At 35.9% G+C, this 144,179-nt stretch overlaps 4 protein-coding genes across 6 annotated transcripts; 3 read left to right on the plus strand and 1 right to left on the minus strand.

The window, feature by feature from the left end:
- The first annotated feature begins 10,854 nt into the window (after nucleotides 1–10,854).
- Nucleotides 10,855–11,564, plus strand: LOC132280811 (disease resistance protein RPP13-like). Its single transcript, XM_059782567.1, has 2 exons — nucleotides 10,855–11,285; nucleotides 11,438–11,564. Exons 1-2 carry the CDS (start codon nucleotides 10,855–10,857, stop codon nucleotides 11,562–11,564), a joined length of 558 nt encoding a protein of 185 aa, XP_059638550.1.
- Nucleotides 11,565–39,102: 27,538 nt separating this feature from the next.
- Nucleotides 39,103–39,989, plus strand: LOC132280812 (uncharacterized). Its single transcript, XM_059782568.1, has 3 exons — nucleotides 39,103–39,493; nucleotides 39,640–39,721; nucleotides 39,791–39,989. Exons 1-3 carry the CDS (start codon nucleotides 39,103–39,105, stop codon nucleotides 39,987–39,989), a joined length of 672 nt encoding a protein of 223 aa, XP_059638551.1.
- Nucleotides 39,990–44,494: 4,505 nt separating this feature from the next.
- LOC132280813 (uncharacterized) lies at nucleotides 44,495–98,260 on the minus strand. The gene is made up of 2 exons (XM_059782569.1): nucleotides 98,116–98,260; nucleotides 44,495–44,967 (listed from the first exon to the last, which is right to left on the minus strand). Exons 1-2 carry the CDS (start codon nucleotides 98,258–98,260, stop codon nucleotides 44,495–44,497), a joined length of 618 nt encoding a protein of 205 aa, XP_059638552.1.
- A 27,411-nt stretch (nucleotides 98,261–125,671) lies between these two features.
- LOC132282978 (lysM domain receptor-like kinase 3) lies at nucleotides 125,672–138,159 on the plus strand. 3 transcript variants are annotated; one of them, XM_059784831.1, is made up of 11 exons: nucleotides 125,672–126,528; nucleotides 128,857–128,934; nucleotides 130,148–130,447; nucleotides 132,322–132,461; nucleotides 132,566–132,655; nucleotides 132,805–132,910; nucleotides 133,892–134,043; nucleotides 134,129–134,226; nucleotides 134,318–134,465; nucleotides 137,121–137,228; nucleotides 137,769–138,159. In XM_059784831.1, exons 1-11 carry the CDS (start codon nucleotides 125,946–125,948, stop codon nucleotides 137,931–137,933), a joined length of 1,968 nt encoding a protein of 655 aa, XP_059640814.1. In that variant the 5' UTR covers nucleotides 125,672–125,945; the 3' UTR covers nucleotides 137,934–138,159. The 3 variants fall into 3 exon arrangements, with proteins under 3 accessions (XP_059640814.1, XP_059640815.1, XP_059640813.1); XM_059784832.1 differs by having other exon boundaries at nucleotides 128,881–128,934; nucleotides 132,316–132,461; XM_059784830.1 differs by having other exon boundaries at nucleotides 125,673–126,528; nucleotides 132,316–132,461.
- Nucleotides 138,160–144,179: the final 6,020 nt, after the last annotated feature.

Here is a 144,179-nt window from a genome sequence, read left to right on the forward strand (position 1 = left end):
CTTGAGATGCCATGATTATTTCTTGCCATATTTGAAGTTGTCAAGCTTTTATATATATATATATGGTTTTGTATATATATTTCGTTTTCGATTCAATTTTGGGTGTCACGGGCCAAACAAGTGACCAATCTTATTGTGTTGTTGTGTGAGAGGGCCCCACAAGCTTGCTTAGGTGCCCCCGTGCCATACACGTCACAGATCTGTAACTTATTGAATTTCCCGTAACAGTTCGATCGATCGAAGTTTTCTTCGATCGACCATACAAAGATCGATCGAACTTATCTCAAATCGATCTCATAGAGATCGATCTCACATTTTTGTGATCGATCGAACTTCACAGATTTGCATCCCACACTTCTCACATTCTCTTTTATGATTCCATGCTATCTCATACATAACTAATGCCTATGTTTTCCACATTGGATGCATTCCATACTTATATTGTTTAGCATGCTTCACTTAATGTCACTGTTTATTTAGCTCCATCACCACTTGTGTAGATTCATGTTCTGTGTTGTCTATCTTATTTGACATACATGTTTCTGTATACTGTGCTTCACTTCTTTATGTCGGTACTAACTTATATTGTAAGTGTTTTTCTTTCTGTTTTGTAGGCCATGGCTAGGGTAAAGATTGTTGCCTGTAGGTATTATCCACGCCGAGTGAGGCAGCGAGTAGAGGAGCCAGGCGAGCCCTCTCATGTTCAGGAGCAGCCCGAGCATCAGGCAAAGCCCTTTCATGTCCAGGATTCAGAGCAGCCTGTAGAGGATGAGCAGTCGGAGCAGTTAGAGGATTATAGCGAGGTAGATCCAACTCAGTCCCCCTCAGCTAACTCTAGACTATAGACTTCAGCCTCTGCATCTTCATCATTCCATGATGAGGCTAAGCATACACCATCGCCTTCTCCATCTCCGCCTCATGCACAACCAGGCCAAGCCTTAGATAGACCTCTTCTGAGATACTCACGCCTTACAGTGGCGCATGAGTCAGTTTTCGACATCTCTTTCTTCTCCCGGTACATTTTGACCCGAGCAGCCTACGAGGAAATAGACCGGAGGGGCATTTCAGCTATTCTAGCCCCTGTTACATACCCAATTTACCCAAGGCTTGTTTGAATGTTCTTCCAGAACCTCCAGCCTGCCCTGAGTAATCTGGCGGAGCTGTACACTACAGTCGATGGCCATCATATCAGCATTACAGTGGAAATGCTGGCCAGGTCTTGCTGATGCCCATATGTTTGCCCTCTTGATCTTGAGCTCGATTATCTTATTCTGGAGAGGAGGCCTTCTTATGCAGACATGGCTGTGGCACTTACAGGACATTACAGTGAGGGCGAGACATTTGCTACTCGAACCTATTTGCCCGATGATCTGTGGTTCTTCGATTCGGTCTTGTACTGAAAATTGTTTATAGCCGGCCACAAGATTTAGAGGCAAGGTGACTATTTGACTGCCCTATATGATTTCTACATAGGGTACTAGGTTTCTATTCTAACCTTATATTGGAGCATCATGATGAAGCTCTACGCGAACTACATCAGCAAGGCCAAGCCCAAGCGGGCTAAGTACCTTCCTTTTGGCCACCTTATTACTCAGATCTTGCGAGATCAGCGCTATCCATTCCGTTTAGATGAGCGCCTAGAGATAAGAGCTTGCCACTTTGGCAAGAAGGACTGGAATAAGAGCTATAATGTTCTTCTCAAGAGTCTTCTGGAGGACGTTGTGATAGTAGCTGAGGAAGCTGAGAAGGAAGAGATGGCAGCAGCAGCCGCAGACCATCCAGTAGTTGCACCGGCGACTGCCATACATATGGATATAGACTTGGAGCAGGAGCCTCTAGCAGAGGAGCTACCACATCACTTTCCAGCGAGGTCACCATTACATTTCTCGGAGCAGGCTCATGATGCACATCATTTTCCTAATCCAGTGGTACCTAAGGCTCCAGCACAGACACCCGGCTATAGAGAGCGTATCCAAGTTTTGAAGGATGCTATAGTCTCTATCTGAGTGGACACTGTCTCTATCCGAGCTGACATTTCTTCCCTGCATACGGATGTCATGGCTGCGCTACGAGATATATCCCGAGATATCCGCGGAGCGCGCCCTGCCCGTCCTACCTCCTCAGCATGATATTCCTGATCTCTCTATCTCTATACCTTCGTTTCATATATCAGTGATACATTGCTTGTGACGACCTTGGTTTTTAGGCCAGCGTGTCCTGTGATGAACCGTAAGGATGATCGGATAACGGATCCGAAATGTGGAAGTGAAAACAGAAAACAAGACTCTAAGAAGTCAAAGTGACCTTCCATGAGGTCGTGGAACTCAATGATTTTTCAAGATTTTCACAATATTTCATGAAGTTAAAAAGTACATAGAATACAATATAATGGTCATTGGCCTCCGGCCTCATCTCATACATATCAAATACATTGAAAGGAGTGTACTTAAGTACACATTACATATATGGAATCAAATATACATATTTTGACATATAAGTGTACAAAATGACATTTCATGCTAACATTTGCATGAAATGGAAACTTGAAAGCTACACGACATCCAAGGAATGCTAGGCTTCACGAACCAAGTCTTCGTACCTGAAATATGCCCCAGTATCGTAGGGGTGAGTAACATAAAGCTACTCGTAGGAGATGAGCATTCATCGACCTAGCATTTTACAAATTTATCACCTTAAGGTGAAACATGTTAAAGGGGTTCATGCCACCTAACGTCTATATCGAAATGAGACTCAGGGAGCATCCTAAGCTACCTTAGAGTATTTCTAGCATAAATCACATCATCTATGCTATTTAAACAATATGGAAGCACGTTATACAAAGCAACAAAATATCGGTTCTTAAAGGTATTAACTTGCAATCTCAAATACAGAAACAACTAAAGTGATCATGTCACCTAACGTCTATTTTCTAAATAAGTCTAAGGAATCATCTTAGGCCATGCTGAACAATCAAAACGCAAATTATAACTTCAATGCAATCTAACCACATAAAAGCATATTATACAAGGCAACAAAATACAATTTCTTAAAGCTATCAGCTTGAAATCTAAAGCACGAAAACAACAGAAGTGGGTAAGTTATAAATGAATCAATAGGATCAATCCTAAGCTTTGTTAGAACGTCAAAACACAATTTTTAATATCGACGCAATTTAACCAACATTGGAACTTCCAATACAACGCATAAAGCACAATTTTGCAAAGTTAACATCATGCAACTTAAAATGGAACGACAAATAAGAAACAACAAGTTACAACATTATCTAGTTATCAACTTAAAAATGAAATGCGAAATCAAACAAAGTGGATACTTAGACGTCACGCCAGATCAGACCGACAACATAGTTACTTTAGGGTTACTAGCCCATGGGTAACCTCCCTATGTGCGCACTAGACTACATAGAGGGACTATCCCTCGTACTAGAACCACATCCTAGCCATAGCCAAACAACGACATCCCCAAGTTTCCAAAATCAACAAGTTGTACGACAACGCATATATCAACAGGAATATGCAAGATAATCAACTATCTATCAAACACAACCAAATTTGGAAACCTATACAATACATGCTCTAAGTCCACAACTAATATGATATGATAAATGTCGAATCTTCAGTGTGCAATTCGTTACACGCTATGCATGAATGATGTTAAATATGAAGTGTGCAAATCATTACGCTAGATAACAATATATTCAATATTGAAAACTTAAGCTCATGAGTTTAAATACAACAACAAGGTAGAACTTTAATTAAATCATGCTAATTTAAATCCCAAGGTTCTAAAACAACTTCAAATAGTCCCAAATTAATATATACTAGTAAATAAGTCATGGTCAATACAACTATCAAGTTAAAACCTTAATTAAGCTAATGGGACCACAAAATAGATTTTAATTAATTCTTTTAATTAAAATCTCTAGATTTTCAAACTTAACCAAATGCTCTCAAATTAACCTATGTTGGAAAACATGCCAAGGACTAACGTAATATCACATTACAAGTTTATTTCATTCAATTTACGACCATGCGAATTAAACTTTCACTAAAGTTAAATATAAAATAAAAGTTGCAATTCTCATGCAATAAATCCTAATTTAATACATATGAACAACCATACCAAAACTTAATTTTCTAGCATATCATAATACAATTCCAAGTTGTATAACACCATGAGGATTAAATCTTAAATATGGAATTTAATTAAATAAAAGGTTTCAAAACCTAACCAAATATTCTAAATCAAATATATGTGAAGCTATATGGCATATAAATCAAGAATATCAAGTCGGAATTCAAATAGAGTGAATAGTGCACTCGGGGCAAATTAATTAATTTAATTAATTAATAATTACTAATTTTCAAAACACCTCCAATTACTTTCAAATTCAACTATGTTGGAGAGCATGCTAAGGCCTAATTTAATATGCTAACACATATTGATTTCAAGTTAGTTAAGGCCATGTGAATTAATCTTTCACTTAAGATAAATATTAAATAAAAACTTTAGTACTTATTTAAATGCTCTAATTTTAATACACGACAATGAGCATATCATGGGGCAATATAATATCATGCTACATGTTTAAACCAAGTCACAAGCAATCGGAAAAATTAGATCCCGTACAAGAAAAATAAATAATAAAATCTCTAGATTTTATATTTAATCGTGCAAACAAGTAGTATAAGCATCACAAGCATGCTATATAATAAGAATTTAAACCTAGAACATCCCCTACCTCAATTTGAGATGAAAATCTCAAATCCCCACCGAAACGAAAGTGCTTTGAATTCGACGATACTGAGAGGTTTTGTCGGGGACAACTCTGTGAACAAGAATCCGCAAGAAGCCCCATGAAAATCCCAACTTGACTCCAAACCCGAACTAGAAAAATTGTCAGAAATGGATTCTAATAAGGGCATAAGATGCGCGGCGTCAAGACAAGCATTAAACGTTAAAGCCGAAGACTTTTCATCAAAGAAAAGTGAATCAAAAGAGGAGAGCGAAGATGGAAGCCATGTAAGGCCGTGGGATCTGGTCCAGAATGTGTGGGGAAGAAGAGGAAAATTCTGTTTTAATTTTTCAAATCCCCTATTTATAGAAAATCACAAAAAGTGCCCCGAAAGGGCCCCGCCGAGTCTGGAAAAGTGGATTTTGAGCAGACGCGCTCAAACGGCAAAACTCCATGAATGAAAAAGATTCAAAATGATAAAATATGAATAACGGAAGAAACAGCGTTAAAAACTGAGTCCCGAGCAAAAAGTTATGCCCTGAATAAGTTCGGCGGCAACCGGGTCTAGAAATTCTGAAACTGGAGAAAAATGACTAGAACGGAATTCTAAGAGTCCACGACTCGACGAAATATGAAAATGAATCCCGTACGAGGATCTAGGCTCCAGACGAGACATTTTGCAATGACTTTCGTTAATTGCACAATGACCACTACAAAAAGGGTTAACTACGAAACTGCCCTAGAATGAAAATATCTTCCAAAAGATATTTTCTTAGATACCCCTGAAATAAAATATCTTCAAAAGATATTTACAAAAAACACCCCAAGAAATGAAAAAGATTCTAAAGAATTGTACATGTATGCCCCTGTGGGCACCGGGAGCAACCAGAGTACTTTCTTGCAAAAGTAAAGATACGTATTTCGAGGAAACCACTCAAGATGAAGGCACGTGAAGTCAAAAACCAACTTCGAGCATGAGAAGTGAGGTTGTGCCAAAAACTGACAAATGGAGATAAGACAGAATAAGGAAAAGGACGAAATAGTGCATAGTGTCAAAAAACGAAAAATGTGAAAATGACTTAGTCCTCAAAGGAAGTTGTCAATCCATGGAAAAGAGTCTTAGGAACCAATTCCGAGCACTCGAGATGACACTAAGCGACACGAAACAGAGCTCAGAAAAAGAAAATTAAACGAAAAAAATTCATTCGTAAAATTTCAATAAAAATGAAAGGAAGGCAAATGACCGGGTCATTACATTGCTATTGTTATGATATTTTTGGGGCAAGTCTATTGGCCTAGATATTGTGATGTACATTACTTTTTATTTTTCTATACATGCTATATTTTGGATGTCATATCATTGTATTGATATATCTATCTGTGATTAACTCCATCAGGTACATCCCAGTGACTTCAGTGAGAGAGAGTACTGCCCAAATTTTTAGGACCACCCTTTTTCCTCTCTCTTTACTTCAATTCTTGTCCCATTTACACTTGCATGTCCACTGCGCACTATTATTATCCCTTTTGTTATCTAATGAGTTTTATCCAAGTGCCATCTTTTTAGGACCATAGTTAATCCCAAGTTTTGGGGGGGGGGGGGGGGGGGGGGATTATTCCACCCACTTTGGATACTTGTGTCTCGGCCATTCTTCGCCATAGCTACACTGGTATACTCTTTCCTTTGTTCTCTTTGCACATTGAGGACATTGTGCCATTTAAGTTTGGGGGTAATGGTGTTAATTGCAGTATTTGCTTTCAATTCAAAATTTTAAGCATGACTTGTGTATTTAAGGGATTGTCTATGATTGGTCCATAACTGGCTATGATTTTGATCTTTTGAGAATTATATTGCTTAAAATTTAAAAATTGCTTGACTTGAGAGTCCAATACTCCTTGTATGCCTTGTGGATGCCATTTAAGAGTAAATTTTTTGAAAAATTGATATCTTGCTTGCACTTGTGGTCCACATCATCCTGATTTTGAGATTATTTTGAGATTCACTCTAGGATTCTACACTAACACAGACGCATACTAGCATTCATTTGTGGGGTACATGTTTTTTTTATTATTGAATTGGTTATATCCCAATTGAGCTATTAGTGTATTGAAAGCTTTCATTTTGACAAAAGTGGATAACAACCCCTTTTCACTAAGTAGCTGGGATTCTAGCCTTATCAAGCATTGAATTTCTCGCGCCGAAAGGTGGGGGGCCCAAACTTTAGGTTAATAATTGGATCTAAAAAATAATAATAATAAATAAATAAATAAAAGGTTGCAAAAGCAATAAATAAAAGTGAGGACTTCTCCCAAAAGGTGAGAAGTAGGAAATGATTAGATGGAGGTTGTTTTGATTTGTAGCCTAGTTGATTTGAGCTTGTAAGTCCTTAGGAGTGTTTGAACTCCTAATGCCCTAAAGCCGTCCGATTTGGGAGTCATTGACCTAACGCTCGACCTCATGAATCGCTAGAAAGCTTAATAGATCAACACATTACACCATGCTTTCATCTTTAATCCTTAGGGATATATATATATATATATATATATATATATATATATATATATATATATAATCGAGTGAAAAGAATAAGTGCACCTAGAACAATAAAGCTTTAATAAAAAGTCCACTATTTGTCTTGATGATCAGTACTAGATTTGTGTGCTAGTTTAAGGGTAAGGATGCGATCATTTCTTTAGTTGGCTTATATAGCAGCATATTTGATGTCGGTCCACTCAAAAAGGATTATAGTGTTGTTTTGATTTGCATGATCATTTTCTTGATGTGTGGAGGACCATATTTGCTTGTTTGATATTGAGATTCTAGAAGATTACTTGAAAATGGTAGAAAAATTGCATACTTGAGGCAGTTTTCTCCCAATGCTTGTTTGCAATATTGGTGCATTTTTTGTGAGAATGAACTTAATGTTTGTGGGTATCATTTCTAGAAACCCTTATGAGACTTCACTCATCCACTAGGGGTAACCTAGGGGTTTAAAAGGCTTGTTGCATATGCTAAATGTAATCGTATTACCTACGAAAATGGCGTTATTCGTTTATTGCTTTCTAGATTCATAGTTGTATAGTTATTCATTTCATTCCTTTACTTTATAGTTTATTGCTAGGGACTAGCAATATTTAAGTTTGGGGGTGTGATGAGCACTGAAAAGTACGCATTTAAACCCCTTAAGCTTAGGTATTCTAGGACCTTTATCTATCTTACATTTCTGTTTTAGACTAATTTCGTGTTATTGTCCTTTTTAGGTGTTTATCCCCAAAATAAGCTAATTTAGCCAAATAAGAGCTTAAAAGAAGCTAACTCAAGCTGGATAGAAGAAATGAGCAAAGTGGAAGCAGAATGAAACAAAGTGTGGAAATCAACATGTTCGATCGATCTCAAGAATACTTCGATCGATCAAAAGTTCATCGATCTAGACTCTCCAAGATGGATTCAAGTTCTTTTGTCCTTATCCAAAGATCCCACAAAGTTCGATCGATCCAACAATTCTTAGATCAATCGAAAAGATTCCATCTTATCCTGTTGTACCACCCCACCTACGACTTTTGTCTCTTTCCCTAAAATATCTCAGATCTGTCCTTACCCAAAAAGGCGCCGCCATGAAAGGATCGATCTAGCCAAAGTTTGATAAATCTCAGCCAAGTTCGATCGATCTCAGCATAGGTTCGATCGATCGAACCCTTTCAAGTGCAAATTAAATCAATTTCCAGCTCATTAAAAGCTGTCTTATGGTGCAATCATTGGAGGAGCCCTTATGTACGAGCCTAGACCATTGGGTGTGACATTTAAGCTACCTATATAAGGATTATCAACTATTTTTACACATATGCTTTTAGGAGTTGATAGAGACAATATTTGACTATTCTTAGAGAGGAAGAAAAGAGAAGAGGAGGCTAGAGACACATTCTTGGGAGGTCTTCCATCTAACTTAAGAAGAAGAGCATTTATACCATGGAGATAGCCATTGAGGGTTAGAGGACACCATCCATGAGTGGCTGGACATCCTCTTGGGGCTAGAGTTAGCCCTAAGTATGCTTTCTTTACCTTGATTTATGTATTTTTGAGGGGATTTGTGTTGTAATACATGTTTTGATATCTTTATATACATAGATCTTATTTATTCAATGATTTGTGTGATTTAATTCTTCCAATTGATCATTTCATTCTATCCATATATCTATGTATGCTAGAATAGATGTTCATGTGTTTAGCTCTATCTCTTGTGTTGTTGATGCATGTCTATGTGTGTTGATGCTATAGATCAAAAATTGTCAAGACATGTGCTTAATATAATGCTTTTGTGGTTTATTTGATGGTTCATACTCATTTCTTGATGAATTATGCCTTCCCCTTAGTTTAATTAGTTTAATTTTCATGTCATTAGCTTAGATGTAGTGTAGTTACCTTAGTTGTTAAATGGGAGGACAATCCATGCTTATTGTTTGATGTTCCATACTTATGAATGCAAGTAGTATATTTCTCTAATTATGTGATGTGTTTGGATTGTGAGCTTAAAGAATGATTAATGGCTTAGTTTGATATATTGTGCTATTCATTGTGTTGTTTAGACAATATATACTTAATTAGTCATCCATGCTTATTGAAACAACCACACACACTCACTATTGTTGCAACATATGTTTTCCCCCTCATTAATTATGAATTGAGTGTATAGAAAGGTGATACTTAGTGGTGATCTCTAAGTCCCAAGACCTCTCTCTCTTGTTTTCTCTATCCTTTAATTACTTATTTTATATTAAGCTTATTTAATCTTAATTGTAGTTTAATCAACCAAACAATCTACCTTTGATCACTCGACCTACTAACCCTAAGCATTGTTTCCATTACTAGTAACCCTCTAATCCCTTGGGATGATCCCTACTCACGCTTGCTACGTTAGTAGTAGTGGTAGTAGCAGTTTTTATAAATTTAAACTTGACTCAAAAGTCTTTTCTTGAACCGTACATTCATTACATTATTTTGGCGTATAGGAACGGCCACCGTCACCTAGTTAGGTCATTCCTGAGTTCAAATTCAAGAATTTTGAGTCAGCTTTTCATTGGTACCAATCTCATTTTCATATTTTATTCCTATTGAGAGATATGCTTATTTTAGTAAAATAGTGTAGAGAAATCACTAGTCTTACTTATAGAGGTGTTTAGTCTTGTATCGAGGTATCCTTGAGATGTTATCCTGCCAGGCGATTGTCCTTGTGTCTACACTCATGATGGCACTGTATCCTTTGTGTATTAACCAACTTGGTTGTGACGAAGTTTCTAGTGATTGCAAGAGGATCGACGCTCTCATGGGCCTACTTAGTTGTGATCCAATCCCCATCAATGTTATTGAGCCTGTCCAAAACGTGGGTTTTGTTGTCTTTCCAACCCAGTTCGTTTCTCAATTGATAACCCAAGCCCAATGGATGGTACTGCAACTCAAGTTAATGTGGCTATGTTTTCATGTATTCCTTATCATTGTGATGTGGTCCTTGTTTGTATCCAAGTGGATATTTTATTCCTTATTACGGATGCTCATATGGATGGTTCTATATAATTTTATATTTGTTTGCCCTGAATAAAAAAAGAAATAAATTTCTTGCATGAGTAATGGACTGAAAACTTTTTATAACTGTATCTTAATTCAAACTACTCAAATTAAATTTATACTATTAATATAAATTAATACACTAAAATTGATTAGCATCAGTCCAAGCCAATTCCTATGTACTTCAAAAATATAAAAGAACAGGAAAAGTGGGATTGAAAACTACTCCATGCCCCACAAAAAATGTTCACATTTTTATTTTGTTTGTCCAAAAACAATTATGTTAATTCTTTTTTAATATTTTTAATTTACTTTCATTTCCATAATTAAAGTTATAAAAATATATCAGTACATCCCCATTGTTGGAATGCCTGGACTAGGTAAGTTAACTCTGGCAAGTAAAGTGTATAATTATCCTTTCATCATGTATTACTTTCATATTCGTGCATGGACCTATGTCTCTCAAGTATACCAGAAGAGAGATATATTCCTTAGCATTATAAATTCTGCATGTATTCATGTTTTTGGTAATATTGGCAACATGAGTGATGAAGAGTTAGGTGAGCACGTTTACAAAGCTTTAAAAGCTAAGCGATATCTTGTTGTCATTGATGATACATGGAGTATCAAAGCTTGGGATGTTTTGAAAAGGTATTTTCCAAATGACCGCAATGGAAGCAGAATTGTGTTCACCACTCGACTTGTAAATGTTGCAATGGCTTTGCAGGCTAAACCTCACCATTTCAGTTTTCTAAATGAAGATGAAAGTTGGAATCTATTACGTTTTAAGGTATTCCGAAAAGGGAGTTGTCCTATAGATTTGATAGAAATTGGAAAGGAAATTGTAAAACAGTATAGAGGATTGCCACTTGCGATTGTTGTAATATCAGGGCTTCTCGCAAAGAAAGACAAGACAGAAGAGTGGTGGAAGCATATTAGTGGAAGTGTTGGTGGAAGTTATGTGTTTATTTGGTTTGGGCTTTGCAAGCATGCTTATGTGCTTACGTGATAATTGTTTAATTGTTTAAAGATGAAGCATGCTATGTGTTTAACGGCTTGTATCCATGTGAGTCAGTTTGGGACTGTGGATGGTGCCATTGTTGTTGACTTGTATTTCACTATAGTATGTCACCTCGTAAGAAAGGTCAGGCACTTAGAGGTCTGGGAAATAGGCCTACCATTGGATATGTTGCGGAGAGTGTTGACTTCCACAATTTTGAGAAAATAGGATGCTGTCCCACCACCTACTGAGGAGGGTGGGGGTTTAGTTAAGAAGGTGTTGGTCACATTGTTCAGGAAGTTATGAGAGCCACGGAGCTGACCTAGTTTCAGTGTATATTTCATTTGTGGAAAGTCGAATCATAGAATGAAAGCAAATCCATTGGAAAGATGATAATAGGATGTTAGGAGTTGTATTTAGATTGGTATCTGTGCCTTTCCCAGTTTTGTTGTGTTATGCATCATATGCATACTTGGTTTCATGATTAATGCATTGACCTGTTTGGAAAATGAGTGGTAGGACTGACGCCAATAGCGTTGTCGTTTGTGGATGGCTTATCAGCATAAGCATGTGTGGGTATCATGGCATTTTGCATCGTTGTCAGATGCCCTCATTGGACACAACTTGGCTAGTATCGTGAGGTTTTACCAATGAGGATATAGTTTTGATATGCACTGATTAGTGTTTAGCATATGTGGGTGTTTCATGCATGTAATAGCGGAACGTTCAAGTGTGATTAGTGATAAGGAGTTCAGAGTTGGATCCTGATGTTAGAAAAGTGATAGCAGTTGATGCTAGAATTGACTCTTAGTGACTTGGGATTTGATTAAAAGTGGGTCAGTGATAATGTAGTTGTTTGGGTATAGGATGGCCAAATGGACCGGCCGGACATTATGGACTAGACCCAGCTCTAAATGCAATGTTAAGACACTGACAAGGATAACGATTGGTGTGTCATGGGAGACACTTACGGTTTCAGGAGACGTCATAGTTGTCTCAGGAAAAGGGTATGTTATGGGATTGTGTTAGGCATTGGTGATGCCACATTACATATAAGGACGTTGTAAGCGGGCACTAGTTGCCGACTATGCTACCAGGCTGACGAGTATGTGTGGGCGGGCTCTAGACACCAACATGGCTACCGTTCTTATAAGTATGTGTTGACAGACACTAGTTGCTGTCAGACTAACAGATTATGGTAAGGTGTATTCTTTAATGATTATGATGGTTGAGGATTGATAGTTTTTCATTGATGTTATGCTGGATTGGTGGATTGCCACATTGGTATTCGTGACAGGGATTGTGTTATGGATTTCTCAATTTTATAGAATGTCATGATTATGAATTCCTGGGTTGGAATACGGATAAGGATGGTGATGATAGTAGAGTAATATGGTGATGATTTGGGTTATCATTTAATTGACTTGCATTTTAGTTGAATACCGATTGTTAATAAGGACTGATTGATGCTAGAGATTGATTTTACCTTAACTGGTGATAAGAGTAGACGTCAGGAATAATGTTATGAGTATCTTGACAGTTATGATTTGAGATAGCTCGATTTTGTGGGATTCGAATCCATTATTGCTTGAGGGCACATACTTGTCAGGCTTTGGATTTGTAGATTAGAGTCAGTTGGTAGTAGACGCATTTTATTACGAGAGTTTGTGTCCACTTTTCCTCGTTAGTATCTGGAGGTTTGGAGGGGATTTTGTAGACTGTTGTGTCTGTTGTATGACGTGAGTCCATAGGCTTTGTAGAGTGTGTGGTGATGCTGGTTAGAGTTCTTGACGAGTTCTGTGAGTATGATAGGCGCATCACCTTTTCTTTTTAAGGCGGGTAGATTTCGAGAACGAAATCTTTTTAAGGAGGGTAGACTATGATGTCCATTACTTTTTTGATTTTTCGAGCATTTCTCATTTTCGGCGTAAGTGTTTATTTCATTACCTCGGGTTGCACGCCATGTTTGGGATTGCATGTCACAAAGGTTCTACGGTGATTTGGAGTGTTTCATGGAGTTTAGGAAGCATGGATATGCTAGTTGAACCGTTTGGACAGTTTATGGATTTTTGGGCTAGCGACTCGTGTGGGTCCCACGCCGGAATTTTTGGGTTTTGGAGTTATTTTCTTAATTGAAAAATAATTATCTTGGATGTCATTTTTTTTAGTCATGAGGGTGGAATGGTCATTTGAGGTTGTAATGGCATTTTGGTAGTTAAGTGAAGAGGAGGGGACATTTTGGTCATTTATCATGGTCACACATTTGACTCATAGTGGGCTTGACACATGGACACATGGACATCACATGACATTCATTTTGCTTACCTTTGTATGACTCCTCCACGCAGCCTAGTGCAGATAGGAATTGTTTTCTGCATTTCCATCTTCTCCTTCCTTCGTCACCATCATTAGTGACTATCTTTGAGCTCATTATTGAGGGACTTGTGGTGAGATTTTGATGGTGAGGTGTGAATGAAAAATAACCTAGAGGAGGTGAGGTTTCCATTGATATAGCATATGTGGTCATTCCTTAATCCATGGGTTTCAGAAAGTGCCTTAAAAAGAGAAGGATCTTAGTTGTGCTTCAATGGAGAGCTCTTCATCTTCATCATCTTGTGGGTGGGTTTGATCATCTCTTAGGTAGCTTTGGAGTGGTTTTGCCAAGGGTTGAACTACCTTGAGTTAGGATTGTCTAACCTTCAATTCTTTTGCCTTTAAGTGAGTTAATCTCTTTCAATTTAAGTTGTAAAGTGTATAAAAATGAAACTGAAGCATGCTGACATTGTTTGGTTGAAATTACATGCTACTGTTTTGCTCAAATTCCTGTAAATTCATAATTTATCATTTAGAGATAATTTGATATTATGATAATATAGTTAATTAGATTTTGTTGAGAATTGGTTTCACATAAATTGGTTGAGAAATGAATTTACTATGAATTTTTGAAGTTAGAGTGTTCTTGCTGGAAATTCTTGGTTGGGGCAGATTCTATCCGAGTCTTTCTCATCAAACCTGCTTTAATTGGTAAGGTATTTTGGTGAAGTAAAATTTTATCTTGAAAATATAGTCTTTGAACTTTCATTGGCCTTTGGATTCACTCAATTTGGATGAGAATTGGAATTTTTATGATTTTTCAAAGATGGCAGCTACAGGCTGGAAATCTGTTTCTGGGCAGATTTTATTTTGAAATTTTGGGTCAAAACTGTTCCAATTGGGAAGGGATTCTGTTAAACTAAATTGACACTTCAAATTACATTGTTTAAGCTTTCATTAGGCTTTGGAATCACTCAATTTGACATAGAATTGAAATTATTATGAATTTTCAAAGATGGAGGTAACAAGCTGCGTATGAATTGTTAACAACTAGTAGGGGTTGTTTTAACACTCACACCCTTTGTTTCCTTGTGAATTAAATCTTTTAAATTGAACCATTATATGACTTGAATTAGGTTTTCTTTACAAGTATGTTGTGTAATTCAAATCTGAAATTTTGTAGCTTAGACACAAATGATGTGTTATGTGTTTTAAATATGGAATTTGAGCTCTTAAAATGTTGTTAGTGTTTATGTGCCTAAAACTGAAATTCTAGTGATCACAATGGTTGTATTGTTATTGTTTGACCAGCTGAAAATTATATATTTAGTTCACTTCAATTATGGGCTGTTTTGTTATAATTTTGGTGTTATATTGGTGTTCAAAAACTGAATGATACATTGTCCTTGAAACATGCTGCCATGATAAATTTGCTACCAAAGTGTGTCCATAGAATTGGATTTTGATGTGAGTAATGATGTGCTATTATAATATTGTGAAGCATGTGTCAATCATGTATTACATTGGGAAGCAATGGGACAAAATTGATTTGTTAAGGAGGAGCTTTGAATGGAAAGTAAACTGAATTTTTTTTTTTGGGAAATGTTTTGAACTAAAGTTTATGAAAAACCGGACACTAAGGGGGTACCGAGGGTCCATGGAGTTAATGTAGCCTACAAGGAACTAGGAGATCGTCCTAGCGTGATTGAGCTATCTGGGCCCCAAATGATACCGCGAGGGTACCAAGGGTCAGGAACAGTAGCCAATCCTTCTCTCATCGCTAAGGGGTTACCGAAAGGGGTTACATTAACGGTTTGAAAAGTGACGGTTGGTTTTGGGAAAAAAAAAAATGGGGAGCGACATCGCATAATATTGCACCCATTGCATGGCATATCCATTCATGACTTGGTTTATAAATGTGATATTGTGGTTATTTCTCTCCCGGCATAGCATAGGACTAGCTAAGATATTGATTGGAAAGAATGTGGTAATTATGGAGTAATAGAGATGGATATTCTCAGTTTGTGTTTATGATTAGACATGAGTGGTTATCCTTTTGTCTAGGTGCAGTAAATCATTAATACTAAAAGGTTCCTTAGGTATTAATAGAGGGGTAGTCTTTTCGCGGTACAGGGGCATACTTTTAGACTGATGGTTGTGATAATGAGAAATGTGATTCTTTATATAGAAAGTTGTAATAAAGGAAATGGTTTAGACTCTGTGTATATGGTTCTTCATATTCTTCCGTGTTGACTGTTTTGTGAGACAGCATAATGATGTGATGATTATTTTTCCCCTAATTTGCATGACTCCCTTTCTGATTCCTATTCTTTATTTGGAATCATGGGGGTATTAAGGAGTGGTGGTTAGGCATTTCCTGCTGAGCTGTGGTTGCTCATTCCTATTATATATACATTTTTTTCAGATTATGGACAAAAGGTTGTAGAGGGAATTTCTCCACAGCCATGGATGGACGTTGGGTTCTATTTGGTTATATATCTTTGTATAAATGGGAAATGTATATTTTAAAACCAACATGTATATTTGTAAATATTTTTCCAAAATAAATCATGTTAAAATATTGTAATTAAAGGATTATGGGATTTCAATTATGAAACCAACTTTTATATTTTCAGATAATGTGTGGACAGGGAAATGGACTTTGTGTGTGCATGTTGGGACATGATACGTTATTTAAAATGACTTTTGAAATAAGAGATTTTCTTATTATCAGTCTTGAGTATTAAAGTTTTATCTAAAATTTTTGGATAGTGTTCCAAGGCTCGGTCAGACGTTTTGAATATGAGTATTTCTTTATTCTATTTTATGTTGACAACCTGGATTACGGTCTAGGGTCGTGACAGGAACACCTCCAGTAGTCACTTTCCTAGCCTTCAAATATTGGCATTGGATGATAGTGAACTACTTGAGGAGATCCCATTAAGTCTAGGGGATGTATCTACTCTAGAGATAATTCAGGTACGTTGGTGTTGCCGCTTTACGGAAAAATCTGCCCAGCAAATTCAAGAAGAGCAAAAGATCATGGGATATGATGAGCTTAAGGTCGTTATCTATTCTTTAAATCATAATGAGGTAGTCTTCGAGGATGTGGACGAGGACGACGATGAATGAAACACTTTCCACCTCATCGATCATGTAAAAGAGTCGGCCAATTTAGATGATGTTTTAATGAATGTAATAACTTTTGAAGACCATCAATTTGCTTTTTTATTTTTTATTTTTTTATGTGTGTGTTTTCTTTTGTGTGTGTGTATGTGATCCATCAATCTGCTTTCATTTTTCTTTTCCGTACTAATCTCTCATAATGATGAAAAGCTCTTGGTCTTTTTATTGACTTCGCAGCATGTATGATAATTTTAGAACATGCATTTCTGGTCATCATCCACGGCTCCAACAGCAATTCACGATTGCAAGTGTTATGCCCAAAACAACATCTCCCTCTTTCATGGAAAAAAAAGATTGACTAACTTTTTGGCCTCTTCATGTTATTTTTCAAACCATTGTTTAGTTTCTAATCCCATTAATTACATGCCTAGGGGTGAAATCAGCACCTAATATGATGAAGGCATATGCTTTGGTAGAGTAATCATTATGCATTTTTTCGCCGTTGTTGTGCATCATTAGCTTCAGGATGATCATGTGTGAAATTCTATATAAGTTTTAGGCTCCATTTGATTGAAAGCAAGCTAAGAGTATTGAGTCCTATGTTATATAGACTCGGGTATGGATGTTGGACACGGGTATGCATCAATGCGTCGGACATGTCAAATCTCCAAAAAGAAGGACACACGAACACGGCTAAATATTCATTTTATTAATTATTTTATTTTATTTTCTAGAGTAAATTAATGTTTTTATCTAATATAATGTTCAATATAGGCATTTAACTCATTTTAAAGTAATAATAAAATGTAATTAAATGATAGGATATGTTTTTTAAGTACATGTCCAACCAAAAGTGTTGGACACATATCTCATACCCATGTCCGAGGAATACGTGTCCGACGAGGATACTTGTGATACCCCCGAATTTCTGAATGCGGGTTGGCCAGGCCCACGCCCGAATACCCGAGGATATCAAAACAAATTGATAATAAACAAACACAGAGTACAAAAGAATAAAGCAGAATAAATAAAATGCTGACAAGAAACTAAAATGATAATCTAATAATAAACCTCATAATATATTTCCATTAATTAATAAACTCTTCTGATACAACTGATCCTCCAAAATACAACTCGGGAATCCATACTGTGTGGACCCCTAGAAAATCCAAACTAAACAAATGACAGTAATCTAAAACAGGAAACTGAATCATAAAGGAACTCTTATGTAGCATCGAAAGAATGAAGTAGACTGATCCCCGCTCAGCACGAACAACCTCTACTCGTGACGAACACTTGAAAAATAATGGTGGCTCAGGCCCACAAACAAGTTCTACTCTACTACAGTCCAACCAGAGATCCGATACACGTATACATCCTAGTCAATCCAACAGTAACTAGTAATCCGTATATATATATATATACACACTAAAGGAACCTCACTAGACTATAGGGTTGTCTCAACCTGAATAGTAGGCAACATGCAAAACGCACATATAGTGGGAATGAGTACCTAGACCTACCAGGGTACACAACTACACTATATCTAACTACACATCCCAGGCGATATACGTGCTCTAACCATTGATCCTGAGATTCAAGCTCATATCATGGCACCATACTTATATATATATATAATCTAGTAACCATCCTATCCAGTATAAATTAATCATCTATAAGTCATTCAACTTGTTCAGCTGACCTGACTTGAATATAAGTAAGACTCAACATTTTAGTTAATCCATTCCCTTATATAATAAATTAATCCTCCATAAGTCATTCAACTTGTTCTGCTGACCTGACTTAAATATAAGTAGGACTTAACATTTTAGTTAATCCATTCCCTTATATAAAATACGTAGGACTTAACTGATAAGTTAATCCATCCCTAGAATGCCACCGTCCCATACTGGTGCATTAAACCACACAATCCAACAATTGATGTAACAATTAAGGAAATACATCAAACATTCAATAAATAACTATGATAAATATGATATCAAGTTATCACATAATAGGAATGACTTATTATTTCTTTAAACTTCCTATATCATATGTGCTACACAAACTGAATCTTATACATGATGATATTTTATTATGCCGTTGAATAAGGATTCTCTATATCCAATTCATCCTACACATTTAATCTCAATTGCTAAAATATTTTAAAAGATTAAATGCATTCGTTTGTTTAAAACATTCAAATAGCAAGCATCATTATGATTGAGTCTATTTAAATTTATTAAAACCCAAACCTAGTCCCTATTTAATGTTCAGGAATCCTAGGCATGTTTCTACATTCCATCATTCTACAGATATGAAAAATACATAATTTAAACATGTAAAAATTCACATAAGAAATCAAATCAAAATCATGCATTTTATCAATTCATAACACAAGAACAGATATGAAACAATTTTATAAAACCTATGTTCTAACCCAATTAAACATGCATAATTATTTAATTTTATGTGTTTAATAAATTCTGGAATTTCGTAGGCATGTACAGAAACACGAATCAAAGGGAAAGAGATAGAAGAAGAACTTGCCTTAAACTTTCGGATTGAAAGTTAAACTTCTTCTTCCTTGATCTTCTCTCTAAAGGGTTTTCTCCTCATTCCTTCCTCTTTCTCCTTCTCTCTCTAACTCTCTCTCTTTAGAATATATTACGTGATATATTTTCACTCCTTTTTCAACCTATAGTTGTGTATTTATAGGCTAAATAATAATCCTATTCCTTTTCCCAATCCAAGTCAACTTAATAAAGAAAAATAAAAAATGAAAATATTAAAAAGGTAACTTCAAATATGTTATGTATATAATCTATATATATCCTTATTAATTAAATAAAATATATACATTAGATTATTTATTAATACTAAAGTTACTATAATATTAAAAGGTAACTTAAAACATGTTATGTATATAATCTATCTATATCCTCATTAAATAAATAAAGTATATACATCAGATTATTTATTTATACTAAAGTTACCATAATATTAATAAGTAACTTAAAACATGTTACGTATATAATCTATCTGTATCCTTATTAAATAAATAAAATATATACATCAGATTATTTATTTATACTAAAGTTACCATAATATTAAAAAGATAACTTAAAACATGTTACGTATAAAATATATGTATATCCTTATTATATAAATATATAAAATATATACATCAGATTATTTATTAATACTAAAGTTACTATAATATTAATAAATTACTTTCCTTTTTATATATATGTATATACATATATATCTATATATATACATATACAATTATCCATGGGTAATTATCCATATCCATCCAACCTCCTATTCAAGTAGTCCATGGGACCCAATTAGTTAGCTCATTACCACTAACCATAACCATAAAATAAAATAAAATAAAACATTTAATCATTTAATTTATAATTAATTACAATTAATCAAATACATCATTTAAGCGCACAATCTAATTAAACAAATAATACAAATAACACCTAGACAAAATACAAATAACACATAGATAAGTAGCCAATTAATCAAGTAACACTTAATTCAATTAAACACATAAACAATTAGTCAAATAATCAATGAAACAATTAAAAAAAATACAATAAAAATAAATAAATAAATACCGAGACTATCCTTTTAAAATTAGGGGTATTACATTCTTCCTCCCTAATAAAAGGAATTCCTTCCTCGGAATTCGCCCTTACTTTCTTCCATTATGCTTGGAAACTGTGAGCGAAAAAGATCCTCATATTCCCAAATAGACGCAACCTCACTATAAGGGCTCCACTTAACTCCAATATACCAAGTGGTATACAGAGTTCCTATATTTTAAGAAACACAATAATCATACAATGCGTAGGTTGTATCAAATAACAACGTAATCCTCCTATGTCGACAAGGGAATGATCTACATACCTCCAAGTGCCATAGAATATACGCACAAACTCCTATGCACCCAGCGCTAATAATTTGGTAACGCTAATTCAGAGGCGACTGCCTCAATTGCGAAACACAATCTTCTAAAAGTCAATGTAATAAGTAAAATTTACCTTTCTCCAAAAATCGCCTTCTTCCTACATAGAAAACAGAACGAGCAAACTACTCCCTGATAGAAAAACTCTAGTATACGAGTCCAACTATTTACAACATCCTACTGTTGCCTCCCAACCGCGCGTACTTCAATACAAAGGGAAGTATCTCTTTCTGACATATTTTAAAATGAAATCAAGGTCTGATTATACAACCCATACTTCCATTTCCAACCAATAAATGAGAGGTATGCATTGTGATAGATACAAAACCTCCAAAGTTGTCACACTAACCTCCTTGTGCCAACAATATCACCGATAAAATCCCGACAAATGAAGTAAACACTTCCAACTGTCCATGAAAATCTAGGATATACACCTCAAACATATCCTTTATGGTCTAATTTAATCTCTCGTTAATTCCTCCGTCTATAGATATGAAGTAGAGCTGCTGCTCCAAAATCGTCATAAAGCTCCTTCGAAATAGCACTTTGCATCCACTAATATGGACATCCACATGCTATAACACCACTATCACTGAACTATAGAACTACTATGAAGTTCTAAAATAAGTATCACTCAAATTTATGTCCTCAAGCGATCTTTCTCAATCCACCACTCAGATTCCATATGGAAAATTGAAATTCCAAAGCAATGTCGATCCTTCCCATCGACTATCACTCCTATTTAATTCAACTTCCATATTTGTTATAGGAAGTGGCTAAAGATTCCTACGATATCCGATGATCAACTTTCCACCTTTGTAGCAGGTTTTACACTTAGGGCAATTGTATATGTATCCTTATCTGTATCTGTTCACCAAAATCGACATTTGATGTCATGATGTACCTTCTAACCGTTTGATCACACCAAGAAAAATTATAAATTTTCTAGCTCAGTCGCCCGACCGTCATATCATTATTTACAGAAACTACGAAATCCTTCTCGAGTACCTTAAACTCCATCTGAGTAAGGTAACACCGTCTCCAAGGTCAGCTCCAATATTCAAAGTTGACCTTCTCAACTACCGTAGTAATAACAAGTGTTATTATTACACCTGCTATAAATGTATCTAATAACTCAACAACTAACCGAAAGATTTAAATATTCTATCATTTGTTGAGAGCATCCATTTACATCATTGCTTCCACCAAACGGAACTTGATATAAAGTGTGAATAACCACTGTAATCTATCTAAACCGTCTCGTGATCCATTCTATTCGTATGAACTAAAGTCCTACCAGTTCGAAATAGACAAGAATCAAGTTAACCTAATGTAGTAGTCAACCAATATCCCATCCAGAATCCTGACCCTTGTGTAAAATCAGAATTCCCGCAACTAAATCTGTAAAATGCTCTCTCATTTCCACTTTAGTATAGGAAATGGCTGCAAAGGATCTAGTGATCTTTGATTGTCCATCTCTATTATCTAATAAATATTAGAAGAACTAAAAGTTGTGAAACTCAGTCCGTGCATCCTCCATCCAATTTGTCTATAGAAAGTATCGTTAGTCCAGTACCACCAGCTTTTGTCTGTACCCAACGTTTAAATTGGAGCGTCTTCAAAAGCGAATTCTGTAACTAAATCTATCCACCACTGATCCGTGATAAATTTGCCGATATTGAAAACAATCAGTAATTCCATTTATCAATAGTCAACTATGACTTTAATTCAACAAAAGTCAACAAACTACAACCTTTCCAGCATACCATGCACCTCATCTTTATAAAGGTGTTTGGTCTCACCATCTTGTTTGTGACACACCATGCTTCCTTAAAACAAGTTAATGACAATCCGACCTCTTTGTCTAACTTCAAAAGAATATGAAATCTTTTCATCCTCTATATAAGTTATCAATTTCCTAGCAACAACTAATTGTTGCAAATTGTGATCTAAAAAAAAAAAAAATTCCATATTATTTATGCAAGTGAATAAGACTTAGTTTCATCCTCTATATGCAACACCGGCAACTCCTCCTAATGACACGCCCTCACGAATAAAATTCTTGATTAAGAATAGACTGATGAATATTTATTCGGTCTACTATCCTCAATCGGTGTCATTCTAATAAGTACCTAAACCCGTACTAAATCCTCCTTTTGACTTAGCAACAACTTTCGAAATTTTTCAAGAAGATGTTCAGCAAATCTGGCACCTCAGATAAATCATCTTGGTGTTACAGTGATCATTATTTACCACTACATCACGCATACCGAAACATTAACAATTACCAATATCATGGCGATGTAATATGATACGAATCTATACCTAACGTAAAGTATATCAAACAAATCGTTCTAGATTGTTTGACTCGTAATCATGGTTTAATTATCCCATCCCAAAACACACCATAATGACATATGTCCAGGTCTAATAGATTGGCTAGATTTATGTGTATCTACCAAATCCTACGACCATATGCTCACAAATCTAGCGTAAATAGCGCTATTAGTCCATGTTATTAAAACAATAATTAGCTGATCACATACTTGTGTCCCCAACTAAACCACATACCATTAACCAGAATAATCAACGAAAATAAAACACGTATGACAAACACACTAGCATAAAATATACTCCTACTTAGGACATCATTCTTTCTAGAAAAGAAAGTCTCCTTTGAAATCAACCTTACCAGATTGTTTCACAATTTTCTTTTATAATTTTGTAGGTAATCATCCAACCTCAAAATATATCCTTTAAACATAGCTTAAAAGCAACATATGTTTGTCTAAGCAAATACTAAGGGCTTAACCCTCATCCTCCCTATACGCAGAATGTAAACTATCTAACTTGGCTTTATAAAGCGAATTAGAACATCACAACATAATACCAATACCTTCCTGAATGTGATACAAAATCATACGTTTCGTTTTGATAAGAACTCCATCAAATCCCCAATCTTCTGAAGAGTACTTATTATATATCTCTTTTAGAGATGATAAAACAGTTTAATTATATATAGATTGATCAATACCAATTCTACAAATAACATTCGCTATACAACCAGTAAATAAGATCACCCTCGCGCGATCATCCATCTTCCATATGTAGTACCCTTTCTCTTGGATACGCTGAAATCTCCTCCATTAGGATCCTCTTTGGACTCCTAATCCCCGCTTGTCTCCATTTTGAGATCAACTGAAGTCGTGTTGGCCCCGATATGCGGTGACCTATCATGCATATCTAAATCATTCCTTGGCTTATCTTTTAAAGTAGCTCCAAACGAACCTAAACATTCGATCCCTAATTCTGCCTTTGGGCAATGAAATCAATAATGTACTCCTTTACTCCTTTGGGTCTTTATCGCTGTCGCCTTAGACCCCTTCTTTTTCCTAGTGCCAACCATTCTGTAACTACAGAATATAATTGACATCAGCTCTTCCTAACGAACCATAAATAAAGTACAACGAATCATAATATGGGCTCTAAGTTTTAAGAGACGCAACGCGGAAGTCACATAACGAAAGACACTCCTAAGGACACTTGAACCTGGAGTGCTCTGATACCAACTGTGATACCCCCGAATTTCCGAATGCGGGTTGGCCAGGCCCACGCCCGAATACCCGAGGATATCAAAACAAATTGATAATAAACAAACACAGAGTACAAAAGAATAAAGAAGAATAAATAAAATGCTGACAATAAACTAAAATGATAATCTAATAATAGACCTCATAATATATTTCCATTAATTAATAAACTCTTCTGATACAACTGAACCTCCAAAATACAACTCGGGAATCCATACTGTGTGGACCCCTAGAAAATCCAAACTAAACAAATGACAGTAATCTAAAACAGGAAACTGAATCATAAAGGAACTCTTATGTAGCATCGGAAGAATGAAGTAGACTGATCCCCGCTCAGCATGAACAACCTCTACTCGTGACGAACACCTGAAAAATAATGGTGGGTCAGGCCCACAAACAAGTTCTACTCTACTACAGTCCAACCAGAGATCCGATACACGTATACATCCTAGTCAATCCAACAGTAACTAGTAGTCCGTATATATATATATACACACTAAAGGAACCTCACTAGACTATAGGGTTGTCTTAACCTAAATAGTAGGCAACATGCAAAATGCACATATAGTGGGCATGAGTACCTAGACCTACCAGGGTACACAACTACACTATATCTAGCTACACATCCCTGGCGATATACGCGCCGTAACCATTGATCCCGAGACTCAAGCTCATATCATGGCACCATACTTATATATATATATATATAATCTAGTAACCATCCTATCCAGTATAAATTAATCCTCCATAAGTCATTCAACTTGTTCAGCTGACCTGACGTGAATATAAGTAGGACTCAATATTTTAGTTAATCCATTCCCTTATATAATAAATTAATCCTCCATAAGTCATTCAACTTGTTCAGCTGACCTGACTTAAATATAAGTAGGACTTAACATTTTAGTTAATCCATTCCCTTACATAAAATAGGTAGGACTTAACTGATAAGTTAATCCATCCCTAGAATGCCACCGTCCTATACCGGTGCATTAAACTACACAATCCAACAATTGATGTAACAATTAAGGAAATACATCAAACATTCTATAAATAACTATGATAAATATGATATTAAGTTATCACATAATAGGAATGACTTATTATTTCTTTAAACTTCCTATATCATATGTCCTACACAAACTGAATCTTATACATGATGATATTTTATTATACCGTTGAATAAGGATTCTCTATATCCAATTCATCCTACACATTTCTCTCAATTGCTAAAATATTTTAAAAGATTAAATCCATTCATTTGTTTAAAACATTCAAATAGCAAGCATCATTATGATTGAGTCTATTTAAATTTATTAAAACCCAAACCTAGTCCCTATTTAATGTTCAGGAATCCTATGCATGTTTCTACGTTCCATCATTCTACAGATATGAAAAATACATAATTTAAACATGTAAAAATTCACATAAGAAATCAAATCAAAATCATGCATTTTATCAATTCATAACACAAGAACAGATATGAACCAATTTCATAAAACCTATGTTCTAACCCAATTAAACATGCATAATTATTTAATTTTATGTGTTTAATAAATTCTGGAATTTCCTAAGCATGTACAGAAACACGAATCAAAGGGAAAGAGATAGAAGAAGAACTTGCCTTAAACTTTCGGATTGAAAGTTAAACTTTCTTCCTTGATCTTCTCTCTAAAGGATTTTTTCCTCATTTCTTCCTCTTTCTCCTTCTCTCTCTAACTCTCTCTTTTTAGAATATATTACGTGATATATTTTCACTCCTTTTTCAACCTATAGTTGTGTATTTATAGGCTAAATAATAATCCTATTCCTTTTCCCAGTCCAAGTCAACTTAATAAAGAAAAATAAAAAATAAAAATATTAAAAAGGTAACTTCAAATATGTTACGTATATAATCTATATATATCCTTATTAATTAAATAAAATATATACGTTAGATTATTTATTAATACTAAAGTTACCATAATATTAAAAGGTAACTTAAAACATGTTACGTATATAATCTATCTATATCCTCATTAAATAAATAAAATATATACATCAGATTATTTATTTATACTAGAGTTACCATAATATTAATAAGTAACTTAAAACATGTTACGTATATAATCTATCTGTATCCTTATTAAAGAAATAAAATATATACATCAGATTATTTATTTATACTAAAGTTACCATAATATTAAAAAGATAACTTAAAACATGTTACGTATAAAATATATGTATATCCTTATTATATAAATATATAAAATATATACATCAGATTATTTATTAATACTAAAGTTACTATAACATTAATAAATTACTTTCCTTTTTATATATATGTATATACATATATATCTATATATATACATATACAATTATCCATGGGTAATTATCCATATCCATCCAACCTCCTATTCAAGTAGTCCATGGGACCCAATTAGTTAGCCCATTACCACTAACCATAACCGTAAAATAAAATAAAATAAAACATTTAATCATTTAATTTATAATTAATTACAATTAATCAAATACATCATTTAAGCGCACAATCTAATTAAACAAATAATACAAATAACACCTAGACAAAATACAAATAATACGTAGATAAGTAGTCAATTAATCAAGTAACACTTAATTCAATTAAACACATAAACAATTAGTCAAATAATCAATTAAACAATTAAAAAAAATACAATAAAATAAATAAATAAATACCGAGACTATCCTTTTAAAATTAGGGGTATTACAATATTTCACTACTTTTGAAGAGTCCATGTAACAGAGATTGAGTCTATTCCTATTTCTTGTCATCAAAGTCTAGTCACATTGCCACTAGCTCTACCTATAATGTATTTCCTTGTGTAATTTATAAATAGAAAAAGTTCTATTCACATTGCCTCTAACTCTACCTACACCCGATACAATTCACTGAAAGCAAGGTAATATGTGACTAAATAAATACTTTATAAATAACATATGATAAATATACCAAACATATAACATGTCACGAGAAAAAATATGGTTCTTGAAACATAGCTCATTAAATAAAATAAAATAAGAGAAACAAAATTTCATATATTTTGTCTACGTACTTGTCATCCATTCGTTAAACATGTTAGCTGTTAAGTTTTCTCTCCAAGCACTCCATTCATATGATGTTTCAAACTTGTGATTAAACCACCACATGCTTCATTTAGATCAAATTCTCACATGGGAAAATGGAATCATCCATCCAAACATCTTCGTTTATTTCCTGGGAGCAACATAAGGTGCATATGTATCAGAAATACATATGTTTTGCTTCTCTTTTTCATAGACTATCTAATAGCTGCATGAGTCACAATACAAAATAAAATACATTAACTTTAAAAAAGGAAAAAGAAAAAAAGAAAAAAAAAAAGAAAAAAAAAAAAGAAAAAGAAAAGAACACTATAAATTCTTAAGAAACCACTTGACCCTCAAAAGGCCAGTGAAGGAAAAGTTATATGCTCTTAGAAGAAAGAATTCTAAAAACTACATATAGAAGCCAATACATGTCAAATTAACAAATGTTTCCGGTGCAAACCAAATTAGAGGAGCATTCACACCTCATCTACTAAAGATATTTTTGGTAAGGTATGCCAAACTAGTACAATAGTTAATCAAAGATATAGGGAATGCTAACGAATGAAAGTCACCAATGCACCATTTGGCAATTGTCAAGATTTGCCCAAATCCCTGAAACTCCAAGATATATGTAACTAACATTGATCCTTGTAAGTTCTCTCTCCAAATAAGTTTGGATTCCTCATCAGAAAGAAGATCAAGGACATAAGACCCTGAGAAAAGATGCACAACGTTACCATTTATTGTGTCTACACTTCTTAAGTATGGGGACTTGAACCCTCGACCTTCTACTTTGAAAGGTGAGGAAGTACCACTAGACTACAGCCTTTGGTGGTATCTTTGTACTAAACATTAAAATTTAATAAATTTGTATATGGTGGTTATCGGAGTCATTGGATTAATTAACACGCACTCAAGGTTCCATACCCTCTATATCAATAGTTGATTTGTATATGGTGGTTATCGGAGTCATTGAATTAATTAACACGCACTCAAGGTTCCATACACTCTATATTAACAGTTAAATTTTTCTAGGTAAACTAATCTATAGCCAGATATTATTGGCTTCCATAATATGGATTGGACATGGATGAAGAACTTAATTTCAAAGCAAGTGATTCAACAAGTCAGAACAAAATATCTACATATATATATATATATTGGTAGGTAAGTCACTCCCACTATTTGTGGTAAGTCATGATTTTTTATGCCAAAAATGTCAATTATCTCATACAACTGCAACAAGGCAAAGACTAATAATACATAAAGAGAAATTCCAACACGGCATCCAGAAAATTGAGACACTAGCTCATCTTTTTCTTCATTCACCTGAAAATATTGAGAACATCATTTTGGACGTGAAGACTATTATTACAAAATAATACCATAATTTTTGGACTCAGTTTTCAGCTCCTATTTGGATCCCCTATTTTTGTGTTCAATAATTCTTCGTATCTGGCCTATAATTTAACAGAATTTACTATGTTTTGCTAATTCAATTGTTCAGTTTATTATTGGAGGGGGGAAAAAAAGGACCAAGTTTGTTCTTTCTTTTGGCTAGATATTTTAAACTATCTTTTAAAAATACCATGTGCCATTTGTCCCATTTCCCAAAAGGTAAATGAGGAATTAAAATGTCAGTTTTTTATCGTAACTAAAAGTACTAAACAGTTATTACTACACTATTAGAGTTTAATTAACAGAAATGTTAAAGTTATTTAAAAAATATAAACAAGCATCATTTGATGAATTCATGTTGTTTACACCATAAATATTTTTCGACTGGAAAGGTTTGTCGTGGCCAATCCCATTAGAAAGGCGATATGTAGAAGTGCAATCATGAAGCAACATGTGGCTTCATCAAATGAAGCCATTTGGTACAAGATCTATAGTTGGAAGGACGTGGACTTTCCAAGGGGACACGTGTCAAACATCTGGAAAGTCATGTGTACCTTTGACCTAGTCATCAAGAATGATAACTCCCCCACTCCTATAATATCTCCTTATTTGTAGGAGTCACTCCAACAATAATGCAACCACTTGCCTTATTTAGGTGAAGAGGTTGCTAAAAATCAACAAAGTGGGCTAAAAACATGATGCATTTACCAAAGAAAGATGAGGAAAATGTGGGACACGTGGCATGATCTGGACCTTCTAGATAGAATTTCTCAACTGTTGCTGCAACTGCTGGAATTGCTGCCTTTCCATCTGGGCAGTTACAAAATGTGGGATAAGGCCTACAAACATGCATTCAACCACCAAAGTCCACTATCTATCAGCTATAAATCATAGGAGAACATGTTTTTACATGTGTTAACACTATGAGAAGACTAAGGAAGACATGGGAGACATGGCATGATCTGGACCTTCCAGATAGAATTTCTCAACTGCTGCTGGAACTGCTGCCTTTCCATCAGGGCAGTTACAAAATATGGGATAAGGCCTACAAACATGCATTCAACCGCCAAAGTCCACTATCTATCAGTTATAAATCATGGGAGAACATGTTCTTATAAGTGTCAACACTATGAGAAGACTAAGGAAGACATGGGACACGTGGCAAGATCTGGACCTTCAAGGTGGAAGTTCTCAACTGCTGCTGTAACTACAGCCTTTCCATTTGGGTAGTTCCAGAACGTGGGAGAAGGCTTGCAAGCATGTATTCAACCACCAAGTCCACTATCTATCAGTTATAAGTCATGGGAGAACATGGGAGAACATTGTTTTACACTTGACAACATTTAAAGAAGGTTGAAAGATCATGGGACACATGGCAGTCCGAGATTTGGCCACGTGGAAGCTGTTGAAGCTGCCATATCAAGCTACTACATGCATGGAAAGCTCCATAAATAGAGCACTTATGCTATCCTTGCAAACCCTGTTCAAATCACACAGCAAAAATAGCACTTCAATTACTACATTTCATATCTCTTTACATTCATGTAATGCACTTTCAATATGTTTAATTTAAGTCCCGCACTTATTATTCTTACTTTCCAGCACTTTACTTTGAAGTCCTGCACTTTCAATACAACTTTCCTTTCCACTAGCCATAGTTCAGTCCAAAAGTCCTTATTCAAGGCAAAAAGAACCTTTGAAGGTGGTAATTCCAGTCCTTCATTCAATCACCTGATCCTTGCAGTCTACTTGCAATCTCCTACTAGATAGTCGTTCGGATATCCACTTTGGAACGACAGCAGTTCCTAGCATGCCGACATCCACCCCTACTTTCCAGTCACCTGAAAAGTGGAACCCAGGTTTTTAGGAGCCAAACACATGTATTTACTGAAATTTCATGCGAAGAACCACCTTTGAGCCCCTAATCCAGAAATTTAAACATAAGGATCTTCAGGGAATCATTTCCTTCACTCTTTTGGTCTTCCCGAATTTGCTTGGCAGAGTTTACGGCAAAATCAGTACAGCAACTTGCTTCAATTATCTGTAGTGTAGATATGTCCCCTAAATCAAATGGGATCTCCTTAAGTTGTTGACACCTATGCAGCACTAAATGTTGAAGGCTTGGAAAATGATTTCCGGATGCGTTCCATTACTTAATATTCATGCAATGAAATTTGAGGAATTTGAGTTGGCGAAACCCATCATCACTTATATCCCATCGTGGTCCAATACAGGCTTGCAATTCTAATTTGAGAACCTCAAGGTTGGGTAACATCACAAGAATTGACATTTCCTTCCACTCCAAAGTAGTGTTTGATAAAATCAGCCTCCTAACATTTGGGGGAAACTTAACCCTTCAGAGATTGTACACGTGGTAGTTAGGAACATACCTAGTTAACAATGTCAATGTTTCAAGATACTTTAATAAGTCTAAATAAGGAAACCAAAAACAACTGGCAGATCCAAAATGTCCACAAAATACCAGCTTTCAAAGATTGGGAGTCCTTGCCAAGGTATTCTCACAAAACACTGAAGGTTCTACTGTGAGATGGTTTGTAGGTTATCCAATAGGGTGGGATAGCCAAACAACGTCGACGGTGTTGCTGTAATATAATTTTCTCCTCCAAGACATAGATGCCTCAAAATTACCATCCTCCATACCACAGGTGGTATAAGGTCTCCTGACCCTTGTGTTAGAATAAGGGTTTCTAGGTTCCAAAGGTTGGATAAATTTAATGGGAGACTCAAGTGTTTACCCTAAAGTGCCAAGTATCATAAGAAAACAGGTTAAACTATCAAATTAGGAAAATAGGAGATACAGATGGCGGATAAATCCAAAACTAAGAATGTTAAAGGTTTGATTAGTGAATGACATATCCTGTGCAAGTGATGGATTATGTTCAGAGACGAAGTACAAGAAAGAGTGAATGCGCCAAGTATGCCAACAGAAATTCAACAGCAGTTCCTGCCATCTTCGAATTTTTACAGGAACTGTTATATCTCTTTGGAAACCCACCAACTAAGGTCTGGGCAGAAATTAGTGATGAAACAGATCGAATTTGTAACTATAGGTAGAAAAAAAAATGGTACGCCACAAACTGCACAACTGGATGATTGAATCAATATAATTTAATCTAATAAGATATAAACAACTTGAGGATTGTTGTAAAATAAAACTTTTGTCAAAATAAAAATCAAACTGCAAGTCTATCCACCAGTTCCCATCTTCGCACCTTGTAATTCTCGCTGCTCACTCTAGGAGGAAGGTTACAAATTTTGAAATATGGATAAAATTCAGTAACTTATTATTACAGCTGCAATTAGATGTAATTTTAGAAATATTATTTTTTCAAGTTGCAGTTATAAAATGTATAACAACATATTTTGGTTTTTAGGACATCACTATATGCGATTTCACCACACTAGGTGTGACGACCCAAGTTTTTCAACCCGGTGCGTCAGTGATGACCCGAAAATTGATCCGATAACGGATCTGAAATGCGGAAACAAAAGATGAAACCATAGTCCTTTGAGATATAAATCATTTCTAAGAGAACAATGTGACATTCCATGAGGTCACGGAAGTTAAAGAAAAGCGAATGGGCAAACGAGAGTCAAAACAGCCTAGATCAGTCAATTAAGGGCAAAAAGGTCAATTCACAATTGAGAAGAGATAATTGACTCTAAACAAGTCAAACAGGGCAAATACAACCTAATTCAATCATCTTACAACATTCCAAGAGGTTCTAGGAACTTTGGACAAGAATCCCACAAAATGCCCTTTTCCCGGTTTAAGCGAAAACTGACACTACCTCACTACAAAATTAATAACTCCTACTATGATTAGAATCTGAGAATGTAATTGGTACCATTGGAAAGCTGACTCAAAATCCATGAATTTAGGCTCAAGAATCACCCCATTTGGGTTAGAAATGAAGGAGTTATGCCCTTTTGAAGTTAAAACTTCAGTGCTGAAACACAACAGAGGAGCTGCATGCAAACAAGCTATTTCGGTCGACCGAAATAGAGTTTCGATCTACTGAACTGGACAAAAACTTTGCTGAAATCCCATTTTTAAGGATTCTTTGGTTCGGTAGACCAAATTGAACGATCGGTCGACCGAAATGGGCCATCGGTAGACCAAAATGGTCCTGAACAGTAAAAATGGCTACTGGAATTGATGAAATACTGTGCAATGAAGCTACCAAAAGCCATCGGTCGACCAAAATGGAGTATCGGTTAACCAAAACACCTCAAAAACCTGTTGTAAGACCTGCTATATGCCAAGTGTGTAAAGGTTCAACCCATGCTTCAAATCCCCTCATGTGATGGATTAAAAATGAAAGTTTAAATGTGATTTTCAATAAGATTTGAGTAGGTGAACATGTCAACAAGCTTTATATGGAATATTGAATGTAAAACAATGGCTCATGGCCTCATACATGCTAATTATGAGAAATTCACATGTCAAACCACCAAAGTTGGCTAAAATGTCTTTTTGAAGCAAAAGTTGATACTAAATGAATACAAGTACTAAAATGAACATGCTTAGCCATTGGCCTCATTACATCCATACTTGTAATATCAAAAGTAAGTACTTAGGTGTCATTATGCATTAAGAAAGCTGCATTAGCTTTTAAAATACCATACATCCATGGTATGCAAAAATATAACATAAAAAAAAATAAAGCATGCTAAACACTTGCATGTCAATATACAAAAGTATTCCAAATTGCTCATTAGCCTCTAAGGATGATAAGCATCCAAGAACATAGTCTCCTTACCTGAAAAATAACCCAAACCACTAGGGTGAGTAATCAAGTTCTCGTAGGAAGAAGCATATGCGTATACCCTAAAATTTTAATATCATTGCAAGACCAATATAGACGAATACAAGGGAGCATTCCACTTAACGTCTATGTTCAAGGTATTCTAAGGGATCACCTTAAGCTAATGAAACAATATCAATGTACTTAACAACATTAATTCGCCAATAACCAAATCACAAGTCACAATTAAACATTGGTTGTCAACTTGGGAAAAGAATACGAAATCAATTAGTGGAATACTTGGACATCAAATCTTAGATAAAGCCAAGACCTAAATGGTTATTCCGGGCATTAACCCGCTGGGAATACCACCCTAAGTGCGCATTATAAATGGGGAGAACTCATACCTCCCGCACTAGAGCCAAACTCTAGCCATATCACTCGTAACAACAATGTCCCAAGATAATCCAAAATATAACAAGTTCAAAACTCATACATAATTATTAAGGCATATATATCACCTTCCATGCACAAATATTTTGAAACCACATAAACCATGTCTTAGGGCTTCCAAGTCTAGAATGGCATAATAAATAACAAGTATTCATCATGATATATTGTGTAAAACAATATCACCAACTTATCAATTTAAACCATCCCTCAACAATAAGCTTTATATACTAGATTACAACATTATAGTATTAAGTGCCTAAAATAATTACAATTACCAATAGTAATTCACTAGAATATAGGATTGATATCAAAATAGTATAGTAATTCAAATCAATAAGAGCTCTATACAACATTAATAATCCTACTCAAGATACATACACAATATACATGTTTAATCAATGAATCCTAAGTCAATCATAAGGATTTCCTATAGTATGCAATACTACAATTCTAAAAGCATATATACAATATATATTAAACCCCAAAGGATTTTAAAACACTTAAAATATAAACATACTACCACCCCTACCTCAATAGAGAATTGAATCTCTATAATCCAAGCTACCAAGCTCGAAATAGAAAACAAGTTTAGGGTTAATGAAGAGGAGAGTGAGGGGAAACTTTTGTGTTTCGAGATTTTAAGTCTAGGGTGAATGGAAGGAGGCCAAAAGTGAGGTCAAAGCTCTAAGCCAAGCTTTTCCTTCAATGGTGGCTAGGTTAGGGTTTTTAGAGAACAAGTGCAAATGAAAGGGATAAAGTGAAAATGGTGAGTGGAGGATCTAGTATTCCTCCACTCACTATGTGTTCTTACACTACCTCTCTCACACACACAATGCAAGACTTATTTTGGTGCCTACACTTGTCACAAATCCAAGGCTCCTTCCTAAGCTTAATCCTAAGCCTACACTTGTCAACCATCTAAGCCAACAAGTGCTCCAATCTTAGGCCAACAAATGGGTGAATCTCCACCCTCCAAATGTCAAGAGATAATGCTCCCAAGTCACTCCACCCCAATGCCAACAAGTGGCTCCATGAGAATGTGACACTTGTCACATTTTTCAAAAATTACGAAAATGTCCTTTTTGAAAATATCTTACAAATTAAATTACAAAATGGTCCCTAAGACGAAAAATAATTATTTTACATAATTACACTAAAACCCCAAAAATAAAGAATAATTACAAAAAAGTATGCATCCACGCCCTTTATGAAAAAGTAAGCAACTAGAATGTACTTTCTACAAAAGTAAAAATACAAAGGTTATGAAAATCAAATATCATGAATGCATGCAAAACTGGAATCAAATCCGAGTACAAAATGTGTGGTTATGCAAGGAAAAATGATAAACAAGAAAAAGACAAAATAGGGAAAAGACAAAATAAGAAAAAAAAAGGCGAAAAAAGAAAATCGTTGAAAAAGGAAAAAGGAGGAAAAATACCGGGTCCTTACACTAGGGGCGATTTGTGAGAATTTGTGCTTTGTGTTGATTGGGATGAAATCCTTTCTAAAAATTGCAAGACTACCAAAGATCTTGCTTGGTGGGGAAGTGAAATCGGCAGTTCCTCACCGAGGACCGTCATTGTACATTGACTGGGAGTCCGTCGAAGGAAGGAAGTCTGTTCTCTCCTCTTATTTGGTCGGAAGATTCGACAAGGAAGTGGGGAGTTATGATCGTGTGAAGGAATGGGCATCACGGGCTTGGAATACGACTTGTGGAGTAGGGGTATCACCGTTATCCGACTCACTGCTTATTTTTCGATTTCCTTCTCAGGCAGAGGCCAAACGTGTGTTGAAAGAAGGGCGATGACAGTGGGGTTCTGTAACTTTGAGGATTAACGTGTGGTCCTTTCGTGTTAGATGTTGTGGCATTCTCAGTGATCAAGGTCTTAAGCGGATCCGATTGTTTGGTCTCCCATTGCATCTCTGGTGTCATGTTTTGTTCGTCGAAGTGGAAGAGCTTTGCGGTGGGTATGTCAGATCTGATGCGGATGAGACTAGGGATGCTGAAAGCAATCGGATAACAGTGCGATCTGGTCGTGATTGCCCGAAGTTTGTGTTTATTAATAATGACACTTTCTGCTACAAGGTCGCAATTTGGGAAGAAATTTCGCTGGAGCTTATTCCTTCAATGGAGAGCCTTGAAAACAGTGATGGATCTCATCTTATATCGGAATAGAAATGGAATAAGATTCTTAGTAAAGGAAAATAAGGGATTCTAGAAATTCAGCAGTGGCTGAAGGATCGCGAAATTCAGCAAGCAGTGATGTTTATTGGAGGTAGACGACAAAGTGAGTTTCACGCGCCGGCCAAACGCATTGTTGATAAGTAGCGCTGGTGTACACGTGGTGACCGACGGGATGAACCTTCAGATTCGGCTTTATCCTTATCTTTTGATGATAAGGTAGGGGAGGATTTATTTTGGTCTGAGAAAGGCAGAGTGTTGGTCCATAAGATGTCAAGACAGGCCAGAAGGACTGGGCCTGGTTTCAATCTTGGGCTCATTCAGCCTAAACACAAAATAACAAATTTGGGTTCTAGGCCTAATCGATGGGTACAGAAAAGGCCACTTAGATTTGGTCAAAGTGGGCAGCTTCAAGTTGGGCTTATTAGGTTTGGGCCTAATATAAGGGTACAAAAAGGGCCTAATTCGTTATTTATCTCTTTTCCGAATACTGAATCTGGCCCTAAAAATTCACAAGCCCATGCTAAGCCTTCAACTTATTTGTTGAAACCCGAGAGGAGAATGATGAACGTCAGTCACCATGCTCGGTGGACTCGGACTGAAAAACAAAAATGGGTTGCACGATCTCACACTTCTTCTCCAGGTTTATGTTCTGATCTTTCTCTAAATGCTTTCTCTACCTCTTTTTCTTCTTCGGGTAGATAGATAAGTAACATGAATGATGTAGAGGATGTATCGAAACAACAGAGAAGTATTTTGGGACTTCAAGTTTATGGCGTGATAGGTCAGAGTTAGATGTCTCAAAGGTCACAACTGGGAGTATGGGTTTTTTCAATGGAGTGATAGTTTACGTTAGGAAAGATCTACACTTCAAATTGAATAATGACTCAACTGTAGCTTTGCTTAAAGAGCTTCGGCTCTTTGCTGCGGTTGAAGGTTTGAGCAATTTATCATCTGAGCATGAGGAGACTTTGCCAACCCCATCCAAAGAAGTTGATGCTTTGGAAACAGAGAGGAATTTGCAGTTAAGAGTGGTTGATGTTCCTTCTTAGCAGCACTGTTCTATTTTTAGGACAGACTTTGATCATAATGAAGTGGATTTAATGGAACCTTTGGCAGTTGTGTGCCTTATTGTTTGGAGACAACCAATGATCTGGGTATGGAATGGGTTATTGAGAATATTGGAGCAATAAGCGAAGCTTTGGGTGTCTCTACAGAAGGTTATGAGGAACAAACCTTGTCTATTCTTCACAAAATTGTTGCAGGAAATGGTAGTACTGAACCAAATCGTGACACAAAAGAAGTAAAAGCCAGAAATTTACATAGGAAAGGTGAACAGGAAGTGAAGAATCTGATTTCTTGTGTTAATTATGATGAGAAGAATGGGACGACCAAAGAAAGGGGAAGAACCAGAAGTGGTAAATGGGGAGGAGGAGGAGAATTGATTGTTTTTGGTTCTTAATGAAGCTACGACTTATAACATGGAATGTTCGTGGTCTTAATGATCTGAAAATAAGAAGAGTTGTCAAGAGAGCTTTGAGGAAGTGGAGTGCTTATGTTGTCTGTTTACAGGAAACTAAGATGGCTGATATTACTGTTGAGATTGTTAAGAGTCATTGGGCAGGTAGGTTTATGGACTGGGAAGTGTTAAATGCAACAAGCACTTCAGGTGGTATTCTACTCATGTGGGATCGAAGATGGTTGTCAAGTCTGAATTGTTGGAAGGGTATTTTCTCTGTGTCTTGTATGTTTCAGATAAAGGAAGACAATTTCAGGTGGGTATTTTTTGGTGTTTATAGGCCTGTTACTGATAGTGATAAACCAGTCATATGGGAAGAGCTTTGTTATATGAATGATTTATAGTCATTGCCTTGGTGCTTAGGTGGGGATTTTAATTCTATTAGGTCCCCATTTAAGAGGTCCACAGGGGGCATGTGGTCTTCAGAAATGACCATGTTTTCAGAATTTATTGACAGTAATTTCCTTATTGATATTCCATTGGAAGGAGCGGCCTTTACTTGGTCTAATGGTAGGGAACCGGTAACTTTTTCCCGGTTGGATAGATTCCTAATTTCTGGGGCGTAGGAAAAGCATTTTCCAAATGTCTCTCAGGCTGTGTTGGTTAGAGTCACATCTGATCATGTGCCTCTTGTTTTTTATTGTAGTGGCTTGAGTTCTAAACGCACTCCTTTCCATTTTGACAACATGTGGCTTAGATTCGAGGGCTTTCAAGGGAAGGTTCAGTCTTGGTGGGAGAAAGTGAATTTCACAGGCTCTGCTAGTTATGTGTTAGCTAGAAAGTTTCAGTTTCTTAAAACTGAGATAAAGAGGTGGAATAAAGAAGTGTTTGGGAATCTTGAATGGAAGAAGAATAGAGTTCTTACTGATATTACTGAGCTTGATTGTCTTGACGAGGTAGGACAGAGTGGGGAATCTTTATGCTCTAAAAGAGCCTCTTGCCAAGCGGTTTTTGCTGAGATTACTCATATGGAGGAGATTTCGTGGCTCCAGAAGTCTCGGGCTTTGTGGTTGAAAGATGGGGATCGAAATACAAAATTCTTTCATAGACTTGCCAATGCCCACAGAAGATGTAACCATATATGGCGTATACGGGTCAATGGTTCTTAATTGTGGAGGGAGGACGATGTACGCGGAGGAATCGCTTCTTTTTATTAGCAGCTTTACACTGAGACTTTGGATTTGAGACCTACTCTTGATAGGCTTCCATTTAATTCTGTTTCTGCATTGGATAGGGATAGATTTGAGATTCCATTCAGGGAGGAGGAAGTGCTTAAGGCACTTTCTAGTTGTAACGACGACAAAGCTCTTGGGCCAGATGGGTTTACTTTGCGTTTTCTTAAGGAGAGCTGGGAGGTGGTGTGAACTGAGGTGATGGGCACTTTTCAAGAGTTTTATTGTCATGGCACTTTTGAGAAATCTCTAAATGCATCTTTTATTACTCTTATTCCTAAGAAGGGCGGTGCTTCTGATATTAAGGACATTTGGCCAATTAGTTTAATTGGATGTTTGTATAAACTTATTGCCAAGGTTCTAATCTCCAGGATGAGTAATGTTTTGGATGGTCTCATTTCAGAATCACAGAATGCTTTTGTTGGTGGAAGGCAGATTTTGGATTTTGTTCTTATTGTTGGGGAATGTGTTAACTCTAGATTAAGAAATGGGTTCTTTGTGTTTTGTGTAAGCTTGATATTGAGAAAGCTTATGATCATGTTAATTAGAAGTTTGTTCTATATCTACTTCGGAGGATGGGGTTTGGTGATAGGTGAATAAAATGGATTGAAACTTGTATCTCGTCAGTTGTGTTTTTCATTCTCGTGAATGGTTCACCTGCGGGTTTTTTTGCTAGCTTGTGAGGTCTGCGACAAGGAGATCCATTATCGTCTTTTCTTTTCCTCATTGTCATGGAAGATTTGAGCAAGTTAATGAGAAAAGCAGAAGATTTGGGTTACACCAGGGGGTTCAGAGTTGGCAGAGATGTTGAACATCAGATGTAGATTTCCCATTTATTATTCACTGATGATACTTTGGTATTTTGTGATGCTAAAGTTTCTCAACTCAGATATCTGAGGTGCACTCTCGCTTACTTCCAAGCAGTTTCTGGGCGAAAGATTATTGTCGGAAAGAGTGTACTTGTCCCAGTGGGGGATGTTCCAGATATTTCCTCCTTAGCTGCTGTTTTAGGATGTGGAGTTGGTTCTTTTCCTCTTCCTTACTTAGGATTGCCTTTGGGAGTTTCTTCTACTCTAGTTGGGAATTAGGATCTAGTGATTAATAGATATGAGAAAAGATTAGCAGGATGAAAAAAGCAGTATCTATCTAAGGGGGGGAAAGTCACACTCATTAAGAGTACCTTCTCATCCCTTCCTACCTATTTTTTTATCTTTGTTTCAAATTCCATGCTCTATTGCTGAAAGGATTGAAAAAATTCAGATGGATTTTCCCTAGGGTGGAAGGGGAGAGGAGTTTAAGTATCATCTTGTCAATTGGGATCAAGTCTGCCACCCATTGAGGTTAGGTGGGTTAGGCATTCGAAAAATTGTTCCTTTTAATCGTGCTCTCTTGGGAAAGTCGCTATGGAGATTTGAAAGGGAATGCCATCGTCAGTGGAGAAGAGTTTTCTCGTGTCGTTTTAGTGAGGAGAGTGGGGGCTGGTCATCTCTTTCAGTCACTATTACGGGAGGCGTTGGTGTGTGAAAATTCCTTCGGAAGGGTTGGGATGTATTCTCCACACATATTAGATTCAAAGTTCGTGATGGCAGACATGTTTATTTTTGGGAGGACCTTTGGTACGACGATCAGTTGCTGTCTCACTCTTTTCCTAGGGTTTATAGTATTGCAGCCAGTAAGCATGTTTACGTGATTGATTATTATCAACTTGATAACAATGGAGTTACGTGGGATGTGCGGTTTAGGCAGCCCTTTCAGGATTGGGAAATGGAGGAAGCTTGTGTTTTTTTAGATATATTGTATAGACAGAAGGATAGTGGTAGAGGGTGTGATGATATTTTGTAGGTTCCTTGAGCTCATGGTCGGTATAGTGTCCGTTCTATGTTAATCTATTTGTCCAATTTTGTTGGTCCTGAGTTCCCCTGGAAGTCTGTCAGGCGCTCTAAAGCTCCTCTTTGAATCGCATTCTTCGTTTGGACTGCCACATTGGGGAAGATTTTGACTTTGGACAATTTCAGAAAGAGAGGCAAGATCATTGTTAATTGGTGTTGTTTATGTAAAGCTAATAGTGAATCCATGGACCACATTCTTTTGCATTGTCCTATGGCGTTTGATTGTTGGAGTTTTATTTTTAGCATGTTTGGTATTTTTTGGGTAATGCCTAAGCACTCCTCTCAATTGATTAACGCTTGGAAAAGGTATCTAGTCAAAGAACAAGCTCGGGATTATTGGAAGATTGTTCCACATTGTGTCTGGTAGTGTTTATGGCGTGAGAGGAATAACAGATCCTTTGAAGGAAAAGAATCGTCTTTAGCTACTTTAAAAATTCATATTCTTCGTTCTTTGTTCTCTTATGTAAGAGGAAGTGCATGTTCCTCGATTGATGATTTCTTTGATCTCTTGGATTCCGTTGGTCCTTAGACCTTTTTTTTTCTTGTATTAGGGGCACGTTCCCCTCTTGAACGTTTTTCTAATATATTTTTACTTATAAAAAAAAAAAAAAAAAAAGTTGCAGTTATGAAATGTAATATTAATTTTGACCAATTAACATGGAATATATTTGATGATTACTTAATTTACTTGTTTAAAGGCCAGCAACGGGCTTCAGTTGATGTTACTCATTTGGTAGTCTCCATTTCAACCCACCCATTCCTGTCAAATTCATACTAAAAGACGTAAAATGCATTACCATTTGAGTAACACAACAACTATGAATATTGTCATGTACAATGGAAATCTTGATATTAATTTTATACTCGTACTATTTTTACCTTTCCTGTATAAGTAATTAAATTGGAGGCCCTTGTGTTTAACACAAGTCAGAAAACTATATTAGATCTATTTAACTAATGCCACTATCAGCTAGTCATGATGGTTTTCTCTAAATTCTTTGGAAAGACTAGTTCACCCATGCGTCCCTTTTTTCTGTGTCTTTTAAAGTTATAACCCATCCATGCATAATATCATGAAAAATGGATACAAATTTTTTACTGCGACTTACTATTGGCAATAGGTCTGAAAAAGTATCTAAAAATATCAAATTTATATATTTGTACCCTATCAAAGTAAGGAACCATGGCATATATGTTTGGAATAAATTCCACTTTGAGAGAGTTGAAAAAGCACTATCTTGGTTGAAAGGTTTTATACATCTGTCCTTTCTTAACTCATTTCTATAGACAAAGACTCTATTTTTTTTCAACCATTTAGATAGTCTTTTATGGCTCCAATAGCGACTAGATCAATGCATTATTGCTTCAAGAGAAGCTCTCATCAAAGTTTTTACATCCCCATGTCCCCAGTGTGGCGATATGAGGAGCAAAAAAAGGAAAGAGAGGGATGGGGTTTCTATTCTAGTCTTTAAATCACTTCAAGGGTACTAATCTATTACACTATCTACATTACATATAAATGCAGTTGGACTAGGACCGTGCAAGACTTTTAGGGAGTGTAAGAAGTGGGCAAGACATTAAAATTGAACCAAAGACCCAACTAACAAATTCATACGAAATAGGGATTACCTTATTTGTGGTCTAATATCAGAGCTTCTCACTCTTACCCACCACAAACCCTAAAGATCAAAGCTTAATATTCCAGCCCCAAATGCCCTCTATTTCAACTCCCAGCAGAAGGCAAAACCTATTAATGAGCAAATTGAAGTCGAAATTTAACTCAGAGAGTGCTCGCAGTGTTTGAAACATCAATGCTTTAGCCCAGAAAGAAGGAAACTCACTCAGGTGAGTCCAATCAGGTTGAAATCGAAGATGATGAGCTACCAAACATTAATTGAACCAAATTAGGCTTAATTAACTAAAATTGCTATGCTATGTATATTGTTCGCACTACGGCGGTATACATACATAGCATTGTGTCGTGCTCCTTTGATTAACCGCAGTTGTATATTATATTCTTCATACATCTATGCATGTTCATTATTTAATCCTTATCTTATGCATATGCTACGAAAATTATTTATAAATAATCAATAAATTAATTCATTACCGGTGTGTTTGGATGGGATGATTTGGAGGCATAGGGAGAGAAAAGAAAAGAAATGATACGGGTCAATTGTGTTTGGGTGACTTAAATGGAGAAAAAATATAGAATAGGGACAGAAAAGAGAGGGATAGCTATCTCTCATTTGCTATCTCTCCAAAATTGAGAAGATAGGGAGAAAAAGAATGGTGTGGTATAGTGATATTTTAATAATACCAAAACTAGCCTCCACAAATAAATATATAAATTTGTTATTTTATTCAAGTCTTAATTATATAAAAGGGTAGGATAGTAATTTGGTTATTATCCTTTCTTTTCTTTTTTCTCCTATCTATCCAAACATGAATAGAAATTATTATTATCCTTTCTTTTCTTTTCTTTCATAACTAATACTATCATTTCTTTTCTTTTCTCTCATATCCTATGTATCTAAACGCATCCTACAAGTCTTTTGTGTCTTGTAGCTAAAATGGAAGAGTGGCAAACTATAGAATAAAGAGTGGTCTTACCGACTCCCGTATATATTGCCTTATTTGTAAGAAATTGCCTTATTTTGTAAAAAAGTATAAAATTTTAATAGCTTCTCCCTCAATCCCTCTAATAATTTCTCGCGGCCGAGGGGCAAGTTGAGTTATAGGCTGCAACAAGAAACATGGCATTTAACCTCGGATAAGTCATTTGGGCCTATGGTGTCTAATGCAGGATTAGATTTAATTTTAACCTAAGAGCAACCCCAGCGCAAGGTAATATTGTACAATATCTGAACCTGTGCTGAATGAAGGTTCTACTATGCACATTAAACACAAGTGGGGTCCATGTCATATTACACACTCCACACTCCACAGATGAAGAATAAAATAGCGCCTGGCAGTGGGCAGTAGCGCCTGGTGCAGTGGGCCATTGTGTGTGATAATGATATAAAATGGAAAAGTGATATTGTGTGATGATGTGTAAAATAATTATTGTATGTGTATTGGATTAATTAATTAATGTAAAGATAGTCAAATTTTAATTAATTAAAAAAAATTCATTTTTCCTAAATAAATAAAAAGAGTCATTTAATTTGTAGAAGAATTTAATTAATTATTTTTTAAAAAAAAGTTTGTACTTTTTGACTTATCAATTTAATTTATTTATTTATTACATAATAATTTAATTAATTTGCAAAATAATATAAAAAATAACATTTTATTCGATTAATAAATTTAAACATCTTCATCACTGATTTAATTAATTTGCATAATAATATAAAAATTACCTTTTATTCGATTATACCAAATTAAAACATCTTCATCACCAAATTGATTCCACAAATGTTCCATCAAATGTCTCCTGAGATCAGCATTATCCGCTAATTACGAATTCTTCTAAAACGATCGGAAATGTGTGCCGCCAATATTGCTGGGTTTTGAATGTATTTTGGGAGGGATATTGGCTCATCTGACGGAGGTTTCTATTACAAAATGTGTCCACGCTCATCTTCAATGATCATATTATGCAATATGATGCACATTCTCATTATCTTGCTTAAATCTTCTTTATCCCAATAATACACAGGTTTTTGTGTTATAGCCCACATGATCTGCAACACGCCAAACGTTCATTCAACATCTTTCCGAACAACTTCTTGTTTGTTAGCAAATAATTTTTCTTTGCCAGTTGTTGGGTGTGGGATGATCTGAATCAAAGTTGTCCACATGGGATAAATACTATCAGATAGGTAATACCCTATTGCACGTCGATGCCCATTTACCTCATAATTAATCAGAGGCATTGTGCCATTGATTAGGCTATTGAATACTAGGGAATGATCTAAGACATTCACGTCATTGTTTGAACCAGCCATACCAAAGAAAGCATGCCATACCCACAGATCTTTCGATGCAACCGCTTCCAATATGAGGGTAGGCTTATGATTTCCTCCCCTGTGTGTGCCATGCCACCCTGTAGGGCAGTTCTTCCATACCCAATGCATACAATCTATAGAGCCAAGCATACCTGGGAAGCCTCTTTCCTCCCCTTTTCGAAGTAGACGTGCAATGTCATCTTCGTTTGGTGTACGTTGGTACTGCCCTGCATACACCGTAATTACAGCATCACAAAAGCACTTCAAGCTTTCAACCGCAGTGGTTTCAGAAATCTTTATTTACTCATCACAAAGATCTACTAAAATTTCATATGCGAGTATACGTATTGCAGCAGTCATCTTCTGTATAGGAGTGAAACCCATACGACCAAGGGCATCAGGCTTCTAGATAAATCATTCGACATATGTTGTAACATAGTTTAAAATGCGAATAAACAACTCTCGGCGCATCCGAAATCATTTGCGAAACATCTCGGGTGGAAAAGTGGGATTTTCAGCAAAATAATCTTGGAATAGCCGCTGGGCTGCCTCCTCTCGATCACGTTTAATATATTTTCTTTTACGATGTTGAAAGTATGCCTTTACCTTCTCAGCTGATAACAGTTGCATCATATATTGATCGATCTAGCCTAAATTCGATAGATTTGGCCATAGTTCGATTGATCTCATCTGAACTCGATCGATCTCATCTGAACTCGATCGATCGAACCTTCTCAAGTCCGAATTAAAATAAAGTCCAGCTCATTAAAAGATAGCTTACGGTGCAATCATTGAAAGGACCCTAATGCACGAGTCCAGACCATTGGGTGTGACACTCGTGCAATTATTGCACGAGTCCATAAGGATTTGGAGCCATTATAAGGGCAATTTTACTAAGAAAAGAGAGAAGGAGAGGTTAGAGACTAAAGATACATTATTTTGGGAGTTCTTCCATTCTTCTAGGGTTTCAACCAAGGAGAAGAGCATTTCTACCATGGAGATGGCCCTTGAGGGTTGGATGACTTCATCAATGAGTGGCTAAACATCTTCTTGGGGCTAGAGTTAGCCCTAAGCATGCTTTCTAAACCTTAATGTTTTGTATTTTGAGGGGATTTGTGTTGTAATGTTGTCTTGACACTTGATTTATATATGAATCTTGTTCTTACAATGATTTGTGTGGTTTAATACTTCCTATTGATCATTTTATTCTATCCATATGTCTATGTATGCTAGAATAGATGTTTATGTGTTTATCTCTAGTTTTTATATTGTTGATGCATGTTTATATGTGTTGATGCTATTGATCTAGAGATTGTCAAGGCATAGTGCTTAATAGAATACTCTTGTGGTTTATTTAATGGTTCATTCTTATTTCTTGAAGGATTGTGTCTCTCCTTTAGTTTAATTAGTTTAATTTCCATGGTCCTAGCTTAGTTATAGTGCAGTTGCCTTAGTTTCTTAGATGAGAGGACAATCCATGCTTGTTGTTTGATGTTCCATGCTTATGAATGCAAGTAGTGGTGTGTCGTCAATTCAAACCCAAAGTTTATGCTTATGTGGCCAAGTTTTACATTTATAAATTGTAACTACTACCTTTCACTAAAAATATAACTAGGGCGAGTAGGGATTGTCCCAAGGGATTGAGTGTCATACTAGGTTGAGGGATCAAAATTAGGGTTAGTAGGTTGAGTGATCAAACTAGTGGTTGGTTGGTTGAATTAAACTAGATGCAAATTAAACTAAAGTGAGCAATAATGCAATAGAGAGAATAAAAGAGAGAGAGATCTTGGGGTTTAGAGATCACCACTAAGCATAGATTTTCTACACCTTTAATGAATAATTAATGAGGGGAAGAACATGTATTACAACAAAATGTGTGTATGTGGTTGTTCCAACAAGCATGGATGAAAAATTAAGCATATATTGTCTAAACAAGATGGTGGATAGCACAACATATCAAATTAAGCCATTAATCCTTTTTTTAAGCTCACAATCCAAACACATCACAAGGTTAGAGATACATATTACTTGCTTTTATAAGTATGGAACATCAACAACAAGCATGGATTGTCCTCTCATTTAACAACTACACTACAACTAAGCTAATGACATGAAATTAAACAAATTAAACTAAGGGAGAGGTACAATCCATCAAGCAATGACTATGAACCATCAAATAAGCCACAAGAACATGACATTAAGCATTATGTCTTAACAATCTCTAGATCTATAGCATCAATACACATAGACATGCATCAATAACACAAGAAATAGAGACAAACACATGAACATCTATTCTAGCATACATAGACATATGGATAGAATGAAATGATCAATTGAAAGCATTAAACCACATAAATCATTGAATAAACATGATCTATATATATATATAAGTGTCAGGGCATGAATCATAATACAAATCCCCTCAAAAATACATAAATTAAGAAGTAGAAAGCATGCTTAGGGCTAACTCTAGCCCCAAGAGGATGTCTAGCCACTCATGGATGATGTCCTCTAACCCTCAAGGGCAAGCTTCATGGAAGAAATCTACTCCTTAGTTGATGAAGAGCCTCCAATGGTGTCTCTAACCTCTTCCTCTTCTTTGCTTCCTCCCTAAGAGTTCTATAAGGTATGATATGATATGATGTGATACAATGTGATATGATACAAAAAGTAATCCTTATCCTTATATAGGTACGTCAAATGACACCCAAAATGAGCTAGGGTCGCACAGCAAATATTCCCTAATGATTGGATAAAGGACAACTTTTTGTGAGCTGGAAATTTAACTTTTTCGCACTGGAGGAAGTTCGATCGATCGAACCTTGGACTTGGATCGATCGAACATGGCTGAGATCTATTGAACTTAGGCTGGATCGATCCTTAATGGCAGCGCCTTTTTGGATAAAAACAAATTTGAGATATTTTGAAGATATTTTTGGAAAAAGGACAAAAGTTGTTGGTAGGGTGGTACAATTCGATAAGATCAATCATTTGGATAAGGACAAGAATGTTCGATCGATCGGAGAAAGAAGTTGGATCGATCGAACTTTTGAGATCTTTGAACAGGAACAAACATGGCTCAGATCCATCTTGAAGTGCTGGGATCGATGAAAGTTGGATCGATCAAACTTTTCTTAAGATCGATCGAAGTTACTGAAATTCCACCCTTTGCTTCCTTTTGCTCTACTTTGCTCCTTTCTTTGATTCATCCCAGAATTGCTTCTATTATGCTCTTATTTGGCTGAGTTAGCTTGTTTTGGGGATAAGTACCTGAAAATGGAAATAACACGAAATCAATACAAAACGGTAAAATAAGATAGATAAAGGTTCTAGAATACCTAAGCTTAAGGGGTTTAAATGCGCACTTTTCAACGCTCATCACACCCCCAAACTTAAATATTGCTAGTCCCTAGCAATGAACTACGAGTAAAGGAATGAAATGAACAATTAATTAACTATGAACTAGAAACTAATAAATGGATAACACCACTTTCGTAGGGAACCCGATTGCACTTAGCATATGCAACAAGCCTTTTAAACCCCTAGGTTACCCCTAATGGACGAGTGAAGAAACATTAAGCTCATTCTTTCAAAAGAGGCACCAATATTGCAAACAAGCATTGGGAGAAAACTACCTCAAATATGAAATGTTTCAAACATTTCTAAGCAATCTCCCAAAATCTCAACATCAAGTAAGCAAGTATGTTCCTCCACACATCAAGAAAATGATCATGAAAATCAAAACAACTCTAGGATCCTTTTTGAGTGGACCGGCATCAAGTGTATTGCTATCTTAGCCAACTAAAGAATTAATCACATCCTTACCCTCAAACTAGCACACAAATCTAGTACCGATCATCAAGACAAAAAGTGGACCTTTTATTAAAGCTTTATTGTTCTAGGTGCGCTTATTCTTTTCACTCAATTTTTTTTTTTTTTTTTTTTTTTTTTTAGGGTAAAAGATGGAAGCATGGTGCAATGTGTTGATCTATTAAGCTTTCTAGTAATCCATGAGGTCGAGCGTTAGGTTAATGACTCCCAAACCAGACGGCTTTAGAGCACTAGGTGTTCAAACACCCCTATGGACTTACAAGCTTAAATCAACTAGACTACAAATCAAGACAACCTCCATCTAATCATTTCTCACTTCTCAGCTTTTGGGAGAAGTCCTCACTTTTTATTGCTTTTGCAACTTTTCCTTTTTCTTTTCTTTTTCTTCTTTTTTTTTTTTTTTTTTTTGAATAAACAATTATTAACCTAGAGTTTGGGCCCTCCATCTTTTGGCGTGAGAAGTTCAATACTTGATGAGGCTAGAATCCCAGCTACTTAATGAAAAAGGGGTTGTTATCCACTTTATCAGGAATGAAAGCTTTCAATGCACTACTAGCTCAATTGGGATATAACCAATTCAATAATTAACAAAGCATGTACCCCACAAATGAATGCTAGCGTGCGCCTGTGCTAATGTAGAATTCTAGAATGAATCTCAAAATAATCACAAAATCAAGATGATGTGGACCACAAATGCAAGTAAGACATCAATGTTTCGAAAAATTTATTCCTAAATGGCATCCACAAGGCATATAAGGAGTATTGAACTCTCAAGTCAAACAATTTTTAAATTTTAAGCAATATAGTCCTCAAAAGATCAAAATCATAGCTAACATGGATCTCAAATCTTAATTTTATAATTAAGTCTCAATGAATGCAACAAGACACCTTACCCCCAAACTTAAACCGGACATTGTCCTCAATGTGCAATGAGAACAATGGAAAAGATGGAAAGAGTATACCATGGTGGTGAAAGACATAAGCCTGGTATATATCCAATTCGAAAAACGTCTCCCCCAAACTTGGAATCAACAACCTACTTGAATAACCACACTAGGAAACTCACATCAAATATCAAATGGAAGAAGAATAATCAAGCATTCGAAGGCAATATATCATAAGATGAAAGAGAGATATGAGATCAAGTCCAATAGAAAAAGTAGCATGACTACACATAAGGGCACAAGAGATTTTTTTTTTTTTTTTTTAATAAACAAAAAGGAATTCAAGAATGCATAAACAATGATTGTTAAGTTTAACTTCTCTTGGTAGACGTAATGCTGCTTTGAATAGATAAGCGCGAAATCCAACAAAGGAAGAAAAAGGTCAAACCAAAGATGCTTAGATCGATCAAAGGAGATCGATCTCAAAAGATTTTTCAATCGATAGAACATGCATGAACATCCAAAAAAGTTCGAACGATGAGATAGAGAAGTCTTTGGATACAGGTTCAAAATTTTTCTAAGTGTTGGAACTCAAGATCGATCGAACTTGAAGTTGGATCGATCGAAAAGGTTATGATCGATCTGAGAACAAGTTCAAACGATGGGATAGAGAGGTGATTTGGATGTAGGGGATGCAGGTCAAAAATTTTCTAAGTGTTAGATGCAGGCATGATGTTCGATCGATCGAACTTTTATCGAGATTGATCGAACAGACAAAAATTCTTCCATTTATATTGCATTCGTAGATATCTTCATACACAGGGTCTATCAGATGTGCAGCTTCCAAATGTCTTTCGAAGACCTATCCCTCAATGTATGGTTTTAGTCTCTGTCTATTAACCTTGAAAATGTTCCCCTTTTTCAAATTTTGAATTTCAACCGCCCCATGTGGTGTAATAGAGATGACTTCATAAGAACCCTCCCATTTAGTTCTCAACTTCCCTGGAAAGAGTTTCAATCTGGAGTTGAAGAGCCAAACTTTTTGACCGGGTTCAAAAGACTTCTTCACAATATGATTATCATGAAAGGATTTAGTTCTTTCTTTGTAGAGTTTGGCATTGTCATAAGCATTATGTCTCAACTCCTCCAACTCACTCAATTGTACAACCGGTTCTCTCCAGCCTTATCAAGGTTAAGATTGAGCTTCTTAACCGCCCACAAGGCTTTATGTTCCAACTCAACCGAAAGATGGCAAGGCTTTCCATATACAAGTTTATAGGGAGACATGCCAATGGGAGTCTTATATGCCGTCCGATAAACCCACAAAGCGTCATTTAACTTTCGTGACCAATCATTCCAGGTGGTGTTGACCGTCTTCTCGAGAATATGCTTAATTTCTCGGTTAGACACTTCTACTTGCCCACTTGTTTGAGGATGGTAAGGAGTGGCCACTTTATGAGTAATGGAGTACTTAAGAAATAAATGCCTTAGGAATTGATTACAAAAATGCTTTCCTCCGTCACTTATCATAGCCCTAGGCATACCAAAACGAGCAAAGATATTGGACTTGATGAATTGAATAACCACGGAATGATCATTTGTTTTGGTAGCACATGTTTCCACCCACTTGGAAACATAATCAACGGCAAGAAGAACGTATTGAAAACCATAGGACATAGGAAATGGACCCATAAAATCAATGCCCCATATGTCAAAGATTTCTACAACAAGAATGTTAGTTAAGGGCATCATATCTCTTTTCAACATTGAACCCATCTTTTGACATCTTTCACATGACTTGCAAAAATTGTAGGCATCTCTATGGATAGTGGGCCAAAAGAGCCCACTTTGACGAACCTTCAAGGCGGTCTTCTTTGCACTAAAATGCCCACCACATGCAAGTGTATGATAAAACACAAGGACACTTGGAATTTCGCTCTCCAGAATACATCTCCTCACAATTTGATCCGGACAATAATGGTACAAGACAGGGTCTTCCCAATAGTAATTCCGGATGTTGACAAAGAAACGATTTTTTTAGTTATTTGACCAAGAAGTTGGAAGTTTGCCAATTGCCAAATAATTCACAATGTCGGCAAACCGAGGCATTTGTCCATTAAAAACTTGGAAAAGTTGTTCATCCGGAAAAGAATCACGAATTAGTGGACTAGGGAAAGGTTCTATCGATAACCTAGAGAGATGATCGGCAACCACATTTTCAGAGCCTTTCTTGTCCTTGATTTCAAAATCGAATTCCTGAAGAAGCAAAATCCATCTAATCAATCTAGGTTTTGTTTCTCTCGTTGTCAAAAGATGTCTCAAGGCAGCATGATCGGAGTAAATAACCACCTTAGAACCTAAAAGATAGGATCGAAATTCATCAAGAACATACACTACGGTAAGTAATTCTTTCTCGGTAGTGGAGTAATTCAATTGAGCTCCCGAGAAAGTTTTACTTGCATAGTAGATGGCACAAGGAAGCTTTCCTACTTTTTGGCCCAAAACCGCTCCCAGGGCATAATCAGAAGCATCACACATAATTTCAAATGGTAATAACCAATTGGGAGGTTGCAAGATAGGAGCAGAAGACAATAAATCACGCAATTTATGAAAAGCGTTTAGGCATGCTTGATCAAAGACAAAAGGAGTTTCCTTGGCAAGGAGATTGCACAAGGGTTGAGCAATTTTGCTAAAGTCTTTTATGAATTAGCGATAGAAGCCGGCATGACCTAGAAAGGAGCGAACCTCTCTCACCGTTGAAGGTGGTGGCAATTCAGCAATAAGCTCCACTTTTCCTTTATCTATCTCAATCCCCCTCCTTGAGATGACGTGACCCAAAACGATACCCTCTTGAACCATAAAATGGCTCTTTTCCCAACTAAGAACAAGGTTTGTTTCACGGCATCTCTTAAGCACTAGATCCAAATTTTTGAGGCATACATCAAATGAAGACCCAAAGACAGAAAAATCATCCATGAACACTTCTAGATATTCTTCCACCATGTCCGAGAAAATTGACATCATACACCTTTAGAATGTGGCGGGGGCATTGCACAAACCGAAAGGCATCCGTCTATAAGCAAATGTGCCGAATGGACAAGTAAAGGTGGTTTTCTCTTGGTCCAATGGGTCAAGGGCTACTTGATTGTACCCCAAATAGCCATTAAGGAAGCAATAGTATTGTTGTCCAGCCAATCTTTCTAGAATTTGATCAATAAATGGCAAAGGGAAGTGATCTTTTCTAGTGGCGGTATTTAATTTACGGTAATTAATGCATACATGCCATGAATTGGTGGTACGCTTAAAGGTTTCCTCACCCTTTGCATTCTCAACCACGGTAATCCCCGATTTCTTGGGAACTACTTGAGTTGGACTCACCCATTTGCTATCAGAGATTGGGTAAATGATTCCGACATCTAAAAGTTTGACAACTTCCTTTTTGACTACCTCCTTCATGTTGGGGTTAAGTCTCCTTTGGGCATCCCTAAAGGGTTTTGCATCCTCTTCCATAAGTATGCGATGCATACAAATAGAAGGGTCAATTCCCTTAAGATCCTCCACACTCCATCCTATGGCTTCCTTATTTCTTTAAGTACATTTAAGAAAGCGTCTTCTTAGTCTTTTTCAAGACTTGAAGAAATGATAATCAGAAGAGCCTCTTTTGGTCCTAAGAATGCATACTTGAGAGTGGAAGGTAGAGTTTTAAGCTCAAGAGTTGGTGGAGAATCTAAAGATGAGACCGGTGGAGTGCTAGAGAGTGGAGAAAGAGGTTCTATTAGAGTTTTCCAAGATTAAAAATCCAAGCTTGAAACAGATTCCATGAGATTGTTTACTTCATCTATTGATTTTTTATCATCAAACCCACAATTTCCATACATTTCAAGAAGACAAGAAGACAAGAAGCAAGAGGATCATCGGATAGGAGAGATGAAAGGTTATCCTCAATTGGTTGTTTCATGACCATGGTAGGAATTGATCCCTCAACAATCTCATCCAACACATCTACAAGACAACACTCGTTTTCATCTACGGGATGTCGATTTGAATTGAAAACATTAAGCTTGACCATCATGTTACCAAACGAAAGGTCCACAACCCCGAATCTACAATTGATGGTTGCATTTGAGGTGGCAAGGAATGGCCTTCCCAAGATGATCGGGATGTGATTGGTGGGATTGGCAACCGGTTCGGTATCAAGAACTACAAAATCAACCGGGAAGTAAAAGTTATCAACTTTTATGAGTATGTCCTCAACCATGCCCCTAGGTGTTTTGACGGATCTATCGGCCAATTGAAGCACCACCGAGGTTGGCTTCAACTCATTCAAACCTAGTTGGATATACACAGAGTAAGGAATCAAATTAACACTTGCACCTAAGTCAAGAAGAGCTCTACAAACTTCATGATTCCCAATCACACATGAAATGGTCGGAGCACCGGGATCTTTGAACTTAGGTGGAGTGTTTTGTTGAATAATGGAGCTCACTTGCTCCTTGAGGAACACTTTTTTGGGACTTGGTCCCTTGCTCTTCCTTTTTGTGTGCAAAGGTCTTTCAAGAATTTTGCATAAGGTGGAATTTGCTTAATGGCATCCAAAAGAGGAAGATTGATGTTTACTTGCTTAAAAACTTCCATCATGTTATGTATTTTCCCTTCTTGCCTCCCATAAGGCGAAGTTTCTTTTAAAGCATAAGGGAACGGAGCTTTTGGCTCATGAGACTTTAAAATTTGATGAGATGATGGAGATGATTGAGAATTCCGGTTAGGAACATTTTCACTCAAAGAAGTAGGAGTGGAATTGGGAATTGGATGGGTGACAACTTTAGGTTGCACCGATTCACTATCTTCCTTTGGTAGTTCAACCCTATTGTCCACTTGCTTACCACTTCTCAAGGTGGTGATGGCTTGCACTTGAGCTTGGGAAGAACACCCCGATGCAGGGTTTGCTTCCACACAAAATTGGGCTTTTGGATTCCTCTCGAGTTAAATAGGTAATTTCCCAACTTCTCTTACATTCAATGCATTAGCTATGGTCCCAATTTGGGATTCTAGCTTTGATATGGATTGAGAATGGGAATGCAACAAGTTGGTATTCCTTTCTAAGCTACCCCAGGCCACCAAAACCTTATCTTCAAATGTAGAATGGCTAGAAAGTACATGACAATAATGAGAGCAAATTTTCAAATCATACAATTGAGGATATGAAAGGTGATTGGTTCTTTGATGAGATGAAGAAGAAACAAATCCTTGGGAACCTCCTTCCCTTTTATGAGGTAGAATATATTTACCTTAAAACTTTTTAGCTTGATAGAAATTCGGATTTTCATTCCACATTGGAACATATGCACTTGAGTAAGGTTGAGCGAACGTAGCATTGACTTTTTCAAAGTGCTCATTGAATGCATGTCCATGGGGACAATCGAAAGTGGTATGTAAAACACTTGAACATATCATGCATGGCTCACTAAGATGAGAAGTATGATGAAAAGAAGGTGATTTTATAACCGATTTTTAACTCAACAGGAATTGATCAAGTTTTTTAAAGAGAGTTTTAACCTCGGCTACAATCTCTAATGGATTCTCTATTTGACCTACTTACAAGTCTCTCTTCTTTTCCTTCGAACTATGGTCAAACCGAGAAGTATAATATTTTTGCAAGGAGTTTTCGCTCATTTTCTCAAAGAGGTGCCATATGTCATCCTCATGTTTTACAAAATATGATCCTCCACATGATGTATCGACTATATCCTTATGAATGTCGGATATGCTCTCATAGAAATATTGAACCACTTGCCATTTCAGAATGCCATGATGTGGACATTTGCTTAGCAAGTCATTCAATCTTTCCCAAGCCTCATGCAACCACTCCCCTTCCCTTTGAGAAAATTCTCTAATTGAAGCACGCATTACATTAGTCAAACTTATGGGGTAAATTTTTTTCAAAAATTCACTTTGCATTTGTGCCCAAGATGTTATTGAATTTGCCCCCAAAGTATTGAACCAATGTTTTACTTTATTTTTTAGTGTAAAAGGGAAGAGAAGTAGCCTAAGAACTTCCTCCAAGACATCCATATATCTTATGGTGGAACATATTTCAAAGAATTCATTTAGATGTTTATAGGGTTCCTCATCATCTAAGCCATAAAAGAGTGGACACATTTGAATAGTCTCAGGCTTGATTTCTTATTGATTTGCTTCAAAATTAGGCAACATAATACAAGTAGGTGCATGATATGCATGAAGATTGTAATGATCACGAAGGACTATTGGAGGAATTGAAGCTTGAACTCCAGGGCTATGTTGATTAAGAGGTGGGTTTTGCATGAAACGTGGGTCTAAGTAACCACGATTACCCTTTAGATTTTCCATGTGAATGCCTAGGACGAGTGATATGACAATGACTACCTAAGACTTCTAGCGACACATGAAACACAACAAATCAAGCAAGCACTTCTCCTTCACAACAAATCAACAATTAACAAGCTTCCTCCACATACAATGTTCCCATACTCCCATGCTCAAAAACTATGCAAGAAAAGTAAATTGCCTCCACGTGGGCTCACGATTTATCTAAGAATTGAAATATAAGCCTCTACGCGGGCCGACGATTTAACTAAGAGATGAGTAAAGAAAAGCTCACAAAGGTCCTTTAGCACTTCAACTCCAAATTTTTAGCTTAGCTTAGCAATTTTTAGTTTTTTAGAATTTTTCCTTTACTTGCTTAGCTCCTTTGCTTGGAATATCCTTTGTTTGCTTCCTAGCTCAATGCTCCTTGTCAATCAAGAACAAACACAATAAGTAACAAAAATTGAAAATAAGGTAAAGACACGATCAAAAGAGTACTAATTCCTAATTGATTCCACAAATACGACATTGCCAATCAATCAATCCCTGGCAACGGCGCCAAAAACTTGGTGTGTCATCAATTCAAACCCAAAGTTTATACTTATGTGTCCAAGTTTTACATTTATAAATTGTCACTACTACCTTTCACTAAAAATATAGCTAGGGTGAGTAGGATCATCCCAAGGGATTGAGTGTCGTACTAGGTTGAGGGATCAAAATTAGGGTTAGTAAGTCGAGTGATCAAAATAGTGGTTAGTTAGTTGAATTAAACTAGATGCAAATTAAACTAAAGTAAGCAATAATGCAATAGAGAGAATAAAAGAGAGAGAGATCTTGGGGTTTAGAGATCACCACTAAACATAGCTTTTCTACACCTTTAATGAATGATTAATGAGGGGAAGAACATGTATTACAACAAATTGTGTGTGTGTGGTGTTCCAACAAGCATGGATGAAAAATTAAGCATATATTGTCTAAACAACATGGTGGATAGCATAACATATCAAATTAAGCCATTAATCCTTTCTTTAAGCTCACAATCCAAACACATCACAAGGTTAGAGATACATATTACTTGATTTTATAAGTATGGAACATCAACAACAAGCATGGATTGTCCTCTCATTTAACAACTACACTACAACTAAGCTAATGACATGAAATTAAACTAATTAAACTAAATGAGAGATACAATCCATCAAGCAATGAGTATGAACCATCAAATAAACCACAAGAACAAGATATTAAGCACTATGTCTTGACAATCTCTAGATTTATAGCATCAATACACATAGACATGCATCAATAATAAAAGAAATAGAGACAAACACATGAACATCTATTCTAGCATACATAGACATATGGATAGAATGAAATGATCAATTGGAAGCATTAAACCACATAAATTATTGAATAAACAAGATCTATATATATAAAAGTGTCAGGGCATGAATCACAATACAAATCCCCTTAAAAATACATAAATCAAGAAGTAGAAAGCATGTTTAGGGCTAACTCTAGCCCCAAGAGGATGTCTAGCCACTCATGGATGATGTCCTCCAACCCTCAAGGGCAAGCTCCATGGAAGAAATCTGCTCCTTGGTTGATGAAGAGCCTCTAATGGTGTCTCTAACCTCTTCATCTTCTTTGCTTCCTCCCTCAGAGTTCTACAAGGTATGATATGATATGATGTGATACAATGTGATATGATACAAAAAGTAATCCTTATCCTTATATAGGTAGGTCAAATGACACCCAAAATAAGCTGGGGTCGCATAGCAAATATTCCCTAATGATTGGATAAAGGACAACTTTTTGTGAGCTGGAAATTTAACTTTTTCGTACTGGAGGAAGTTCGATCGATTGAACCTTGGACTTGGATCGATCGAACATGGCTGAGATCGATTAAACTTAGGCTGGATCGATCCTCAATGGCGGCACCTTTTTGGATAAAAACAAATCTGAGATATTTTGAAGATATTTTTGGGAAAAAGACAAAAGTGGTTGGTAGGGTGGTACAACTGGATAAGATCAATCATTTGGATAAGGACAAGAATGTTCGATCGATCGGAGAAGGAAGTTGGACCGATCAAACTTTTGAGATCTTTGAACAGGGACAAACATGGCTCAGATCCATCTTGAAGTACTGAGATTGATGAAAGTTGGATTCATCGAATTTTTCTTGAGATCGATCGAAGTTGCTGAAATTCCACCATTTGCTTCCTTTTGCTCTACTTTGCTCCTTTCTTTGATTCATCCCAGAATTGCTTCAATTATGCCCTTATTTGGCTGAGTTAGCTTGTTTTGAGGATAAGTACCTGAAAATAGAAATAACATGAAATCAATACAAAACGGTAAAATAAGATAGATAAAGATTCTAGAATACCTAAACTTAAGGGGTTTAAATACGCACTTTTCAGTGCTCATCAAGTAGTATATTTTTCTAACCATGTGATGTGTTTAGATTGTGAGCTTAAAGGAAGGAATAATGGCTTAGTTTGATATATTGTGCTATTCACTAGATTGCTTAGACAATATATACTTAATTGGTTATTCATGCTTGTTGAAACAATCAGTCACACACACTATTGTTGCAACACATGTTTCCCCTCATTAATTGTACATTAAGTGTCTAGAAAGGTGATGTTTAGTGGTGACCTCTAAGTCCCAAGACCTCTCTCTTTTGTTCCCTCTATCATTTATTTGTTATTATTTGTTTTACATTGAACTTGCTTAGTTTTAGCTAGTAGTTTAATCATCCAAACAAGCTATCTTTTGATCATTTGACCTACTAACCCCATTTATTGTTTCCATTGCAAATACGCTCATAATCCCTTGGGACGATCCCTACTCACCTTAGCTATATTTAGTAGTTAGAGTTAGTAGTGGCTTTTTACAAATTTAAAACTTGGCCTCACTATTTTGCACAAATTTGGAGTGTTGACAATGAGCCCACTAGAGAGCTATGGATCTTAATATGAATGAGCCTGGAGATTATTACGAAATAGTTCGATCAACACCAGGTTCATTTAATGTTTCTAATTTTTGCTATTTTTCATTTTTCGGGATTTTCTATTTTTGCAAAGACATTTTTGTCTTTTCTCGTTTTGCATATCAGACATCACGGGGTGTGCTGGGTGTGTCCAAGAGTTAGTTGGGGTAATTCTTTGAGTTTAGGACTCTTGGAAATGCACTGGTTTTCATTTCGACATTTTTCCATTTTTCGAGCCGGAAGGTTCCGTGTGGGACCTGCTACCGGTGTTGTTGTGTACGGGAGTTGTGTCATGGTCCATTTGCATCTCAGTTATTTTTATTTGATGTGTTTTATGTGAATGTAGTATAGCTTGTATATATATATTCATGTGGTGGGAATTCAAAGTCAAAAAAATGGATATTTTGAGTTAGTGGTGGGGCCCACTCCCCAGTCACAGTGTTTAGTGGCCAAGAGGCCGTGTATGGCCTCATTTTTCTCCTCCCTCTCCCAGCAGTTTCTCTCTCTCTCCTCATCTTCATTTTTTTCTTTTCTTTCTTCAAGCTTTCAAGGCTTGATTAAAGCATTTCCTTTGGGAATTTGATTGCACCTCATTGAACAAGTTAGAGAGCTTGTTGAGACCTTCATTTTGATAAGAGCCAAGTACCATTTCATCACTCTTAGGAATTTCGAATTAGGGCTTGGAAATTGGGGGGTTTTGCATCTAAGTGAGGTAGGGGTTTCTAATACATGATTTCTTATGCTTTTGTGAGTTATTCCTCTATAATTTGTTGATTAACATGCTTAATTAGTTTGAATTCTTACCAATTGCTTGAATGTTGTATATGAAAATTGTGATTATGTGTCAGTTGATATATTGTGTATAAGCATACCTATGTGGAATATAATTGTAATACCCTTAATTTTAAAAGGATAGTTTCGACAGTTGAATTATGGTTTTATTGCATTTTTTGTTTAATTAATTGATTATTTGCTAAAGTATTTAATTATTTTATTATTTATTTGACTTAATTGTTTAATTGTGAATTTAATTACATTTTTTGTTTAATTGGTTATTAATTGATTAATTGTATTTTTATTTTCTTTAATTCACTAATTGTATTTTTATTTTTCTTTATTGGAAATTACTTATTTTAATTGGATTAAATTAGTGTAATAGTTATAATTCTAAATTAGGTTTACTCTTTTAGAATTCACAAATGGGCCGACTAGGGTTCAATTTAGGGTTTTAATTGGACTTAGGTTTAGTAATTGCCTATAAATATATATCATACGTCTGCCTAGGGTTTTAGAACCCTATTCACGGCACAGTGAAGGCAGAGACATAACAGAGAGATCTTGAGAAAACAAAGCACGTTCGGTGAGGGTTTCGGCTGTGGCTTAATGGACAGTAAACGGACGTCATCGGAAAGCTTAGGAAAATTGCGACAAGGTTTTGATTCCAAAACTGCACAGGCAAGCTCTATTATGTCTCTCTTCCCTTGGTTGTGTTCTGTGAAAACCTAGATGATCTCTAGAATTTTTAATTGAATATTAATTGAATCTTGTACGCGTAATATATGTCAAAATTGATCATTTGTATGTGTTTAATTTTGTCTGAAATAGTTCTTGCAAGTTTGGTGTTCATAGTCTGTTTTTAAAGCGTAACAAATTGGTACTATTTTAATTATTGTATTAGTTCTTACTGTCGTAAACAAAGCAATGGAATGATAATGGATAGATATTAGACTGTCTAGAGCAGTATTAATGAAGAATAGAAAGGTCAGAAGAGGCCGGAGATGGAGCAGACGAAGCAAGAACGGATCAGGGCTATCAGAGAGGGAGAGAGCCGGCTCCATGAAAGAAGGAGCCGGCTCCCTCAAAATCCAAAGTCGGCTCTGTGGGGTTCAGAGCCGGCTCCATGCTTTAAGGAGCTTGCTCCCAAGTTCCAAGAGCAGGCTCTCTCATATTTACGCGTTCTGGGATTTTAACGAGTACTGCTTAGGCGCTTGGTTCTTCCCGATCAATTTTAGGACTTTACTGGGGGTTCTAATTTTTAACTTTAGTTGTTATTAAGACCTCTAATTGTATAAGTTACCCCGTTAAATTAATTGAGTGAACAATATGAAATAAAACCACTTTGCCAGCTGTTAATGGTCGGAGGGAAATTAATCGCTTAGTTTAATTCGGTGATTTAACGGATTATAGCATAAGTTTAAATCTTGTTTTAGATGCACAGTAGGGTCATTTATTTATTAGATTTAACTTATGCATACTCTGGATTTTAATTGCTGAAATATTTGTGTTTTTCTGCAATTAGATAAATTAAGGATTGGATTTAATTGCTGAAATATTATACACTATTTTGCAATTACCTGGATTATGGTTTTTTGGATTTTAGTTGCGGAACTACTATTTATGTTCTGTAGTTTACATGGTTGGATTTAAATTGCTGAACTGTTACTTAGGTTCTGTAATTTACATAGAAGTTAACCTGAGTTTTAATTGAGGAGTTAATACTTATATTCTGTCAATTACCTGGATTTATGTGTTGAAATTTAATTGCTGAATTAATATATTAAATTCTGTCAATTATCTGGATATTGTGGATGGTATGCACCGGTATGGGATAGAGGCATAGTAGGGATGGTTTAACTCAAAACGCTAAGACTTGCCCTATTAGAATAAGGGAATGGATTGAAAAGAAATTAAATCCTACTTATGTTTAGGTCAGATCAACTGAGTACGTTAAGTGACTACATGGATTAATTGTGATTTGGAGTTATGTCAGATCAATTGAGTAATTTGAGTGAATAATTGGAATATAAACCTTATGTCAGATCAATATATAATTGAATGACATACTCTGGTTGTGGACGGACTTTAAATATATGATTATGGTACCACGAGATGAGCTTGAGTCTCAGGATCGTTGGTTAGGGTGCATATATGTAGTGGATGCGTAGCTGGCTGTGATAGGTTGAGGTGTACCCTGTTAGGGCTTGGTATAAATGCCCACCTTTGGGTGCGTTTTTGCATGTTGCCTTCTATTCAAGTTGAGACCTCTTTATAGTCCAATGAACGTCCCTTAGTGTGGATATATTGTATTTATGGACTAGATAGATATTGTGAGATATCTAGGATGTCTTTGCGTATCGGGTCACTGTATGGATTGCAGTTAGAATAGAACTTGTTCGTGGGCCTGACCCACTCTTATATTTTTCAGGTATCGAACGATTCCAGTCTTAGGGCTTATTCGGGCTAAGTAGAGATGGTCATTCACTCTACTGACGATGTAAGATTTCATTCCATGTTTTTTATTTAGATTTTTATCTTCAATTGTTCATGTTCAGTTGGGATTTTGTTTAGGGGTCCACTAAATGGATTCCCGAGTTGTAATCTTGGAGGTTTTGGAGAGTTTGATTTATTACTCTTTATTATTTGAGGATTTTATATTTAGAATTCCTTCAGCTTTAATATTTAATTCTTAAATCTTTTTGTATTCTATGTTTGTTTATATATTAGTTGTACAATATTCCCTCGGGTTTAGGCTTGGGCCTGATTAACCCATGTCTCGGAGTCGAGGGGTATCACAGTTAGTATCAGAGCACTCCGTGTTCAAGTGTCTCTAGGGTATTTCGTGTTAAGACTTCCGCGTAGCGTTTTCTCTTTATTAGAGCTTAAGTTTAGGATTCATTGTATTCCTTTACGGTCCGTTTAAATCGTACTGATGTCTATCTTTCTGTGTTAACAACATGGTTAAAGCTAGAAGAGGACAGAACATGCAAGGAAACAGTCGACAGAGGAGAATGGCACGTAGGCAGCAAGAACACCTGCGACATTAGCAAATGGAAGAAGAGCCGCAAATGCCTGGGGTTTCAGGATAATGATGGTCAGTTTCAGGAAGAGCAGGAGGAGGTTCAGCAAGCTCAGGATCAGGTCAGAGATCTAGAGTATCCTCCTCATCTCAATGATCTCATTGCTCGGTCTATAGAAGCAGGGGTAACAGCTGCACTTCGGAATCAACCACAGGTTTAGCAAGCACCGATACCATCACCGGTTGTACCGACTGATACTTGGGAGAAGGCTAGGAGTTCTTTCACAAAGGGGATCCCACCTGAGTTCTCAGGCTCCACTGATACGAAAGCAGCTCACTAGTAAAAACAGGACATCGAGCGACATCTTTGCCTGCTTCAGTGCACAGAGGTTCAGAAGCAGATGTTTGCTACCTTCAAGCTAGTTAGAGATGCATTACAGTGGTGGGAGTCAGTTACCACCACGGAGGAGAGGATGTCATTGACTTATAATCAGTTCAGTACTCGCTTGATGAGAAGTACTTTCCTTACGCAGTCAGGGCAACTATGAAGATAAAATTCCTCAATCTGGATCAAGGAAACATGACAGTGGCAGAGTATGAGCAGCAGTTCACGCGCTTATCTCTTTTTGCTCCAGAGGAAGTGGATACAGAGGAGAAGAAGTGAAATAGTTCATTAAGGGACTGACTTGGTCTATTAAGTGAGCTATTACAGGTAGTCTAGCCTACACTACTTATGCTCAGGTAGTGGACGCCGCTTTACAGCAGTATCAGTTAACCGTGGACTTTAGACAAGCACGAGGTGAGAAGTGGGGTAACAGAGACTCTGCTAATCAGTCAGCTGAGAAAGGGAATGGCAATGGACACTGATAGAATGATAAGGGCAAATTCCAGGGACAGCATCCTTGGAAGAAGCACAAGGGTGGTTCAGATGCTCACAGGAATGGGGCACCTATTCAGAGGCAGCAGAATGGGGGACCACAGGTAGGACAGGGTCAGCCACAGGCTAACCGACAGAGGAGGCCATTTGGCACTTTCCAGGGTAGTTGTTACACTTGTGGAGAGTATAGTCATACTTCGAGGCAATGTCCTAAAGCAGGACAGGGACAGGGACAGCATGTGCAACAGGGACAGAGGGCACCAGTACCTTTACCCGTTCCACAAGTTATTTAGGGACAGACATATCCGGCATTACCAGCACCACCGCAGCCTCAGGGATAGGCACCACAGCAGTTACATTACGGCAGAGTTTTTAACCCCATGTTACAGGGTATTCAGGCACCTCAGGCTGTTGAGGGTATGTTTCTTAGTTATGGTTCACAAGGACATGTTTTATTTGATATGGGTGTTACACACTCATTTATATCTAGATCTTTTGTTACTTTATCTGGGATGACGACACGGGTATGTAGTAGACCTCAGGGTATTTCTACACCTTTAGGCAATACAGCCATTTTACATGAGAGTGATGGGCCTGTGACACTAGATATTGGTAGACTCAGATATCTAGCCAATCTTTTGGTCCTGGACATGCACACTTATGACGTGATACTTAGGATAGATTGGTTATCTCACTACCATACCCAAGTTAATTGTTATGATAGGTCTGTTGTTTTCACCATACCTGATCAGGATATATATGTCGTCGTTATGCCACGTTCTAACGGGGTTACTAGCACTTATTTGTTCCATATGGAGGAGGAAACAAAAGAGGGGATTACTATATCTTTGGATAGCATACCAATTGTACAGGAATTTCTGGATGTATTTCAGGAGATTCCAGGGTTGCCACCTAGTCGAGAGATAGACTTTGTGATTGACTTAGCTTTAGGTACTACACCTATTGCTAGGGCACCATATAGGATGGCACCAGTAGAGATGCAAGAACTGGGGGATCAGATCCAGTAATTACTCAGCCAGGGTTTTATTCATCGGAGTACTTCACCCTAGGGAGCACCAGTTCTGTTTGTGAAGAAGAAAGATGGTTCACTTCGCCTGTGCATAGATTACAGGGAGTTGAATAAGGTTACTATTCGTAACAAATACCCTTTGCCCAGGATTGATGATTTTTTTGATCAATTGAAGGGAGCAACATATTTCTCTAAGATTAATCTACGTTCTGGATATCATCAACTCCGGGTATGGGAGTATGATGTTCCAAGGATAACGTTTCTCATTAGATATGGTTCTTATGAGTTTCGGGTTGTGCCTTTCGGACTGACTAACGCGCCAACAGTTTTCATGGATTTAATGAACAGAGTTTTCAGGGCTTATTTAGATCAATTTGTCATTGTTTTCATTGATGACATTTTGATTTATTCAAAGTCAGAGGACGATCATACTAGACATTTTTGAATAGTCTTGCAGACGCTTCGTGAGCACCAGTTATATGCCAAGTTTGAGAAGTGTGAATTTTGGCAGCAGGAAGTGCAGTTTCTGGGTCACGTGGTGTCAGAAAGAGGAATAGCGGTATATTCAGCCAAGGTTTCAGCAGTGGTTAAGTGGGGACAGCTTACTTCACCTACCGAGATTCGGAGTTTTCTCGGATTGGCAGGATATTATCATAGGTTCATCCAAGGGTTCTCAAAGATAGCGTGTCCACTCACTCATCTGACTAAAAAGGGTGTACGGTTCGTCTGGGATGAACACTGTCAGAAAGCTTTTGATGAGCTAAAATGCAAGTTGACTTCTGCACCAATTTTTTCTACTCCACAGAGCAGGGTTGAGTATCTTGTCTACATAGATGCTTCTTTGAAAGGTCTTAGATGTGTTTTGATGTAGGAGGAGCGACCGATTTCGTATGGATCTCGAAAGCTAAAGCCATGAGCTTAATTATCCAACTCATGATTTGGAATTGGCAGTTGTAGTCTTTGCCTTACGTATTTGGAGGCATTATTTATTGGGAGAATCCTTCAGATTATTTAGTGATCACAAAAGTCTGCAGCATTTGTTCACTCAATAGGAGCTGAATGTAAGACAGCGTTGATGGTTAGAGTTGGTGAAATACTATCATTTCTCTATACAGTATCATCCAGGGAAAGCGAATGTGGTGGCAGATGCACTCAGTCGCTGACCCGATGCTAGTATTTATGCTCTATTCACTACTGAGTGGAATGCTTTGAAGACGGTGGATGAGTTATCGGATGCTTTCATAGCTTGTATGGTAGTTACACCTTCTATTATTCACAAAGTTTTGAAGACGCAACTCACGGATCAGTAGCGCATTGACAAAATTGCAGAGATAACTTCTGGGGAGGTCCCATTTTACTATGTTGGGGCTGATAGAGGTTTAAGGTACAAGGAACGGTAAGTGGTATCTTCCGCTAACGATTTGAGGAAGGATGTGATGATTGAGACTCATTACTCTGAGTAGTCTGTTCATCCAAGAGGAGACAAGATGTATTAGGATATGAAGTGACAGTTTTGGTGGGCAGGTATGAAAAAGGACATTGTTATTTTTGTCTCTCAATGTAGTACTTATCAAATGGTCAAGATTGATCATCAGCGGCTGCCAGGAGCTCTACAGCCACTACCTATACTGGAGTGGAAATGAGAGAGCATTTCTATGGCTTTTGTGGAGGGATTGCCTAATTCCTTCAAGGATCATAATTCTATTTGGGTCATCATTGATAGATTGACTAAATCAGCTCATTTCTTGCCTATTTGCAATGACTTTACTTCAGAGCAGTTGGCTAAACTTTACATTACAGAGATTATGAAGTTGCATGGTATTCTGTTGTCTATTATATTAGATAGGGATTCGAGCTTTGTGTTAGGATTTTGGAAGAGTTTTCAGCAGGCTTTGGGTACAGAGTTGCATCTTAGCACACAATGTGTTCCATGTCTCCATGTTGCAAAAATTTCTGCGAAATGAAGATCGGTATCAACATATCGATGTTGGGGAGATTGAGTTGCAGCCGGATGAAACATATTTGGAGCCACCATATCGTATTGTCGACCGTCGAGATCAAATCCTTCGTAATAAGGTTATCCCTTTGGTGCGAGTTCAGTGGAGTCACCACAATGAGGCTAAGTCTACTTGGGAACGGGAGGATGTCATTCGCTCGCAGTCTCCTAAAATATTGGAAGAAGGTAAGAGCGAATTCCGAGGATGGAATTCCTTTTGTTAGGGGGGAAGAATGTAATACCCTTAATTTTAAAAGGATAGTTTCGGCAGTTGAATTATGGTTTTAATGCATTTTTTGTTTAATTGATTGATTATTTGCTAAATTATTTAATTGTTTTATTATTTAGTTGACTAAATTGTTTAATTGTGTATTTAATTACATTTTTTATTTAATTGGTTGTTAATTGGTTAATTGTATTTTTATTTTCTTTAATTGACTAATTGTATTTTTAATTTTCTTTATTAGAAATTACTTGTTTTAATTGGATTAAACTAGTGTAATGGTTATAATTTTAAATTAGGTTTACTCTTTTAGAATTCACAAATGGGTCGACTAGGGTTCAGTTTAGGGTTTTAATTGGACTTAGGTTTAGTAATTTCCTATAAATATATATCATACGTCTGCCTAGGGTTTTAGAACCCTATTCACAGCATAGTGAAGGCAGAGACATAATAGAGAGAGATTCTGAGAAAACAGAGTACGTTCGGTGAGGGTTTCGGCTGTGGCTTAAAGGTCGGACCTAGGAGGAGGGAAGGTTGAGCAGTAGGAGATTGAGTGGATAGTAAACGGATGTCGTCGAAAAGCTTAGGAAGACGGCGACAAGGTTTTGATTCCAAAACTGCACAGGCAAGTTCTATTCTGTCTCTCTCCCCTTGGCTTTTGTTCTGTGCATACCTAGATGATCTCTAGGATTTTTAATTGAATATTAATTGAATATGTCAAAATTGATCATCTGTATGTGTTTAATTTTGTCTAAAATAGTTCTTGCAAGTTTGGTGTTCGACGTCTGTTTTTAAAGCATAACAAATTGGTATTGTTTTAATTGTTGTATTAGTTCTTACTGTTGTAAACAAAGGACTGGGATATATTAGAAAGATATTAGACTATCTAGAGCAGTAATAATGAAGAACAGAAAGGTTGGAAGAGGTCGAAGACGGAGCAGACGAAGCAAGAACGGATCAGGGCTCTCAGAGAGGAAGAGAGTCGGCTCCATGAAAGAGGGAGCCGGCTCCCTCAAAGTGCAGAGCCGGCTCTGTGGGGTTCAGAACCGGCTCCCACCCCTTTTGAGCCGGCTTCAAGAGGCATATTGCCGGCTCCATGCTTTACGGAGCCTGCTCCCAAGTTCTAAGAGCAGGCACTCTCATATTTGTGCGTTCTGGGATTTTAACAGGTACTATTTGAGCGCTTGGTTCTTCCTGATTAGTTTTGGGACTTTACTGGGGGTTTTCATTTTTAAGTTCAGGTGTTATTAAGACCTCTAATTGCATAAGTTACCCGTTAAATTAACTGAGTGAACAGTATGAAATAAAACCACTTTGCATGCTGTTAAAGGTTGGAGGGAAATTAATCACTTAGTTTAATTTGGTAATTTAATGGATTATAGCATAAGTTTAAATCTTGTTTTAGATGCACAATAGGGTCATTTATTTATCAGATTTAACCTATGCATACTCTGGATTTTAATTGCTGAAATTATAATAACCCTAGATTTTTCAACCCAGTGTGTCTTGTGATGACCCGAACCAGATCCAAGATGCGGAAGCAAAAGAAGCAAAATGGCCTCAAGAGATGTACGCCATCCCTAGGCACCACGTTGACTCCCTATGAAGTCACAAAATTCAAATGAATAAAGTGCAGAAGCAAGACAAAGACAAGTCCTTAGAGATGTACGTCATCCCTAGGGCACAAGAATGGATTCTCAAAGAGTTTTGAGACTCAATGGAAACAAAATGTTAAGAAGGGCATCAAAACCCTACAAGAGAAGAGTCAGGGGTAAAATGATCATTTTACCCCAAGAGGAAGGAATTTAACTTTCAACAAGTCAAATTAGATCTAAAAAATCCTAAAACATCCTTTGGTAACTTCACATGAAGTACCAAGGCCAAAGGAAGTGAAATCCCATACGAACCCTATCCCGGTTCAAAGCAAATCCGACACCCTCTCTCTAAAACATGGATATCTTGAGTTAGGAGAAAGTTATGAAATTAAAAATGGTACCATTGGAAATAAAATGAAAAATTAATAAAGTTAAAATCAAGAATCACCTGATTCGGAGTCCGGACATAAAAGGTATCAAGTTCTGAAGTCAAAGGCCCATCCCGGTTCGAACCAAATTCTGACACTACCTTAGTAAAACTTTAATTTCTTAAGCTACAAGAGGAATCTGAAGCTATAATTGGTACCATTGGAAAGCTCGTTTCGATGCGGTCAATTTAGACTCAATAACGGACCAATTCGGAGTTAAAACGAGTGAGATATAGCCCGTTGAAAAAAAATGTCTAGAGCAGGAACAGTGTTTGCGAGCGCCCGCCAAAGACCCGCGGGGGCCCACCAAACATGGCAGATTCTCCCAGGCGCCCACCAGAACACTGCAGGGGCCCGCCAAGTGAGGCAGAGGGGTGGTCTGGAACCTCAAAAATTGCAGGAACAGTGCTTTTAGCAGCAAAATGAACTTGCGACGAAGTTTTTGAGGTCTAGATGACATTTTTCAGAAAAACACGAAATGGAAACTCCCCCTAAAATCACATTTTATGTGTGACAGAGTTGAGAACGGAATTTATTTCTCAAATAAAATCCCCAAAATACCCTTAGATCAATTTAGGCTCAAAACGGCGAAAATGCAACTTTGCACCAAGCATACATTTGACCCCAAATGCACTTCTAAGCTGAAACAAATATGCATGCACACGTAATAAGTGATTTTGAGAGTGCGGGAATGGTCCGCGGCTCCCGAAAATGGTCGAGTCAAAATCCAACCCCCCAACGGCCAAAAAGGTGAAAATGAACTTGAAATGGAAATTTTGAAATCCAAAATCAACAAATGACTTCAAATGACCGTTTGGCCCTTGACCACACTTCATACATGACTAATGAGATCCTACAAAAGAATCAAAATGGAATTTCCTCACCCAATGCAAACATGGTGAAACAAAAACTCAATAATCATCAACATTTTCATAATATTCCATGAAGTCAAAAATTACATAGTATACGAAATACATGTCATTGGCCTCCGGCCTCATCTCATACACGTCAACTACATTGTAAAGAGTGTACTCATGTACACATTACATATGCGGAATCAAATATATACATTTTGATATAAAAGACTATAAGTGGCATTCCAAGCCAACCTTTATAAGAATCAAAAACCTTCAAGTCTAGAATCATCCAAGCATAATGAGAATGTTGAACTTTGATTCCTGTACTTGAAAAATGTCCCCACTACGTGGGTGAGTAACATAAAGCTACTCGTAGGAAATGAACATGCATCGATCTAACTTTTTTCAATTTTATCACCTTAAGGTGAAACATGTTAAAGAGCTCATGCCACCTAACGTCTATGTTAAGAGTGAGACTCAGGGAGCATCCTAAGCTACCCTAGATCATTTCTAGCATAATTCACACCGTCCATGCAATTCAAACAACATAGAAGCATGCTATACAAGGCAACAAGACATAGATTCTCAAAGCCATCAACTTGAAATCTCAAATACGAATCAACTAAGATAGTTCATGCCACCTAGCATCTATGTTCCAAATGAGTCTATAAGATCATTCCTAAGCTACATTTGAACATAAGAACACAAATCATGATATCGATGCAATTTAACCAACATTGAAACTTTTAATACAATGCATAAAGCACAAATTCCCAAAATTAACATCTTGAAACTTAAGATGGAAAATCAAATGTGGAACAACAAGTTACAACATCATCTAGTTATCAACTTGGAATTGAAATGCGAAATCAAACAAGGTGGATACTTGGATATCACGCCGGATCAGACCGACACCAAAGTTACTTTAGGGTTACTAGCCCACGGGTAACTGCCCTATGTGTGCACTAGACTACATAGAGGGACTATCCCCCGTACTAGAACCATGTCTTAGCCGTAGCCAAACAACGACATCCCCAAGTTTCCAAAATCAATAAGTTGTGCAACAACGTATATATCAATATGTATATACAAGATAACCAACTATCAACCACACACAACCAAATTTGTAAACACATACAATACATGCTCTAAGTCCACCACTATTATGGCATGGAAGATGTCAAAAATAAAATGTGCAACTCATTACACAAGACAAGAATATATTCCATAAAGAAAACATGATCTTATGAATATAAATATAACAATAATGTTACTCAATGCTCCAAACATAACCAAGTGAATATACAACAAGTCTAAGTCCATAATCCTAATATAGAAGCAACTTCTAAAACATGCTTGAATCCATGGAACAATAAGATATAGTTTAATTAAATGAAAATAATTAAACTCTCTAGATTTCAATTCATTTCCAAATGGCCTCAAAATAATATATGTTAAAAGACATATCATGGTCATTACATATATCAAATCAAAAGTGCAAAATGGGCAAGATACCATTATGTGGAATTTAATTAATCCTACATTAATTAAATCTCTAATTTTCAAAAGTCACTCAAATGATCCCAAATAAATATATAACAAGCACTAAGTCATAGTCATACCATACATCAAGTCCAAAATGGGATACAAGCAATACACAATTTACTAGAATTTAAATCAATTTAAATTCATTAAATCTCTAGATTTGAAAACCTATTCAAATCATTCCAAATTAACATACAACAAAGATCAAGTCATGGCCATGCCGTATACCAAGTCAAAAGTGAGTTATAAGCAAACTACCATTAATCATAATTTCTCAAATTAATACAACACAAGCATACAAGTCATATAAGCATCAAAAACATGCAAGATAACAAACATATAACCCTATAACATCCCCTACCTCACTAGAGAAGTGTCTCTCTAGAATCCAAGGCAAAATCAACACAAAATGGCAACCCTTCTAAGGTTATGAAGAGGAGGATGAGGAGAACAAAAAGTGTTCTAAGCTTCATGGTTTAAGGTGAGTGGAAGGTCCTCAAAAATCAAGGTCAAAGCTTAAGGCTTCAAGCTCCATCCATGGAGGCTAGGGTTTGTGATGAGAAAGAAATGACATAAGGTGAAAAATGGGTGAGTAGAGAAAATAAAAATCCTCCACTCACAATGTGTTCCTACACTATGGTCAACACACACAACTATGGTCAATTACCCAAAAACCCCTCCTTAAAATCATAATCCCAAAGTGTCCCAAAGTAATTTGCAAGACTTAATCCCAAGCCTACACTTGTCACTCATCCAAGGCTCCATCCTAGGCTTAATCTCAAGCCTACACTTGTCAACCATCTAAGCCAACAAGTGCGCCAATCCTAAGCCAATAAGTGCTTGAATCTCCACCCTCCACATGTCATCATCCAAGGCATCAAAGTGTTTCCACACAAATGTCAACAAGTGGACCAATGAGAGTGTGACACTTATCACACTTTTTGAAAAAAGCAAAAAGGTCCTTTTCTAAAATATCTTTCAAATTAAATTGCAAAATGGTCCCTAAGACGAAAAATAATTACTTTACAGTAATTACACAAAAAACCCTCAAGTTTAGAAAATTACAAAAGGGTTATGCACTTATACCTTTACAAGAAATGTAAACACTTAGCATGCTTTTCTACAAAAGTGAAAATACACATAGCATGGAATTTAAATATCGTGGATGCATGCAAAACCGGAATCAAATCCGAACACGAAAAGTAGGATTATGCCAACAAAGTGACAACCGAGAAAAAGACGAAAGGTGATTAGTGCCAAAAAATGAAAATGAGGAAATGATTCGGTCCTCACAAGAAAGTTGTCAATCCAAAGAAAAGAGTCTTGGAAACCATTCTCGAGCACTCGAGACGACACCAAGAGACGAAAAACCGAACTCAGAAAAGGAAAAACAATAGAAAAAAAAAAATCTGAAAAATCTAAGAAAAAGAAAGGAAGGAAAAAGACTGGGTCGTTACAGAAATATTTGTCTTTTTCAGCAATTACATGAATTAAGGATCGGATTTAATTACTGAAATATTATACACTATTCTGCAATTACCTGGATTATGGTTTTTTGGATTTTGGTTGCGGAACTACTATTTATGTTCTGTAGTTTACATGGTTGGATTTAAATAGCTGAATTGTTACTTAGGTTCTGTAATTTACATGGAAGTTAACCTGAGTTTTAATTGAGGAGTTAATACTTATATTCTATCAATTACCTGGATTTATGTGTTGAAATTTAATTGTTGAATTAATATATTAAATTCTGTCAATTATCTGGATATTGTGGATGGTATGCACAGGTATGAGACGGTGGCATACTAGGGATAGTTTAGCTCAAAACGCTAAGACCTGCTCTATTGTAATAAGTGAATGGATTGAAAAGAAATTAAATCCTACTTATATTTAGGTCAGATCAACTAAGTAAGTTGAGTGACTACATGGATTAATTGTGATTTGGAGTTATGTCAGATCAACTTAGTAAGTTGAGTGACTAATTAGAATATAAACCTTATGTCAGATCAATATATAATTGAATAACATACTCTGGTTGTGGACGGACTTTAAATATATGATTATGGTACCATGAGATGAGCTTGAGTCTCAGGCTCATTGGTTAGGGTGCGTATATGCAGTGAATGCATAGCTGGCTATGATAGGTTGAGGTGTACCCTGTTAGGTCTAGGTATACATGCCCACCTTTTAGTGCATTTTTGCATGTTGCCTTCTATTCAGGTTGAGACCCCTTTGTAGTCTAGTGAATGTCCCTTGGTGTGGATATATATGTATTTATGGACTAGATAGATATTATGAGATATCTAGGATGTATCTGCATATCGGGTCACTGTATGGATTGCAGTTAGAATAGAACTTGTTCGTGGGCCTGACCCACTCTTATATTTTTCAGGTATCGAACGGTTCCAGTCTTAGGGCTTGTTCGGGCTGAGCAAAGACGGTCATTCACTCTACTGACGACGTAAGATTTCATTCTATGTTTTTTATTTGGATTTTTATCTTCAGTTGTTCATGTTCAGTTGGGATTTTGTTTAGGGGTCCACTCGATGGATTCCCGAGTTGTACTCTTAGAGGTTTTGGAGAGTTGGATTCATTACTCTTTATTATTTGAGGATTTTATATTTAGAATTCCTTCAGATTTAATATTTAATTCTTAAATCTTTTTGTATTCTGTGTTTGTTTATATATTAATTGTTTAATATTCCCTCGGGTTTGGGCTTAGGCCTGATCAACCTATGTCTCGGAGTCAAGGGGTATCATAATAATTTATACTTTGTATACTTACATGACTCCTTGGACATGCATTGGTCAGATTACACTAACGATTTGGAAGTTGAAACAGAAATGTTTCAAAAATGAGGAGCGACATTGGCATGAAATTGCACTTCATTTTCATATATGGTGTATTTGTGATTTGGATGACATTTATATATATCTTTGACGTTGTGGTTATGGATTGCATTCCCGATATAGTTTCATCCCATTCTCTTGTTTTCTACTCTATATGTAATTCACGGGGTCTTAAGAAGTGTCTCTTAGACACTTCCTACTGAGCGTTTAGCTCATCTCATCATTTAACATTTTTCATGTCTAGGTAAAGAATTAGCGGACGACAACCCACCACAACTCTAGATTGGATCGGGACTTTTGTTTTGGTGTATTTTGTGTAGGGAGCCTAATCCTTTTGTAAAGTTTTATATGTAACTTGTATGAAGTTATAAATCATGGACTCCTGTAAATTTCAGTTTTACTTCATGGATTGTAATCTCATGTTAATATAATTACTTTGTTCTTGACTATTGAATTATATGGTGGATCATATAAAATGCTGTAAATGGAGGAAGTCTCTCATATGTATGTGGTTACCATGCTCAAATAGATGTTGTGAAGTAATATTCCATGTCTACATTTATATTGAGATGGAATTCATTCAGTTTTTTTTTAAGTTCCATAGCAAGTCTTATGTATATTCTCAAGTTTGTAGCAGTCCAGTAGTATTTTGTAGCTTGCATGGCCATTTCGGCCGACTGAAATGGGCACTTTGGTCTGCCGATCATTCCAGTAGCCTCAGCTACTGTTTGGGGTCACAACCGGCTGACCGAAATGATTACTTCGGTTGACCGGTACATGGGGTCATTTCGGCCGGCCGAAGCTCTATTTCGGCCGACCGAAATGCTACTGGTTGGTGCCCTTTGTCCTTTCTTTTGATATGAATGAACCCGAGCCTTGGAACCTTGTCTAGAGTCCTCATAAAGTAAACTTATGATGTAAGAATGATGAAGTGACACCGGATTTGATGGCATTGACTTAGGTAACCTCGGGTTCGGGTAAGGACGGTTAGCCGTTCGGACCTACGGGTTCGGGTCGTTACAATTCAATCCCAACTAATTCATCTACTCAGTCAATTCCTATAGTATTGACACCAGGTTCAGTAAACCTTGGCAATGACAACTCACCGGCTATTGACAAAGGTTCACGTGACACTTCACGACCTATTGGGCGAAAAACTGCCAAGAAGGGTCGTAAAAGTAAAGATAAGGTACAAAATGACTTATTTCTTACATCATTTCAAGGATTTGCCAAGCAAAATAAGTTGATGGACAACTTAGCACTCAAATCTCGTACTTTAAAAATGAAATCGAAATTTGATTTGGGCATAAAGCAAGAACGGACAAGGCGATTAGAGCATGAGCTACAAAAAGAAATTAAATTAAAGGAGCTTGAGGCGCAAAAAGAAATGAAGATGATGGAGATTGAGCGGGAGCAAGTTCTTTGGGAAAGACAAATGATGGAAAAGAATCCAAATGATGCTGCAACATCGGCGGTTAAAGCATGGATCAATAAAATGAAATTATGGGGCGTTATGCAAAAAGGGGTAATTAATTGTAATGTTTACTATATTTTTTTTCATGTGTGGAAGTATTAATGTTTTTTTTTTTCTTGAGTTGTATTGTTTTATTTTATTTGTAGGAAGCTATGTAATGCACTTTATCTATATATATATATGTAATATTATTGTTTTTTAATATATATATTTTTAAATCTAGTATCTAAATATATAATCGGAGCAAACAATTATAGCCGTTAGTATTATAGTTGTTGAGAATAAAACCGTTGGAAAAAAGAAAAAAAATATAATAAAAAAAATTATTTTATTTTTAAAAAAATAATAATATATACTATTCTTAAATGTACAGAGAGTTTCAGTGTTCCAGTATTTCAGTATTTATTTATTTACTTAGTAATTCATATAAAAATATTTTTTATAAAAATAGTTTCTATAAAACTCTAAAAAAAATTACGAAAAATTATCACAATATAACCGGCCCTGTAATATTTCTGAATTTTTCCATTTTCTATTTTTTTTTTTTCTGAAATTTTTCTTTCATGTAAGGGCATTTTTGTCTTTTTACGTTGTGCGAACTGACACCGTGGAGTGTGCCAGTTATATCTGAGGTTGATTGAGACATTTCATTAACTTCAGGACTCTTTGAAATGCAAGGATGGTCATTTTTGTTTTTTTTCAGTTTTTCGGGCCGGACAGTCCTGTGCAGGACCGCTACCGAAATTGTTGCATACGGGTATTTTGATTGGGTCCATTTGCACCATATCTATTTTTATTTATTGTGTTTTGAGTAATTGCAAATTACATGTGTAATTATGTGTGTGTGTGGTGTAAATTTAAAACAAAAAGGAAAAATAAAATAAAAATGGTGGGACCCACCAATATTAAACTTAATGCCATGAGACCATGTATGGTCTCCATTCTGTCTTCTCCCCACTGGTTTTCTCTCTCTACCCTTTACTTTCCTTTTTCTTTTTCTTTTTCTTTTTCAATCAAAGCTTTAGAGCTTGATTTCTCCACCAATCGTTGGAATTTTTAGAAGCCGTTTGCGGCAAATGAAGGCCCATGACAAGATCTTTAAGTTGATCGGAGCAATTTTTTGTTTGGTGCACTCTAGGAGAGTTGGGATCTAGGGCACAAATTGGGGCTTTTGGCTTAGATTGAGGTAGGGGTCTCTAATTCCCATTTTTCTTGCACATTTGTGAATTTTCTACTATAATCCACGTTAAGTATGTTTAATTTGAGTTTATTTTTAAAAAAAAAAATTGATTTACTTGGGTGTGTGAAGCATGTTATTGGGTGTATTGTTGGATTTGTATAGAAAGCATGTTTAAATGTTAATTTTTCATGCTTTTTATGTTGTTGAATTGGCTAGAAATGATATATGGAAGCTTAAGGAAATTTTCTTAGAATTACTTGTCATGCTTCATTATTGATTTCTATATGTTATTGTGTTGACAAAATTGTTAGAAATGATACATGGAAGCTTATGGAAATTTTCTAAGAATTATTGTAAAGTATGCTTAATATGTTAATTTTTCCATGCCTATGATGCTTAATAAATTATTGGAAATTTTATGTGGAAGTAGGTTAATTGTGTGATAATAATTCTCCCCATTTCCGTAGTATTAAAAAGACATGTGATATGCATTCATAGCATGGGCATGAAAAAGGGCACAATGATTTGATAAGAATGAAAAAGGGGATTTTTGGGGAGAATTTAATGAAACGGTTTTGAGAAAACCCGGTTGCTACGGAGTCACCAAAAAACCGGTGTGTTAATATAGCCTAGAGGGAACTAGGGAGATTGCCCTAGCGTGGTTGAGTTATCTGGGCCCCAAATGATGCTGCGGAGATACCAAAGGTCAGGGACAGTAGCTAATCCTTCTCTCGTGTCGCTGTAGAGTCACCAAAGGGCGGTTTATATTAACAGTTTGTGAAATAATGGAAGTTTTCTGAAAAATGAGGAGTGACATGCATGACATTGCAGTTATGGCACAACATTCTTTTGTTTTGGACTTGAAAATGTATATTTTATTTTTTCCCAGCTTTGGATGACCCCATTCCCTATTGTCCTATTCGTTGTTTGGATTCACGGGGCTACAAGAGGTGGGTCTTAGGCACTACCTATTGAGCAATTTGTTCACCCCATTACATTTAATATTTTTCAGGACACGGATGATAAGTGGCGGACGACGCTCCTCCACAGGGTTTGATGGGTTAGTAGACCATTTTGACATACTTTGTAGCTATAATCTCATTTTATTATTATTTATTTATTATTACTTATTTTTTTTTATAAATCCGGAATAACACGTATAATATGCATTGACGTAGAAAAGAATGGTGTTATCTCTAGTTGACCTTAAGTTTGGTTAAGGACTCGGCTAACGGTTCGGACCTATAGGTTCGGGTCGTTACAGGCCCGGCCAGTTATGATTATGTCATTATTAAGAGAGAACATATGTCATCATCCTATTAATCCAAGAGGCCTATAAATAAAGGCATGAAAGAAGGAGGAAGGGGTACATAAATTGAAAATTCTGGAATCCGAGTAAAATACAGAAGTTCTGCCAAAAACTTTCAGTATGTATTTTTTTATATATAAAAATTTATTAATTGATATAAAAATAGTTTTATTCTATATTTTTAAGTCTATGACTCTTTTTATCAATATTTTTAGGTCAATATTTATTTATTTATATAAAAAATATTTATTAATTGATAAAGAGTTTTTATCTATATCTATACAATTATTAAATGTACAATGAGTTTCAGTGTTTTAGACTTTCAGTATTTATTTATTTATATAAAAAAATATATTTCTTAATTGATATGAAAAGAGTTTTTATAAAAAAAAAATACTTTATAAAACTCAAAAATCTACCTAATAAAATTCTATTTATCTATTTATTATTATGAATTTATTTAAAAGAATTAGACAAGAATTATTAATATAAAAAATATTTCTTAATTGATATATAAAATAAAATAAAATAAAATATTTTTTCTAAAACTCTACCAAAAATTAGCTTTTATTATGAGTTTCTTAATAAAATGAAATCTAATTAGACAAGGATATATTTAAAGAAAATAAAATAATTTCTATAAAATACTATCACAAATTACCTAATTTATTTTCAATAAAACTCTATCACACTAGACAAAGATATATTTAAAGAGTTTCTATAAAACTCTAACACAAATTACCTATTAATCTACTTATTATGAGTTTTTAATAAAAGGAAATCTAAATAGACAAATACTATTAATATACAAAATTATTTATTAATTGATATAAAAAGAGGTTTTACAATAGTTTCTATAAAATAACACAAATTACCTATTTATCTATTTATTATAAGTTTTTTAATAAAAGGAAATCTAATTAGAAAAAAATTATTAATATAAAAAATATTTATTAATTGATATAAAAAGAGTTTTTAAAAGAGTTTATATTAAACTCTAATACAAATTACCTATTTTGTGACGACCCTGGATTTTTCAACCCAGTGTGTCCTATGATGACCCGAACTGGATCCAAAATGCGGAAGCAAAAGATGAAACAATAGTCTTTAGAGATACAACACGTCTCTAAGACACCAATGTGACCCTCAATGAGGTCACGGAACCCAAAGGAAACAAATGCGGAAGCGGCATTTCAAAAACAGACAAGAATGAACCTAGGGGCAAAATAGTCATTTTCAACATGAAAGTAGGTGCTACCAAGCACACCATTGGAAAGACAACAAAAAATTAATCAAGTTCAAAAAAAATTTCACTTGATTTGGAGTCCGAATGAAGAAGATATGGCTAACGGAAGAAGAAGGGGCAAAAAGGTCAAAAGGAGCCAACCCTAGATCATCTAACCGGTTACCACACCCTTCTAACCGGTTAGAAGACCAAAAATCATGACCAAAACACTGCCCAAGCACATCTAACCATTTAGATGACCCCATCTAACCGGTTAGATGAGCAAAAACCAGAATGTTCAACCCAAAAACCTAGTAGCAGGGGTTTTTCAGAAAAAAGTGAATTTTTGAGGGCCAAGATAACATTTTGGAAAACCAAAAAGAATAAACCCCCCTCAAAATTGAGTTTTCTACATGACGTTGTAGAAGGAATCAAAAAATACTCACTGTAAGATGCCCAAAATTCCCCTCCATGAAATCGGGTCATGAGGGACCAAAAAGCTGCTAAATGCAAAACTGAAAGCTGAACTTCGTGAACGATTTCCAGTACCAAGACGACATTTTCTGGAAAAACACGAAGAAGAAATCCCCTATAAAATCATGTTTTCTATTCAACCATGTTGAAAGAATGAAATAAAACCACAGTAAAAGTTCAAGAATGCCCCTAAATTAGATTATGCAATAAAGATGCGAAATGAGTCCATAAGAAGCTCATTTCACCAAAGAAGAAATTTTTCTTGAAAACGACCATGCACGCAAACGTAACTTTCCTATTTGGACACGCTACAATGGTCCCTGGCTTAAAAATATAGCCGATGCAAAATCCGACCCCCCAACGGCCAAAATGACAAAAATGGAACTTGGAATGAAAACTCGGAATTCAAAACTATGAAATGGTTTCAAAATACCATTTGGCCCTTGGCCACACTTCATGCATGGTTAATGAGACCCTATGGAAGAATCAAAACGGAATTCTCACACCCAATGCAAACATGGTGAAGCAAAAACTCAATATTTTTCAACATTTTCATAGTATTCCATGAAGTCAACAGTTACATAGGATACAAATTACATGTTATTGGCCTCTGGCCTCATCTCGTACATGTCAAATACATTGTAAAGAGTGTACTCATGTACACATTACATACATGGAATCAAATATACACATTTTGACATAAAAGGCTATAAGTGGCATTCCAAGCCAACCTTTATAAGAACTAAAAGCCTTCAAGTCTACAATCATCCAAGCAATGATGAACATTACGAACCAAGTCTTCGTACCTGAAATAGCCCCCCAGTAACTTTGGGGTGAGTAAACAAGTTTACTCGTAGAGAATGAGCATGCATGACTCAATTTCTTTAGAGATTTTTATATTGACTTGAAATAATTCAAAAGGGTCGTGCCACCTAACGTCTATGTCAAAGGTTAGACTCAGGGAGCATCCTAAGCTACCTTAGAACATTTCTAACATACATCACATCCTTCATGCAATTCCAAACGACATAAGAACATGCTATACAAGTAACACGATAAAGGTTCCCAAAGTTATCAACTTGAAATCTAAGGTACGAGAACAACTAAATATAACCATTTAGCATAATTAAAACTTCTAATACAATGCATCAAGACATAGATTCTCAAAGTTATCAACTTGAAATCTAAAAGTGAGAGATCAACTAAATATAACAATTTAGCATAGATGTACTTAACAACATCAAAATTTACCATGATTCATTGAAATCATAAAGCTCGGATGTACTTAACAACATCAAAATTTACCATGATTCATTGAAATCATAAAGCTCGGATGTACTTAACAGCATCAAAATCGCCAATAACCAAAACCACAAGTCACAATTGAACATGATTGTCAACTTGGAATTGAATGCGAAATCAAATAGTGGAAGACTTGGATATCTAAGCTCAGAATTCTGCCGAGACCTCAACGGTTATTGCGGGTATTAACCCGCAGGGAAGACCACCCTAAGTGCGCACTATCTTAATTGGGGAGAACTCATACCTCCCGCACTAGAGCCAAACTCTAGCCATGTCATTTGTAAAAACAATGTCCCAAGACTCCAAAATAAACCAAATAAGTTCACAACTCATACATAACTTATACAATGCACGAAAACACCTTCCATGCACAAGTAGGTTGAAACCATACAATCCATGCCTTAGAGTTTCAATTCTAAAATGGCATACATAATGTCAATTACAAAGTGTGCAACTCATTACACAAGGCAACAATATATTCCATAAAGAAAACATGTTCTCATGAATATAAATATAACAACAATGTTATCAAATGCTCAAAACACAACCAAGTGAATACACAACAAGTCCAAGTCCATGATTTTAATATAGAAACAACTTCTGAAACACAAATAGATCCATGGAGCCACTAGATAGAATTTAATTAAATAAAATAATTAAATTCTCTAAATTTCAAATCAAATTCAAATAATCTCTAACTAATATATGTTAAACAACATAGCATACTCATTACTTATATCAAATCAAAAGTGCAAGATAAACAAGATATCATCCAATAGAATTTAATTAATTTAAATCAATTAAATCTCTAGATTTCAAAAGTTGTCCAAATGATCTCAAATTAATATATATCAAGCACTAGGTCATGGTCATACCATATATCAAGTCTAAAATGGAATACAAGCAAAACACAATTTACTATAATTTAAATCAAATTAAATCCATTTAATCTCTAGATTTGAAAACTCATTTAAATCATTCCAATTTAATATATAACAAAGATCATGTCATGGTCATGCCATATACCAAGTCTAAAATAAGTTACATACAAGGTATAATAAATCATTAATTTCTCAAATTAACAAAAGACATGCATCCAACTTATATATCACTACGAAAGTAAGAAATACCCTTAGGTAATAAATTATAACACCCCCTACCTCACAAGAGGATTGTTTCTCTTGAATCCAAGGCAAATCAACACAAAATGGCAAACCCTTCAAGGGTTATGAAGAGGAGGATGAGGGGAACAAAAAGTATTCCCAAGTTTAAGCTTGGAAATCAATGGAAGGCTCTCAAAAATCAAAGTCAAAGCTTAAGGCTTTAAGCTTTATACATGGAGGCTAGGGTTTTTGGTGAGGAAGATAATGAAAACAATGAATGAAGTGTGAGTGGAAGAAATAAAAATCCTCCACTCACTATGTGATCTTACACCATGATCAACACACACAAGTTTGGTCAATTACACAAAAACCCTCCTTTAAAACCATAATCCCAAAGTGGCCTAAAAATAATTGCAAGACTTAATTGTGAACCTACACTTGTCACAAATCCAAGGCTCCTTCCTAGGCTTAATCTCAAGCCTACACTTGTCAACCATCTAAGCCAACAAGTGCACCAATCCTAGGCCAACAAGTGGGTGAATCTCCACCCTCCAAATGTCACAAGATGATGCATCCAAGTCACTCCACCCCAAAGCCAACAAGTGGCACCATGAGAATGTAACACTTGTCACCTTTTCCAAAAATTGCAAAGAGGTCCTTTTTTTGGAAATATCTTCCAAATTAAATTACAAAATGGTCACCAAGACGAAAAATAATTACTTTATTTAATTACACTAAAACCCCACAAGTTAAGAATAATTACAATAAAGTATGCATCCATACCCTTTACAAGAAAAATAAACACTTAACATGTTTTTTTAAGAAAGTAAAAATACACATGGCATGGAATTTAAATATCATGGATGCACACAAAACCGGAATCAAATCCGAACACGAAAAGTGAGGTTGTGGAAGGAAAAATGATAAACGAGAAAATGACAAAAAGTGAATAGTGTCCGAAAAATAAAAAAATGTGGAAATGACACAATCCTCAAAGGAAATTGTCAATCCAAGGAAAAGAGTCTCAGAAATCATTCCAGATCACTCATGATGACATCAAGCGAAGAAAAACCGAACACAGAAAAGAAAAGACAACGGAAAAAAAAATATCCGTAAAAATCTAAGAAAAGGGGAAGGAAGAAAAAGACCGAGTCATTACAACATTCCCACCTTAAAGGGATTTCATCCCCAAAATCCAGCCCCAACAAGACAAAAAGGCGAAACTAGGATAACTACGGAGTACATCTCCGAGTATCCCACACAACATGCTACGAAAGCAAATCCCAAAACTGAAAGACAACATACAAACCAATGTCATTCGCACCCACATGCTCAAGACAAGACAACCCCACCCTTGGGAGTTCCCAAGTCAAGTTAAGACACAGCTAGTGATCCGGATCCTCCAGATTTAGGTCGTTACACTAGTCCCATCGAAGCTCTCAATTGAGGGCATCTTAAATTTGCTTGGCAAGGGTATTTCATAACTGTAGGGCTGAACGACAAGTTGGTTTTCTGCACCAGGCCATCTATTGTGGTAATACATTTCCCTTTCATAGCCTGCATCATATCTTCCATTTTTGCTTTAAGATTCTGGATCTGCAGGTAGAAATGGGTAACCTCCTCTGTCTTTTCATTAACTGTTGTGCCTCCATGAGGTCAGGAACCTCGTGGAAGAGTCGAATGAACCACCTCTCTATATCAATTCCTAACCTGGCTTTTGCTCCACTTCGGTCTCATTTTGGGGAGGATTGTTATCCCGATACTCAAGGTCTCCATTCCCATCATTTGGGTTTAGAAGATCTTATCATGGGAAATTCTGTTGTACCGGTGGACTTGTTGGGACAAGATGTTATAAAATCGTTGCATTTTGTTGGATCAACTGGTTCATACCCTAATTCAGTGTTTGGACCAGCTGTTCTGTGACGACCCTGGTTTTTAGGCCAGCGTGTCCTGTAATGAACCGTAATGATGATCCGAAAACGGATCCGAATGTGGAAGCGAAAACAGAAAACAAGACTCTAAGAAGTCAAAGTGACCTTCCATGAGGTCGTGGAACTCAACAAGAACTGATGCGGAAGCAGAAGATCGAAAATATGACAAATAAGCCCCAAGGGGTAAAATAGTTATTTCTAAAAACTATAGATTCGGGTGCCACTGAGCACACCGCTGGAAGGACAACGAAAAACTAATCAATATGGACTCAAGAATCGCATGATTCGGAGTCCGAACGAAAGAGAAACGGCATGACGAAGAAAAACAAGCACTTAAGGTAAAAAGAGTAAACTGGTAATTATCCAGGAAGAACCGGGTGCAACCGAGCACACTGTTGGAAAGACAGCAAAAAATTAGTCAAGTTTAAAAAAAAATTCAATTAAATCGGAGTCCGGACGAAGGAGAAAAACCCAAAAGAAGAATTGACGTCACGGCGGCCCGACGAGGGGCCATGACAGCCCCATGAGCACGCCCATGCGCGCCGCGCGCGCGCTGAGTGCGCCATGGCTGGTAGCAGCAGCCCATAAAGCTACTATGGGGTTATTTTTCAGAAAAATCCAGAACAGAGGCTGAATTTGGAGGCCTAGATGAATTTTTTTGAAAAACACAGAGAAGAAACCCCCCTCAAAATTGAGTTTTCTATGTGAATTGCGAAAGAATTAAAAAAAAAAAAAAAACGCGATGTAGAATGCCCGTAATGCCCCTCCATGAAATCTGGTCATGGAGGTCCAAAAAGCTACTATTTTGAAAACTGAGAACTGAACTTCGTAAGCGATTTCCGATATCAAGACGACATTTTATGGAAAAACACGGAAAAGAAACCCCCCTTAAAATCATGATTTCTATTCAACCATATTGAAAGAAGAAAATAAAACCACCGTGAAAAGTCTATAATGCCCCTAGATCAGAATATACAAAAGAAGTGCGAAATGAATTCACAAGAGACTCAAAACACAAACGATAAGGTTTTGCCCGGAAACGACCATGCACGCAAACGTAACTTACCTATTTGGACGTGCTACAATGGTCCATGACTTAAAAATACCACCGATACAAAATCCGACCCCCCAACGGGCAAAAAGGCAAAAATGGAACTTGGAATGAAAACTCGGAATCCAAAAATACAAAACGGGATCAAATGACCGTTTAGCCCTTGGCCACACTTCATACAAGATTAATAAGACCCTATAAAAGAATGAAAATGGAATTCCCACACCCGATGCAACCATGGTGAAGCAATGACTTACGATTTTTTCAAGGTTTTCATAACATTTCATGAAGTTAAAAGTTGCATAGAATACAATATACGTGTCATTGGCCTCCGGCCTCATCTCATACATATCAAATACATTGAAAGGATTGTACTTAAGTACACATTACATACATGGAATCAAATATACATATTTTAACATATAAGTCTACAAAATGACATTTCATGCTAACATTTACATGAAATGGAAACTTGAAAGCTACACGACATCCAAGGAATGCTAGGCGTCACGAACCAAGTCTTCGTACCTGAAATATGCCCCAGTATCATAGGGGTGAGTAACATAAAGCTACTCGTAGGAGATGAGCATGCGTCGACCTAGCATTTTACAAATTTATCACCTTAAGGTGAAACATGTTAAAGGGGTTCATGCCACCTAACGTTTATATCGAAATGAGACTCAGAGAACATCCTAAGCTACCTTAGAGTGTTTCTAGCATAAATCACATCATCTATGCCATTTAAACAATATGGAAGCACGTTATACAAAGTAACAAGATATAGGTTCTCAAAGGTATTAACTTGCAATCTCGAATACAGAAACAACTAAAGTGATCATGTCACCTAACGTCTATGTTCTAAATAAGTCTAAGGAATCATCCTAGGCCATGCTGAACAATCAAACGCAAATTTCAACTTCAATGTAGTCTAACCACATAAAAGCATATTATACAAGGCAACAAAATACAATTTCTTAATGCTATCAGCTTGGAATCTAAAGCACGAAAACAACAGAAGTGGGTTATGCCACCTAACGTCTAAGTTATAAATGAATCAATAGGATCAATCCTAAGCTTTATTAGAACGTTAAAACACGATTTTCAATATCGATGCAATTTAACCAACATTGGAACTTCCAATACAACGCATAAAGCACAATTTCGCAAAGTTAACATCCTGTAACTTAAAATGGAACGACAATTAAGAAACAACAAGTTACAACATCATTTAGTTATCAACTTGAAAATGAAATGCGAAATCAAATAAAGTGGATACTCAGACGTCACGCCAGATCAGACTGATAACATAGTTACTTTAGGGTTACTAGCCCGTGGGTAACCTCCCTATATGCGCACTAGACTATATATAGAGGGACTATTCCCCCGTACTAGAACCACGTCCTAGCCATAGTCAAATAACGACATCCCCAAGTTTCCAAAATCAACAAGTTGTGCAACAACGCATATATCAACAGGAATATGCAAGATAATCAACTATCTACTAAGCACAACCAAATTTGGAAACCTATACAATACATGCTCTAAATCAACAACTAATATGATATGATGAATGTCGAATCTTCAGTGTGTGATTCGTTATACGCTATGCATGAAAGATGTTAAATACGAAGTGTGCAAATCATTACACAAGGCAATAATATATTCAATAAGGAAAACATATTCTCATGAGTATAAACATAGCAACTATGTTATCCAATGCTCAAAACATAACCAAATGAATATACAACAAGTCCATGTCCAGGATTTTGATATTGAAATGACTTTCAAACACAATTAAATCCATGGCTCAATTCGATATAATTTAATTAAATAAAAATAATTAAATTCCCTAGATTCTAATTCAATTCCAAATAACCTCAAATTAATACATATTAAAGAACATGGCATGGTCATCACCTATATCCATTCTAAAACTCAATTAGGTTATTGGAACAATAAAGTAGAACTCTAATTAAATCATGCTAATTTAATTACCAAGGTTCTAAAGCAACTTCAAATGGTCCATAATTAATATATACTAGTAAACAAGTCATGGCCAATACAAATATCAAGTTAAAATCTTAATTAAGCTAATGGGACCACAAAATAGATTTTAATTAATTCTTTTAATTAAAATCTCTAGATTTTCAAACTTAACCAAATGCTCTCAATTTAACATATCTTAAAGAACATGCCAAGGACTAATGTAATATCACATTACAAGCTTATTTAATACAAGTTACACCTATGTAAATTAAACTTTCACTAAAGTTAAATATAAAATAAAGGTTGCAATTCTCATGCAATTAATCCCAATTTAATATATGTGAACAACCACACCAAAGCTTAATTTTCTAGCATGCCACAATTCAATTCCAAGTTGTATATCACCATGAGGATTAAATCTTAAACATGGAATTTAATTAAATAAAAGGTTTCAAAACCTAACCGAATATTCTAAATCAAATATATGTAAAGCTATATGGCATGTAAATCAAGAATATCAAGTCGGAATTCAAATAGAGTGAATAGTGCACTCGGGGCAAATTAATTAATCAAATTAATTAATAATTATTAATTTTCAAAAAACCTCCAATTACTTTCAAATTCAACTATGTTGAAGAGCATGCTAAGGCCTAATATAATATGCTAACACATATTAATTTCAAGCTAGTTAAGACCATGTGAATTAATCTTTCACCTAAGATAAATATTAAATAAAATCTTTAATACTTATTCAAATGTTCCAATTTAATACACGACAATGAGCATATCAAGGGGCAATATAAAATCATGCTACATGTTTAAACCAAGTCATGAGCAACCGAAAAAATTATATCCCGTACAAGAAAAATAAATAATAAAATCTCTAAATTTTCTATTTAATCATGCAAACAATTAGTATAAGCATCACAAGCATGCTATATAACAAGAATTTAAATCTATAACATCTTCTACCTCAATTTGAGATGAAAATCTCAAAAGCCATCAAAATGGAACGGCTCCGAATCCGACGAAACTACTAGGTTTTGTCGAGGACAACGCCATGAACATAACCCCCATGAAAGCCCCATCAAAATCATAACTTGACCTCAACACCAGACTCAAGAAATAGTCAAAACTGAATTCTAATAAGGGGAAAAGGTAGAGCACGGCGAGGGGAACAACAAACGTTAAGGCCAAAGACTTTACATCAAGGAAAAGTGAACCAAAAGAGGAGAAAGAAGATGGCAGAACCCCTTGGGCTACCATGGGAGCTCCAGGTTGTGCATGAAGAGGGGAGAAGATGAAAAATGAAATATCTCACCCTCCTTTTATAGAAATCTCAAAAAGTGCCCCGAACGAGCCCCGCCGAGTCCAAAAAAGTAAAATTTGAGCAGACGCGCTCAAATGGCAAAACTTTGTGAATGAAAAAGATTTAAAATGATAAAATATGAACAACGGAAGAGATAGCGTTGAAAACTGAGTCCGAAGCAGAAAGTTATGCCCAAAACAAGTTTGGCGAAAAATCGGGGCCAGAAACCCTGAAACTGGAAAACATCGACCAGGAGGAAATTCAAAGAGTACACAACTCGACGAAATGTGAAAATGAATCCCGTACAAGGATCCTAGCTCAAAACAAGACATTTTGCAATAACTTTCATTAATTGCACAATGGCCCCTACGAAAAGGGTTAACTGCGAAATTGCCCCAAAATGAAAATATCTTCCAAAAGATATTTTCTTAGAAACCCCTAAAATAAAATATCTTCAAAAGATATTTACGAAAAACACCCCAAGAAAAGAAAATAATTTCAAAAAACTTTGCATCCATGCCCCTATGGACACGGGGAACAACCAGAGTACTTTCTTACAAAAGTAAAGATACGTATTTCGTGGAAACCACCCAAGATGAAGGCACGTGAAGTCAAAAACTAACTCCGAGCATGAGAAGTGAGGTTGTGCCAAAAACTGACAAACGGAGATAAGACAGAATAGGGAAAAGGACGAAATAGCACATAGTGTCGAAAAACGAAAAATGTGAAAATGACTCGGTCCTCAAAGTAAGTTGTCAATCCACTGAAAAGAGTCTCAGGAACCAATTTCGAGCACTGGAGATGACACTAAGCGACACGAAATAGAGCTCAGAAAAGAAAATTAAATGAAAAAAATTCATTCGTAAAATTTCAGGAAAAAAGAAAGGAAGGCAAATGACCGGGTCTTACATGTTCAAACACTACAAGACGTTCCTGGTTGTTTGGAATGTCTGGGTGTTCACCTATGTGACGGCCCTAGTTTTTTAAGCCAATGCGTCCTGTGATGAACTGAAGTATGACCCGATAAAGGATCCGAATGCAGAAGCGAAAATAGAAAACAAGACTCAGGAGATAAAATACACCTCTAAAAAGCCAGAGTGACCTTCCACGAGACCACGGATCTCAACGAGAATAATGCGGAATCGAATGATCAGAAAAAGACCAAACAGGCCTCCAAGGGCAAATTAGTCTTTTCATGATAAGTGCTTAAAATATGACGCATTTTAGCACTTAAGCTAGGGTATTTTAGTCCATTCATCTATCTTACTTTCATGTCTTAGATACTTATTTGTGTTTTTGCCTATTTCAGGTCAATAAAGTTCAAACAGGCTAACAAGAGCCATTTAGCCCAATTTTGGAGCTAAGGAGCAAAGTTGGAAAGAAACCAAGAAAATGCACCAAAGGAGCTTCGATCGATCGAAAGGAATCCCGATTGATCGAAGAGGTCTACAATCGATCGAGATTAGGCGGTGCCGGCTTAGCCAATTGGATAAGGCCTGGAAGATATTTTGATGCCATATCAGCTTCGATAGATCGAGGTTAAGTGTTGGATCGATCGAAAGTGTTGCTGGCAGTGAGCTATCTAATTCCCGAGCGCGCCGATTTCTACCTAACATGTGTAGCTACGAATTTCCTCCAACATAGGCTGTAATTCTGAATTGGTCCTTACTCAAAGGAGTATGTTATTGATTTATTGAACCATATTGTATGATATCATCATAGATAAATATTACCAAATGTAGGGAAAAAAAAAAAAAAAAAAAAAAAAAACTTCCTCTCTCTAGAACAAGGGTTTTAGGAAGAAAGCAAAGATGAAAATGATAATGCCAACCTCCAAGCTAGCCCTTGAGGGTTCCATAACCACTACAACGACTGGCTAAATCCTTCTCTTGGAGCTAGAGATAGCCCCTAGGCTTGCTTCTTAAACCTAGCTTTTGTGTATTTTTAGGGATTTTAGTTGTAATAAATGTTTTGATCTTGAATTAATATAGATATTGTGATTTCTACTTGATTTGTATGGATTAATGCTTTCAATTGATCATTTATTTCTATCCATATGTTTATGTATGCTAGAATGGATGTTCATGTGCTTTTCCCTAGATTTGATGAAATTAATGCATATCTATGTGTGTTGATGATGTTAATCTAGTGATGGTCAAAACATATTGTTTAATTGAATACTCTTATGATTTGATGGTTCACACTTGTTTCTTGATGGATTGTACCACACCTTTAGTTGATTAGTTTAATTTGCATGTCTCCAGCTTAGATGCAGTGTAATTGCTTTAATTTCTTAGATAGGTGGACAATCCATTCTTATTTCTTGATATTCCATATTTGTGAATGCAAAAAGTGTATGTCTCTAGATATTTGTGTGTGCATTAATTGTGGTTTAATTGAATGAATATTGGTCTCATTTAATAGGTTATGCTATTCATTAAAATTGGCTAGACTTATTTTTCGTCGATGCTTAGTTTCAATTAGTGTCACACACACACAAGTTACGACTTAAATTTCCCCATTAATGTACAAATTACTAGTGTTTGGTGAAGTGAAGCTTAGTGGTGACTCTAAGCCCCAAGACCTCTCTCTTATATCTTTTCCCTATTTTCTAGATTGTTATTTACTTGCATTATTGTTAATTGCATTTTAGTTTACTTAATCAATCACCAACCATCTTTGATCACTTGACCTACTAATCCGACATTAATTTCCAAACACAAATACACCTCCTTTCTTTTGGGACAATCCCTACTCACTCTTGCTATATTTTAGTTAATAGTGATAGTGGCATTCTATAAATTCAAACTTGGCCACACTACACACTTCATTGCGTAATTTGGGTGTCTCGACAAGACAAGCACCAAGTTTTGGCGTCGTGCCGGGGATTGGCATCATCGTATTTTGGAAATTAATTAGGAATTAGTACTATTTTGATCTTGTCTTTATTTTATTTTATTTTGGTTACTTATTGTGTTTGTTCTTGATTGGCTAAGTGAATTGAGCCAAGAGGGTGAAGCAAAGGGAAATTGAAAAGCAAAAAAAAGCAAGCCAAGCAAAGCTAAGCAAGATTATAAAAAGCTCAAAAATAAAAAAAAAAAATTAAAAAATTGCAAAGCAAAGCAAGGCAAAGAAGAAAAAAATTGAAAAATAAATTGAAGTTGCTTAAGGACACTTTGTGAGCTTTTCTAAACTCTTTCTCTAATTAAATCGCTGGCCCGTGTGGAGGCAAGTTTTTATTTTCTTAGATAAATCGTGAGCCCGTGTAGAGGCAATTTTATTTTTCTTGCATATTGTTCAAAGCATAGGAGTATGGGATCATTGTATGTGGAGGATTGTTGATTGACTTGTTTCAGAGGAGAAGCGATTGCTACTTACTTGTTGCTAGTTGTTGTTTTGTTTGTGCATACATGGTCAAAAATCGTTAAATGTTACTCTTGTCCCACTTAATTTGAATCTTGAATCCATTGTTCGTAATTCTAAGGGACGGGGTAATTCTCGTCACTCTATTTCATCAATGGAGGAACACAATGAAGACCATGTGGAGGACCTTGGTCATATCGACCAACAAGGTATCATTCACCCTAATGTGCATTATGACAACATTCAAGTATCATTAGGCATGCCAAGACCTTTCATTTCACAACAACAAGGCCATGTTCCATTGGGAATGCCGAGGCCAATTTTTGCTCCACAACTTCCCATTATTCAAGGCAACCAAGGTGCTCGTGTAACGCCACCGATTGTGAATCCTCCTCTTGCTTTGCGTGATTATTATCTGCCAAATGAATATAATGCACCTACATGCATTCAACTTCCCCCATTTAAAGAACATCACTATGAAATTAAACCACAAACTATTCAAATGCTTCCTAATTATCATGGACTTCCAAGTGAAGAACCTTACAAGCATCTTGATGAGTTTCTTAAAGTGTGCTCTACTATGAAATACACAGACATACCAGAAGAGGTTTTGAGATTAAAACTCTTCCCTTTCACCCTTAAAGAAAGGCAAAATATTGGTTCAACAATCTTAGACCTTTTTTGATAATTTCTTGGGCAGAGATGCAACAAGAGTTCTTGAAAAAGTACTATCCAGTTTCAAAAACCAATGCAATGAGAACTTCAATTAGAGAATTTTCTTAAGGGGAAGGGGAATTATTTCATAAGGCATGGGAGCGCCTCAATGACTTGCTTAGAAAGTGTCCACATCATGACATTCCTAAATGGCAATTGGTGCAATTTTTCTTTAACAGTTTGTCGAACAATTTTAAAGGAATGGTAGATGCTTCCATGGGTGGTTCATATCTTGATAGGCATGAGGATGATGTATGGCGTCTTTATGAGAGCATGAGTGAGAATTCAATTCATCGATCCTTGTCTTCCAAAAATGGTAGAAATCTAGGTGGAAGGAAGAATGTCGGCTTATATCAAGTTAACAATTCCAATGACATAGCCGCCGAAATCAAGTCTTTATCTCAAAGGTTTGATCAATTTTTTATCAACCAAAATTCGGTGAATCAAGTGTCTTCCTCCCCTAGCCATCATCATCATAATTCTAATGAAGCTTGCATGACTTGTTCTAGTGTCTTACATTCTACTTCTAATTGTCCTCATGGACATGTGCAAAGTGAGCACCATGAACAAGTAAATGCCGTATTTGTCAACCAAGGGAATAATCCCTATGGCACACATTACAATCCCGGGTAGAGGAACCATCCAAACTTCTCTTGGAAAAGCCAAGGGGAAGGCTCAAACCTTCCCCATAGTGGTTTCCAAGGCAAGTATGTTCTGCCTCCAATGCAAAGCTAAGGTTCCCAAGGTTATAGATCATCTTTTCAATCATCACATGGAAACCAATTTTCAAATTCTCATTTTCCTAATCAATGATCTTATTCTCAAGGAAATTCTAGAAGTCCCGCTTTTGAGGAGAAAGTGTTGACCGCTTTAGGTACTTTAGAGGCAAACACCCAATTACTTCATTCTCACTCCCAATCTATTGCAAAGCTAGAAACCCAAGTTAGGCAAATAGTAAGTACATTGAATGCCAGGGAAAAACGTAAAATGCCTTTGAATCAACCAAAGCAACAATTTATTGTGGAGACCAATTCCTCATCGAAAGGTCACACACTAGAGCATGTCAATGCGGTAACAACCTTGAGAAGTGGAAAAATTGTTGACAATCAAGTTGGTGTTCACAATGAAGAGAGTGAACCGTTGCAACCAAAATTTGACACTCGTCTCATTTTATATTCTATTCCTCTTTCATTGCATTTGCATGACCCCTTTGTTGAGAAAGTTTTGAAAGATGATTTAAAATTTCTTGTGTTAAAAGTGATTCCAAAAAGGATTTTGAAAAAGCTTTTGAGCCAAAGGCTCCATTTTCGGATGCTTTAAAATGATCCAATTCTCTTGAAAAGCAAAAGACCAACGCCAATGAAATAATTGAAGTGTTTAGGCAAGTGAAGATAAATCTTCCTCTTTTGGTTGCAATTAAACAAATTCTGGCTTATGCTAAATTCTTGAAAGATCTTTGTACCCAAAAGAGGAAGAATAAGAGCCAAGCACCAAAGAAAGTTGTCTTGACCGAGCAAGTAAGCTCCATCTTGCAACACAACACTCTTCCAAAATTTAAAGACCCCGGTTCACCTACTACTTCTTGCATAATTGGTGACCATGTCATTAACCGGGCTCTTCTTGATTTAGGAACAAGTGTTAACCTTCTTCCATATTCAGTGTATGTTCAATTGGGCTTGAGAGATTTAAAACCGACGTCAGTAGTTTTGCAATTAGCCAACCGATCCATCAAAAAGTCCCGGAGTATTATTAAGGATGTGTTGATTAAAATTGATAAATTCTTTTTCCCGGTCGATTTTGTTGTCACATACACAGAATCGGTCTCAAATCCCAAGAGCCAAATTCCTGTTAACCTTAGTCGTCCCTTCTTGGCAACCGCTAATGCCAACATAAATTGTAGAACGGGGATAATGAAAATTTCATTTGGGCATATAAAGGTGAAATTGAACATATTCAATCCAACCCCCAATTCCATGGACAAGCATGAAGAAGTGTGTGTTGTGGAAAAATGTCTTGAAAGTGACTTTGAAAAACATGAGTCTTTGCTTGGCAATGAAATTCCAAAAGGTTTACCTTCCGAAAGGATTCTAAAGGATGTTGTTTTAAAAACAAGTGTTGAAAGGGCATGGAAGCCCAAGAGTTTTGTTGACAAAAGGACCATCAATCTCCTTTGAATCAAATCCAACAAGTTCTTTAGGGAATAATTTGCTGGGTGGGATTCAAAATTCCATTCACCCCGTCAAGGAGGGGATACAATTTAAGATTTTTGATCCGGGCTAAAAGAGCCCAACGTCTTGCTAGAGACGTTATAAACTAGTGCATTTCGTGCATTTTATGCACTGCTAGTGAGATTTCGATCGATCAATCGAACTCCGATTCGATCGATCGAACTCCGATTCGATCAATCGAATCACCTAGGTTGAGGACCTTTCAAATTCCATTTCGATTGATCAAAGTCCAATTCAATCGATCGAAATCCATTTTGGATGGATCGAAGTTAAGGGTTCAATCGATTGGAGTTCTTCGATCGATCGAAAATGCGTCATTTGAATTTTTTGGAAATCCATTTGGCCATTAATCTTCTAAACCCTAATTTAATTTTTTATTTTTATTTTTAATTTTCTTTTTCTTTTTCTTTCTTTCTTTTCTCTCTCTACCTCCATCTCTCTTCTCCCTCTTGGCTGCCCCATCTTTCTCTCTCCCCTATTTTTCAAACCCTCTCAATCCGTCTCCCTCTATCTCACACTCTCCTAATCTCTCACTCCCCATAACAAAACCTAAGCCCCCACCTTCTCTTCCATCACCGGCGAGCCCAAGGAAGCTTCGCCGCCGACCTCCATTAAAGCCGGCGAGAGCTTTTGGCTATTCGGCCAAGCTCCTTCATCCGGCCAAACTCCTTTATCTTCCAAGCTCCATCCATCTCAAATTCTCTCTTATTCTTCGTCTCCAGCCGATTTAGGCCAAGGAGATCCGGTTTCAAGCACCGGCAAGCTTCTGCATATTTCGGCGAGCCTCCGGTCATCTTCTCCGACTCCGGCGAGTTCGGAAAATCTCCATTTTCGCCCAAATCTCTTCATCTCACTCTACTCTTCACCTCTTTGGGTCGGGTATGTGCCAAATATTTTTATTCTTATTTTTATTTTTATTTTGTTTTATTTTGTTTACTTTATTTTTTTTATTGTTGCTAGTTTGTTTTTCTAGTTTGCATTTTGTTTGTCATTTTTACATAATCTTGTATATAAAAAATGGATCATCAAAATAAAAACAAAAACAAATGAAAAATGAAAATGCATGAAAAAATGAATTAAATAAAAATAAAAAAATAAAAATTGAAAATTGTTTATAAAAATTTTTGGTAACATTTGATTTGGACTGAACTTTGATATATGTTGAATGGTGATGGGCACACATTGAAATTGAAAAATGAGATTTGGTTATTGTAGTTGTTAGAAGGAGAATGGGCAAAAATTGAATTGGATTTGTGAATTATTGTGGGCGGTGTCCCTATTTGCTTGTTGAACTCATTGAGTGCCATATATTCTTGAAATTAATGGTTGAATGAATGAAATGCATGAATTTGTTGTGTTGAAAAATTTTGGAAAGTCCATTTTGAAAGGGAAACCATGCCGGATTTTCCAAAAAATTTTGAACTTTGATTTTAAAATCCAAAAAGGCATGTTGTTTGATTTTGGAACTTGAGTTGGAATTTGAAAAGGATTTTAAAGTTGATTTTGGATTGAAAAGAAAGAAATTTTTAACTTGTTTTAAAATTTGAGATGTTGATATATTTTTAAACTTAAATGGCATTGCAAAGTTTGAATTGTTGTGAGCATAGTTCCACCTTGCCTCATTTGCTTGAATATGAAATGAATAAATGTGTTCTAAGTTATCTAACTTGAGTGCAAGCATGACTTGACTTTAATTTGTGCTTTTGAAATTGAAAATGCTAAGTCTTGTTTTCAATGCATAAAAATATTTCAAATGAACCTCTTTAAAAAGTTTTAATTGATTCGAGTGCATTGTTTTGGTAAAATGATCTTTCATTGATGAAATGCTTTGTGATCACACTTGTTGGGTTTCAAATGTTTAAAAAGGGAAATTTTTGAATTTTGTTTTGAAAATGAGAAGTCGGGTTGCATGATTCCTTCTTTTGTTATTCATTCATTGCATGATTCTTATCATGAAGTTTTTCTACAATGCAATTGGATGTCTTAACCCCAAAGTTTGTAAAAATTCCAATTTTGCCCCAAAAATGTAGAGTAATTCCAAAGTTAACCAAAATGCCCTTGTTTGAGTTAAAGCTTGTTCCATTTGATTCATTTGCATCCATTTGCATATTCTAAGTGCTTTTGAACTTGTGTGTGATGTAATTCTTAATTCTTGCCATGCTAGGGCACAGTTTCATGTCTTTTGACCTTCCTTATCATGATTTTTGATCTTCTCTTGCAAACTGAGTTGGATTGCCATTCCAACCCATCCGTTTGAAGTCAATTAATTCCATTGTTGCTTAAATGACTTTGAAACTTGTCAACTATGATCTCTTTTGAATAATTGTGTGCCCTTTGGAATAATTGCAACCAGTTGCTTATATATACACCATTTTACACACACTTGTATCACATTGACAGTTTTTGAGATTTTATGTGCATCTTTTGAGCCTGTTTTCTTAGACTTGATTTCTGACTAAGTTTGGGGGTACGTTATGGATTCTTGAAGTTTCAACTGCATGACTTGGATGATGTATCTGTTCTTTGGCCTTAGTCTCTCTTTTCGAGCTTCAATAAAATTTTGAAATGCATTTGACCTTAATCTGAAGCTATGCTTACTTTGTTTTGAAAAATATTTGTTTTCATGCCATTGTCCTGATATCTTTTGCACTTGTGATCCATTCTTGATGACCGAGGTTCTTTTCGGTCTAGATCTTGATTCCACTATGGTAAGCTTCTTGTATTCTTAGTATTTGACCATTCTCTACTTCATTTAAGCATTAAAGGGGGTCACGAGCCATAAGTGATCATAGGATATTGATTTTATTACATTGTAGTACGGGATATTTCTTTATCTAGAGCTTGTTGATATATGTACATCATTCTGATATATGCCATCTAGTTGCATACCATATCCAGGATTCATTCTTGAACTTGCCTGTCAAAACATGCCTTGGATTGTAGTGTTTTGCAACCATACATTTTGCTTAGTCTTTATTACATGATATGCCTGTTTCTTGAGTCCTAGGTTAACATTTGCCTTGCCTATATGTTTCATGTTATCCTGCTTACTGTATTTGATCTTCACTATTACACTTGTAGACATTCTTGCTTAGGAATTGATACGATATCATCCTAGGGTCTACTTATCATGTCATTGCAGCATCTACTTGAGTTTTAGGTTTGTGAATGCACGTGCATCATTTATGCACATCACAGCCTATGCTTGTCCTGTTGATCATATTTTTGCTCAGAATGTTGCATATGTGACTTTTCTGACCTCTATGCCATCATCACATATCTAAGATTGCTTATTCTACTTTGATCTATCCTGTCTAGCTGAGGCATGTTAAATGATAATTTTGAAGCTTTCTTATTCATTTCTTGCACAAGCATGATCCTATTTGTTTATTCTCTGTTTCTACTTGATTCAGGCATGCTTTGTGTTTTCTTATCATTTGCTTACCTTATCCTATACTGTGCACTGATTTATACTTGCGTTTTTGCAGATACAGCGTAGACGAAAGACTCTTGCTAGAAAAAGAGTATAAAGAGCTCCACAGCCTCCATCTCCAGTTGCAGAGCCTTCTTTTTCATCTTCTTCATCTTTTGCATCAATCCAGTTTGAGCCATCTGCCATGGACACTGAGCATGCTATTATCCGAAAGGTCCCCACTGAGTCTTACGCCAGTAAGACATAGGAGCCCAAGTACAGATTTGATGGAAACCTATTCTCTACTTGGATCAGACCAAATGGTCTTATGATGAGCTTGTGAGGCGGGGCATTGATGCCATTATGACTCTAGGAGACACAGTCATCTATCCCCGGTTGGTTGCTCTGTTCTACCAGTACCTCCGGATGGATGAGGATGACCAACTTCTTCTTCATACCACCATTGACGGCCAGGAGATTAATATTTCTCTTCCTGCCATAGCTGCTGCCAGTCATTGCCCCCACACTTCTCCATTGGCTGATGATTCTCAGGAGCCTCGATATCCTACTACTCCACCTTTTCCCACTGAGCTGACCATGGTAGCTACATTATCTCCACATGCTGCATTTAAGGGGCACACCTTTGCAGACCGGGTCGAGATCAATCCCTGATATTAGTTCTTTGATTCAATGCTACACTTCAATGCCTTTCTGATAGGCCATGGCACTCAGTAGTGAGAGGGGATCTTTCAGGCCCTATATTATCTAAACCAGGGGTACTAGATTTCTATTCCTGCACTAATTTGGGAGCTCATGCACAAGTTCTGGAAGAACCTGTATCACACACACAGTGCTAGAGCAGAGACTTGGCCCTTACCTTTTGGCCATTTGATTACTCAGCTGCTTCTAGACCAGGGATATCAATTTGACCCTGAGGAGATTCTGGAGCCTAATGCAGAGAGAGCGAAGAGAGCTTATGATCTGACTCAGTGGAATAAGACTTTCAATTCGTGCCATAAGAACAGGGATATGAAGAGACTACAGGCACAGCAGCAGAGAGTAGCAGTGCAGGCAACTGTAGCAGATAACGTTGCAGAACATACAGTAAATAGATCTCCCCCCAGATAGAGACGTCGCATTACCACTTCAGGTTCTACCTCCCAGCTAAATGTACCTATTACATCTCAGCAGACTGGCCCTTCATATGCCCCTCCTACTGAGTTGACAGCACATACCAGCATTAATTCTAGTTACAGATCAGAGGTAGCTCAGCTGCACACAGACTTCATATCTTTCAGAGCTGATATAACTGGGCGGCACGAGGATGTCATGAGGAGGCATGATGATCTGGTGAGGAGACATGATGATTTGGTAGGGAGACATGATGATTTAGTTCGGCGATCTGATGAGCTGAGAACTGCGGTAGCCGAGGTGAGACGTGAGCTTGGAGCTTTGAGGACTAACCTTACAGATTCTCTCACTTGTCACAACACCGAGATGTCTGCCATGTGCTGTTGGTTTCCTTGATGGAGTCGCCACAACCAACAAAGCTTGAAAGTTGTGTGTGAATTTAGGAGGTGGCCAAGTTTTACATTTATAGAAAGCCACTACTACCTTTCTCTATATAAAATATAGATAGGGCGAGTAGGGATCGTCCCAAGGGATTTGATGGTGTATCGAATTGTGAAATTATGGTAATTAGGGTTAGTAGGTCGAGTGATCACACAATTGGTTGGTTGGTTGATTAAGCTAAATTGAATTCAACTAAATAAAATAATATGAGGTAAACAAGAGAGAGAGAGGTCTTGGGGTGTAGAGATCACCACCAAGCAATACTTTTCTATACTACTAACAAGTGATCAATTGAGGGTAATGGATGTGTTGCAATATGATAAGGGTGTGTGTGCATTAGGTTGATTCAATTGGCAAGGATGACAAATCAAGCAAGTATTGTCTAAACATCATGTGAGGAGCACAATATATCTAAATAATAGAGCATATATTGTCTAGACAACATGGGGATAGCACAATAGATCAAAACAAGTCATTAATCCTTCATTAAGCTCACAATCCACATGCAACACAATATTAGAGGAATATGCCATTTGGACTCACAAGCATGGAACATCAAACATCAAGAGTAGATTGTCCTCCCATCTAACATTACACTACCACTACACTAAATCTACACTACTAGCATGAAAATAAAGCTATCTAGACTAGGGGAGAGGCACAAACCATCAAGAATAGGCATAAACCATCAAATGAACCAAAATAGCATTCATTAAGCATATCATCTTGATAATCTCTAGATCTATAGCATCAATACACATAGACATGCATCAAAAACACTAAATCTAGAGATAAGCACATAAATATCCTACTCTAGCATACATAGACATATGGATAGAATAGAATAGTCAATTGGAAGCATTAAACCATACAAACCATGAAATAATCAAGATTTATATATACATGAATATCAAGATGTATCATACAACACTAATCCCTCAATAATACACAAGATTAGAGTATAGAAAGCATGCTTGGGGCTAACTCTAGCCCCAAAAAGATGTCTAGCCACTCATGGTAGTGATGATCCAACCCTCAAGGGCTAACTCCATGGCTGCTCCTTGTTGATGGAGATCTTCTCCAATGGTTGCTCTAGCTTCCTCCCTTCTTCCTCTCTAAGAATAGCCTCCAAGATGATTTTCAATGTGTGACAAGAGACTCTAGAGCCCTTTTCCAAAAAGTGTATCATATTCCTTATATAGGTAGGTCAAATACACCCTATGATGAGCTGTGGTCGTGCAAGGCATATTCTCCAATGATTGGATGAAGGACGGAATAAATGAGCTGGACTTTAACTTTTTCTCACTAGAGGAAGTTCGATCGATCGAACCTTAACTTGGATCGATCGAAGATGGTTTCGATCGATCGAAGTGGTCTGACTCCTCCGGATAAGGACAAGGCTGAGATATTTCGAAGATATTTATGGGGAAAAGGACAAAAGTGGTTGGTAGGCGTACAGCTGTGGATAAGATCAATCATTTGAATAGGACAAAATAGGGTTCGATCGATCGAAGGTGATGTTCGATCGATCGAACTTGGAATTTCAGCAAAGGCTAAGGTTGGATCTATCGAGAAGTACTGTGATCGATCATAGATGTTCGATCGATCGAACTCTAAGTTGGATCGATCGAACTTTTCAGCTGCGCAACTTAATTCTTTTTTGCTCCTTTCTTTCTCCACTTTGCTCCCTCCTTTGGTTTATCTCAGGATTGCTTCAATTAAGCTCTTATTTGGCTGAGTTAGCTCAATTTTGGGATTAGTGCCTGAAAATATAAATAACACGTAATAAGTCTAAAACGGCAAAGTAAAATAGATAAAGGTACTAGAATGCTTAAGTTTAACGGGTTTAAATGCGCACTTTTCGGCGCTCATCACCATGCTGCAGCACATTACTGGCATGATGACCCCAAATCCTACCACCTGATTCTCTCCATTTTCTCTCTCCTACTCATTATTTCTCATTAATATCTGTCCTATTATGACTGAGATATTTCTGCACCATTTAGACACTTGCACTGGTTTTGGATATTGTTTGGATATTTTGGATATTTTTGGATATTATTGCTTACATTACACTAATACATTGATTTAGCATTTATTTTCTATATATATGGATTTTTGGATCTTTGATATCAGTTTTGGATATTCTGAGTTTTACACTGCTATATGCCATGATTTTTGCCCAATTCTCAGTTGCACATCTCATTTATATATCATTGATACATATGCTTTGATAGTTATTCGTGGGACAATTTTCAGACAGATTTTCGAAATCTAAGTTTGGGGGTGCGCCTTCCAATGCTAAGCTTCTGTTGCCGGGTCCCCTTTGCTTCACCCATTTGGTATACTCTTTTCATTATCTATTGCTTATTTGCACATTAAGGACAATGCATAGATCAAGTTTGGGGGTGTTAGCATATTTTACATGTCGCACTTACTTTCTATGCATGTGATATGATTTAAGAGTCTTGGGCTATGATTTTGATCTTTTGAGGACCATGATACTTAGAATTTAAAAATTGCTTGACTTGAGAGTCCAATACTCCTTGTATGCCTTGTGGATGCCAATTAGGAGTACAGTTTTTTGAAAGATTGATATCTTGCTTGCATTTGTGGTCCACATCATCTTGATTTTGTGATTATTTTGAGATTCACTCTAGGATTCTGCACTAGCCTAGGCGCACACTAGCATTCATTTGTGGGGTAAATGCTTTGTTGATTATTGATTTGGTTATATCCCAATCGAGCCAGTAGTGCATTGAAAGCTTTCATCTTGACAAAAGTGGATAACAATCCCTTTTCATTGAGTAGCCGGGATTCTAGCCTCATCAAGCATTGAATTTCTCGTGCCGAAAGGTGGAGGGCCCAAACTCTAGGTTAATAACTTGAAGAAGAAAAAAAAAAAAAAAACAAAAGCAAATAAAAAAGTGAGAACTTCTCCCAAAAGGTAAGAAGTGGGAAATGATTAGATGAAAGTTGTTTTTATTTGTAACCTAGTTGATTTGAGCTTGTAAGTCCTTAGAGGTGTTTAAACACCTAATGCCCTAAAGTCGTCCGGTTTGGGAGTCATTGACCTTACGCTCGACCTTATGGATCACTAGAAAGCTTAATAAATCACTACATTGCACCATGCTTCCATCTTTGATCCTCTAGGTTAGTAAAAAAAAAAAAATTTGAGTGAAAAGAATAAGCACACCTAGATGAATAAAGCTTTAATAAAAGGTTCACTCTTTGTTTTGATGATTGGTACTAAATTTGTGTGCTAGTTTGAGGATAAGGATGTGATCATTTCTTTAGTTGGCTTAGATAGCAACATATTTGATGTTGGTTCACTCAAAAAGGATTCTAGAGTTGTTTTGATTTGTATGATCATTTTCTTGATGTGTGAAGGACCATACTTGCTTGATTGATGTTGAGATTTTGGGAGATTGCTTGGAAAGGGTTGAAAAATTGCATACTCGATGTAGTTTTCTCCCAATGCTTGTTTTGTATATTGGTGTCTCTCTTGTGAGAAAGAGCTCAATGTTTGTGGGTATCATTTCTGGAAACCCTCACGAGACTTCACTCATTTACTAGGAGTAACCTAGGGGTTTAAAAGGCTTGTTGCATATACTAAATGTAATCGTGTTCCTATGAAAGTGGCGTTATCATTTTATTACTTTCTAGTTCATAGTTACTTAGTTGTTTATTTATTTCTTTTCTTTGTAGTTCATTGCAAGGGACAAGCAATATCTAAGTTTGGGGGTGTGATAAGTGCTCAAATGTGATGCATTTTATCACCTAAGCTAAGGTATTTTAGTCCATTCATCTATCTTACTTTCATGTCTTAGATACTTATTTGTGTTTTTGCCTATTTCGGGTCAATAAAGTTCAAACAGGTTAACAAGAGCCATTTAGCCTAATTTTGGAGCTAAGGAGCAAAGTTGGAAAAAAGCCAAGAAAATGCACCAGAGGACCTTCGATCGATCGAAAGGAATCTCGATCGATCGAATAGGTCTACAATCGATCGAGATGAGGCGGTGCTAGCTCAGCCAATTGGATAAGGCCTGGAAGATATTTTGATGCCACGTCAACTACGTTCGATCAAGGTTAAGTGTTGGATCGATCGAGAATCTTCAATCGATCGAAAATGCTGCTGGCAGTGAGCTGTCTAATTCCCAAGTGCACCGGTTTCTACCTAACTTGTGTAACTGTGAATTTCCTCCAATAATAGGCTGTAATTCTGACTTAGTCCTTGCTTAAAGGAGTATGTAATTGATTTATTGAACCATATTGTATGATATCATCATAGATAGATATTACCAATTATATATATATATATATATATATATATATATATATAATAAAAAAATTTAAAAAAAAACTACCTGCCAGCAAAGATCTATGCATTGAATCAATGATGATATCAAGGATGAAGATGATGATGCCAACCTCCAAGCTAGCCCTTGAGAGTTCCATGACCACTATAATAAGTGGCTAAATCCTTCTCTTGGGCCTAGAGATAGCCCCTAGGCTTGCTTCTCAAACCTAGCTTTTGTGTATATTTGGGGATTTTAGTTGTAATAAATGTTTTGATCTTGAATTAATATAGATCTTGTGATTTATACTTAATTTTTATGGATTAATGCTTTCAATTGATCATTTATTTCTATCCATATGTCTATGTATGCTAGAATGGATGTTCATGTGCTTTTCTCTAGATTTAATGAAATTAATGCATGTCTATGTGTGTTGATGATGTTAATCTAGTGATGGTCAAAACATAGTGCTTAATTGAATACTCTTGTGATTTATTTGATGGTTTACACTTGTTTCTTGATGGATTATACCACACATTTAGTTGATTAGTTTAATTTGCATGTCTCTAGCCTAGATGTAGTGTAATTGCTTTAATTTCTTAGATAGGTGGACAATCTATTCTTGTTTCTTGATGTTCCATACTTGTGAATGCAAATAGTGTATGTCTCTAAATATTTGTGTATGTATTAATTGTGGTTAAATTGAATGGATATTGGTTACATTTGATAGGTTGTGCTATTCATTAAAATTGGCTAGACAATCTATACTTATTTGTCATCCATGCTTAGTTTCAATTAGTGTCACATAGACACAAGTTACAACTTAAATTTCCCCATTAATTTACAATTGCTAGTGTTTAGTGAAGTGAAGCTTAGTGGTGACTCTAAGCCCCTAGACCTCTCTCCTATATCTTTTCCCTATTTTCTAGATTGTTATTTACTTGCATTGTTGTTAATTGCATTTTAGTTTACTTAATCAATCACCAACCATCTTTGATCACTTGACCTACTAATCAGACATTAATTTCCAAACACAAATACACCTCCATTCCCTTAGGACGATCCTTACTCACTCTTGCTATATTTTAGTTAGTAGTGGTAGTGGTATTCAATAAATTCAAACTTGGCCACACTACACGTTTCATTGCGCAATTTGGGTGTCTCGACACGATAAGCAACATTTCACATGGAAGAAACATCCCTAGGAATGTACATCATTCCTAAGACACATCCGTGACTTCCCATGAAGTCACGGAACTCAAAAAAAGTAGCGGAAGCGGATTAAAAGAAAACCGAACAAATTTAGCCCTAAGGGCAAAATTGTCATTGTTGAAAATATAAAATCGGGTGCTACCAAGCACACCACTGGAAAGGAAGCAAAAAAATAATCAAGATGGACTCAAGAATCGCATGATTCGGAATCCGGACGAAGAAGAAACGACAAAACAAAGAAAAATGAGAAAATAAAGCTAAAAGGGTAAACTGGTAATTATCCAAAAATATTCACGTGCAACCGAGTACAGCGTTGGATAGACGACAAAAAAATAATATAATTCAGAAAAAGAATCACCCCATTCGAAGTCCGGACGAGTGAAAAAATCCCAAAAGAAGAAACGATGTTGTGGCGGCCGACGAAGGGCCATGACAGCTACTGTTGCTGTTAGTCTACTACTGCTGCAACTGAGAGCAAAAACGGACATTCAACGGACTTTTTTTGGAAAAACTTAAAGAATAAACCCCCCCTAAAATCAAGTTTTCTACCTGGCTATATGAAAGAAAAAGAAAAAAAAACACGCTATAAAATCCCTAAAATGCCCCTAGATCAACATAGGTCAAGAGGGTTAAAAAGTTGCTACATGCATAACAGAAAATTAAACTTCGCAAGGGATTTCCGATACCAAGATGACATTTTCTGGAAAAACACGAAGAATAAACTCCCCCTAAAATCACGTTTTTTACCCGACCATGTTGAAAGAAAAAAAAAATGCTGTGAAATGTCCATAATGCCCCTAAATCAGATTGTCTAGAAAACGTCAAAAATAAATCCATAGAGTGCTCATTTTTGTGAAATATGACTCTAAACCTGAAAATGATCATGCACGCAAACGTAAATAGTGATTTTAGGCACGCGGGAATGGTCCGCGGCTCCCAGACAAGGCCAATGCAAAATACGACCCCCCGACGGCCAAAAATGGCTAAAATGAACTAGAAATGGAAATTTTGAAAACCAAAATTAACAAATGATTTCAAATTACCATTTGGCCCCTGGCCACACTTCATACATGATTAATGAGACCCTATAAAAGAATAAAACTGGAATTCCCACACCCGATGCAAACATGGTGAAGCAATGACTTGTCATTTTTCTATTTTTTTTTTTTTCCATAATAAACCTTGAAGTGAAAATGCATAGAATACAGATTAGATGTCATTGGCCTATAACCACTTCTCATACATGTCAAATACATTATACAGAGTATGCTTATGTACACATTACATGTTTAGAATCAAATATACACATTTTGACATATAAGGCCACAAGTGGCATTTCAAACCTTTACAAAAATTGAAACATTCAAGTTTACAAATCATCCAAGCATAATGAGAATCTCGAACCTTAATTCCTGTACCTGAAAAATGTTCCCACTACGTGGGTGAGTAATATAAAGCTACTCGTAGGAGATGAGCATGCAAAGATCTAGCGTTTTACAAACTAATTAAGTTGATACAAATCCATTTATATAGTTATGCTACCTAGCGTCTATGTCAAAGGTAAGACTCAGGGAGCATTTTAAGCTACCTTAGAGTATTTCTAACATAACCCACATCATTCATGCCATTCAACAACATAGGAGCATATAGTACAACGCAACAAGACATAGGCATTCAAAGTAATCAACTTGGAACCTAAAATGCGTAAAACAACCGGAACGGTTCATGCCACCTAACGTCTATGTTTCAAATGAGTCTAAGGAATCATCCTAGGCTACATTGAACAATCAAAACACAAATTACAATTTCAATGCAATTTTAATAACAATAGAACTTTTAATATAACGCATCAAAGCATAGATTATCAAAGTTAACAACTTGAAATCTAAAATACGGAAACAACAAGTTATGACAATTTAGTGCTATTAACTTGTTTTGAAAAGCAAGGCATGCAAGTATTCTAAGTATATGTATACTACACCTAATTGAAATGTCAAATATCACATCACAAGCTATAAATAATCCATATTAAACAACTTAGAATTGAATGTGAAATCAAGTAGTGGCGGAAAGACAAGGACGTATGGTCTCAATGACCAAGCAAGCTGATCTCGGGTTACTAGCCCGTAAGGTACTACCTAGTGCGCACTAAAGCCGGAATCAAACTGTATATTGGTGTTTTAGGGTTACTAGCCCTCAGAGAACCACCCAGCGCACACTAAATGTTATAGGGTGAGCTCTCATCCCCTGTATTAGAACCATACCCTAGCCGTAACATATTACAATGCCTTGTATACTTTCCTAAAATCAACAAGTTGTGCAACAAGTATATCACATATACACAATGCACCAAAATCAATTTCCACGCACAACCAATTCATGGAATACACATAAGCCATGCCCTAGGCATTCAAGTTACAATGGCATATTAAATGTTTTATAAATAAAATGTGAATACTTATAAGTTAAATCATAACTTCAACTCATAAAATACTATCATGTAATGGTATAACAAGTTCCAAACTACAAATTAAGTAAGAATATAACATCAATGCCTAAATACCTCAATGGACGCATAAAAGGGAATTTAATTAACTTAAGTAATTAAATTCTCAAGATTACAAAGCAACTTCAAATGTTCTACAAATCATATATGTCAAAGGTCATATCAAGGCCTATTTTAATTTTATGAGACAAGTTAGTCCTACACTAGGCATCACTAGGTGAATTAAACTTCATACAAGAAAATAATTAAATAAAGTATTCAAGGCTCATTCAAATATTCTTAATTCAAGGTATGTTAAGGAACATATTAAGGTCCACTTTCAAATTATATTACAAGTTAATTACACACTAGTTACAACTAGGTAAATTAAACTTAATGCTAAGAAAATAAACAAATAAAGTTTTCAAAACTTATTCAAATATTCTTTATTTAATATATAAGATAGAACATGCCAAGCTCATCAATAATATCAAATCAAAAATCCAATTAAGTGATTAGAACACTTAAAGTAAAATTAATTAATTTTCTCTAGAATTTAAAATCACTTCGAATATTCTCAAATTCACCTATGTTAAAGAACATGTCAAAGCCTAATTTAATATCACATTACAAGTTGGTTCCATGCTAGTTACAACCATGTGAATTAAATTTTTATACAAGTGAAAGATTAAATAAATGTTGCAATACTTATTCAAATCCTCTTAATTTAATATATGTTAACAAGCATATCAAGGCCTAATTTAATAGCATGCCATAATTTAATTCCAAGCTACATACAACCATGAGAATTAAATCTTGTACATAGAAAATAATTAAATAAAATTCTAAATAAAATACCTAGGCATGCATACAAGTTGTAAAGCATGAAATACATTCAATACAACATTTATAAAGGCCTAAAACATTCCCTACCTCAATTTGAGATGAAATCTCAAATCCCCACCGAAAGAAAAGTGTTCCGAATCCGACGATACTCCTAGGTTATGTCGGGGACAACGAGGGAGGTAACTTTAACCTTCGAGGCACCATGAAAATCCAAACCCGAACTAAAAAATGGTTGGAAATGGTTTCTAATAAGGGGGAAAGGTGCGCCTCGCCAAGGCCTACGATAAACGCTAAGGCACTACAACATTTTACACGAGGGAAGAAGGTGGAAAAGAAGAAAAGAAGGTGGCAGCCCCTTGGGCTGCCATGGCTGCTGCTGGCCGGCTAAAGAAAAAGGGAGGAAATGTTTTAATTTTTTTTTAACACCCTATTTATAGTAAACCCCGAAAAGTGGCCCAGAAGGGCCCCACCGGGTTCGGAAAAGTGTAATTTGCGCAGACGCGCTCAAACGGTAAAACATTGTGAATGAAAAAGAACCGAAATGAAAAAAAAAATTGAACAAAGAAAGAAACGGCATCAAAAATCGAGTCCCGTTCAGGAAGATATACCTCGAACATGTTCGGCGGCAACCGGGGTCGAAAACCCTAAAACTGGAAAAAAACGATCAGAAAGAAATTCTAAGAGCACACGACTCAAAGAAAAGTGAAAATGAATCCCGTTCGACGATCCAGTCTCAAAATGAGGCATTTTACAATAACTTTCGTTAATTGCACAATAGCCTCTACAAAAAGGAATAATTGCAAAACTGTCCAAAATGAAAATATTTTCTAAAAGATATTTTCTTAAAAACCCCTAATCAAAATATCTCCAAAAGATATTTATGAAAAACACCCCAAGAAACATTAATGTTTTTTGAAGAATACTGTCATCCACGCCCCTACGGGAGAAAGAAACAACCGGGTAGCTTTTCTCCAAAAGTAAAGTTACGCGTTTTGAGGAAATCAACTGGAGTGAAAACTTGTGAAGTCAAAACTCAACTCCGAACACGGAAAGTGAAGTTGTGCCAACAAAGTGACAAATGGGAAAAGGACGAAAAGTGAATAGTGTCAAAAAAATAAAAATGTGGAAATGACTCAATCCTTAAAGGACTTGTCAATCCAAAGGAAAGAGTCTCAGAAACCATTTCCGAGTACTCGAGACGACACTAAGTGATGAGTAACCGAACTTAGAAAAGAAAATTCAACGGAAAAAAATTTATCCGTAAAATTTCAGAAAAAGGAAATGAAGGAAAATGACTGGGTCATTACCACCTAGCCTCCTTAAGGAAATTTCGTCCTAGAAATTAGGAACATCCCAAGGAAAACCGAACAAGGACCGAACATAAGGTCACACCGAGGAAAGAATCTTAAAAAACTAGAGGACAACTCCAGAAGCCTCATGATCCAACTGAAGGAACGCGAAACCACAAACCGAAAGACAACTCCTCAAACGAATCAGCATGTCAACTCAATGTCAACCACCGAGAGAATCCCAAAACAACGAAACGTTGAAACACGACAAAAGATAAGAGCGACATGGCAGTAGGAACAGCGACCAGAACTCGCCCACGATGTACTCAAACGTGTGGTAGCAATGACAGTTCCTCGTGTCCGCCCACACTTACTCGTCAATAAGGTAGCATCGACGACAACTAATACTCGCCCACAACACACAACTTTGTACGGAGCATAACAGTATAAGGCACTAGTTCATAACATACCCCAACCAAGTCAACCCGAAAAAATTTATGGATACAAATGACATCAATGTCGGAAAAGATCATTACCGAAAGCGCTACAGGAACCAGGCATCTTGTGAGAGTTGTGGTAGCTAATCCCAAAACTCTTACAAGAATATCATAGGCACCGTTATGCTTAAGGCCTTAAATCCTCAGTGCAAGTAAAGTCAGCAACTCCTACATTGTAAAACACCCTTATCAACAACCTCTGGTTACGAATCCAAATCCTTACAAATCTATGCCCTCAAACCAATGGATCAGACTCCACGGAACCGAAAGATGCCGTCCCAAGTAGACCTATCCTAAGGTCACAAACGGAAACAAAATGTTGGATCAAAATCCCTATCATGGACAACTAAGTCCTCAAAACAGACATCTACCACGTAGCTCACTCATGACAATCCCGACAACTAAGGTCACAAAACCCCAACATAAGTGCAGGAAAATGAAACAATACAACCAGCTACTCACATAGCACATACTCGCAAAATTAAATTACATAATTTAAATAATACCTTAATACTAAGCACACAGTACACATAAGGTAAATGAAACATGCCACCTATCACATAGGGGTCAAATAAATGACAACAAGCTATACACCACTAATGGTACTAGCATGCTAAATGGATACAGTAAATGAAAATGCACCATCTACATCCACATACAACTACCACATAGCCATATATCCTAAACCTGTTTCTAAGGCATGCCCTAAAACAATAGGCTCATAAACATGTAAAAGGAATCATATAAATAACAATTTCATAAAATCAAAAGAAATAAATGGAATGCCCCTCAAAAGACTCCATGCAGAAAACGTACAACTGAACCTGGATGAATCAAATTTCTCACTACGAGGAAAAAAACCATCCCCCGGAATGAATACTAAGGTTCCCGAAATAAAGAGTCCATAAGTCTTCCCCATGACTTGCTCAAACCCAAGATGGAATCCTAACGCCACATAAGACGAAACAACGACGCAATGGATAGTTTTAACACTAGCCATTACGAGACATCAACCAAGAACTCAACTCAAGATGCCAACGAGTTCGATGAGAACTGGACAAGATTCTATCAGAACCCTAAAATGACAAGGGAGAGTAATTAATTGCACCAATTAATTACATGAAACGCTCACATCCAACAGTAGCTCATAAGAGCTATCCGGGGTAGCACAGGAAGGGTTATAGGTCAACACACCTATCCAAATCCCGAAACTATCGCCCTAAGAAGGAAAAACGCGAGAACCTCACCATGAGGCTCACGAAGACAAACCTCCCAAGTCCCCAAGGAAGGACTGCAGTCAATCCCAACTCATCGTCCCATGACACTAGAAACAAGACCCCAATAATGTCATCACATTGAGGTCACCACGGAACCCCAAGAGACGAAACCAACATCCCGGACGCTCCCCGACCACTTCGTGAAGCCACGAAGGAAAAGGAAATGAAACGGTGCCTCCCTGGCCCGCGTCTCATTCCACCAGACAAAGATTGCAGTCTCGAAACAACCAACCGATAAAAAGATTCCCGTCGTAGGTTCCTTACAGAATGAATTTCTCATATCCAAGGAAGAAACTCCACAAAATAAGAATATATCTAAGGGATATGACAGACCCCAAGAGACAATGCTCTGGCATCAATCTCTACTAACCAAGCTGGGACAACATGCAATGTCAAAACAAGACATAAAAAGTAAACAGCTAGCATATATCATAGTAATAGGTTACCTACTCACACAAGTAGTAAAAATCACATAAGGCATATCAGTGTATACAGGAGAAGGACGTAAAGCATGACGATATGCTGCATATAATCATGCTAAGATGAACAAGCATGTATAACACGTCAAAGAAAACAAACATATACAACATATTAAGTAGATAAGCGTAAATAACATGATAACACAAACAAGCATGGGCAATGTACTAAAGCCTACAAGCATATACAGTATGCTAAGGCAAATAAGCAAATACAACATGTTAAGGCAGTTAAGGTAAGCTTCTAAACAAGTTACCACATAAGTAAATAGACATGTTGTCAAGAAGCAATTAAACACAAGAGCATAGAAACATAAGCATGATATACACCCAAAACCCGTTGTCCAAGGTATTTGAACCTAGGAGCTCTGATACCACCTGTGACGGCCCTGATTTTTCAAGCCAGTGCGTCCTGTGATGAACCGAAGTATGACCCGATAACAGATCCGAATGCAGAAACGAAAATAGAAAATAAGACTCGAGAGATCCAATGCACCTCTAAGAAGCTAGAGTGACCTTCCATGAGGCCACGGATCTCAACGAGAACAATGCGGAATTGAATGATCAGAAAAAGACCGAACAGGCCTCCAAGGGCAAATTAGTCTTTTCACATGGAAGAAACATCCTTAGGAATGTACATCATTCCTAAGACACATCCATGACTTCCCATGAAGTCACGAAACTCAAAAGAAGTAGCGGAAGCGGATTAAAAGAAAACTGGACAAATTTAGCCCCAAGGGCAAAATGGTCATTTTTAAAAATATAAAATCCGGTGCTACCAAGCACACCGCTAGAAAGGCAAAAAATATAATCAAGATGGACTCAAGAATCGCATGATTTAGAATCCAGATGAAGAAGAAATGGCAAAACAAAGAAAAACGAGAAAATAAAGCTAAAAGGGTAAACTGTTAATTATTCATAAATATCCACATGCAATTGAGTACACCGTTGGATAGATGACAAAAAAAAATAATAATAAGATTCAAAAACAGAATCACCTTATTCGGAGTCCGGACGAGGGAGAAAAGCCCAAAAGAAGAAATGATGCCGTGGTGACCCGACGAAGGGCCATGACAGCTACTGTTGCTGTTAGCCCACTGCTACTGCAATTGAGAGCAAAAACATGCATTGAAACGGACTTTTTTGGAAAAACTCAAAGAAGAAACCCCCACTAAAATCAAGTTTTCTACCTGGCTGAGGTGGAAAAAAAAATGAAAAAACCATGCTGTGAAGTCCCTAAAATGCCCCTAGATCAGCATAGGTCAAGAGGGTTAAAAAGCTGCTACATGCATAACAGAAAACTAAACTGCGCAAGGGATTTCCGGTACCAAGATGACATTTTTTGAAAAAATATGAAAAAGAAACCCCCCTTAAAATCATGTTTTCTACCTGACAATGTCAAAAAAAAAAAAAAAAAAAAAAAAAAAAAAAAAAAAAAAAAAAAAAAAAAAAACTGTTGTGAAAATATCCAGAATTCCCCTAGATCAGATTATGCAGAAAAAGATAAAAATAAATCCGTAGAGTGCTCATTTTGTGAAATATGACTCTAAACCTGAAAACAATCATGCACGCAAACGTAAATAGTGATTTTGGGCACGGGGGAATGGTCCGTGGCTCCTGGACAAGGGCGATGCAAAATTCGACCCCCTGACGGCCAAAAATGGCTAAAATAAACTAGAAATGGAAAATTTGAAAACCAAAATTAACAAATGATTTCAAATTACCGTTTGGCCCTTGGCCACACTTCATACATGATTAATGAGACCCTATGAAAGAATAAAAATAGAATTCCCACACCCAATGCAAACATGGTGAAGCAATAACTTGTCATTTTTCTATTTTTTTTCATAATAAACCTTGAAGTGAAAATGCATAGAATACAAATTAGATGTCATTGGCCTATAGCCTCTTCTCATACATGTCAAATACATTGTAAAGTGTGTACTTATGTATACATTACATGTTTAGAATCAAATATACACATTTTGACATATAAGGCTACAAATGGCATTTCAAGCCAACCTTTAAAAGAATTGAAACTTTCAAGTTTACAAATCATCCAAGCATAATGAGAATCTCGAACCTTGATTCCTGTACCTGAAAAATGTCTCCACTACGTGGGTGAGTAATATAAAGCTACTCGTAGGAGATAAGCATGCAAAGACCTAGCGTTTTACAAACTTATTAAGTTGATACAAATCCATTCATTCGGTCATGCCACCTAGCGTCTATATCAAAGGTAAGACTCAGGGAGCATCTTAAGCTACCTTAGAGTATTTCTAACATAACCCACATCATTCATGCCATTTAACAACATAGGAGCATATAGTACAACGCAACAAGACACAGGTATTCAAAGTTATCAACTTGGAACCTAAAATGCGTAAAACAACCGGAACGGTTCATGCCTCCTAACGTCTATGTTTCAAATAAGTCTAAAGAATCATCCTAGGCTACATTGAACAATCAAAACACAAATTACAATTTCAATGCAATATTAACTAACAATAGAATTTCTAATACAACGCATCAAAGCATAGATTATCAAAGTTAACAACTTGAAATCTAAAATACGGAAACAAGAAGTTATGACAAATTAGTGCTATTAACTTGTTTTGAAAAGTAAGGCATGCAAGTATACTAAGTACATGTATACTACACCTAATTGAAATGTCAAATACCACATCACAAGCTATAAATAATCTATACTAAACAACTTAGAATTGAATGCGAAATCAATTAATGGTGGAAAGACCAGGAAATACGGTCTCAATGACAAAGCAAGCTGATCTCGGGTTACTAGCCCACAAGGTACTACCTAGTGCACACTAAACCCGGAATCAAATCGTATATTGGTGTTCTATAGTTACTAGCCCTCAGGGAACCACCTAGTGCGCACTAAATGTTATAGGGGGAGCCCTCATCCCCCATACTAGAGTCATACCGTAGCCGTAACATATTACAATGCCTTGTAAGCTTTCCTAAAATCAACAAGTTGTGCAACAAGTATATCACATATATGCAATGCACCAAAATCAATTTCCACGCACAACCAAGTCATGGAATACACACAAGCCATGCCTTAGGCATTCAAGCTACAATGGCATATTAAATATCATATAAATAAAATGTGAATACTTACAAGTTAAATCATAACTTCTACTCATGGAATACTATCATGTAATCATATAACAAGTTCCAAACTACAAATTAAGCAAGAATACAACATCAATACCTAAATACCTCAATGGAAGCATAAAAGGAAATTTAATTAACTTAAGTAATTAAATTCCCAAGATTACAAAGCAACTTCAAATGTTCTACAAATCATATATGTCAAAGGTCATATCAAAGCCTATTTTAATTTCATGATACAAGTTAGCCCTACATTTGGCATCACTAGGTGAATTAAACTTCATACAAGAAAATAATTAAATAAAGTATTCAAGACTTATTCAAATATTCTCAATTCAAGGTATGTTAATGAACATATCAAGGCTCACTTTCAAATCATATTACAAGCTAATTATACACTAGTTACAACTAGGTAAATTAAACTTAAGGCCAATAAAATAAACAAATAAAGTTTCAAAACTTATTCAAATATTCTCTATTTAATATATATGATAGAACATGCTAAGGTCATCAATAATATCAAGTCAAAAATCCAATTAAGTGATTAGAACACTTAGAGTAAAATTAATTAATCTTTCTCTAGATTTTAAAACAACTCCGAATATTCTCAAATTCACCTATGTTAAAGCCAATGCCTAATTTAATATCGCATTACAAGTTAATTTCATACTAGTTAAACCATGTGAATTAAATTTTCCTATAAGTGAAAGATTAAATAAATATTGCAATACTTATTCAAATCCTCTCAATTTAATATATGTTAACAAGCATATCAAGACCTAATTTAATAGCATGCCACAATTTAATTCCAAGCTACATACAACCATGAGAATTAAATCTTGTACATAGAAAATAATTAAATAAAATTATAAATAAAATACCTAGGCATGCATACAAGTTGTATAAGCATGAAATACATTCAACACAACATTTATAAAGGCCTAAAACATCCCCTACCTCAATTTGAGATGAAATATCAAATCCCCACTGAAAGAAAAGTGCTCTGAATCTGACGATACTCCTAATTTATGTCGAGGACAACGAGGGAAGCAACTTTAACCTTTGAGGCACCATGAAAATCCAAACCTGAACTCGAAACCCAAACTAAAAAATGGTCAAAAATGGTTTCTAATAAGGGGGAAAGGTGCGCCTCGCCAAGGCCTACGATAAACACTAAGGCACTACGACATTTTACACGAGGGAAGAAGGTGGAAAAGAAGAAAAGAAGGTGGCAGCCCCTTGGGCTGCCATGGCTGCTGCTGGCCGGCCAAAGAAGAAGGGAGGAAATGTTTTAATTTTTTTTTAACCCTCTATTTATAGTAAAACCCTAAAAGTGCCCCTAAAGGGCCCCGCCGGGTCCGAAAAAGTGGAATTCGCGCAGACGCATTCAAACGATAAAACACCGTGAACAAAAAAGAACCGAAATGAAAAAAAAAAAAAAAAAAAAAAAAAAAAAAAAAAAAAAAAGAAAGAAAGAAAGAAAGAAAGAAGAACAACGGAAGAAACGGCGTCAAAAACCAAGTTCCGTGCAGGAAGATATACCCCGAACAAGTTCGACAGCAACCGAGGCCGAAAACCCTAAAATTGGGAAAAACGACCAGAAAGAAATTCTAAGAGTACACGACTCGCCGAAGAGTGAAAATAAATCACGTACTAGGATTTAGGCTCAAAATGAGGCATTTTGTAATAACTTTCATTAATTGCACAATGGCCCCTACAAAAAGGGATAACTGCAAAACTGCCCAGAATAAAAATATCTTTTGAAAATATTTTCTTAAAAACCCTTAATAAAAATATCTCCAAAAGATATTTATGAAAAACACCCCAAGAAACATCAATGTTTCTAAAGAATCCTTTCATCCATACCCTTACAGGAGAAAGAAACAATCGGCGAGCTTTTCTCCAAAAATAAAGTTACGCATTTCGAGGAAATCAACTGGAGTGAAAACTCATGAATTCAAAACTTAACTCTGAACATGGAAAGTGAGATTATGCCAACAAAGTGACAAACGGGAAAATGACGAAAAGTGAATAGTGTCAAAAAAATAAAAATGTGGAAATGACTCGGTCCTTAAAGGAACTTGTCAATCCAAAGGAAAGAGCCTCGGAAACCATTTCCAAGCACTCAAAACGACACTGAGTGATGAGTAACCGAATTCAGAAAAGAAAATTCAACGAAAAAAAATTTATCCGTAAAATTTTAGAAAAAGGAAAGGAAGAAAAATAACCGGGTCATTATAACCTGACCATTCTCTTTGACCGGATCCTTGTAATGATGTTTCTTCTCTAATAACTATATCGAACCGCAAACGCATATACCCAACCGAGCAACTTATTGATTTAAAGGAATCATTGTTCCCACAGAAAGTGCCAGCTATTGGGGAAGAAATCCGCGTGGCCCAGTAAACCTCAAGAACAAGGGCTCTGCAAATGTAAATAGCCAAATTATACATGTATCAACCTTGACTTAGCACCACACCAACCTCAAGCCAAAAGTGAATCCCCAAACTAGCCCTTGCACCTACAAACTTGACAGCAAATGGACTTCATGATGAACACAGTTACAATGATCAATTTAGTGACATTTTTATAAGGATTTCAGGCTCAGATCAGTTACAGTGATATTGGTTCATATGAAGCTCTCGAGATATGTTCAATGCCTTACATCAGGGTTTTTCAAGAGGCTTACTTTTGCAGAATTGCTAGAACAACATATATATACTCAAGCTTATAATGCAAGTCCTACTACGAGAATGATATACACCTGGCACATGTAATCAATCATTGTCCAGAGAATATTCTGACATTCTCTGAGTGAATAAACCATAATGCCCTTGCCAATTCAGTTATTTTATCCTCTAACTTACCAGAAAATACAACTCACATTTGCAAGGTTGTGTAAGCATTCTTATCCAAAACTTGGAGATTAAGAAATGCAATGTAGTGTATATACTCTCACTCTAGGACCACAACAACGTGTCACATATAAGAGCACCAAGTAGAAAGATCAAAATATCCTTGTAACAGCCACATGTCATTCTCAGCATAAAACTGTTACTAAGACTATATAAACCACAATGCTGCTTAGATAAGGGATGTTCAATGCAATGCAGCAAGCTGGACTAATGTATAAAGGTATAATACAGCTGTGAAATGATAATAGTACCCCTAAATAACCCTGTAGCCAATTTTTATATGTTAAACCTCTATTAAAATAGAAAACTGGTTGTAAGTAAATGAATGTAATATCTTAAACCATTGTGAAGTTGTACCACAAATAGAAAAAGACTATATATCCCTGAGAGATGATATAAGTCACAGTGCACAGCAGTGGTAGTGATATAAATTCTTGACATTATTGAAACACCTAGTTTTGATATTAAAGAGGCAAACACAAATTGGTACTAGGACCAATAATAACATTTCTTTAATTCTCATTTTGAAAAATAATAAATAAAAGTATTTCAAAAGCAAAATTGAAACTAAAGCTCACATTTGTAGTGTTAAGAATTGTGAAGGAAATATGTAAAAAGTTTTTAAAAATTTTAAAATATGAAAAGTTAAAATAGAATTATCAAACGATTTTGTTGGCTTTTAAAAAAAAGGGTAAATTGCAACCCCCCCCCCCCCCCCCGGTTGGCGGTTTGGATTAAAGACAGGCAGATACAACTTACGCCATTTTGAGACAATGACACCCTTTCAGGTTTGCAACTTGAACAATGACACCCCCAAACATAATGAAAGTACGTATTTACCCTTTGGCAACCTTTAACCACGTAAACTGACCAAAGAAGCCTCAACTAATATACACAACCACTACTCACCCAGCACCACCACCACCACCGCAACCTCATTCACCACCACTACAGCCTCCACCACTACCATCTTCTTCCCCGTTCCACCACCATCACACAAAACCACACAAACCCAATACCTCAAAATTACACACATATATTTATATATACATATATATATACACACAAAAGCAAAGGCAACCATTGAACCCGACCGAGTCCAACTCGGACCTCTTCCACCACCGAGTCCAACTTCGCCAACATTTCCTTGAAGAACACCGAAATACACCCGACCACGATTGAATCAAATGCGAACCGCCTCAATGGGGTGTCGCTCGAAGGCTGCAAATAAAAGGTGGATTGCAACATTGGCCTCATGAATTGAATTGGGTTGTGCTCACAAATCCCATTCGAATAATCCACAAACTCGCACAATTTGGTATACCCAGCACTAACAATCACCATATTTGTACCGTTATTCTCCCATTGGAGTCGAATGATCTGCCTTATGTTTGGGGATTGTGACACACCTCCGCCTCCTGCGAAAGCCATCAGAGTCGTTCGCCACGAGCGGCAAGCACGCAAGCCGTCACCCGGCCAAGCCTTTACCAGCCACCGCAAGTCCTCCACGGCCGAGCCATCCACAGTCAAGCTCTCCACTGGCCGAGCTCTCCGTAGCCGAGGCCGAGTTCATCCTCGTAGAACCCACCGACTGACTCTATCTGCAGCCACAACCGGACCTCTCCACAACCCATCGCCTTGCTCACCGGTGCCATACCGCATGGTCACAACCGACCTCTCCACATCCCATCGCTGGCCCATGCCGCCATCGCCATCGCTGCACCACCCACAACCTTTGCTGCCGCCACCGCCGCCGCCCGATGAAATGAAAGGGGTTGAAAGAGAAAGAGAGAGAGATGAGAGCCTGTTTGGCCATAAAGATATACATAGGGTAGTTTAGTCATTTTATGGGAGGATTAAAATAAAACTTAAGGTATATTAGACATTTCATGTTAATTAAGGCTGTGTTTGTCTTCATTTTTATAGAATGGGGTGTCATTGTTCAAGTTACAAACTTGGGGGGTGTCATTGTTTCAAAATGGCCTAAGTTGTATCTGTCTGTCGTTAACCCAAACTTGAAGGGGTGTCATTGTAATTTATTCAAAAAAATAATAATAATAAAATAAAATTTAAAAAAATTGAAAAAAAGAAAAGAAAAAGAAAAGCACAACAGAAAATCAAAACAGAAAATGTTACCAGGCCTATTAATGGCAATTTAGTCAAATCAATTCAATCAATAAATCATGTTTTAAGCAAGTCAGAGAACACACTAATAAAACTTCGATTTGTGTTATTAATTGCGTGGAGGAGTTTGATTTGGGCCTACGTTTGCACTGTGAAACCCCAAAGACGACAAGATCCAAAAGTAGTGGGGCCTCGAACAAAGATATCATATGATATTACAACCCAAACAATCATAATACTGCGCCTTCGGTATATTCGTATCATAATTCCAATCTGGATGATTTGATTACTTAGTTTATGGTTAAAAGTTAGTACAACAAAAGAGGTCAGTTTATTGAAATTCATATTTGTATTTACTGTGTAATGTTTTTTTATGAATTACCAAGTTACCTAAAACGAAAAAAATAAACTGACAAACAAATTTTATTACTCATTGATATTGCAATCATTGAATTTAAAATATCAAGAGTGACTCTAATGTTGCTACAAGAATGTAATGAAATAAAATAAATATTTTTATTATTTCCTTGTTTTTGTATAAAATTTAAAATAGAAATGATCATTCCTTTCTTAAAAAAATTGATTGCTATGTAATCGTTGTTCTATTCTAAAGTAAATTTAAAACAAAAACCAAAATCAAATTTGTAAAAAAATCATTACATTTCAAGTCGAATAATCACCACCACCATAGTAACCTTTACTTCTTTCCACCACCGTCGCCTTCATGGTCATTGTTATCATCAACATCACCATTACTACACCGACGTCATCTCCATTTTCTTCCACCACAACTGCACCCTTTCAATGTTGTCGTCCCCACTACCACTACCTCCACGGCTTTCTAATACTACCTTTCACCCCCATCAGCCATTTCTTTTTAAAAAAATTATTGAATAATGCTTTTTGTTAGTTTAAATTATTTATCATTGAGAGGGGTATTTTAGAAATTTTAATTTGAAATTAATTTCATTATAGGGTTTAAATTGATACAACCAAACACTAGAATGACGATTATCATTTTATTCATAAGTCATTTTATATTTGCAACCTAAAAATATAATGAGAATGACACTCCATTCTATTCTCATTCTTAATCAATTCCTGCCTACCAAATACAACATTAAAGTTCTTATTGAACACTATATATTGATAGTTTGTAACATTATTCTACTATAAAATACAGATTGGTTTATGAAATAAGCCACACTCTTTCGGTTTTTTGAACAAATTAATGAAAATTTCTTCTATTCTCTGTGTTTTCCATCCTTCCTACCAAATTTCCAACCAAGCAAAGCATAAGCCTTTTCTTTATTTTTAATTTTTTTGAGTTCATTACAAATTAGGGTTATATGCAGTAAGTTATTGAGTTAAAAAGAAAGTGGTGTCTTATTTAATTGATTAATGATAATACTAATGTTTGAGTGAATTATGGTAATAGGTGACATCACAGGACTAAAGTCTACACGAATCTGATGTTTCTTGAGAAAGTTATATAATAATCTTTTCCCTGTTTTTTGTGGCTTTGGATTATCTTATGACTTGTGTGGGCCAGAATTCCAGCAAAGTCCACATGCACCTGATGTGGGAATGGGTGGGTTCCAATGACCTACTACCATGCAATTTTGCCGTTCCCCATTGTCTAATGATATTAGTTGGCCAATCTCAAATATTCAAAAAGTTGTTGGCTTAATGCCTTCAGCCTACTTTATACCCTTTCTTTAATTTGTATTAATATTGCTATTTTATTTATTTATTATTACTTTTTAAATCTTTTTTTTCTCAAACTGATTAAAATTAAATCTTTTTTTTCTCAAACTAATTAAAAATGTCACCTTTTGAATATTTCTTTGAAACTGAAATACCAATATATATATATATATATATATATATATATATATATACACACACACACACACACACATATATTCACTATCCAATTAGGTCTAAATTATATTCATTCAGAGTTCATAATTTCTCCATCTTTTGTATTTTTTTTTCTTTCTTTGTTAATTTGTGTCTCATTTAAAAAGTCAACATAGAATGCATCTTTAAATTTTTTTTTAACAAGAATTTTTGACCTAGGAAGTATTTAACTATTGAAAAAAATATATAATTCTAAAAAACTATTTTTAGAGACGAAAATAATAAAAATGTCACCCCCAATTATCCCAACCAATCTTTAGACGTTAAGAGGTTTCAAATAAGAGATTGCTAGCCTTGCGGTGAAAATCTATATATAACTTTTTTAAATAATTAATTAAATAAATATATATATTTTTTTAAGACAAGAAGGATTATAAGTTAGATTACTAGATGGAGAGAGTAATCAAATTTATATGCAGAGAGTAAACTTTTTCAAATAATTAAATAAATATATATATATATATTTTATAAATCAATTTCTAAGTTATTTTATTTACCCAAAAAAAAAAAAAAAACCCCAACCCTAACCTATCGCCACAAACTGGGACTGCTTTCGATTATCTATGCACACCATTACTCCAACAGTATTCTATTGGAATGGTACCTTTTGGCTTTTACCTCCAGGTTCCATCTATGTGTGTGTGTCTATATATATATATATATATATATATTACAGTTGTCTCCTGTCCACGTGCGGGCCTACCAGGTCAATTCCAATTCTCCGATATATATATATATATATATATATATATATTTATTTTCAAAACTATACCATTATTCACTCATTCATTATAATACCCAAAATGGGTACATCCACAATCAGTCATCATGTGATTTGCTGTACCACCTCATTAACTTACTACAATACCTTGTCTAAATTAGGATTAATTAACTTCAAATGTGATCAAATGTGACTTGCTTATTTCACAGAGTTATTATCGTGAGCTAAGTTTGAGTAGATTGACCAGTCATTGATCAAACTTGACTTCATTCAATCATATGATTTAATGGTTATTTCAAAAGTGCACTTTCACAAAATTGATACTCCGTATCTAAGGGTTTTTTTTTATCACTCTTTTGGTTATTGTAATTTTTATCTTTTGATGGAAGAGATTTTAAAGAGTCCTGAGTTGCAAGAGCACATGATAAATATTGTTAAATTCCAATGTTATAGAAGAAATTAATGTTAATGATGCACTCTTCCTTCGCCTTCAGATGTTGGGACTATTCCCAGCCATTTACTTTCATGACATTGAATCGAGATTTGAATTTAGGATTAAAGGAATTTTAGTTCAAAATTTATATTAAATTTTTTCTAATCCCAAATTTAAGTTAGGTAAAATAATCCGAATACAAAGTATGAAAAGGTATTTATAGCTTTCCCATTGTTACTAGGACTCACCCTCAATAGAAAGCACTTTTAATTAGGGATGATAATTTGTATTGCTCTGCCCCATCCCTAATGGCACAGGTATAGAAACCGTTGATTTTTATTTTAAACTTGTTCACGGGTTACGGGTTTGAGAAACATCCACCTGCCCTTGCTCTTTCTACTTTATTTTTTTATAAAAAAAATTGTATATATATAGATGTGTATATGTGTTATAAATGTGTGCAAATTATTGTGTTTACACACACGCGCGCGCGCACACACACATATATATATCATTATTTGCATGGTATAGAATTTATAAAATTTATTAATTTATTATTATTATTTTCCTAATTAATTTATTTATATAGATAAAAAAAAAAACGTAAACAACGCAGACAGACCCAAGTATACTGAGTATGAATTGTAAATTAAAATCTATCGCAAGTATGAATTTATTCATAATTAAACGAATTTAAGCAAACCCTCTTTATACACGTCTTGTTATTAAATTTTAACACTTGTTTCAATTTTGAAAGACCTCTGTGACATCACTAAAATATCATAAGATGGATAAATGTAACTAATATATCTCTTTTGTAAATGATTTCAAAATAACATTAGCTCCAGCCACTGAACGGATAGTCAATTTAAACCATTAGAATTTGACCCAATATTTTAAAAGAAGTCGAACTTTAAATATACATACATTTTCACAAATAAACCGTCCTAGATTAATTATTGTAAATATCTCTCTTCACAATGGTACATGCAATCCTATCATACATTGTGCTTCTTGCTAGCTTAATATGTAACGAATGATCAACGGTTTTGATTAACTATCGCATGATTCTTGCAATGCTGCAGGGGCAGGTGATCATTGTTCTGGTACGGGTCGGTGTCGGTCACTTGGTTTTGTGACCATTGAGTCAACGTCATTTTACTTGGTGACATCTGAGTCTCCGATTAATTGTCAATTCATCGGCGATTTTATACGGTATTGGGCGCCAACAGTGTGGGACCCAACCAACTGTCCGCTCACTTTTCTCAGCTCTCGCAAATTGTGCTTTCTTTTCCCGAAACCAGCCATCTTTGCCAGCTCCGTGAAATTCATTACCCAAAATGGCCTTACCCTTTTTAAAAATTTATTCCCACTCCTTTCCATCACTGAAGGTGCCAAACTTCCACATGCTCGTAATGATACAAAATTGCTCATATAAGCAAATCAATTTTTATTATTCGTTTCATATCTCAGTGATGTATTATTAGCCAAACAAAATAATTTCATACCATGCCATCATATTGTAAATGACACGACAAAATTACCCTTCTTCTAAAGCCATTGCTAATTCATCAATATAATATTTAAAAAATAAATTTTATTTTATTTTATTTTACAAAATAAGAATGGTTAAAAGTTACTTTGTGTATTAGTAGATGTCAAAACTTACCAAAGGCACTAACTCACTTAATTATAGAGACATCTGCAATATTTAGAAAATGAATACTAATCCACTAAACTATAGAGATATTTAAAATATGTAAAAAATGAATGATAATATTCAATAAGTGGGGATCAACCGATATATCTTTATTAAAAATCATTAAGAAAATAAAAGAAATATTTGATTTTTTCTATACAATTTTAAACTACTATTTTTAAAGTTTTTCTTTGGTGTCTCAAGATTTCTTATTTCAAATGATACCATGAGATCTTACTTGTGATGGAGGGGCTCAAGTTTCCAACGTTACATCTCTAGGTTAATAAAGTGTCACTTAAACTTCTTCTTCTTCTTCTTCTTCTTTTATTTTTTATTTTTGAAAACTAACAAAGTTAATTAAATTGACTCCTACCCATAATTTCTTTCTCGCTTTATATTTTCCTATATTTTTTAATTTTTTGAAAACAAACATAGCATATATGTTTTAAAGCAGCAGCTCTCAAGTGCTCCATTTGCTAGATACAAATGGAAAATAAAAGCATATCATAATGGGTTCAATTATAATGCCGATTTGGGTCACTTATCAACCCCAATATAATATAACTAATGATTCGTTTAAAGGTAATTTAGTCATTTAACAAAAAAATCTCCTGTTGGAGGTCTCCCTCTCACACACACTCTCTCTCTAAAGCCAGTCGCTTTCGCTTTTTACTGTCCTAACAGTTACCAGTCAATTCTCATTTTAGAGCCAAAAACAAACACTAGAATAAAATGCTCTGTTTACAATCCTCTCTCTTTCTTTCCTTCTTTTGTCCTTCAAATCCTCTCAGTAATTCCCTTCTTCTCCAATTTTCCTTCCATAATTTCTCTCTTGAATTCATACATATACATTTATACATATATATGTATATATCTGTTCATGTATGTCTCCGTTTCTCAAATTCCTTCAATCTCAATTGTTCCTTCATAGACACTGTACATAAATCTATATTATTCTGCTAAACCCATCAAAGATTCGATTGTTCAGCCATGAATCTTCTCTTGATTCTACTGATTTTCCTCCTCCTTCACATACAATCCCTCTGTTCATACCCTACTCCATTGAACTGTACGGACACTTCTCGCTTGTGCACATCGTTTTTGGCTTTCAAGCCTAATCCCAATCAAACCCTCGCTGTGATTCAGAGCATGTTCGATGTGTTCCCCGAAGACGTGACCGTCGAAGGCAACGGCCGGGACTACTTGTTCATAAGGAAGAACTGTTCGTGTGCTATGAATATAGAGAAGTACTTGACCAACACTACGTTCACTGTGAGAGAAAATGGTGGATCTGTGTATGATATGGTGATTGACTCCTATGATGGGTTGGCTTTTTTGCCCAATTCGACTCGGCCCGCGAGAGTTGGGGCTGTGGTGTCATTGCAGTTGTTCTGTGGTTGTTCGAGCAGGTTGTGGAATTATTTGATGAGTTATGTGATGAGAGATGGGGATAGTATCCAATCATTGGCGAGTCGGTTTGGGGTTAGCATGGATAGTATTGAAGCTGTGAATGGAATTGATAACCCTGACAATGTCTCTGTTGGTGCACTATACTATATACCATTGAATTCAGGTAAATTCTTCTTCTTTTGCTATACTGGTTATTTGGGTAATTGATGCATATTTTATTATTTTGGTGAATAATTTGGTCTGACTACTAGGTTTAGAGTTTGGTGAAGCCGTTTATTGAGTGTGAATGTGTGATTGTTGGAAAAACATGTAATTGAGTACTATAGGATCATGATTTTGTTGATACATCATTTTGTAAGATGATTTTGAAGTACCCTTTTAATTGAGGATCAGTTTAGTAAATCAAGTTACTTTGTTAGCCAGTTTAGGTCTATTTTTATTTATTTATTTATTTATTTTTTGAATGGTAATTTATATCTATGGTTGCATACTAATTATTGAATCAAGTGACTTAAAATCTTCTTCTGCTGCTAGTCTGATTCCAGTAATATCTGGTTTTGGAATATTATTATATGGGTAATTGATGCATATTTTATTTTGTTGGATAAATTTGGTTTGACTAATAGGTTTAAGTTGGTGAAGCCAATTATTGAGTGTGATTATGAAGAACCCTTTTAATTGAGGATCCGATTAGTAAATCTAGCAACTTAACTAGGTTGTCTGTGTTTTTGGTGGCAAACAAATTAGCGGGTATGCAACAGATTAATTAGACTGTTCCGGAACAGGTGTTATTGTTTGATTTGGTTAAATGAATTTGAGCTTGACTGCTAGTTCTACAGTTTGGGGAAGCAGTTTAATGAGCTTGTTTATGTCTATGGTTGCATACAAATTAGTGCTTATGCACCAAGTTTATTAGACTGTTTCAGAACAAGCATAATTGTTGTGGAGATGAGAACTGGATATATTCGAATTTCTCTTTGTTCGTGGGATTAGGTTTGCTGAGAAACAGGGTCTTTTTGGGAGCAAAATGACAATGGTACAACATTTTGGAATAATTCATGGAAGCTCGTAAACATAATTAGACGGTGGGCATAGTGAAGGCTGATGCAGCAATAATATATTAGCCAACACTTCTGATGAAAGAGAAAGCATAACTGTTCCTTAGCTTGGATCCTTCGGACCAAAGATAAATCATAGCTGTGCCATATCTTGGACAGTTCGGACCTAGGAAAAATCATAACTATGCAATAGCTTGGACGCTCAACATTCAGAAAAAAGTGTTTAAAAAAATATTTTGAGCTTGATGTGTTGTGTCATTCTTGAAGCCAAACATTTCAAGTGGCCAATATTCTATAATTCTTGGATAAAATGGAAGCATACTTTTTTTTTTTTTTGTATCTGCTAGGATTTGGAGGCCAATGTAGAGCAGTTTGGTCTTATTTAGCAGTGCTACAATCCAGAATTTTGATATGTATAAATTCTGGTATATGTTTATCAAAAAAGGATTTACTTGTAAAATGAAGAATTTCCTTTTGTAATGTGAGCCGTAATAAGTTAATAACAGCTCTGTATTGAAGAGCAAGGCAGTTGGCATATTTTCTTGTCAGAATTGTGGCTTAGCGAAAGTGGTATTTCTCTCTTCCTGAGCAATGATTTGACATATGTCAAGAAAATCCAAAATGGAATGACATATTATTAACATAAATTAAATTTAAATACAGAATTTGCTGTCATGTGAACTGGGCACAGAGAAAGGCTGGATAAGACGATCAAGACAGTTGACTGATCACAGAGTGTACTTTCCAAAGCCTTAGGTGTATTGGGCTTGTGTCTGCAGAAAATATTTTAGTGTATGGATGTCATATGTCATATTATCACCAAACCGCCATCATTCTGAGTTCAAGGACTGACTTCTCAGGTTTACACTGAACTTTTTTTAGCAAAGCGTTTATATTGGGCTCTTCAGTATTGAAGATATCACGCCATATGAGTAGGAGGATATGACTTCACATCAATAGTTAAAATAATTGTGCCACAAATAGTAAACGGTGACAACCCAATTAGTGAATGTGCTTTAAATGTTAAATATATGATTTTTTACTGATTATTTGGTATGTTGTATTTTAAAGTCTTAAAAGGACATATTACATTATTTTGATTAACAATTTTGTGATTTTATTTGGTATTTTGTATTTTTAAGTCTTAAAAGGACAGCTTCTTTACACATAATGCAGATGTTCAGTTGACCAGATGCAAATTTGATTCAGTTAAATATAGTTTTATGAATATCTTTTCTGGCATTATTGTTTGTGAATTAGTATATGAGTTTTTTCCTTCTCTTTTTCTTTCTTTTTTTAGTAAAAATATATACATGGTAAGATGTCCCCCCCAGTTCTGGTTGTACGCTATATATATATATATATATATATTTATATTTTTTCAAGTAACTGGTTGTAGTACTTAACTTCTTAAATATATCTGTTTTGCTCAGTTCCTGGTGATCCTTATCTTGTAGAGAATGATGTTCCCTCAGCTCCTGTTCCAGCACCATCTGATGACCACATTGCAGGTACAGATGGTATCTATATTAAATGTTGGGTTTTGAGCAATTCTGTTGTAATATGAACTGTTAACTGCTACCAATTTTGAATAGAATTTATTATCTAAAATGAATGTTAATCTCTATTAGTATGTAGTCCTATTTATTACCTGGAGTTTATTGAAGTTAAAGATGAGTGATGGCAACTTTAAGAAGTATTATAATAATTGAATTGATTGTTTCCGAAAAAGTAGCAAATATAGGAAGGCATATTTTCAGCTATAGGTTTCTTCTGAGCCATAAAAAATTGTTTGCATTGCAAACTTATTAAATAAATACCGAGTTATATTTGCTTCATAATATGGTTCCCTGTGAAGTGAGGTACCTTTTGCCTTTGAATATATGGCAAGATTAAAATAAAACCTGTTTTTTTAAAAGAAAAACAGAAAAAAGAAATTTGACTTTTAGAGAAGACCTAAAAGTAGAAATTTTAAACAAATAATTTTGCTTTCTTATGTTGTGTTCAGGGACGGACCCAGCAGGGGACTAGGGGGGGCAGATGCCCCCCCTGAATTTTTAATATTTTCATTTTATACCTTAATGTTTTTAAAATTTATGAAAATGCCCCCCCTAAAATTACAATTCGCCCCCATTGGATTCTTTTTTTTTTAGCATTTTATACTTCAAATTTTGATAATTTATGAAGATGCCCCACTATAATTATAATTTGTCCCACTGATTTTTTTTTTTTCATTTTATACTTAAATTTTTTTAAAATTTATGAAAAAAAACCCTACTAAAATTACAAAAATAAACCCATCATATAATTTTGTACCCACAAATTAAAAATTCGCCCCCCCTCACCAAATTTTCTGGGTCCGTCACTGGTTGTGTTCATGTTTTTTGGAACATTCTAGCTAATCTATAGAGTAAATTAACAATAATATTGCAAAGCAACCATTTTTTGAGATAACATATTTCCTCGGAAGAAGCATTTCTTTAACCTCTCCATCAGTGCTTCCTACTTCATTGCCCTTTTCCCTCTTAAAAGTTTTTTTCCTATTAATCACCAATTTTAGTTGTTTTAAAAATTCTCTATGGTGAGACTTGTGCCTTGTGGTATCAGCACTTGTTGCTGCCATACGAAAGTTTCTTCTGTATTTTTTTTTTTTTCATAATTGGATTTTGTATCTTCTGTTTAATTATTGGTTATGTAATAATAAATATGCTATTTGTTTTTCAGCAAGTCAGGTGATTCATAAGGCTCACGTGCCATATGGGTGGATCATAGGGAGCTTGGGGATTTGCCTCGCTATAGTTGTTGTAATTGTACTTGTTTTTGTTTCCTTAAGGTCATCAAGCTGCTTTGCTGAAACCCAAGGAATTCATACAAAAGATCCTGATGCAAAAATTTCTCATAAATTCCATATCCTCCAGACCACAAACTTCTGTTGTGCTTCAGGGAGGGACATTTGCTGCAATTCTGGGGATGGGAAGCAGACTAATGGAGAGTCTAGTGACCGCCAGATAAACATTCCTAAAGGTTTTTTTTTTTCCCCTTATCATTTAAAGGCTTAAATTTTCGATCTCACTTATCTCAAATATTATCTGAAACTAACATGCAAACTCTGTGATAAAATAATCTGTAACATTTTTTAAGCATCAAATCAAGGAGTGTATAGCTCAAGTTTGTAGAAATGCTACCAAGGCAGGAAAAAAATATTAAATTTACAGAGTAAAATGTGCAAATTTTAACCGACCCACATCTGAATCGTATAATTGCAGATTATATATCTTGTGCATGTGCTCCTGCTATCTTTAGTGGTGATGGAATTTTTTTTCTAATCTTTGTTTGGGGTTTTCTCTGCCGGAGGGAGGGGGGCTATTCTTTTTTGGTTGTTTTAGGCTCCTTTTCTTGTTTTCTTTTCCTTCAAATTTTTATTTGTCAATCACTTCAGTTCCCATCCAATTCCACAATGTTATATTGGCTCCTTGGACCCTAAAACTAAATTGTATGAGAAACAGAGGAAGACAGTGGGAAAGCACTGATATGTAAAAGTCGAAAATGTGGTGTATTGGGAACCAGTGGAAGCTCTGATTCCACTTGTTGTGCACACTTGCACAGTGAGAGGTGTTCATATGGGGATCCAATCACACAGACAATAAACAATGACATGAGGAACACAATATTTACTGTGGTTGAGATAGCCCCCCTATTTCCATGGACGAGAAGGGTTAACCCTTTATAAACTTTGTGGATGAATTATAAGGTAGAGGATACTAAAATCATACACCAGTGCTTGAAATTTACTCAGTGTATCTGTTGTTCAATCCTCTAGCCTTACATGGTGTACCAGTTCAAAACCTTTTTGCTCTAGAGTACTTGATTGATGATGCATTCCCGTCTTTGCCACTCACTTCCAGTGTCTCGAGTCTATTATGCATTCCACAATTTCATGCACGCCAACAATGATATCTCAATTTAACCAATCATCTCTATGGTTTGTATGTGACGGTAGGTGCAAATCTCCCACACGTGCATCTCCCACGAGACTATATCTCTTTCAATTTTGATTCTAATAAGTTCCAACAAATGCATCTCTCATGGTTTGTAGGACAAGAATTACATTTCTTTTCACCTGAGAGTTCCCTAACAAAAATTTCCCCAAACAAAATTAGACATTCTTAATTGAAACATAATCAAATTAGGAATTTGAGAATATCACAACATAGTGATTTAATTAAACTGATATTTACCTCAAGTACATGTGTCACTGTTTATGTGGACCAAGAGTCTGTTTGGATATATAGATAGGGGGATTATGGATTTGGGCTTCTAAGTTGTTTCTGAAAAATTTACAAATTATAAGTAGAAATACTTGTACTTTTTTCTTTTTGATTGGGTAGAAGATGGGGGTTTGTTATCAAATCCTAAAACTCATATAGTTCATTATGTAATTTTTGTTGGCATTGCAAGGGAACAATATGGGATCCATTTAAATTACTCTCTCTCTCTCAAACACAGGCGCGCACGAGCATGTGCACACACAAACAGAATGCATGTCACTAGCCTCTAGGGATGCTATTCCATCGTGCTTGGAAATAATGTGGCAACTGTCAAATTGTACCCAAAGGATGACCTTAACTTTTCCATCTGTCAGTTACCTTGGGTTGAAGGATCAACATAATTTAAACCATTCTGTTCTCATTATATTATTAGGCTATATATAATAAATGAATGCTACATGGCTTCCCAACTATAACTCATTTCTGTGATAAAATGTTCCAACTATTGAGATCTATTGCCATTTTTCGTGAAGGGAAACTCCCCAATCTATTTCCATGCTGCTTTCTTTCTCTGCTCAGATGAAAAAATTCTTGAGCGTGTATCTTTTATCTCATTTTCTGCAGCTACAGGGACTGATGTCTTTGACATGGAGAAGCCTGTCATTTTCACCTATGAAGAAATTCTCTCTTCTAGTGATGGTTTTTCCGACTCCAATCTTATTGGGCATGGAACGTATGGTACTGTGTACTACGGCCTCCTTCGTGACCAGGTTTGCAGCTGTCATACATCTTCTAGTAATTTCTTGCACTTCCTAAACAATGAATTTACTACTCATGCCATTATTGATAAATAATTTTGAATGTTTGCAATCAGGAAGTTGCGATCAAAAGAATGACTGCTACAAAAACTAAAGAATTTATTGCAGAGATGAAACTTCTTTGCAAGGTTCACCATACAAATTTGGTAATGCTCATTCCAGTTTGAACTGACCCATATCACCCATTTCACTCTAAAGATTGTTTTCACTGTTTCCAGCATTTCAAAGCCTTGACTCTGTTTCTGTTTCGTGCATTTTAAAGCCTTGACTCTGTTTTGGGTTTAATTTTGTCAAGGTAGAATTGATTGGTTACGCGGCTAGTGATGATGAACTCTTCCTGATATATGAATATGCGCAGAAGGGTTCACTTAGAAGCCATTTGCATGATCCCCACAACAAAGGTAAGATTACATGCCTGCTCATTGTTACACATATATTTCATCCTATGCTGTCCATAAGGATCTTGACTTGTGCTACCTCACTTGTATTAAGGTCTGTTATCATCTCTACATTAAAAAATTTGATTAAATAATTTCTTATCAAATAAGTTTTGATAATAATTCCGCATGATAATGTGAGAAAATATGTTAGTGTGTTTAATGATGACAGTATACTTACTTTTGACTACGGAACCCTCATAAATGTGTCTGACACTAAGCAACATAAACCGTTGCACATTGTCAGCTTCATTATACATTGTTTCTCCAAAACAAGAAAAGGGGTCTCCTTGCAACTAGGATAGCCTACCTTGTCTGAAACCTTGCCTAGGATCATATAAATGCTGATAAGGTCAGGGTAGGCTCAATTTGCAGACGTTCTTTCTCTGGCGAGCTCAAGCTAAAGAAGATCGTACTCTCCTGTGATTCTGTAAAGTATTATTTAGCTTAGTTCCTTCGTTTTCTGAGAGTGAAGATGAAAATCTTACTAATTGGTGGACAATTGGTTAATAGTGTGAAAGAATTTGTGACCACGAAGTGATTTTACCATATAAAACAGGTCCGTTTGAGCAGGCTAAAGCTTTTTTGAATTTACAAGTCATTGAAAAAAATGTGCATGACTAGCCTAAATACTGGGCCAGACCAAGTCAAGTTGTTTGTACTTTGTGCTAGGTCTAACCTGCCATATCACCACCTATATATTTTACCATTTCATCAACTCCTGCAAATGCTTTAGATTTGTTTCGTCTAAAAATCTATATAATTTTCTTTTCTGATCACAATATGCCCTTCTGTGTCTTATGGATGATACCTGGCTTCTACCTTATCTAAAGGTTAAAGCATGAAACAAGGTAGTATAACCTCATAATATGATCGATTTATCCATGCATTTGCTAGTAATGACTTATTTATACAAGACTAAATGTTGCATTGATTTCTGGGTAGGTCACACGTCACTCTCTTGGATCATGAGGGTTCAGGTTGCACTTGATGCTGCTAGAGGTCTTGAATATATACATGAGCACACTAAAAGCCATTATGTGCATCGAGATATCAAGACAAGCAACATCTTACTTGATGGTGGCTTTAGAGCCAAGGTTTTTACCTATTTTGCGACATTGATTTCAAATTTATAGTCCAATGTTTAGTGATTGCTTCTCTGACTTTCTTTCTTGTAAATAGATTTCAGATTTTGGATTGGCAAAACTTGTTGGAAAAACTAGTGATGGAGAAGCTTCGACTACAAGAGTTGTTGGAACTTTTGGTTATTTGGCTCCAGAGTACGTGAATATACTGCCATTCAACAGTCACAGACTGCAACAAGTTCCTAAATTGTTTTTCTCACTGCTTTACTCTTCTGGTTCCTTACAGATACTTGAGGGATGGCCTGGCCACAAAGAAGAGTGATGTATATGCATTTGGTGCTGTTCTTTTCGAAATAATATCAGGAAAGGAGGCCATTACACGAACTGAAGGCAGTATGATGAAAAATCCTGAAAGGCGATCACTGGTATCCATTGTAAGTCTATATCATACTATTACTGCATGATTAAAAGAGACTCAGTTCTGTCCAATAAATTGATGGATATGATTCACATGTAACGGTATGAATATACTTTTATTCTTATTGATATATTGCAGCCTGGTGTAATCTGCTTACAAACAAAATTTTAAATATGTAGTCCTTGATACACTGACTTAAGAAAAGGTTCATCACCAAGTACTGGTTCCATAAGTGTTTGCCTTGAACACTGATTGCAATTTATTCAATAAGAAATATTGTTTCTAAAATTTTACGCTTACAAGGTGCATGATCTTTGGGTTGAAAGTTGGCTATGATTTTGTCCGGATCTTATATGTTTCCGGGAAAAAAAAAAACACTATATTCTGGTAATTTTCTCCTTATGCAACCTGATAATTTTATTTAACGATTATAATTGAAGAAACAAAAGATAAAAAAGGAACAAAAGGGGTAAGAAATAATAGTGAAGGGCTCTGGTGTGGAGTTGGTTGATAAAAGGTTGAGATTTCAAGAACTTCATTTCTAGGAAAATTTCAATAAAAAACCTATTTTCCAAAAAGAAATTATTGAAGGGTGTTTGCGCTTATGCTACATATATTTTTGCAGGCTGAATGAAGACTATTTGCTGAGAAAATCACACTTTCCCCTCTATATATAATTTTATTTTGGGAAGAAGGGGATGCTGGTGGGGTGGGTTTCTAGAAGCATATATATCAGCCAAGAGAACAAAGTTCCATGAATAGTACAACTATTGACATAACTCTGTAACTAGTATACTTCGATGGAGGGAAGATCTCTTCTTTAGTCAACGAACCGTTGGGAAGAAGCACATAGCAAATTAGGGCAAAATTTGTGAACAGTACAAGAGACCTAAGCAGCTCTATACCACTCATTAGAATTGTGCACGCTTGGCCGGACAGAAATTAACTAAATTATCTATCTATACTAATCAGTATTTAATGAAAAAAAAATGATGGATATAAAGGCTGTAGACAACAACTATAGAACTATAAAAAGAAAAAAAATCATGGTTTCCTATCTAAGTTGATGGTACTGGAAATTATGTCTTTTGACCTGTTGAAAATGGATTTCTTTGTTCCATACGCGGACCCTGCCCGCGGGGCGGGGGTAGTGATTTGCATGATACTGATACATAATATGCCCAGTTGGGTTATGATAGTTGTTTGGAGGGAAATGCATGCTGGGAACTATAACCTGACTGCGTTGGGCGCATAATCAGAATTACTTGCGGTATCATTCCTCCAAAGCAGTTACAGGAGATTCACTTTCTTGAGGTTAAAGGTCTTCATGGACTATGCTAGAATTTTAACCTGGATCATCTCTAGCCAGCCTTTTACCATGACTTGGTGGCAGGGGTGAAAGCCTGACTGTATGGACGAATTATTATACTAAAATATATTTTACCTGCAAAAAATCAAAAGCATGTGTGAGCATGGTATTGGTAGCATAGCAGCATTGGTGATGCAGATTTGATCTTCATTGAGTGAAATGGTGATTGGAAGCACTTGATGTCTTGGTGGTAGTTGGTAACCAAGGGCGAAACCATGTATCATAATGGGGCCTTCAAACTCCTTTCTCGTCCTTTAGACTTTATGCCTTCTCTTGAGAATTATGGGAGTCTCCCACCTCCCCAATTCTAAAAAATTTTCATCGGGCCCCAATTCTGGCCTCTCCAAGTCATAAATCCTTGCTCTGTCCTGGCGGTTGCTGTTTTGACAGTTATAGTTATGACACATTGTCTGAGGCTTGATTGTGTTTCAGTTGATGGAGGCTGGTGGTACTGTTGGTGTTTATGTCTGTACCATTATTTTTCTGGTAGTGCTGTCTATGATACAAATGGTGGTAGTAGTGATTCCCTATTGAGTATTGATGGGGGGGTTTTGTAAAGAAAGGAAAAACTTTTGCTTTCAAAATTAGTACCTCTTTGTTTTACCAAAGAAAGTCCCTTTTTGCCTTTGTTTGCTTTTCGGATCTTTCCTTAAAACAGGAGGAAAATCCACCCCTGTAATTCTAAAATGCAAAATTTTCTAATTATTATTATCATTATTCGCAATAGAGATTTGAAAAGAAAAACCAACACTGGTAATATGTAGATACCTGAATTTTGTTATAACCAGATTAACAATATGCACCCATCTTGGCCAAAAAAGTATAAGATACCTCAAACTTTATTTTCAAACTGCTTACTTGTTGAAGTAATCCACTTTGTTGAAGAAAAAAATAATAATAAAAAAAATTGCATCCTTAAATGATTTTTCTTGGTTAAAATATGGTGTTTAGAACAAATACTTGCTAATCAGTTGAAGTCGTACATAGATAGATCTAAAGAGTAAAAATCAACTTTGCTGGACTCATACAGTTCATATTATTGGTCCTAGTTAACATTATATTAATTCTAGCAGCACTTTACTAATATGCTTTTCAATGCTCTGTCATGCAGTTCTTAATATGTTTTGTTCTCATTTGCATTCTTTCTTAGTTAAGTCTAAAGCTTTCTGTGATTTTTTCACCACATTTGTCTCTGTTTCAGTTGTTTACTTGTGGGATTGTAACCTTGTCTAAGCAGCAAAGCATGCATATCAAATGTTACTTTGTTGCCGCTAAGACCCTAATGCTTGTTTATTTTTGCAGATGCTAGCAGCTATCAGGAATTCACCGGACTCCCTTAGTATGTCTAGCATGAAAGATCACATTGATCCTAATTTGATGGATTTGTATCCCCATGACTGTCTTTTTAAGGTAGAATATAATTTACCTTTGACCTGATGATGGTACATGTTAACCGTGCTGCTGCCTTAGTGGGATAGTTCCAGGTCTAGTGTCTCCTATAGCTAACCTGAAAAATAAATGATCATGGATGTTTCATTTTTTCTGAATTTTTTAAAATCTGAATAACATGAACTGAAAAGAGGCATGGGAGAGGACAAAATTAGTTTGGCCTTGTTCTCTCTTGATTGCTGGAACTGAAAGTATAAACTATGGCAAAAAGGTCAAACTCACCTATTATATGGTTAGATGAAAATTTTAATACTCTACAGTTCCATATCGTACTCCTAATATGATGATAAAGACAATAGTTTAAATGACATTACGAAATGGATGATGGGGAAAAATTAGTTTAAATGACATTACGAAATGGATGATGGGGAAAAATTAGTTTGTGAGCAAATTATTGAAGTTAAGAATTAAGTGCTTCCATTGATGTTTGAAATTGGATTCTCCGGTTATAATGTAGTTACTGACCTTTTTCATTACTTCTTGTTGCATCTCTTTGCATAGATGGCATTACTGGCTAAGCAATGCGTTGAGGATGATCCCATTTTGCGACCAGACATGAAACAAGTTGTGATTTCTCTTTCACAGATCCTTTTGTCCTCTGTGGAGTGGGAAGCAACTCTTGCTGGGAACAGCCAAATATTCAGTGGTCTTGTTCAAGGAAGGTAGTAGATGATAGAAACTCCTCATGTGTATTCCAATATTGTGTTTATAATATAGCACTTGTAGTCCACTGAAGTATTAATATCAGTGGTGGTTTATGCATGTCATCTATCCCTTTTCCCCCTTCCCTTTTAGGTGATTGTATTCTTTTGAAACTTGCTTTGCTTGTGAAAGTTTTGATGGAATGTGAGATGTGATGATGGAGCTGAAATCGGCTTTCGTTTTTTTTAAATCAGTAATCTATTTTAAATAGCTGTTATGAATAGCAAGTGCTTTTTGATTGTGTTATAATGTGTCTTGGACCTCTTTATTTTTGTTTTTAGAATTTGATTACTCTTGCCATATGAGGTCAGGAATGATGGTGCAACAAAATTGCACCTCCACATAATCTGTATAAACTCTATGTTGTATCTCAAATATTTTCTTCAACGTGTACCGGATTTATTGGATATCATATCTTACAGATCAAGAAGCAAGGAATGACAGGTTTTGATTTTTCACTTTTCTATTTCTTAGCTTAGATTTTGCAATGGGGACTTGCAAAAGGATGGTCCCATGAATTGTAAAAGGATGGTCCCATGAATTTTTCTTTGAGTCTTCGCAGGTTATATGCTTGTAGCAGGAGATGACGTTAAAGTAAGAGAATTAATGAGATGAATGGTTTTCTCTCTCTGTTTTCTGAATCTTTGCTTTAATAATTGTTATAATGACATTAAATTAAAAGCCCCAGTTAATGAGATCTTTTCTTTTTTCACTTTTGAGTCTTTTAATCATGTCGTCAGCTTGACCCCTTCAGAAAGGGGCTCTTAGAATTCAGGACCCATGGGTGCCCAAAATCTGTAGCACATCTTCGTGGTTTTGGGTAATTGGAGATATTGTTAGTCATCTTAATGCAGTTAATTTTGATTATTTGTGGTTATAGTGGTGTCAAATTTCTTAGAGTACTTCATAATTTACCATTCAGGCAAATAATCTTAAAGGGGGAATCAAATTCTCAACCTTCAAGATGTGAGATGAGAATTTTGCTGTTAAGCAAAAAAGTGTATGGGAGCTCAATATTCCAACAACTGCTCCTTGTTGTAGAGAAAATTATTACAGAAACAAACATTTATGCTAATGAAGATTCCAATGACCCACTTGTTTGGTACCGGTTCTCCGGCATCTGCTGTTTGGGTTTACCTGTTTGAGATTTTAAAGTGCCCCATTCAAAAATTCTACTCATTGGATCAGCTTGTGGAGCGGTTCCTGCACAATACAAGAAGAAAGAATTTTGCATCTAGGTTTCTGCATGCTGTCTTTTCCTATACCATCTGGAAGATTTGGTTAACTTAGTGTGGACACCCATTTAGGCAAATTACGTGGCAGTAAGGCGGCAAGTATTTGAATGATGATGTGGCACCTAACTAAGTGATGATTTGATAAGAGTAGTTGTATTGTGCACGTAATTTTGGGTCATGGAGGGATATTAGAATTGTTAAAGGAGATAATTAAGAAGTTATTAGGGAAAAAATAAGAGGTTTGGACAAGTAAAAGTGTCATTATCCTTAATTAAATTTGTGGAGAAGAAAGCTTATACATGGAGTAACTTTGTGTAATCAATTGTAATACAATAGTTTAAATTTAGGAAGTAGTTTATTTCAAGACTCTTTAGTTTTCAACAAATAATTGTAGAAGCAACCCTTGTTAAGGGTCTAGCACCTAAAACACTCTTTTGTGTAAAATATACACTACCACGTATTTTATTTAATTATTTTTATTTTTATTTTCAGTAGTCTGTTAATATATACTGTCACATCACCTATGTGTAAAATTGTTGTGTATTTTACACAACTTTTTTACATAGCCACATCAACATATTTCTTTTTTCCTCCCTCTTTCTCATTCCATTAACGAATTAACCTTATATTAAGTAGGTTTGTAAAAATTATGTATGGTTCAGGCATGATATTGGTTGGTTGTTATTGGGGGATATATTTTTACACAAAAGGTATAAAATAACCGCTGGAGTGAAAAATAAACAATCTAAATTTTTTGTGTAAATCTATTATTGTGACGGCCTTGGTTTTTCAAGCCAGTGCGTCCTGTGATGACTCGTAAGATGACCCGAAACGAATCCGGAATGCGGAAGCAAAAATAAAAACAAGGTCTCTAGGGATATAAGACATCCCTAAGATGCCAAGGTGATCTTCACGGAACTCGAAAGATTCAAATGCGGAAGCTAAGATTATAAAATGGGAAGGGTACTTGACCAGGGGTAGAATAGTCTTTTCAAACAAAACAGGATGCAACTGAGCATACGATTAGATAGACAAGAAAAAATTAATAAATCTAGATTCAAAAATCACTTGATTTGGAGTCCGGATGAAGAAGATATAAAACTCCAAAGTTTCATAAAATTAAACTTTCCGGTTTCAAATCAGTGTGGCAATGGTACTTGACAAGGAGTAAAAAGGTCTTTTAATTAGAACTGGATGCAACCGTGTATACCATTGGATAGACAAGGAAAAATTAATAAACATAAAATCAAAAATCACTTGATTCGGAGTCTGGACGAAGAAGATATGAAGCTTCAAAGTTTCATAAAATTAAACTTTTCGGGTTCAAATCAGTGCTACAAGGGTACTTGACAAGGGGTAAAATGATCTTTTCAGATAGAACTAGATGCAACCGTGCATACCATTGGATAGACAAGGAAAAAATAATAAACTTAGAATGAAAAATCACCTGATTCAAAGTCCGGACGAAGAAGATATGAAATTTCAAAGTTTCATAAAATTAAACTTTTCGGACTTCAAATCTGGCAGTGAATAGTGTTTTGATAGCAGTGAAGGTCCAGAATTGAGAGCAAAGAGGCTGAAACGAATTTTTCTACCCGGAAGAGCGGAAGAAAATGAAAAAAATACACTGTGAAATGCCCAGAATGCCCTCAAGAAAAATCAAGTCAATGGTGCCTAAAAGCTGCTAAAATGAAAAGAAAAAAAAGAAAAAAAAGAAACAACTGAACTTTGCACGGGATTTCTGTCACTAGGACGACATTTTTTGGAAAAACACGAAGAAGAAACCCCCCTTAAAATCACGTTTTCTAAGTGACCATGTCAAGGTCGGAGTTTATTTTCAAACTGGAATTCCCAAAATGCCTTTAAACCAGATTTATTCAAAAAAATGTCAAAATGAGTCCATAGGGTGCTCATTTTGCAAAATATGACTCTAAATTTGAAAACGATCATGCACGCAAATGTAAATAATGATTTTGAGCGCGCAGGAATGGTCCGCGGCTCCCGAAAAGACCTGATTCAAAATCCGACCCCTTGACGGCCAAAAATGGCTAAAATGAACTAGGAATGGAAACCTTCCAGTCTATAAAAGGCTACAAGTGGCATTTCAAGCCAACCTTTACAAGAATTGAAACCTTCCAGTCTATAAATCATCCAAGCATAATGAGAATCTCGAACCTTGAAACCTGTACCTGAAAAATGTTCCCACTACGTGGGTGAGTAACATAAAGCTACTCATGGGAGATGTGTAATGACCCGGTCATTTTCCTTCCTTTCATTTTTTTCAGATTTTTTGCGGATATTTTTTTTTATTTTTTTTTTGTTGTCTTTTCTTTTCTGAGTTCGGTTTCTCATTAGTTTTCTAAATTTTCATTTTTTTCGATACTATTCACTTTTCGTCTTTTTCCCGTCTGTCACTTTGTTGGCACAACCTCACTTTTCATGTTCGAAGTTGAGTTTTGACTTCATGAGTTTCATTCCAGTTGATTTTCTCGAAACGCGTAGCTTTACTTTTGGAGAAAAGCTCGCCGGTTGTTTCCTTTTCCCGCAGGGGTGTGGATGAAAGGATTCTTCAGAAACATTCTTATTTCTTGGGGTGTTTTTCATAAATATCTTGTGAAGATATATATTTTGGAATATATTTTCATTCTGGGCAGTTTTGAATTTATCACTTTTGTAGGGGCCATTGTGCAATTAATGAAAGTTATCGCAAAATGCCTCGTTTTGAGCCTGAATCCTCGTACGGGATTTATTTTCACTTTTCGTCGAGTCGCATACTGTTAGAATTATCTTCTGGTCATTTTTCCTAGTTTTAGGGTTTCTGACCCCAGTTGCGGCCGAACTTGTTCGGCGTTATCTTTCTGTTCGGGACTAGATTTTCTGTGCCGTTTCTTCTATTGTTCATTTTATCTCATTTTGGTTCTTTTTTGTTCATAGTGTTTTACCGTTTGAGCACATCTGCGCAAATTCCACATTTTCGAACCCGAAAGGACCTGTTTGGAACACTTTTAGGGTTTTTCTATAAATAGGGGGTGTCATAAGAAAAAGTCAAACTTTCTCATCTCTTTCCCCTCTCTTGGCCGGCAGCCAAGGGGCTGCCACCCTTCTTCTTCTTTTTCCGGCCTCTTCCCTTGTGATAAATACCGTAGTGCCTTAGTGTTTGTTGTATGCCTTGGTGAGATTTTCCTTTCCCCCTTATTAGAATCCGTTTTTGACCATTTTTGAGTTCGGGTTTGGATTTTCAAGGTGCCTTAAAGGTTAAAGTTGCTTCCCTCGTTGTTCCCGACGTAACCTAGGAGTATCATCGGATTTGGAGCGGTTTCCTTTCGGTGGGATTTGAGATTTTCATCTCAAATTGAGGTAGGGGATGTTATAAGTTTATATTTTTGTTGTCTTGCATGCTATTGATGCTTATACAACTTGTATGAATACTTTTGTTCATAATCTAGAATTTAATTTAATTATTTTCTTTATATAAGATTTAATTCACATGGTTGTATATGTGACGGAATTAAATTGTGGCATGCTATTAAATTAGGCCTTGCTATGTTTATTAACATATATAAAATTGAGAGAACACTTGAGTAAGTATTGTAACTTTTATTTAATAATTTTATTTTATGAAAGTTTAATTCACATGGTTGTAACTAGTTTGAAATCAACTTATAATGTGATATTAAAATAAGCCTTGGTATGTTCTTTAACCTATGTTAACTTGAGGACATTTGAAATTGTTTTAAAATCTAGAGAAAATTAATTGACTAGTTTAATTAATTTTATTTTAGGTGTTTTATTCACTTAATTGGATTTTTAACTTGATATTGTTGATGACCATGCTATTTCTCTTAACATATATTAAATTGAGGCTATTTGGAATTAATTTGAAATCTAGAAAATTTAATTATTTTTATTTAATTAAATTCTATCTAATTATTCCATGGATTTAATTATGTTTTAGAAGTTGTTTCTACATATAAATCATGGACTTGGACTTCTTGTGTATTCACTTGATTATGTTTTAAGCATTGAATAACATGGTTGTTATGTTTATATTCATGAGAACATGTTTCTAATATTGAATATATTGTTGACTTGTGATTTCATAGTATTATGAATTTGGAATGCTTATTGTGCACTATTGGAGGTTAAATTGCTAACTTGTTACTAAGTAGTAGTGATATGAGATTTTTGTGAATTATCGATATTATTAGCCTTGTAAACTTATTGCTACAATATCGTAGAATTAGTGTTTTAAAGTTCACCATGGAAGCATTTAAATTGTTAAGTAGATGATATTGTATTGTACATTATATCATAGTAAGGACTTGACATTATATATTCCATTTTAGAATTGAAACTCTAAGGCATGTATTGTGTGGCTTCAACCTACTTGTGCATGGAAGGTGGTTTTGTGCATTATTTAATTACGTATAAGTTGTGAACTTGTTTATTAATTTTGGAGTCACTTGGGACATTGTTATAAAGACATGGCTAGAGTTTAGCTCTAGTGCGGGAGGTATGAGGTCTCCCCAAATTATAGTACGCACTAGGATGATATTCCCAGTGAGTTAATGCCCGGAATAACCGTTTAGGTCTTGGTTTTACTCCGAGATTTGATGTCCAAGTTTTTCACTATTTGATTTCGCATTTAATTTTAAGTTGGCAACCAATGTTTAATTGTGACTTGTGATTTTGGTTATTGGCGATTTAATGTTGTTAAGTACATTTATGCATTGTGAATTTTAATGAATCATTACAATTTTGATGTTGTTAAGTACATTTATGCTATAATGTTCAAATGTAACTTATGAATGATCCTATAGATTCATTTGGAACATAGATGTTAGGTGGCATGACCCATTTTAGGTGTTTCCGCATTTTAGATTTCAAGTTGATAACTTTGATAATCTATATCTTATTGTGTTGTATCGTATGCTCCTATACTGTTTAATTGCATAAAAATGTGGTTTATGCTAGA

Source organism: Cornus florida, unplaced genomic scaffold, assembly GCF_030987335.1.
Source record: "Cornus florida cultivar Cherokee Brave unplaced genomic scaffold, ASM3098733v1 CherokeeBrave_3.0.0_Hap2_Chr11, whole genome shotgun sequence".
Lineage (NCBI taxonomy): Eukaryota > Viridiplantae > Streptophyta > Magnoliopsida > Cornales > Cornaceae > Cornus > Cornus florida.

Excerpts from the sequence above, each read along its gene's own strand:
- LOC132280811 (XM_059782567.1), top strand. The coding sequence starts at position 10,855 with ATGAGTGATGAAGAGTTAGGTGAGCACGTTTACAAAGCTTTAAAAGCT. Across the intron at positions 11,286-11,437 it reads GGAAGTTATGTGTTTATTTG|TATGTCACCTCGTAAGAAAG; the intron begins GTTTGGGCTTTG and ends ATTTCACTATAG.
- LOC132280813 (XM_059782569.1), bottom strand. The coding sequence starts at position 98,260 with ATGGCAGATGGCTCAAACTGGATTGATGCAAAAGATGAAGAAGATGAA. Across the intron at positions 44,968-98,115 it reads CTGTATCTGCAAAAACGCAA|GGCAGTACCAACGTACACCA; the intron begins GTATAAATCAGT and ends CGGTGTATGCAG.
- LOC132282978 (XM_059784830.1), top strand. The coding sequence starts at position 125,946 with ATGAATCTTCTCTTGATTCTACTGATTTTCCTCCTCCTTCACATACAA. Across the intron at positions 132,911-133,891 it reads GCATGATCCCCACAACAAAG|GTCACACGTCACTCTCTTGG; the intron begins GTAAGATTACAT and ends ATTTCTGGGTAG. Across the intron at positions 134,044-134,128 it reads ATGGTGGCTTTAGAGCCAAG|ATTTCAGATTTTGGATTGGC; the intron begins GTTTTTACCTAT and ends TCTTGTAAATAG.
- LOC132280812 (XM_059782568.1), top strand. The coding sequence starts at position 39,103 with ATGGGCACTTTTCAAGAGTTTTATTGTCATGGCACTTTTGAGAAATCT. Across the intron at positions 39,494-39,639 it reads AGGATGGGGTTTGGTGATAG|ATTTGAGCAAGTTAATGAGA; the intron begins GTGAATAAAATG and ends TTGTCATGGAAG. Across the intron at positions 39,722-39,790 it reads AGAGATGTTGAACATCAGAT|ATATCTGAGGTGCACTCTCG; the intron begins GTAGATTTCCCA and ends TTCTCAACTCAG.